Genomic DNA, 144,179 nt, shown 5'->3' with positions numbered 1-144,179 from the left:
ATTACTCCTGGAAATGTAAGAACTTTACTTTATGGACTTCCTCTGTAATCCCTCCTGGAAATGTAAGAACTTTACTTTTTGCACTTCCTCTGTAATTCCTCCTGGAAATGTAAGAACTTTACTTTATGGACTTCCTCTGTAATTCCTCCTGGAAATGTAAGAACTTTACTTTATGCACTTCCTCTGTAATCCCTCCTGGAAATGTAAGAACTTTGCTTTATGCACTTCCTCTGTAATCCCTCCTGGAAATGTAAGAACTTTACTTTATGCACTTCCTCTGTAATCCCTCCTGGAAATGTAAGAACTTTACTTTATGCACTTCCTCTGTAATCCCTCCTGGAAATGTAAGAAATCTACTTTTTGCACTTCCTCTGTAATCCCTCCTGGAAATGGAAGAACGTTGTGCATTTCCTCTGTAATTACTCCTGGAAATGTAAGAACTTTACTTTCTGCACTTCCCCTGTAATCGCTCCTGGAAATGTAAGGACTCTACTTTGTGCATTTCCTCTGTAATCCCTCCTGGAAATGTAAGAACTTTACTTTGTGCACTTCCTCTGTAAATCCTCCTGGAAATGTAAGGACTTTACTTTGTGCACTTCTTCTTTATTTACTCCTGGAAATGTAAGAACTTTACTTTATGCACTTCCTCTGTAATCCCTCCTGGAAATGTAAGAACTTTACTTTATGCATTTCCTCTGTAATCCCTCCTGGAAATGTAAGAACTTTACTTTATGCACTTCCTCTGTAATCCCTCCTGGAAATGTACGAACTTTACTTTATGCACTTCCTCTGTAATCCCTCCTGGAAATGCAAGAACTTTACTTCACTTCCTCCGTAATCCCTCCTGGAAATGTAAGAAATCTACTTTGTGCACTTCCTCTGTAATCCCTCCTGGAAATGTAAGAACGTTGTGCATTTCCTCTGTAATTCCTCCTGGAAATGTAAGAACTTTACTTTCTGCACTTCCCCTGTAATCCCTCCTGGAAATGTAAGAACTTTACTTTATGGACTTCCTCTGTAATCCCTCCTGGAAATGTAAGAAATTTACTTTTTGCACTTCCACTGTAATTCCTCCTGGAAATGTAAGAACTTTACTTTATGGACTTCCTCTGTAATTCCTCCTGGAAATGTAAGAACTTTACTTTATGCACTTCCTCTGTAATCCCTCCTGGAAATGTAAGAACTTTGCTTTATGGACTTCTTCTGTAATCCCTCCTGGAAATGTATGAACTTTACTTTATGCACTTCCTCTGTAATCCCTCCTGGAAATGTAAGAACTTTACTTTATGCACTTCCTCTGTAATCCCTCCTGGAAACGTAAGAAATCTACTTTGTGCACTTCCTCTGTAATCCCTCCTGGAAATGTAAGAACGTTGTGCATTTCCTCTGTAATTCCTCCTGGAAATGTAAGAACTTTACTTTCTGCACTTCCCCTGTAATCCCTCCTGGAAATGTAAGAACTTTACTTTATGGACTTCCTCTGTAATTCCTCCTGGAAATGTAAGAACTTTACTTTATGCACTTCCTCTATAATCCCTCCTGGAAAAGTAAGAACTTTGCTTTATGCACTTCCTCTGTAATCCCTCCTGGAAATGTAAGAACTTTACTTTATGCACTTCCTCTGTAATCCCTCCTGGAAATGTAAGAACTTTACTTTTTGCACTTCCTCTGTAAATACTCTTGGAAATGTAAGGACTCTACTTTGTGCACTTCCTCTTTAGTTCCTCATGGAAATGTAAGAACTTTACTATACGCACTTCCTCTGTAATCCCTCCTGGAAATGTAAGGACTCTACTTTCTGCACTTCCTCTTTAATTCCTCATGGAAATGTAAGAACTTTACTATATGCACTTCCTCTGTAAATACTCCTGGAAATGTAAGAACTTTACTTTATGCACTTCCTCTGTAATCCCTCCTGGAAATGTAAGAACTTTACTTTGTGCACTTCCTCTGTAAATCCTCCTGGAAATGTAAGGACTCTACTTTGTGCACTTCCCCTTTAATTACTCCTGGAAATGTAAGAACTTTACTTTATGCACTTCCTCTGTAATCCCTCCTGGAAATGTAAGAACTTTACTTTATGCACTTCCTCTGTAATCCCTCCTGGAAATGTAAGAACTTTACTTTATGCACTTCCTCTGTAATCCCTCCTGGAAATGTAAGAACTTTACTTTATGCACTTCCTCTGTAATCCCTCCTGGAAATGCAAGAACTTTACTTCACTTCCTCCGTAAACCCTCCTGGAAATGTAAGAAATCTACTTTGTGCACTTCCTCTGTAATCCCTCCTGGAAATGTAAGAACGTTGTGCATTTCCTCTGTAATTCCTCCTGGAAATGTAAGAACTTTACTTTATGGACTTCCTCTGTAATCCCTCCTGGAAATGTAAGAACTTTACTTTTTGCACTTCCTCTGTAATTCCTCCTGGAAATGTAAGAACTTTACTTTATGGACTTCCTCTGTAATTCCTCCTGGAAATGTAAGAACTTTACTTTATGCACTTCCTCTGTAATCCCTCCTGGAAATGTAAGAACTTTGCTTTATGCACTTCCTCTGTAATCCCTCCTGGAAATGTATGAACTTTACTTTATGCACTTCCTCTGTAATCCCTCCTGGAAATGTAAGAACTTTACTTTATGCACTTCCTCTGTAATCCCTCCTGGAAATGTAAGAACTTTACTTTATGCACTTCCTCTGTAATCCCTCCTGGAAACGTAAGAAATCTACTTTGTGCACTTCCTCTGTAATCCCTCCTGGAAATGTAAGAACGTTGTGCATTTCCTCTGTAATTCCTCCTGGAAATGTAAGAACTCTACTTTCTGCACTTCCCCTGTAATCCCTCCTGGAAATGTAAGAACTTTACTTTATGGACTTCCTTTGTAATTCCTCCTGGAAATGTAAGAACTTTACTTTATGCACTTCCTCTGTAATCCCTCCTGGAAAAGTAAGAACTTTGCTTTATGCACTTCCTCTGTAATCCCTCCTGGAAATGTTATAAATCTACTTTGTGCACTTCCTCTGTAATCCCTCCTGGAAATGTAAGAACATTGTGCATTTCCTCTGTAATTCCTCCTGGAAATGTAAGAACTTTACTTTCTGCACTTCCCCTGTAATCCCTACTGGAAATGTAAGGACTCTACTTTGTGCACTTCCTCTGTAGTCCATCCTGGAAATGTAAGAACTTTACTTTCTGCACTTCCCCTGTAATCCCTCCTGGAAATGTAAGGACTCTACTTTGTGCACTTCCTCTGTAGTCCCTCCTGGAAATGTAAGAACTTTACTTTGTGCACTTCCTCTGTAAATCCTCCTAGAAATGTAAGGACTCTACTTTGTGCACTTCCTCTTTTATTACTCCTGGAAATGTAAGAACTTTATGCACTTCCTCTGTAATCCCTCCTGGAAATGTAAGAACTTTACCTTATGCACTTCCTCTGTAATCCCTCTTGGAAATGTAAGAACTTTACTTTATGCACTTCCTCTGTAATCTCTCCTGGAAATGTAAGAACTTTATGCACTTCCTCTGTAATCCCTCCTGGAAATGCAAGAACTTTACTTCACTTCCTCCGTAATCCCGCCTGGAAATGTAAGAAATCTACTTTGTGCACTTCCTCTGTAATCCCTCCTGGAAATGTAAGAACGTTGTGCATTTCCTCTCTATTTCCTCCTGGAAATGTAAGAACTTTACTTTATGGACTTCCTCTGTAATCCCTCCTGGAAATGTAAGAACTTTACTTTTTGCACTTCCTCTGTAATTCCTCCTGGAAATGTAAGAACTTTACTTTATGGACTTCCTCTGTAATTCCTCCTGGAAATGTAAGAACTTTACTTTATGCACTTCCTCTGTAATCCCTCCTGGAAATGTAAGAACTTTGCTTTATGCACTTCCTCTGTAATCCCTCCTGGAAATGTATGAACTTTACTTTATGCACTTCCTCTGTAATCCCTCCTGGAAATGTAAGAACTTTACTTTATGCACTTCCTCTGTAATCCCTCCTGGAAACGTAAGAAATCTACTTTGTGCACTTCCTCTGTAATCCCTCCTGGAAATGTAAGAACTTTACTTTATGCACTTCCTCTGTAATCCCTCCTGGAAACGTAAGAAATCTACTTTGTGCACTTCCTCTGTAATCCCTCCTGGAAATGTAAGAACGTTGTGCATTTCCTCTGTAATTCCTCCTGGAAATGTAAGAACTTTACTTTCTTCACTTCCCCTGTAATCCCTCCTGGAAATGTAAGGACTTTACTTTGTTCACTTCCTCTGTAATCCCTCCTGGAAATGTAAGAACTTTACTTTGTGCACTTCCTCTGTAAATCCTCCTGGAAATGTAAGGACTCTACTTTGTGCACTTCCTCTTTTATTACTCCTGGAAATGTAAGAAATTTACTTTATGCACTTCCTCTGTAATCCCTCCTGGAAATGTAAGAACTTTACTTTATGCACTTCCTTTGTAATCCCTCCTGGAAATGTAAGAACTTTACTTTATGCACTTTCTCTGTAATCCCTCCTGGAAATGTAAGAACTTTATGCACTTCCTCTGTAATCCCTCCTGGAAATGCAAGAACTTTACTTCACTTCCTCCGTAATCCCTCCTGGAAATGTAAGAAATCTACTTTGTGCACTTCCTCTGTAATCCCTCCTGGAAATGTAAGAACGTTGTGCATTTCCTCTGTAATTCCTCCTGGAAAGGTAAGAACTTTACTTTCTGTACTTCCCCTGTAATCCCTCCTGGAAATGTAAGAACTTTACTTTATGGACTTCCTCTGTAATCCCTCCTGGAAATGTAAGAAATTTACTTTTTGCACTTCCACTGTAATTCCTCCTGGAAATGTAAGAACTTTACTTTATGGACTTCCTCTGTAATTCCTCCTGGAAATGTAAGAACTTTACTTTATGCACTTCCTCTGTAATCCCTCCTGGAAATGTAAGAACTTTGCTTTATGGACTTCTTCTGTAATCCCTCCTGGAAATGTATGAACTTTACTTTATGCACTTCCTCTGTAATCCCTCCTGGAAATGTAAGAACTTTACTTTATGCACTTCCTCTGTAATCCCTCCTGGAAACGTAAGAAATCTACTTTGTGCACTTCCTCTGTAATCCCTCCTGGAAATGTAAGAACGTTGTGCATTTCCTCTGTAATTCCTCCTGGAAATGTAAGAACTTTACTTTCTGCACTTCCCCTGTAATCCCTCCTGGAAATGTAAGAACTTTACTTTATGGACTTCCTCTGTAATTCCTCCTGGAAATGTAAGAACTTTACTTTATGCACTTCCTCTATAATCCCTCCTGGAAAAGTAAGAACTTTGCTTTATGCACTTCCTCTGTAATCCCTCCTGGAAATGTAAGAACTTTACTTTATGCACTTCCTCTGTAATCCCTCCTGGAAATGTAAGAACTTTACTTTTTGCACTTCCTCTGTAAATACTCTTGGAAATGTAAGGACTCTACTTTGTGCACTTCCTCTTTAGTTCCTCATGGAAATGTAAGAACTTTACTATACGCACTTCCTCTGTAATCCCTCCTGGAAATGTAAGGACTCTACTTTCTGCACTTCCTCTTTAATTCCTCATGGAAATGTAAGAACTTTACTATATGCACTTCCTCTGTAAATACTCCTGGAAATGTAAGAACTTTACTTTATGCACTTCCTCTGTAATCCCTCCTGGAAATGTAAGAACTTTACTTTGTGCACTTCCTCTGTAAATCCTCCTGGAAATGTAAGGACTCTACTTTGTGCACTTCCCCTTTAATTACTCCTGGAAATGTAAGAACTTTACTTTATGCACTTCCTCTGTAATCCCTCCTGGAAATGTAAGAACTTTACTTTATGCACTTCCTCTGTAATCCCTCCTGGAAATGTAAGAACTTTACTTTATGCACTTCCTCTGTAATCCCTCCTGGAAATGTAAGAACTTTACTTTAAGCACTTCCTCTGTAATCCCTCCTGGAAATGCAAGAACTTTACTTCACTTCCTCCGTAAACCCTCCTGGAAATGTAAGAAATCTACTTTGTGCACTTCCTCTGTAATTCCTCCTGGAAATGTAAGAACGTTGTGCATTTCCTCTGTAATCCCTCCTGGAAATGCAAGAACTTTACTTCACTTCCTCCGTAAACCCTCCTGGAAATGTAAGAAATCTACTTTTTGCACTTCCTCTGTAAATCCTCCTGGAAATGTAAGGACTCTACTTTGTGCACTTCCCCTTTAATTACTCCTGGAAATGTAAGAACTTTACTTTATGGACTTCCTCTGTAATCCCTCCTGGAAATGTAAGAACTTTACTTTTTGCACTTCCTCTGTAATTCCTCCTGGAAATGTAAGAACTTTACTTTATGGACTTCCTCTGTAATTCCTCCTGGAAATGTAAGAACTTTACTTTATGCACTTCCTCTGTAATCCCTCCTGGAAATGTAAGAACTTTGCTTTATGCACTTCCTCTGTAATCCCTCCTGGAAATGTAAGAACTTTACTTTATGCACTTCCTCTGTAATCCCTCCTGGAAATGTAAGAACTTTACTTTATGCACTTCCTCTGTAATCCCTCCTGGAAATGTAAGAAATCTACTTTTTGCACTTCCTCTGTAATCCCTCCTGGAAATGGAAGAACGTTGTGCATTTCCTCTGTAATTACTCCTGGAAATGTAAGAACTTTACTTTCTGCACTTCCCCTGTAATCGCTCCTGGAAATGTAAGGACTCTACTTTGTGCATTTCCTCTGTAATCCCTCCTGGAAATGTAAGAACTTTACTTTGTGCACTTCCTCTGTAAATCCTCCTGGAAATGTAAGGACTTTACTTTGTGCACTTCTTCTTTATTTACTCCTGGAAATGTAAGAACTTTACTTTATGCACTTCCTCTGTAATCCCTCCTGGAAATGTAAGAACTTTACTTTATGCATTTCCTCTGTAATCCCTCCTGGAAATGTAAGAACTTTACTTTATGCACTTCCTCTGTAATCCCTCCTGGAAATGTACGAACTTTACTTTATGCACTTCCTCTGTAATCCCTCCTGGAAATGCAAGAACTTTACTTCACTTCCTCCGTAATCCCTCCTGGAAATGTAAGAAATCTACTTTGTGCACTTCCTCTGTAATCCCTCCTGGAAATGTAAGAACATTGTGCATTTCCTCTGTAATTCCTCCTGGAAATGTAAGAACTTTACTTTATGGACTTCCTCTGTAATCCCTCCTGGAAATGTAAGAACTTTACTTTTTGCACTTCCTCTGTAATTCCTCCTGGAAATGTAAGAACTTTACTTTATGGACTTCCTCTGTAATTCCTCCTGGAAATGTAAGAACTTTACTTTATGCACTTCCTCTGTAATCCCTCCTGGAAATGTAAGAACTTTGCTTTATGGACTTCTTCTGTAATCCCTCCTGGAAATGTATGAACTTTACTTTATGCACTTCCTCTGTAATCCCTCCTGGAAATGTAAGAACTTTACTTTATGCACTTCCTCTGTAATCCCTCCTGGAAACGTAAGAAATCTACTTTGTGCACTTCCTCTGTAATCCCTCCTGGAAATGTAAGAACGTTGTGCATTTCCTCTGTAATTCCTCCTGGAAATGTAAGAACTTTACTTTCTGCACTTCCCCTGTAATCCCTCCTGGAAATGTAAGAACTTTACTTTATGGACTTCCTCTGTAATTCCTCCTGGAAATGTAAGAACTTTACTTTATGCACTTCCTCTATAATCCCTCCTGGAAAAGTAAGAACTTTGCTTTATGCACTTCCTCTGTAATCCCTCCTGGAAATGTAAGAACTTTACTTTATGCACTTCCTCTGTAATCCCTCCTGGAAATGTAAGAACTTTACTTTTTGCACTTCCTCTGTAAATACTCTTGGAAATGTAAGGACTCTACTTTGTGCACTTCCTCTTTAGTTCCTCATGGAAATGTAAGAACTTTACTATACGCACTTCCTCTGTAATCCCTCCTGGAAATGTAAGGACTCTACTTTCTGCACTTCCTCTTTAATTCCTCATGGAAATGTAAGAACTTTACTATATGCACTTCCTCTGTAAATACTCCTGGAAATGTAAGAACTTTACTTTATGCACTTCCTCTGTAATCCCTCCTGGAAATGTAAGAACTTTACTTTGTGCACTTCCTCTGTAAATCCTCCTGGAAATGTAAGGACTCTACTTTGTGCACTTCCCCTTTAATTACTCCTGGAAATGTAAGAACTTTACTTTATGCACTTCCTCTGTAATCCCTCCTGGAAATGTAAGAACTTTACTTTATGCACTTCCTCTGTAATCCCTCCTGGAAATGTAAGAACTTTACTTTATGCACTTCCTCTGTAATCCCTCCTGGAAATGTAAGAACTTTACTTTAAGCACTTCCTCTGTAATCCCTCCTGGAAATGCAAGAACTTTACTTCACTTCCTCCGTAAACCCTCCTGGAAATGTAAGAAATCTACTTTGTGCACTTCCTCTGTAATTCCTCCTGGAAATGTAAGAACGTTGTGCATTTCCTCTGTAATCCCTCCTGGAAATGCAAGAACTTTACTTCACTTCCTCCGTAAACCCTCCTGGAAATGTAAGAAATCTACTTTTTGCACTTCCTCTGTAAATCCTCCTGGAAATGTAAGGACTCTACTTTGTGCACTTCCCCTTTAATTACTCCTGGAAATGTAAGAACTTTACTTTATGGACTTCCTCTGTAATCCCTCCTGGAAATGTAAGAACTTTACTTTTTGCACTTCCTCTGTAATTCCTCCTGGAAATGTAAGAACTTTACTTTATGGACTTCCTCTGTAATTCCTCCTGGAAATGTAAGAACTTTACTTTATGCACTTCCTCTGTAATCCCTCCTGGAAATGTAAGAACTTTGCTTTATGCACTTCCTCTGTAATCCCTCCTGGAAATGTAAGAACTTTACTTTATGCACTTCCTCTGTAATCCCTCCTGGAAATGTAAGAACTTTACTTTATGCACTTCCTCTGTAATCCCTCCTGGAAATGTAAGAAATCTACTTTTTGCACTTCCTCTGTAATCCCTCCTGGAAATGGAAGAACGTTGTGCATTTCCTCTGTAATTACTCCTGGAAATGTAAGAACTTTACTTTCTGCACTTCCCCTGTAATCGCTCCTGGAAATGTAAGGACTCTACTTTGTGCATTTCCTCTGTAATCCCTCCTGGAAATGTAAGAACTTTACTTTGTGCACTTCCTCTGTAAATCCTCCTGGAAATGTAAGGACTTTACTTTGTGCACTTCTTCTTTATTTACTCCTGGAAATGTAAGAACTTTACTTTATGCACTTCCTCTGTAATCCCTCCTGGAAATGTAAGAACTTTACTTTATGCATTTCCTCTGTAATCCCTCCTGGAAATGTAAGAACTTTACTTTATGCACTTCCTCTGTAATCCCTCCTGGAAATGTACGAACTTTACTTTATGCACTTCCTCTGTAATCCCTCCTGGAAATGCAAGAACTTTACTTCACTTCCTCCGTAATCCCTCCTGGAAATGTAAGAAATCTACTTTGTGCACTTCCTCTGTAATCCCTCCTGGAAATGTAAGAACATTGTGCATTTCCTCTGTAATTCCTCCTGGAAATGTAAGAACTTTACTTTATGGACTTCCTCTGTAATCCCTCCTGGAAATGTAAGAACTTTACTTTTTGCACTTCCTCTGTAATTCCTCCTGGAAATGTAAGAACTTTACTTTATGGACTTCCTCTGTAATTCCTCCTGGAAATGTAAGAACTTTACTTTATGCACTTCCTCTGTAATCCCTCCTGGAAATGTAAGAACTTTGCTTTATGGACTTCTTCTGTAATCCCTCCTGGAAATGTATGAACTTTACTTTATGCACTTCCTCTGTAATCCCTCCTGGAAATGTAAGAACTTTACTTTATGAACTTCCTCTGTAATCCCTCCTGGAAACGTAAGAAATCTACTTTGTGCACTTCCTCAGTAATCCCTCCTGGAAATGTAAGAACGTTGTGCATTTCCTCTGTAATTCCTCCTGGAAATGTAAGAACTTTACTTTCTGCACTTCCCCTGTAATCCCTCCTGGAAATGTAAGAACTTTACTTTATGGACTTCCTCTGTAATTCCTCCTGGAAATGTAAGAACTTTACTTTATGCACTTCCTCTATAATCCCTCCTGGAAAGGTAAGAACTTTGCTTTATGCACTTCCTCTGTAATCCCTCCTGGAAATGTAAGAACTTTACTTTATGCACTTCCTCTGTAATCCCTCCTGGAAATGTAAGAACTTTACTTTATGCACTTCCTCTGTAATCCCTCCTGGAAATGTAAGAAATCTACTTTGTGCACTTCCTCTGTAATCCCTCCTGGAAATGTAAGAACGTTGTGCATTTCCTCTGTAATTCCTCCTGGAAATGTAAGAACTTTACTTTCTGCACTTCCCCTGTAATCCCTTCTGGAAATGTAAGGACTCTACTTTGTGCACTTCCTCTGTAATCCCTCCTGGAAATGTAAGAACTTTACTATGTGCACTTCCTCTGTAAATCCTCCTGGAAATGTAAGGACTCTACTTTGTGCACTTCCTCTTTTATTACTCCTGGAAATGTAAGAACTTTACTTTATGCACTTCCTCTGTAATCCCTCCTGGAAATGTAAGAACTTTACTTTATGCACTTCCTCTGTAATCCCTCCTGGAAATGTAAGAACTTTACTTTATGCACTTCCTCTGTAATCCCTCCTGGAAATGTAAGAACTTTATGCACTTCCTCTGTAATCCCTCCTGGAAATGCAAGAACTTTACTTCACTTCCTCCGTAATCCCTCCTGGAAATGTAAGAAATCTACTTTGTGCACTTCCTCTGTAATCCCTCCTGGAAATGTAAGAACGTTGTGCATTTCCTCTGTAATTCCTCCTGGAAATGTAAGAACTTTACTTTCTGCACTTCCCCTGTAATCCCTCCTGTAAATGTAAGAACTTTACTTTATGGACTTCCTCTGTAATCCCTCCTGGAAATGTAAGAACTTTACTTTTTGCACTTCCACTGTAATTCCTCCTGGAAATGTAAGAACTTTACTTTATGCACTTCCTCTGTAATCCCTCCTGGAAATGTAAGAACTTTGCTTTATGTACTTCCTCTGTAATCCCTCCTGGAAATGTATGAACTTTACTTTATGCACTTCCTCTGTAATCCCTACTGGAAATGTAAGAACTTTACTTTATGCACTTCCTCTGTAATCCCTCCTGGAAACGTAAGAAATCTACTTTGTGCACTTCCTCTGTAATCCCTCCTGGAAATGTAAGAACGTTGTGAATTTCCTCTGTAATTCCTCCTGGAAATGTAAGAACTTTACTTTCTGCACTTCCCCTGTAATCCCTCCTGGAAATGTAAGAACTTTACTTTATGGACTTCCTCTGTAATTCCTCCTGGAAATGTAAGAACTTTACTTTATGCACTTCCTCTGTAATCCCTCCTGGAAAAGTAAGAACTTTGCTTTATGCACTTCCTCTGTAATCCCTCCTGGAAATGTAAGAACTTTACTTTATGCACTTCCTCTGTAATCCCTCCTGGAAATGTAAGAACTTTACTTTATGCACTTCCTCTGTAATCCCTCCTGGAAATGTAAGAAATCTACTTTGTGCACTTCCTCTGTAATCCCTCCTGGAAATGTAAGAACGTTGTGCATTTCCTCTGTAATTCCTCCTGGAAATGCAAGAACTTTACTTCACTTCCTCTGTAATCCCTCCTGGAAATGTAAGAAATCTACTTTGTGCACTTCCTCTGTAATCCCTCCTGGAAATGTAAGAACTTTACTTTATGCACTTCCTCTGTAATCCCTCCTGGAAACGTAAGAAATCTACTTTGTGCACTTCCTCTGTAATCCCTCCTGGAAATGTAAGAACGTTGTGCATTTCCTCTGTAATTCCTCCTGGAAATGTAAGAACTTTACTTTCTTCACTTCCCCTGTAATCCCTCCTGGAAATGTAAGGACTTTACTTTGTTCACTTCCTCTGTAATCCCTCCTGGAAATGTAAGAACTTTACTTTGTGCACTTCCTCTGTAAATCCTCCTGGAAATGTAAGGACTCTACTTTGTGCACTTCCTCTTTTATTACTCCTGGAAATGTAAGAACTTTACTTTATGCACTTCCTCTGTAATCCCTCCTGGAAATGTAAGAACTTTACTTTATGCACTTCCTTTGTAATCCCTCCTGGAAATGTAAGAACTTTACTTTATGCACTTTCTCTGTAATCCCTCCTGGAAATGTAAGAACTTTATGCACTTCCTCTGTAATCCCTCCTGGAAATGCAAGAACTTTACTTCACTTCCTCCGTAATCCCTCCTGGAAATGTAAGAAATCTACTTTGTGCACTTCCTCTGTAATCCCTCCTGGAAATGTAAGAACGTTGTGCATTTCCTCTGTAATTCCTCCTGGAAATGTAAGAACTTTACTTTCTGTACTTCCCCTGTAATCCCTCCTGGAAATGTAAGAACTTTACTTTATGGACTTCCTCTGTAATCCCTCCTGGAAATGTAAGAAATTTACTTTTTGCACTTCCACTGTAATTCCTCCTGGAAATGTAAGAACTTTACTTTATGGACTTCCTCTGTAATTCCTCCTGGAAATGTAAGAACTTTACTTTATGCACTTCCTCTGTAATCCCTCCTGGAAATGTAAGAACTTTGCTTTATGGACTTCTTCTGTAATCCCTCCTGGAAATGTATGAACTTTACTTTATGCACTTCCTCTGTAATCCCTCCTGGAAATGTAAGAACTTTACTTTATGCACTTCCTCTGTAATCCCTCCTGGAAACGTAAGAAATCTACTTTGTGCACTTCCTCTGTAATCCCTCCTGGAAATGTAAGAACGTTGTGCATTTCCTCTGTAATTCCTCCTGGAAATGTAAGAACTTTACTTTCTGCACTTCCCCTGTAATCCCTCCTGGAAATGTAAGAACTTTACTTTATGGACTTCCTCTGTAATTCCTCCTGGAAATGTAAGAACTTTACTTTATGCACTTCCTCTATAATCCCTCCTGGAAAAGTAAGAACTTTGCTTTATGCACTTCCTCTGTAATCCCTCCTGGAAATGTAAGAACTTTACTTTATGCACTTGCTCTGTAATCCCTCCTGGAAATGTAAGAACTTTACTTTTTGCACTTCCTCTGTAAATACTCTTGGAAATGTAAGGACTCTACTTTGTGCACTTCCTCTTTAGTTCCTCATGGAAATGTTAGAACTTTACTATACGCACTTCTTCTGTAATCCCTCCTGGAAATGTAAGGACTCTACTTTCTGCACTTCCTCTTTAATTCCTCATGGAAATGTAAGAACTTTACTATATGCACTTCCTCTGTAAATACTCCTGGAAATGTAAGAACTTTACTTTATGCACTTCCTCTGTAATCCCTCCTGGAAATGTAAGAACTTTACTTTGTGCACTTCCTCTGTAAATCCTCCTGGAAATGTAAGGACTCTACTTTGTGCACTTCCCCTTTAATTACTCCTGGAAATGTAAGAACTTTACTTTATGCACTTCCTCTGTAATCCCTCCTGGAAATGTAAGAACTTTACTTTATGCACTTCCTCTGTAATCCCTCCTGGAAATGTAAGAACTTTACTTTATGCACTTCCTCTGTAATCCCTCCTGGAAATGTAAGAACTTTACTTTAAGCACTTCCTCTGTAATCCCTCCTGGAAATGCAAGAACTTTACTTCACTTCCTCCGTAAACCCTCCTGGAAATGTAAGAAATCTACTTTGTGCACTTCCTCAGTAATTCCTCCTGGAAATGTAAGAACGTTGTGCATTTCCTCTGTAATCCCTCCTGGAAATGCAAGAACTTTACTTCACTTCCTCCGTAAACCCTCCTGGAAATGTAAGAAATCTACTTTTTGCACTTCCTCTGTAAATCCTCCTGGAAATGTAAGGACTCTACTTTGTGCACTTCCCCTTTAATTACTCCTGGAAATGTAAGAACTTTACTTTATGGACTTCCTCTGTAATCCCTCCTGGAAATGTAAGAACTTTACTTTTTGCACTTCCTCTGTAATTCCTCCTGGAAATGTAAGAACTTTACTTTATGGACTTCCTCTGTAATTCCTCCTGGAAATGTAAGAACTTTGCTTTATGCACTTCCTCTGTAATCCCTCCTGGAAATGTAAGAACTTTACTTTATGCACTTCCTCTGTAATCCCTCCTGGAAATGTAAGAACTTTACTTTATGCACTTCCTCTGTAATCCCTCCTGGAAATGTAAGAAATCTACTTTTTGCACTTCCTCTGTAATCCCTCCTGGAAATGGAAGAACGTTGTGCATTTCCTCTGTAATTACTCCTGGAAATGTAAGAACTTTACTTTCTGCACTTCCCCTGTAATCGCTCCTGGAAATGTAAGGACTCTACTTTGTGCATTTCCTCTGTAATCCCTCCTGGAAATGTAAGAACTTTACTTTGTGCACTTCCTCTGTAAATCCTCCTGGAAATGTAAGGACTTTACTTTGTGCACTTCTTCTTTATTTACTCCTGGAAATGTAAGAACTTTACTTTATGCACTTCCTCTGTAATCCCTCCTGGAAATGTAAGAACTTTACTTTATGCACTTCCTCTGTAATCCCTCCTGGAAATGTAAGAACTTTACTTTATGCACTTCCTCTGTAATCCCTCCTGGAAATGTACGAACTTTACTTTATGCACTTCCTCTGTAATCCCTCCTGGAAATGCAAGAACTTTACTTCACTTCCTCCGTAATCCCTCCTGGAAATGTAAGAAATCTACTTTGTGCACTTCCTCTGTAATCCCTCCTGGAAATGTAAGAACATTGTGCATTTCCTCTGTAATTCCTCCTGGAAATGTAAGAACTTTACTTTATGGACTTCCTCTGTAATCCCTCCTGGAAATGTAAGAACTTTACTTTTTGCACTTCCTCTGTAATTCCTCCTGGAAATGTAAGAACTTTACTTTATGGACTTCCTCTGTAATTCCTCCTGGAAATGTAAGAACTTTACTTTATGCACTTCCTCTGTAATCCCTCCTGGAAATGTAAGAACTTTGCTTTATGGACTTCTTCTGTAATCCCTCCTGGAAATGTATGAACTTTACTTTATGCACTTCCTCTGTAATCCCTCCTGGAAATGTAAGAACTTTACTTTATGAACTTCCTCTGTAATCCCTCCTGGAAACGTAAGAAATCTACTTTGTGCACTTCCTCAGTAATCCCTCCTGGAAATGTAAGAACGTTGTGCATTTCCTCTGTAATTCCTCCTGGAAATGTAAGAACTTTACTTTCTGCACTTCCCCTGTAATCCCTCCTGGAAATGTAAGAACTTTACTTTATGGACTTCCTCTGTAATTCCTCCTGGAAATGTAAGAACTTTACTTTATGCACTTCCTCTATAATCCCTCCTGGAAAGGTAAGAACTTTGCTTTATGCACTTCCTCTGTAATCCCTCCTGGAAATGTAAGAACTTTACTTTATGCACTTCCTCTGTAATCCCTCCTGGAAATGTAAGAACTTTACTTTATGCACTTCCTCTGTAATCCCTCCTGGAAATGTAAGAAATCTACTTTGTGCACTTCCTCTGTAATCCCTCCTGGAAATGTAAGAACGTTGTGCATTTCCTCTGTAATCCCTCCTGGAAATGTAAGAACTTTACTTTTTGCACTTCCTCTGTAATTCCTCCTAGAAATGTAAGAACTTTACTTTAAGGACTTCCTCTGTAATTCCTCCTGGAAATGTAAGAACTTTACTTTATGGACTTCCTCTGTAATTCCTCCTGGAAATGTAAGAACTTTACTTTATGCACTTCCTCTGTAATCCCTCCTGGAAATGTAAGAACTTTGCTTTATGCACTTCCTCTGTAATCCCTCCTGGAAATGTATGAACTTTACTTTATGCACTTCCTCTGTAATCCCTCCTGGAAATGTAAGAACTTTACTTTATGCACTTCCTCTGTAATCCCTCCTGGAAACGTAAGAAATCTACTTTGTGCACTTCCTCTGTAATCCCTCCTGGAAATGTAAGAACGTTGTGCATTTCCTCTGTAATTCCTCCTGGAAATGTAAGAACTTTACTTTCTGCACTTCCCCTGTAATTCCTCCTGGAAATGTAAGAACTTTACGTTATGGACTTCCTCTGTAATTCCTCCTGGAAATGTAAGAACTTTACTTTATGCACTTCCTCTGTAATCCCTCCTGGAAAAGTAAGAACTTTGCTTTATGCACTTCCTCTGTAATCCCTCCTGGAAATGTAAGAACTTTACTTAATGCACTTCCTCTCTAATCCCTCCTGGAAATGTAAGAACTTTAATTTATGCACTTCCTCTGTAATCCCTCCTGGAAATGTATGAACTTTACTTTATGCACTTCCTCTGTAATCCCTCCTGGAAATGTAAGAACTTTACTTTATGCACTTCCTCTGTAATCCCTCCTGGAAATGTAAGAACTTTACTTTATGCACTTCCTCTGTAATCCCTCCTGGAAATGTAAGAAATCTACTTTGTGCACTTCCTCTGTAATCCCTCCTGGAAATGTAAGAACGTTGTGCATTTCCTCTGTAATTCCTCCTGGAAATGTAAGAACTTTACTTTCTGCACTTCCCCTGTAATCCCTCCTGGAAATGTAAGGACTCTACTTTGTGCACTTCCTCTGTAATCCCTCCTGGAAATGTAAGAACTTTACTATGTGCACTTCCTCTGTAAATCCTCCTGGAAATGTAAGGACTCTACTTTGTGCACTTCCTCTTTTATTACTCCTGGAAATGTAAGAACTTTACTTTATGCACTTCCTCTGTAATCCCTCCTGGAAATCTAAGAACTTTACTTTATGCACTTCCTCTGTAAGCCCTCCTGGAAATGTAAGAACTTTACTTTATGCACTTCCTCTGTAATCCCTCCTGGAAATGTAAGAACTTTATGCACTTCCTCTGTAATCCCTCCTGGAAATGCAAGAACTTTACTTCACTTCCTCCGTAATCCCTCCTGGAAATGTAAGAAATCTACTTTGTGCACTTCCTCTGTAATCCCTCCTGGAAATGTAAGAACGTTGTGCATTTCCTCTGTAATTCCTCCTGGAAATGTAAGAACTTTACTTTCTGCACTTCCCCTGTAATCCCTCCTGTAAATGTAAGAACTTTACTTTATGGACTTCCTCTGTAATCCCTCCTGGAAATGTAAGAACTTTACTTATTGCACTTCCACTGTAATTCCTCCTGGAAATGTAAGAACTTTACTTTATGCACTTCCTTTGTAATCCCTCCTGGAAATGTAAGAACTTTGCTTTATGCACTTCCTCTGTAATCCCTCCTGGAAATGTATGAACTTTACTTTATGCACTTCCTCTGTAATCCCTACTGGAAATGTAAGAACTTTACTTTATGCACTTCCTCTGTAATCCCTCCTGGAAACGTAAGAAATCTACTTTGTGCACTTCCTCTGTAATCCCTCCTGGAAATGTAAGAACGTTGTGAATTTCCTCTGTAATTCCTCCTGGAAATGTAAGAACTTTACTTTCTGCACTTCCCCTGTAATCCCTCCTGGAAATGTAAGAACTTTACTTTATGGACTTCCTCTGTAATTCCTCCTGGAAATGTAAGAACTTTACTTTATGCACTTCCTCTGTAATCCCTCCTGGAAAAGTAATAACTTTGCTTTATGCACTTCCTCTGTAATCCCTCCTGGAAATGTAAGAACTTTACTTTATGCACTTCCTCTGTAATCCCTCCTGGAAATGTAAGAACTTTACTTTATGCACTTCCTCTGTAATCCCTCCTGGAAATGTAAGAAATCTACTTTGTGCACTTCCTCTGTAATCCCTCCTGGAAATGTAAGAACGTTGTGCATTTCCTCTGTAATTCCTCCTGGAAATGCAAGAACTTTACTTCACTTCCTCTGTAATCCCTCCTGGAAATGTAAGAAATCTACTTTGTGCACTTCCTCTGTAATCCCTCCTGGAAATGTAAGAACGTTGTGCATTTCCTCTCTAATTCCTCCGGGAAATGTAAGAACTTTACTTTATGGACTTCCTCTGTAATCCCTCCTGGAAATGTAAGAACTTTACTTTTTGCACTTCCTCTGTAATTCCTCCTGGAAATGTAAGAACTTTACTTTATGGACTTCCTCTGTAATTCCTCCTGGAAATGTAAGAACTTTACTTTATGGACTTCCTCTGTAATTCCTCCTGGAAATGTAAGAACTTTACTTTATGCACTTCCTCTGTAATCCCTCCTGGAAATGTAAGAACTTTGCTTTATGCACTTCCTCTGTAATCCCTCCTGGAAATGTATGAACTTTACTTTATGCACTTCCTCTGTAATCCCTCCTGGAAATGTAAGAACTTTACTTTATGCACTTCCTCTGTAATCCCTCCTGGAAACGTAAGAAATCTACTTTGTGCACTTCCTCTGTAATCCCTCCTGGAAATGTAAGAACGTTGTGCATTTCCTCTGTAATTCCTCCTGGAAATGTAAGAACTTTACTTTCTGCACTTCCCCTGTAATTCCTCCTGGAAATGTAAGAACTTTACTTTATGGACTTCCTCTGTAATTCCTCCTGGAAATGTAAGAACTCTACTTTATGCACTTCCTCTGTAATCCCTCCTGGAAAAGTAAGAACTTTGCTTTATGCACTTCCTCTGTAATCCCTCCTGGAAATGTAAGAACTTTACTTAAAGCACTTCCTCTCTAATCCCTCCTGGAAATGTAAGAACTTTAATTTATGCACTTCCTCTGTAATCCCTCCTGGAAATGTAAGAAATCTACTTTGTGCACTTCCTCTGTAATCCCTCCTGGAAATGTAAGAACGTTGTGCATTTCCTCTGTAATTCCTCCTGGAAATGCAAGAACTTTACTTCACTTCCTCCGTAATCCCTCCTGGAAATGTAAGAAATCTACTTTGTGCACTTCCTCTGTAATCCCTCCTGGAAATGTAAGAACGTTGTGCATTTCCTCTGTAATTCCTCCTGGAAATGTAAGAACTTTACTTTATGGACTTCCTCTGTAATCCCTCCTGGAAATGTAAGAACTTTACTTTTTGCACTTCCTCTGTAATTCCTCCTGGAAATGTAAGAACTTTACTTTATGGACTTCCTCTGTAATTCCTCCTGGAAATGTAAGAACTTTACTTTATGCACTTCCTCTGTAATCCCTCCTGGAAATGTAAGAACTTTGCTTTATGCACTTCCTCTGTAATCCCTCCTGGAAATGTATGAACTTTACTTTATGCACTTCCTCTGTAATCCCTCCTGGAAATGTAAGAACTTTACTTTATGCACTTCCTCTGTAATCCCTCCTGGAAATGTAAGAACTTTACTTTATGCACTTCCTCTGTAATCCCTCCTGGAAACGTAAGAAATCTACTTTGTGCACTTCCTCTGTAATCCCTCCTGGAAATGTAAGAACGTTGTGCATTTCCTCTGTAATTCCTCCTGGAAATGTAAGAACTCTACTTTCTGCACTTCCCCTGTAATCCCTCCTGGAAATGTAAGAACTTTACTTTATGGACTTCCTTTGTAATTCCTCCTGGAAATGTAAGAACTTTACTTTATGCACTTCCTCTGTAATCCCTCCTGGAAAAGTAAGAACTTTGCTTTATGCACTTCCTCTGTAATCCCTCCTGGAAATGTAAGAACTTTACTTTATGCACTTCTTCTGTAATCCCTCCTGGAAATGTAAGAAATCTACTTTGTGCACTTCCTCTGTAATCCCTCCTGGAAATGTAAGAACATTGTGCATTTCCTCTGTAATTCCTCCTGGAAATGTAAGAACTTTACTTTCTGCACTTCCCCTGTAATCCCTCCTGGAAATGTAAGGACTCTACTTTGTGCACTTCCTCTGTAGTCCATCCTGGAAATGTAAGAACTTTACTTTCTGCACTTCCCCTGTAATCCCTCCTGGAAATGTAAGGACTCTACTTTGTGCACTTCCTCTGTAGTCCCTCCTGGAAATGTAAGAACTTTACTTTGTGCACTTCCTCTGTAAATCCTCCTAGAAATGTAAGGACTCTACTTTGTGCACTTCCTCTTTTATTACTCCTGGAAATGTAAGAACTTTACTTTATGCACTTCCTCTGTAATCCCTCCTGGAAATGTAAGAACTTTACCTTATGCACTTCCTCTGTAATCCCTCTTGGAAATGTAAGAACTTTACTTTATGCACTTCCTCTGTAATCTCTCCTGGAAATGTAAGAACTTTATGCACTTCCTCTGTAATCCCTCCTGGAAATGCAAGAACTTTACTTCACTTCCTCCGTAATCCCGCCTGGAAATGTAAGAAATCTACTTTGTGCACTTCCTCTGTAATCCCTCCTGGAAATGTAAGAACGTTGTGCATTTCCTCTCTATTTCCTCCTGGAAATGTAAGAACTTTACTTTATGGACTCCCTCTGTAATCCCTCCTGGAAATGTAAGAACTTTACTTTTTGCACTTCCTCTGTAATTCCTCCTGGAAATGTAAGAACTTTACTTTATGGACTTCCTCTGTAATTCCTCCTGGAAATGTAAGAACTTTACTTTATGCACTTCCTCTGTAATCCCTCCTGGAAATGTAAGAACTTTGCTTTATGCACTTCCTCTGTAATCCCTCCTGGAAATGTATGAACTTTACTTTATGCACTTCCTCTGTAATCCCTCCTGGAAATGTAAGAACTTTACTTTATGCACTTCCTCTGTAATCCCTCCTGGAAACGTAAGAAATCTACTTTGTGCACTTCCTCTGTAATCCCTCCTGGAAATGTAAGAACGTTGTGCATTTATTCTGTAATTCCTCCTGGAAATGTAAGAACTTTACTTTCTGCACTTCCCCTGTAATCCCTCCTGGAAATGTAAGAACTTTACTTTATGGACTTCCTCTGTAATTCCTCCTGGAAATGTAAGAACTTTACTTTATGCACTTCCTCTGTAATCCCTCCTGTAAAAGTAAGAACTTTGCTTTATGCACTTCCTCTGTAATCCCTCCTGGAAATGTAAGAACTTTACTTTATGCACTTCCTCTGTAATCCCTCCTGGAAATGTAAGAACTTTACTTTATGCACTTCCTCTGTAATCCCTCCTGGAAATGTAAGAAATCTACTTTGTGCACTTCCTCTGTAATCCCTCCTGGAAATGTAAGAACGTTGTGCATTTCCTCTGTAATTCCTCCTGGAAATGCAAGAACTTTACTTCACTTCCTCCGTAATCCCTCCTGGAAATGTAAGAAATCTACTTTGTGCACTTCCTCTGTAATCCCTCCTGGAAATGTAAGAACGTTGTGCATTTCCTCTGTAATTCCTCCTGGAAATGTAAGAACTTTACTTTATGGACTTCCTCTGTAATCCCTCCTGGAAATGTAAGAACTTTACTTTTTGCACTTCCTCTGTAATTCCTCCTGGAAATGTAAGAACTTTACTTTATGGACTTCCTCTGTAATTCCTCCTGGAAATGTAAGAACTTTACTTTATGCACTTCCTCTGTAATCCCTCCTGGAAATGTAAGAACTTTGCTTTATGCACTTCCTCTGTAATCCCTCCTGGAAATGTATGAACTTTACTTTATGCACTTCCTCTGTAATCCCTCCTGGAAATGTAAGAACTTTACTTTATGCACTTCCTCTGTAATCCCTCCTGGAAACGTAAGAAATCTACTTTGTGCACTTCCTCTGTAATCCCTCCTGGAAATGTAAGAACGTTGTGCATTTCCTCTGTAATTCCTCCTGGAAATGTAAGAACTTTACTTTCTGCACTTCCCCTGTAATCCCTCCTGGAAATGTAAGAACTTTACTTTACGGACTTCCTTTGTAATTCCTCCTGGAAATGTAAGAACTTTACTTTATGCACTTCCTCTGTAATCCCTCCTGGAAAAGTAAGAACTTTGCTTTATGCACTTCCTCTGTAATCCCTCCTGGAAATGTAAGAACTTTACTTTATGCACTTCTTCTGTAATCCCTCCTGGAAATGTAAGAAATCTACTTTGTGCACTTCCTCTGTAATCCCTCCTGGAAATGTAAGAACATTGTGCATTTCCTCTGTAATTCCTCCTGGAAATGTGAGAACTTTACTTTCTGCACTTCCCCTGTAATCCCTCCTGGAAATGTAAGGACTCTACTTTGTGCACTTCCTCTGTAGTCCCTCCTGGAAATGTAAGAACTTTACTTTCTGCACTTCCCCTGTAATCCCTCCTGGAAATGTAAGGACTCTACTTTGTGCACTTCCTCTGTAGTCCCTCCTGGAAATGTAATAACTTTACTTTGTGCACTTCCTCTGTAAATCCTCCTGGAAATGTAAGGACTCTACTTTGTGCACTTCCTCTTTTATTACTCCTGGAAATGTAAGAACTTTACTTTATGCACTTCCTCTGTAATCCCTCCTGGAAATGTAAGAACTTTATTTTATGCACTTCCCCTGTAATCCCTCCTGGAAATGTAAGGACTCTACTTTGTGCACTTCCTCTGTAGTCCCTCCTGGAAATGTAAGAACTTTACTTTGTGCACTTCCTCTGTAAATCCTCCTGGAAATGTAAGGACTCTACTTTTTGCACTTCCTCTTTTATTACTCCTGGAAATGTAAGAACTTTACTTCATGCACTTCCTCTGTAATCCCTCCTGGAAATGTAAGAACTTTACTTTATGCACTTCCTCTGTAATCCCTCCTGGAAATGTAAGAACTTTATGCACTTCCTCTGTAATCCCTCCTGGAAATGCAAGAACTTTACTTCACTTCCTCCGTAATCCCTCCTGGAAATGTAAGAAATCTACTTTGTGCACTTCCTCTGTAATCCCTCCTGGAAATGTAAGAACGTTGTGCATTTCCTCTGTAATTCCTCCTGGAAATGTAAGAACTTTACTTTATGGACTTCCTCTGTAATCCCTCCTGGAAATGTAAGAACTTTACTTTTTGCACTTCCTCTGTAATTCCTCCTGGAAATGTAAGAACTTTACTTTATGGACTTCCTCTGTAATTCCTCCTGGAAATGTAAGAACTTTACTTTATGCACTTCCTCTGTAATCCCTCCTGGAAATGTAAGAACTTTGCTTTATGCACTTCCTCTGTAATCCCTCCTGGAAATGTATGAACTTTACTTTATGCAATTCCTCTGTAATCCCTCCTGGAAATGTAAGAACTTTACTTTATGCACTTCCTCTGTAATCCCTCCTGGAAACGTAAGAAATCTACTTTGTGCACTTCCTCTGTAATCCCTCCTGGAAATGTAAGAACGTTGTGCATTTCCTCTGTAATTCCTCCTGGAAATGTAAGAACTTTACTTTCTGCACTTCCCCTGTAATCCCTCCTGGAAATGTAAGAACTTTACTTTACGGACTTCCTTTGTAATTCCTCCTGGAAATGTAAGAACTTTACTTTATGCACTTCCTCTGTAATCCCTCCTGGAAAAGTAAGAACTTTGCTTTATGCACTTCCTCTGTAATCCCTCCTGGAAATGTAAGAACTTTACTTTATGCACTTCTTCTGTAATCCCTCCTGGAAATGTAAGAAATCTACTTTGTGCACTTCCTCTGTAATCCCTCCTGGAAATGTAAGAACATTGTGCATTTCCTCTGTAATTCCTCCTGGAAATGTAAGAACTTTACTTTCTGCACTTCCCCTGTAATCCCTCCTGGAAATGTAAGGACTCTACTTTGTGCACTTCCTCTGTAGTCCCTCCTGGAAATGTAAGAACTTTACTTTGTGCACTTCCCCTGTAATCCCTCCTGGAAATGTAAGGACTCTACTTTGTGCACTTCCTCTGTAGTCCCTCCTGGAAATGTAAGAACTTTACTTTGTGCACTTCCTCTGTAAATCCTCCTGGAAATGTAAGGACTCTACTTTGTGTACTTCCTCTTTTATTACTCCTGGAAATGTAAGAACTTTACTTTATGCACTTCCTCTGTAATCCCTCCTGGAAATGTAAGAACTTTACTTTATGCACTTCCTCTGTAATCCCTCCTGGAAATGTAAGAACTTTATGCACTTCCTCTGTAATCCCTCCTGGAAATGCAAGAACTTTACTTCACTTCCTCCGTAATCCCTCCTGGAAATGTAAGAAATCTACTTTGTGCACTTCCTCTGTAATCCCTCCTGGAAATGTAAGAACGTTGTGCATTTCCTCTGTATTTCCTCCTGGAAATGTAAGAACTTTACTTTATGGACTTCCTCTGTAATCCCTCCTGGAAATATAAGAACTTTACTTTTTGCACTTCCTCTGTAATTCCTCCTGGAAATGTAAGAACTTTACTTTATGGACTTCCTCTGTAATTCCTCCTGGAAATGTAAGAACTTTACTTTATGCACTTCCTCTGTAATCCCTCCTGGAAATGTAAGAACTTTGCTTTATGCACTTCCTCTGTAATCCCTCCTGGAAATGTATGAACTTTACTTTATGCACTTCCTCTGTAATCCCTCCTGGAAATGTAAGAACTTTACTTTATGCACTTCCTCTGTAATCCCTCCTGGAAACGTAAGAAATCTACTTTGTGCACTTCCTCTGTAATCCCTCCTGGAAATGTAAGAACGTTGTGCATTTCCTCTGTAATTCCTCCTGGAAATGTAAGAACTTTACTTTCTGCACTTCCCCTGTAATCCCTCCTGGAAATGTAAGAACTTTACTTTATGGACTTCCTCTGTAATTCCTCCTGGAAATGTAAGAACTTTACTTTATGCACTTCCTCTGTAATCCCTCCTGGAAAAGTAAGAAATTTGCTTTATGCACTTCCTCTGTAATCCCTCCTGGAAATGTAAGAACTTTACTTTATGCACTTCCTCTGTAATCCCTCCTGGAAATGTAAGAACTTTACTTTATGCACTTCCTCTGTAATCCCTCCTGGAAATGTAAGGACTCTACTTTGTACACTTCCTCTGTAGTCCCTCCTGTAAATGTAAGAACTTTACTTTGTGCACTTCCTCTGTAAATCCTCCTGGAAATGTAAGGACTCTACTTTGTGCACTTCCTCTTTAATTACTCCTGGAAATGTAAGAACTTTACTTTATGCACTTCCTCTATAATCCCTCCTGGAAATGTAAGAACTTTACTTTATGCACTTCCTCTGTAATCCCTCCTGGAAATGTAAGAACTTTACTTTATGCACTTCCACTGTAATCCCTCCTGGAAATGTAAGAAATCTACTTTGTGCACTTCCTCTGTAATCCCTCCTGGAAATGTAAGAACTTTACTTTATGCACTTCCTCTGTAATCCCTCCTGGAAATGTAAGAATTTTACTTTTTGCACTTCCTCTGTAAATCCTCCTGGAAATGTAAGAACTCTACTTTGTGCACATCCCCTGTAATCCCTCCTGGAAATGTAAGGACTCCACTTTCTGCACTTCCTCGTTAATTCCCCCTGGAAATGTAAGAACTTTACTTTATGCACTTCCTCTGTAATCCCTCCTGGAAATGTAAGAACTTTACTTTTTGCACTTCCTCTGTAATCCCTCCTGGAAATGTAAGAACTCTACTTTATGCACTTCCTCTGTAATCTCTCCTGGAAATGTAAGAACTTTACTTTATGCACTTCCTCTGTAATCCCTCCTGGAAATGTAAGACCTTTACTTTATGCACTTCCTCTGTAATCTCTCCTAGAAATGTAAGAAATCTACTTTGTGCTCTTCCTCTGTAATCCCTCCTGGAAATGTAAGAACATTGTGCACTTCCTCTGTAATCCCTCCTGGAAATGTAAGAAATCTACTTTGTGCACTTCCTCTGTAATCCCTCCTGGAAATGTAAGAACGTTGTGCATTTCCTCTGTAATTCCTCCTGGAAATGCAAGAACTTTACTTCACTTCCTCCGTAATCCCTCCTGGAAATGTAAGAAATCTACTTTGTGCACTTCCTCTGTAATCCCTCCTGGAAATGTAAGAACGTTGTGCATTTCTTCTGTAATTCCTCCTGGAAATGTAAGAACTTTACTTTATGGACTTCCTCTGTAATCCCTCCTGGAAATGTAAGAACTTTACTTTTTGCACTTCCTCTGTAATTCCTCCTGGAAATGTAAGAACTTTACTTTATGGACTTCCTTTGTAATTCCTCCTGGAAATGTAAGAACTTTACTTTATGCACTTCCTCTGTAATCCCTCCTGGAAAAGTAAGAACTTTGCTTTATGCACTTCCTCTGTAATCCCTCCTGGAAATGTAAGAACTTTACTTTATGCACTTCTTCTGTAATCCCTCCTGGAAATGTAAGAAATCTACTTTGTGCACTTCCTCTGTAATCCCTCCTGGAAATGTAAGAACATTGTGCATTTCCTCTGTAATTCCTCCTGGAAATGTAAGAACTTTACTTTCTGCACTTCCCCTGTAATCCCTCCTGGAAATGTAAGGACTCTACTTTGTGCACTTCCTCTGTAGTCCATCCTGGAAATGTAAGAACTTTACTTTCTGCACTTCCCCTGTAATCCCTCCTGGAAATGTAAGGACTCTACTTTGTGCACTTCCTCTGTAGTCCCTCCTGGAAATGTAAGAACTTTACTTTGTGCACTTCCTCTGTAAATCCTCCTAGAAATGTAAGGACTCTACTTTGTGCACTTCCTCTTTTATTACTCCTGGAAATGTAAGAACTTTACTTTATGCACTTCCTCTGTAATCCCTCCTGGAAATGTAAGAACTTTACCTTATGCACTTCCTCTGTAATCCCTCTTGGAAATGTAAGAACTTTACTTTATGCACTTCCTCTGTAATCTCTCCTGGAAATGTAAGAACTTTATGCACTTCCTCTGTAATCCCTCCTGGAAATGCAAGAACTTTACTTCACTTCCTCCGTAATCCCGCCTGGAAATGTAAGAAATCTACTTTATGCACTTCCTCTGTAATCCCTCCTGGAAATGTAAGAACGTTGTGCATTTCCTCTCTATTTCCTCCTGGAAATGTATGAACTTTACTTTATGCACTTCCTCTGTAATCCCTCCTGGAAATGTAAGAACTTTGCTTTATGCACTTCCTCTGTAATCCCTCCTGGAAATGTATGAACTTTACTTTATGCACTTCCTCTGTAATCCCTCCTGGAAATGTAAGAACTTTACTTTATGCACTTCCTCTGTAATCCCTCCTGGAAACGTAAGAAATCTACTTTGTGCACTTCCTCTGTAATCCCTCCTGGAAATGTAAGAACGTTGTGCATTTCCTCTGTAATTCCTCCTGGAAATGTAAGAACTTTACTTTCTGCACTTCCCCTGTAATCCCTCCTGGAAATGTAAGAACTTTACTTTATGGACTTCCTCTGTAATTCCTCCTGGAAATGTAAGAACTTTACTTTATGCACTTCCTCTGTAATCCCTCCTGTAAAAGTAAGAACTTTGCTTTATGCACTTCCTCTGTAATCCCTCCTGGAAATGTAAGAACTTTACTTTATGCACTTCCTCTGTAATCCCTCCTGGAAATGTAAGAACTTTACTTTATGCACTTCCTCTGTAATCCCTCCTGGAAATGTAAGAAATCTACTTTGTGCACTTCCTCTGTAATCCCTCCTGGAAATGTAAGAACGTTGTGCATTTCCTCTGTAATTCCTCCTGGAAATGCAAGAACTTTACTTCACTTCCTCCGTAATCCCTCCTGGAAATGTAAGAAATCTACTTTGTGCACTTCCTCTGTAATCCCTCCTGGAAATGTAAGAACGTTGTGCATTTCCTCTGTAATTCCTCCTGGAAATGTAAGAACTTTACTTTATGGACTTCCTCTGTAATCCCTCCTGGAAATGTAAGAACTTTACTTTTTGCACTTCCTCTGTAATTCCTCCTGGAAATGTAAGAACTTTACTTTATGGACTTCCTCTGTAATTCCTCCTGGAAATGTAAGAACTTTACTTTATGCACTTCCTCTGTAATCCCTCCTGGAAATGTAAGAACTTTGCTTTATGCACTTCCTCTGTAATCCCTCCTGGAAATGTATGAACTTTACTTTATGCACTTCCTCTGTAATCCCTCCTGGAAATGTAAGAACTTTACTTTATGCACTTCCTCTGTAATCCCTCCTGGAAACGTAAGAAATCTACTTTGTGCACTTCCTCTGTAATCCCTCCTGGAAATGTAAGAACGTTGTGCATTTCCTCTGTAATTCCTCCTGGAAATGTAAGAACTTTACTTTCTGCACTTCCCCTGTAATCCCTCCTGGAAATGTAAGAACTTTACTTTACGGACTTCCTTTGTAATTCCTCCTGGAAATGTAAGAACTTTACTTTATGCACTTCCTCTGTAATCCCTCCTGGAAAAGTAAGAACTTTGCTTTATGCACTTCCTCTGTAATCCCTCCTGGAAATGTAAGAACTTTACTTTATGCACTTCTTCTGTAATCTCTCCTGGAAATGTAAGAAATCTACTTTGTGCACTTCCTCTGTAATCCCTCCTGGAAATGTAAGAACATTGTGCATTTCCTCTGTAATTCCTCCTGGAAATGTGAGAACTTTACTTTCTGCACTTCCCCTGTAATCCCTCCTGGAAATGTAAGGACTCTACTTTGTGCACTTCCTCTGTAGTCCCTCCTGGAAATGTAAGAACTTTACTTTCTGCACTTCCCCTGTAATCCCTCCTGGAAATGTAAGGACTCTACTTTGTGCACTTCCTCTGTAGTCCCTCCTGGAAATGTAATAACTTTACTTTGTGCACTTCCTCTGTAAATCCTCCTGGAAATGTAAGGACTCTACTTTGTGCACTTCCTCTTTTATTACTCCTGGAAATGTAAGAACTTTACTTTATGCACTTCCTCTGTAATCCCTCCTGGAAATGTAAGAACTTTATTTTATGCACTTCCCCTGTAATCCCTCCTGGAAATGTAAGGACTCTACTTTGTGCACTTCCTCTGTAGTCCCTCCTGGAAATGTAAGAACTTTACTTTGTGCACTTCCTCTGTAAATCCTCCTGGAAATGTAAGGACTCTACTTTGTGCACTTCCTCTTTTATTACTCCTGGAAATGTAAGAACTTTACTTCATGCACTTCCTCTGTAATCCCTCCTGGAAATGTAAGAACTTTACTTTATGCACTTCCTCTGTAATCCCTCCTGGAAATGTAAGAACTTTATGCACTTCCTCTGTAATCCCTCCTGGAAATGCAAGAACTTTACTTCACTTCCTCCGTAATCCCTCCTGGAAATGTAAGAAATCTACTTTGTGCACTTCCTCTGTAATCCCTCCTGGAAATGTAAGAACGTTGTGCATTTCCTCTGTAATTCCTCCTGGAAATGTAAGAACTTTACTTTATGGACTTCCTCTGTAATCCCTCCTGGAAATGTAAGAACTTTACTTTTTGCACTTCCTCTGTAATTCCTCCTGGAAATGTAAGAACTTTACTTTATGGACTTCCTCTGTAATTCCTCCTGGAAATGTAAGAACTTTACTTTATGCACTTCCTCTGTAATCCCTCCTGGAAATGTAAGAACTTTGCTTTATGCACTTCCTCTGTAATCCCTCCTGGAAATGTATGAACTTTACTTTATGCAATTCCTCTGTAATCCCTCCTGGAAATGTAAGAACTTTACTTTATGCACTTCCTCTGTAATCCCTCCTGGAAACGTAAGAAATCTACTTTGTGCACTTCCTCTGTAATCCCTCCTGGAAATGTAAGAACGTTGTGCATTTCCTCTGTAATTCCTCCTGGAAATGTAAGAACTTTACTTGCTGCACTTCCCCTGTAATCCCTCCTGGAAATGTAAGAACTTTACTTTACGGACTTCCTTTGTAATTCCTCCTGGAAATGTAAGAACTTTACTTTATGCACTTCCTCTGTAATCCCTCCTGGAAAAGTAAGAACTTTGCTTTATGCACTTCCTCTGTAATCCCTCCTGGAAATGTAAGAACTTTACTTTATGCACTTCTTCTGTAATCCCTCCTGGAAATGTAAGAAATCTACTTTGTGCACTTCCTCTGTAATCCCTCCTGGAAATGTAAGAACATTGTGCATTTCCTCTGTAATTCCTCCTGGAAATGTAAGAACTTTACTTTCTGCACTTCCCCTGTAATCCCTCCTGGAAATGTAAGGACTCTACTTTGTGCACTTCCTCTGTAGTCCCTTCTGGAAATGTAAGAACTTTACTTTCTGCACTTCCCCTGTAATCCCTCCTGGAAATGTAAGGACTCTACTTTGTGCACTTCCTCTGTAGTCCCTCCTGGAAATGTAAGAACTTTACTTTGTGCACTTCCTCTGTAAATCCTCCTGGAAATGTAAGGACTCTACTTTGTGCACTTCCTCTTTTATTACTCCTGGAAATGTAAGAACTTTACTTTATGCACTTCCTCTGTAATCCCTCCTGGAAATGTAAGAACTTTACTTTATGCACTTCCTCTGTAATCCCTCTTGGAAATGTAAGAACTTTACTTTGTGCACTTCCCCTGTAATCCCTCCTGGAAATGTAAGGACTCTACTTTGTGCACTTCCTCTGTAGTCCCTCCTGGAAATGTAAGAACTTTACTTTGTGCACTTCCTCTGTAAATCCTCCTGGAAATGTAAGGACTCTACTTTGTGTACTTCCTCTTTTATTACTCCTGGAAATGTAAGAACTTTACTTTATGCACTTCCTCTGTAATCCCTCCTGGAAATGTAAGAACTTTACTTTATGCACTTCCTCTGTAATCCCTCCTGGAAATGTAAGAACTTTATGCACTTCCTCTGTAATCCCTCCTGGAAATGCAAGAACTTTACTTCACTTCCTCCGTAATCCTTCCTGGAAATGTAAGAAATCTACTTTGTGCACTTCCTCTGTAATCCCTCCTGGAAATGTAAGAACGTTGTGCATTTCCTCTGTATTTCCTCCTGGAAATGTAAGAACTTTACTTTATGGACTTCCTCTGTAATCCCTCCTGGAAATATAAGAACTTTACTTTTTGCACTTCCTCTGTAATTCCTCCTGGAAATGTAAGAACTTTACTTTATGGACTTCCTCTGTAATTCCTCCTGGAAATGTAAGAACTTTACTTTATGCACTTCCTCTGTAATCCCTCCTGGAAATGTAAGAACTTTGCTTTATGCACTTCCTCTGTAATCCCTCCTGGAAATGTATGAACTTTACTTTATGCACTTCCTCTGTAATCCCTCCTGGAAATGTAAGAACTTTACTTTATGCACTTCCTCTGTAATCCCTCCTGGAAACGTAAGAAATCTACTTTGTGCACTTCCTCTGTAATCCCTCCTGGAAATGTAAGAACGTTGTGCATTTCCTCTGTAATTCCTCCTGGAAATGTAAGAACTTTACTTTCTGCACTTCCCCTGTAATCCCTCCTGGAAATGTAAGAACTTTACTTTATGGACTTCCTCTGTAATTCCTCCTGGAAATGTAAGAACTTTACTTTATGCACTTCCTCTGTAATCCCTCCTGGAAAAGTAAGAAATTTGGTTTATGCACTTCCTCTGTAATCCCTCCTGGAAATGTAAGAACTTTACTTTATGCACTTCCTCTGTAATCCCTCCTGGAAATGTAAGAACTTTACTTTATGCACTTCCTCTGTAATCCCTCCTGGAAATGTAAGAAATCTACTTTGTGCACTTCCTCTGTAATCCCTCCTGGAAATGTAAGAACGTTGTGCATTTCATCTGTAATTCCTCCTGGAAATGTAAGAACTTTACTTTCTGCACTTCCCCTGTAATCCCTCCTGGAAATGTAAGGACTCTACTTTGTACACTTCCTCTGTAGTCCCTCCTGTAAATGTAAGAACTTTACTTTGTGCACTTCCTCTGTAAATCCTCCTGGAAATGTAAGGACTCTACTTTGTGCACTTCCTCTTTAATTACTCCTGGAAATGTAAGAACTTTACTTTATGCACTTCCTCTATAATCCCTCCTGGAAATGTAAGAACTTTACTTTATGCACTTCCTCTGTAATCCCTCCTGGAAATGTAAGAACTTTACTTTATGCACTTCCACTGTAATCCCTCCTGGAAATGTAAGAAATCTACTTTGTGCACTTCCTCTGTAATCCCTCCTGGAAATGTAAGAACTTTACTTTATGCACTTCCTCTGTAATCCCTCCTGGAAATGTAAGAATTTTACTTTTTGCACTTCCTCTGTAAATCCTCCTGGAAATGTAAGAACTCTACTTTGTGCACATCCCCTGTAATCCCTCCTGGAAATGTAAGGACTCCACTTTCTGCACTTCCTCGTTAATTCCCCCTGGAAATGTAAGAACTTTACTTTATGCACTTCCTCTGTAATCCCTCCTGGAAATGTAAGAACTTTACTTTTTGCACTTCCTCTGTAATCCCTCCTGGAAATGTAAGAACTCTACTTTATGCACTTCCTCTGTAATCTCTCCTGGAAATGTAAGAACTTTACTTTATGGACTTCCTCTGTAATCCCTCCTGGAAATGTAAGACCTTTACTTTATGCACTTCCTCTGTAATCTCTCCTAGAAATGTAAGAAATCTACTTTGTGCTCTTCCTCTGTAATCCCTCCTGGAAATGTAAGAACATTGTGCACTTCCTCTGTAATCCCTCCTGGAAATGTAAGAAATCTACTTTGTGCACTTCCTCTGTAATCCCTCCTGGAAATGTAAGAACGTTGTGCATTTCCTCTGTAATTCCTCCTGGAAATGCAAGAACTTTACTTCACTTCCTCCGTAATCCCTCCTGGAAATGTAAGAAATCTACTTTGTGCACTTCCTCTGTAATCCCTCCTGGAAATGTAAGAACGTTGTGCATTTCTTCTGTAATTCCTCCTGGAAATGTAAGAACTTTACTTTATGGACTTCCTCTGTAATCCCTCCTGGAAATGTAAGAACTTTACTTTTTGCACTTCCTCTGTAATTCCTCCTGGAAATGTAAGAACTTTACTTTATGGACTTCCTCTGTAATTCCTCCTGGAAATGTAAGAACTTTACTTTATGCACTTCCTCTGTAATCCCTCCTGGAAACGTAAGAACTTTGCTTTATGCACTTCCTCTGTAATCCCTCCTGGACATGTATGAACTTTACTTTATGCACTTCCTCTGTAATCCCTCCTGGAAATGTAAGAACTTTACTTTATGCACTTCCTCTGTAATCCCTCCTGGAAACGTAAGAAATCTACTTTGTGCACTTCCTCTGTAATCCCTCCTGGAAATGTAAGAACGTTGTGCATTTCCTCTGTAATTCCTCCTGGAAATGTAAGAACTTTACTTTCTGCACTTCCCCTGTAATCCCTCCTGGAAATGTAAGAACTTTACTTTATGGACTTCCTTTGTAATTCCTCCTGGAAATGTAAGAACTTTACTTTATGCACTTCCTCTGTAATCCCTCCTGGAAAAGTAAGAACTTTGCTTTATGCACTTCCTCTGTAATCCCTCCTGGAAATGTAAGAACTTTACTTTATGCACTTCTTCTGTAATCCCTCCTGGAAATGTAAGAAATCTACTTTGTGCACTTCCTCTGTATTCCCTCCTGGAAATGTAAGAACATTGTGCATTTCCTCTGTAATTCCTCCTGGAAATGTAAGAACTTTACTTTCTGCACTTCCCCTGTAATCCCTCCTGGAAATGTAAGGACTCTACTTTGTGCACTTCCTCTGTAGTCTCTCCTGGAAATGTAAGAACTTTACTTTCTGCACTTCCCCTGTAATCCCTCCTGGAAATGTAAGGACTCTACTTTGTGCACTTCCTCTGTAGTCCCTCCTGGAAATGTAAGAACTTTACTTTGTGCACTTCCTCTGTAAATCCTCCTAGAAATGTAAGGACTCTACTTTGTGCACTTCCTCTTTTATTACTCCTGGAAATGTAAGAACTTTACTTTATGCACTTCCTCTGTAATCCCTCCTGGAAATGTAAGAACTTTACCATATGCACTTCCTCTGTAATCCCTCTTGGAAATGTAAGAACTTTACTTTATGCACTTCCTCTGTAATCCCTCCTGGAAATGTAAGAACTTTATGCACTTCCTCTGTAATCCCTCCTGGAAATGCAAGAACTTTACTTCACTTCCTCCGTAATCCCTCCTGGAAATGTAAGAAATCTACTTTGTGCACTTCCTCTGTAATCCCTCCTGGAAATGTAAGAACGTTGTGCATTTCCTCTCTATTTCCTCCTGGAAATGTAAGAACTTTACTTTATGGACTTCCTCTGTAATCCCTCCTGGAAATGTAAGAACTTTACTTTTTGCACTTCCTCTGTAATTCCTCCTGGAAATGTAAGAACTTTACTTTATGGACTTCCTCTGTAATTCCTCCTGGAAATGTAAGAACTTTACTTTATGCACTTCCTCTGTAATCCCTCCTGGAAATGTAAGAACTTTGCTTTATGCACTTCCTCTGTAATCCCTCCTGGAAATGTATGAACTTTACTTTATGCACTTCCTCTGTAATCCCTCCTGGAAATGTAAGAACTTTACTTTATGCACTTCCTCTGTAATCCCTCCTGGAAACGTAAGAAATCTACTTTGTGCACTTCCTCTGTAATCCCTCCTGGAAATGTAAGAACGTTGTGCATTTCCTCTGTAATTCCTCCTGGAAATGTAAGAACTTTACTTTCTGCACTTCCCCTGTAATCCCTCCTGGAAATGTAAGAACTTTACTTTATGGAATTCCTCTGTAATTCCTCCTGGAAATGTAAGAACTTTACTTTATGCACTTCCTCTGTAATCCCTCCTGGAAAAGTAAGAACTTTGCTTTATGCACTTCCTCTGTAATCCCTCCTGGAAATGTAAGAACTTTACTTTATGCACTTCCTCTGTAATCCCTCCTGGAAATGTAAGAACTTTACTTTATGCACTTCCTCTGTAATCCCTCCTGGAAATGTAAGAAATCTACTTTGTGCACTTCCTCTGTAATCCCTCCTGGAAATGTAAGAACGTTGTGCATTTCCTCTGTAATTCCTCCTGGAAATGCAAGAACTTTACTTCACTTCCTCCGTAATCCCTCCTGGAAATGTAAGAAATCTACTTTGTGCACTTCCTCTGTAATCCCTCCTGGAAATGTAAGAACGTTGTGCATTTCCTCTGTAATTCCTCCTGGAAATGTAAGAACTTTACTTTATGGACTTCCTCTGTAATCCCTCCTGGAAATGTAAGAACTTTACTTTTTGCACTTCCTCTGTAATTCCTCCTGGAAATGTAAGAACTTTACTTTATGGACTTCCTCTGTAATTCCTCCTGGAAATGTAAGAACTTTACTTTATGCACTTCCTCTGTAATCCCTCCTGGAAATGTAAGAACTTTGCTTTATGCACTTCCTCTGTAATCCCTCCTGGAAATGTATGAACTTTACTTTATGCACTTCCTCTGTAATCCCTCCTGGAAATGTAAGAACTTTACTTTATGCACTTCCTCTGTAATCCCTCCTGGAAACGTAAGAAATCTACTTTGTGCACTTCCTCTGTAATCCCTCCTGGAAATGTAAGAACGTTGTGCATTTCCTCTGTAATTCCTCCTGGAAATGTAAGAACTTTACTTTCTGCACTTCCCCTGTAATCCCTCCTGGAAATGTAAGAACTTTACTTTACGGACTTCCTTTGTAATTCCTCCTGGAAATGTAAGAACTTTACTTTATGCACTTCCTCTGTAATCCCTCCTGGAAAAGTAAGAACTTTGCTTTATGCACTTCCTCTGTAATCCCTCCTGGAAATGTAAGAACTTTACTTTATGCACTTCTTCTGTAATCCCTCCTGGAAATGTAAGAAATCTACTTTGTGCACTTCCTCTGTAATCCCTCCTGGAAATGTAAGAACGTTGTGCATTTCCTCTGTAATTCCTCCTGGAAATGTAAGAACTTTACTTTCTGCACTTCCCCTGTAATCCCTCCTGGAAATGTAAGGACTCTACTTTGTGCACTTCCTCTGTAGTCCCTCCTGGAAATGTAAGAACTTTACTTTCTGCACTTCCCCTGTAATCCCTCCTGGAAATGTAAGGACTCTACTTTGTGCACTTCCTCTGTAGTCCCTCCTGGAAATGTAAGAACTTTACTTTGTGCACTTCCTCTGTAAATCCTCCTGGAAATGTAAGGACTCTACTTTGTGCACTTCCTCTTTTATTACTCCTGGAAATGTAAGAACTTTACTTTATGCACTTCCTCTGTAATCCCTCCTGGAAATGTAAGAACTTTACTTTATGCACTTCCTCTGTAATCCCTCCTGGAAATGTAAGAACTTTACTTTATGCACTTCCTCTGTAATCCCTCCTGGAAACGTAAGAAATCTACTTTGTGCACTTCCTCTGTAATCCCTCCTGGAAATGTAAGAACGTTGTGCATTTCCTCTGTAATTCCTCCTGGAAATGTAAGAACTTTACTTTCTGCACTTCCCCTGTAATCCCTCCTGGAAATGTAAGAACTTTACTTTACGGACTTCCTTTGTAATTCCTCCTGGAAATGTAAGAACTTTACTTTATGCACTTCCTCTGTAATCCCTCCTGGAAATGTAAGAACTTTACTTTATGCACTTCTTCTGTAATCCCTCCTGGAAATGTAAGAAATCTACTTTGTGCACTTCCTCTGTAATCCCTCCTGGAAATGTAAGAACGTTGTGCATTTCCTCTGTAATTCCTCCTGGAAATGTAAGAACTTTACTTTCTGCACTTCCCCTGTAATCCCTCCTGGAAATGTAAGGACTCTACTTTGTGCACTTCCTCTGTAGTCCCTCCTGGAAATGTAAGAACTTTACTTTCTGCACTTCCTCTGTAAATCCTCCTGGAAATGTAAGGACTCTACTTTGTGCACTTCCTCTTTTATTACTCCTGGAAATGTAAGAACTTTACTTTATGCACTTCCTCTGTAATCCCTCCTGGAAATGTAAGAACTTTACTTTATGCACTTCCTCTGTAATCCCTCTTGGAAATGTAAGAACTTTACTTTATACACTTCCTCTGTAATCCCTCCTGGAAATGTAAGAACTTTATGCACTTCCTCTGTAATCCCTCCTGGAAATGCAAGAACTTTACCTCACTTCCTCCGTAATCCCTCCTGGAAATGTAAGAAATCTACTTTGTGCACTTCCTCTGTAATCCCTCCTGGAAATGTAAGAACGTTGTGCATTTCCTCTGTATTTCCTCCTGGAAATGTAAGAACTTTACTTTATGGACTTCCTCTGTAATCCCTCCTGGAAATGTAAGAACTTTACTTTTTGCACTTCCTCTGTAATTCCTCCTGGAAATGTAAGAACTTTACTTTATGGACTTCCTCTGTAATTCCTCCTGGAAATGTAAGAACTTTACTTTATGCACTTCCTCTGTAATCCCTCCTGGAAATGTAAGAACTTTGCTTTATGCACTTCCTCTGTAATCCCTCCTGGAAATGTATGAACTTTACTTTATGCACTTCCTCTGTAATCCCTCCTGGAAATGTAAGAACTTTACTTTATGCACTTCCTCTGTAATCCCTCCTGGAAACGTAAGAAATCTACTTTGTGCACTTCCTCTGTAATCCCTCCTGGAAATGTAAGAACGTTGTGCATTTCCTCTGTAATTCCTCCTGGAAATGTAAGAACTTTACTTTCTGCACTTCCCCTGTAATCCCTCCTGGAAATGTAAGAACTTTACTTTCTGCACTTCCCCTGTAATCCCTCCTGGAAATGTAAGAACTTTACTTTATGCACTTCCTCTGTAATCCCTCCTGGAAATGTAAGAACTTTGCTTTATGCACTTCCTCTGTAATCCCTCCTGGAAATGTATGAACTTTACTTTATGCACTTCCTCTGTAATCCCTCCTGGAAATGTAAGAACTTTACTTTATGCACTTCCTCTGTAATCCCTCCTGGAAACGTAAGAAATCTACTTTGTGCACTTCCTCTGTAATCCCTCCTGGAAATGTAAGAACGTTGTGCATTTCCTCTGTAATTCCTCCTGGAAATGTAAGAACTTTACTTTCTGCACTTCCCCTGTAATCCCTCCTGGAAATGTAAGAACTTTACTTTATGGACTTCCTCTGTAATTCCTCCTGGAAATGTAAGAACTTTACTTTATGCACTTCCTCTGTAATCCCTCCTGGAAATGTAAGAACTTTGCTTTATGCACTTCCTCTGTAATCCCTCCTGGAAATGTATGAACTTTACTTTATGCACTTCCTCTGTAATCCCTCCTGGAAATGTAAGAACTTTACTTTATGCACTTCCTCTGTAATCCCTCCTGGAAACGTAAGAAATCTACTTTGTGCACTTCCTCTGTAATCCCTCCTGGAAATGTAAGAACGTTGTGCATTTCCTCTGTAATTCCTCCTGGAAATGTAAGAACTTTACTTTCTGCACTTCCCCTGTAATCCCTCCTGGAAATGTAAGAACTTTACTTTATGGACTTCCTCTGTAATTCCTCCTGGAAATGTAAGAACTTTACTTTATGCACTTCCTCTGTAATCCCTCCTGGAAAAGTGAGAACTTTGCTTTATGCACTTCCTCTGTAATCCCTCCTGGAAATGTAAGAACTTTACTTTATGCACTTCCTCTGTAATCCCTCCTGGAAATGTAAGAACTTTACTTTATGCACTTCCTCTGTAATCCCTCCTGGAAATGTAAGAAATCTACTTTGTGCACTTCCTCTGTAATCCCTCCTGGAAATGTATGAACTTTACTTTATGCACTTCCTCTGTAATCCCTCCTGGAAATGTAAGAACTTTACTTTATGCACTTCCTCTGTAATCCCTCCTGGAAACGTAAGAAATCTACTTTGTGCACTTCCTCTGTAATCCCTCCTGGAAATGTAAGAACGTTGTGCATTTCCTCTGTAATTCCTCCTGGAAATGTAAGAACTTTACTTTCTGCACTTCCCCTGTAATCCCTCCTGGAAATGTAAGAACTTTACTTTATGGACTTCCTTTGTAATTCCTCCTGGAAATGTAAGAACTTTACTTTATGCACTTCCTCTGTAATCCCTCCTGGAAAAGTAAGAACTTTGCTTTATGCACTTCCTCTGTAATCCCTCCTGGAAATGTAAGAACTTTACTTTATGCACTTCTTCTGTAATCCCTCCTGGAAATGTAAGAAATCTACTTTGTGCACTTCCTCTGTATTCCCTCCTGGAAATGTAAGAACATTGTGCATTTCCTCTGTAATTCCTCCTGGAAATGTAAGAACTTTACTTTCTGCACTTCCCCTGTAATCCCTCCTGGAAATGTAAGGACTCTACTTTGTGCACTTCCTCTGTAGTCCCTCCTGGAAATGTAAGAACTTTACTTTCTGCACTTCCCCTCTAATCCCTCCTGGAAATGTAAGGACTCTACTTTGTGCACTTCCTCTGTAGTCCCTCCTGGAAATGTAAGAACTTTACTTTGTGCACTTCCTCTGTAAATCCTCCTAGAAATGTAAGGACTCTACTTTGTGCACTTCCTCTTTTATTACTCCTGGAAATGTAAGAACTTTACTTTATGCACTTCCTCTGTAATCCCTCCTGGAAATGTAAGAACTTTACCTTATGCACTTCCTCTGTAATCCCTCTTGGAAATGTAAGAACTTTACTTTATGCACTTCCTCTGTAATCCCTCCTGGAAATGTAAGAACTTTATGCACTTCCTCTGTAATCCCTCCTGGAAATGCAAGAACTTTACTTCACTTCCTCCGTAATCCCTCCTGGAAATGTAAGAACTTTACTTTATGGACATCCTCTGTAATCCCTCCTGGAAATGTAAGAACTTTACTTTTTGCACTTCCTCTGTAATTCCTCCTGGAAATGTAAGAACTTTACTTTATGGACTTCCTCTGTAATTCCTCCTGGAAATGTAAGAACTTTACTTTATGCACTTCCTCTGTAATCCCTCCTGGAAATGTAAGAACTTTGCTTTATGCACTTCCTCTGTAATCCCTCCTGGAAATGTATGAACTTTACTTTATGCACTTCCTCTGTAATCCCTCCTGGAAATGTAAGAACTTTACTTTATGCACTTCCTCTGTAATCCCTCCTGGAAATGCAAGAACTTTACTTCACTTCCTCCGTAATCCCTCCTGGAAATGTAAGAAATCTACTTTGTGCACTTCCTCTGTAATCCCTCCTGGAAATGTAAGAACGTTGTGCATTTCCTCTGTATTTCCTCCTGGAAATGTAAGAACTTTACTTTATGGACTTCCTCTGTAATCCCTCCTGGAAATGTAAGAACTTTACTTTTTGCACTTCCTCTGTAATTCCTCCTGGAAATGTAAGAACTTTACTTTATGGACTTCCTCTGTAATTCCTCCTGGAAATGTAAGAACTTTACTTTATGCACTTCCTCTGTAATCCCTCCTGGAAATGTAAGAACTTTGCTTTATGCACTTCCTCTGTAATCCCTCCTGGAAATGTATGAACTTTACTTTATGCACTTCCTCTGTAATCCCTCCTGGAAATGTAAGAACTTTACTTTATGCACTTCCTCTGTAATCCCTCCTGGAAACGTAAGAAATCTACTTTGTGCACTTCCTCTGTAATCCCTCCTGGAAATGTAAAAACGTTGTGCATTTCCTCTGTAATTCCTCCTGGAAATGTAAGAACTTTACTTTCTGCACTTCCCCTGTAATCCCTCCTGGAAATGTAAGAACTTTACTTTATGGACTTCCTCTGTAATTCCTCCTGGAAATGTAAGAACTTTACTTTATGCACTTCCTCTGTAATCCCTCCTGGAAAAGTGAGAACTTTGCTTTATGCACTTCCTCTGTAATCCCTCCTGGAAATGTAAGAACTTTACTTTATGCACTTCCTCTGTAATCCCTCCTGGAAATGTAAGAACTTTACTTTATGCACTTCCTCTGTAATCCCTCCTGGAAATGTAAGAAATCTACTTTGTGCACTTCCTCTGTAATCCCTCCTGGAAATGTATGAACTTTACTTTATGCACTTCCTCTGTAATCCCTCCTGGAAATGTAAGAACTTTACTTTATGCACTTCCTCTGTAATCCCTCCTGGAAACGTAAGAAATCTACTTTGTGCACTTCCTCTGTAATCCCTCCTGGAAATGTAAGAACGTTGTGCATTTCCTCTGTAATTCCTCCTGGAAATGTAAGAACTTTACTTTCTGCACTTCCCCTGTAATCCCTCCTGGAAATGTAAGAACTTTACTTTATGGACTTCCTTTGTAATTCCTCCTGGAAATGTAAGAACTTTACTTTATGCACTTCCTCTGTAATCCCTCCTGGAAAAGTAAGAACTTTGCTTTATGCACTTCCTCTGTAATCCCTCCTGGAAATGTAAGAACTTTACTTTATGCACTTCTTCTGTAATCCCTCCTGGAAATGTAAGAAATCTACTTTGTGCACTTCCTCTGTATTCCCTCCTGGAAATGTAAGAACATTGTGCATTTCCTCTGTAATTCCTCCTGGAAATGTAAGAACTTTACTTTCTGCACTTCCCCTGTAATCCCTCCTGGAAATGTAAGGACTCTACTTTGTGCACTTCCTCTGTAGTCCCTCCTGGAAATGTAAGAACTTTACTTTCTGCACTTCCCCTCTAATCCCTCCTGGAAATGTAAGGACTCTACTTTGTGCACTTCCTCTGTAGTCCCTCCTGGAAATGTAAGAACTTTACTTTGTGCACTTCCTCTGTAAATCCTCCTAGAAATGTAAGGACTCTACTTTGTGCACTTCCTCTTTTATTACTCCTGGAAATGTAAGAACTTTACTTTATGCACTTCCTCTGTAATCCCTCCTGGAAATGTAAGAACTTTACCTTATGCACTTCCTCTGTAATCCCTCTTGGAAATGTAAGAACTTTACTTTATGCACTTCCTCTGTAATCCCTCCTGGAAATGTAAGAACTTTATGCACTTCCTCTGTAATCCCTCCTGGAAATGCAAGAACTTTACTTCACTTCCTCCGTAATCCCTCCTGGAAATGTAAGAACTTTACTTTATGGACATCCTCTGTAATCCCTCCTGGAAATGTAAGAACTTTACTTTTTGCACTTCCTCTGTAATTCCTCCTGGAAATGTAAGAACTTTACTTTATGGACTTCCTCTGTAATTCCTCCTGGAAATGTAAGAACTTTACTTTATGCACTTCCTCTGTAATCCCTCCTGGAAATGTAAGAACTTTGCTTTATGCACTTCCTCTGTAATCCCTCCTGGAAATGTATGAACTTTACTTTATGCACTTCCTCTGTAATCCCTCCTGGAAATGTAAGAACTTTACTTTATGCACTTCCTCTGTAATCCCTCCTGGAAACGTAAGAAATCTACTTTGTGCACTTCCTCTGTAATCCCTCCTGGAAATGTAAGAACGTTGTGCATTTCCTCTGTAATTCCTCCTGGAAATGTAAGAACATTACTTTCTGCACTTCCCCTGTAATCCCTCCTGGAAATGTAAGAACTTTACTTTATGGACTTCCTCTGTAATTCCTCCTGGAAATGTAAGAACTTTACTTTATGCACTTCCTCTGTAATCCCTCCTGGAAAAGTAAGAACTTTGCTTTATGCACTTCCTCTGTAATCCCTCCTGGAAATGTAAGAACTTTACTTTATGCACTTCCTCTGTAATCCCTCCTGGAAATGTAAGAACTTTACTTTATGCACTTCCTCTGTAATCCCTCCTGGAAATGTAAGAAATCTACTTTGTGCACTTCCTCTGTAATCCCTCCTGGAAATGTAAGAACGTTGTGCATTTCCTCTGTAATTCCTCCTGGAAATGCAAGAACTTTACTTCACTTCCTCCGTAATCCCTCCTGGAAATGTAAGAAATCTACTTTGTGCACTTCCTCTGTAATCCCTCCTGGAAATGTAAGAACGTTGTGCATTTCCTCTGTAATTCCTCCTGGAAATGTAAGAACTTTACTTTATCGACTTCCTCTGTAATCCCTCCTGGAAATGTAAGAACTTTACTTTTTGCACTTCCTCTGTAATTCCTCCTGGAAATGTAAGAACTTTACTTTATGGACTTCCTCTGTAATTCCTCCTGGAAATGTAAGAACTTTACTTTATGCACTTCCTCTGTAATCCCTCCTGGAAATGTAAGAACTTTGCTTTATGCACTTCCTCTGTAATCCCTCCTGGAAATGTATGAACTTTACTTTATGCACTTCCTCTGTAATCCCTCCTGGAAATGTAAGAACTTTACTTTATGCACTTCCTCTGTAATCCCTCCTGGAAACGTAAGAAATCTACTTTGTGCACTTCCTCTGTAATCCCTCCTGGAAATGTAAGAATGTTGTGCATTTCCTCTGTAATTCCTCCTGGAAATGTAAGAACTTTACTTTCTGCACTTCCCCTGTAATCCCTCCTGGAAATGTAAGAACTTTACTTTACGGACTTCCTTTGTAATTCCTCCTGGAAATGTAAGAACTTTGCTTTATGCACTTCCTCTGTAATCCCTCCTGGAAAAGTAAGAACTTTGCTTTATGCACTTCCTCTGTAATTCCTCCTGGAAATGTAAGAACTTTACTTTATGCACTTCCTCTGTAATCCCTCCTGGAAATGTAAGAAATCTACTTTGTGCACTTCCTCTGTAATCCCTCCTGGAAATGTAAGAACGTTGTGCATTTCCTCTGTAATTCCTCCTGGAAATGTAAGAACTTTACTTTCTGCACTTCCCCTGTAATCCCTCCTGGAAATGTAAGGACTCTACTTTGTGCACTTCCTCTGTAGTCCCTCCTGGAAATGTAAGAACTTTACTTTCTGCACTTCCCCTGTAATCCCTCCTGGAAATGTAAGGACTCTACTTTGTGCACTTCCTCTGTAGTCCCTCCTGGAAATGTAAGAACTTTACTTTGTGCACTTCCTCTGTAAATCCTCCTGGAAATGTAAGGACTCTACTTTGTGCACTTCCTCTTTTATTACTCCTGGAAATGTAAGAACTTTACTTTATGCACTTCCTCTGTAATCCCTCCTGGAAATGTAAGAACTTTACTTTATGCACTTCCTCTGTAATCCCTCTTGGAAATGTAAGAACTTTACTTTATGCACTTCCTCTGTAATCCCTCCTGGAAATGTAAGAACTTTATGCACTTCCTCTGTAATCCCTCCTGGAAATGCAAGAACTTTACTTCACTTCCTCCGTAATCCCTCCTGGAAATGTAAGAAATCTACTTTGTGCACTTCCTCTGTAATCCCTCCTGGAAATGTAAGAACGTTGTGCATTTCCTCTGTATTTCCTCCTGGAAATGTAAGAACTTTACTTTATGGACTTCCTCTGTAATCCCTCCTGGAAATGTAAGAACTTTACTTTTTGCACTTCCTCTGTAATTCCTCCTGGAAATGTAAGAACTTTACTTTATGGACTTCCTCTGTAATTCCTCCTGGAAATGTAAGAACTTTACTTTATGCACTTCCTCTGTAATCCCTCCTGGAAATGTAAGAACTTTGCTTTATGCACTTCCTCTGTAATCCCTCCTGGAAATGTATGAACTTTACTTTATGCACTTCCTCTGTAATCCCTCCTGGAAATGTAAGAACTTTACTTTATGCACTTCCTCTGTAATCCCTCCTGGAAACGTAAGAAATCTACTTTGTGCACTTCCTCTGTAATCCCCCCTGGAAATGTAAGAACGTTGTGCATTTCCTCTGTAATTCCTCCTGGAAATGTAAGAACTTTACTTTCTGCACTTCCCCTGTAATCCCTCCTGGAAATGTAAGAACTTTACTTTATGGACTTCCTCTGTAATTCCTCCTGGAAATGTAAGAACTTTACTTTATGCACTTCCTCTGTAATCCCTCCTGGAAAAGTAAGAACTTTGCTTTATGCACTTCCTCTGTAATCCCTCCTGGAAATGTAAGAACTTTACTTTATGCACTTCCTCTGTAATCCCTCCTGGAAATGTAAGAACTTTATGCACTTCCTCTGTAATCCCTCCTGGAAATGTAAGAAATCTACTTTGTGCACTTCCTCTGTAATCCCTCCTGGAAATGTAAGAACGTTGTGCATTTCATCTGTAATTCCTCCTGGAAATGTAAAAACTTTACTTTCTGCACTTCCCCTGTAATCCCTCCTGGAAATGTAAGGACTCTACTTTGTACACTTCCTCTGTAGTCCCTCCTGGAAATGTAAGAACTTTACTTTGTGCACTTCCTCTGTAAATCCTCCTGGAAATGTAAGGACTCTACTTTGTGCACTTCCTCTTTAATTACTCCTGGAAATGTAAGAACTTTACTTTATGCACTTCCTCTGTAATCCCTCCTGGAAATGTAAGAACTTTACTTTATGCACTTCCACTGTAATCCCTCCTGGAAATGTAAGAAATCTACTTTGTGCACTTCCTCTGTAATCCCTCCTGGAAATGTAAGAACTTTACTTTATGCACTTCCTCTGTAATCCCTCTTGGAAATGTAAGAATTTTACTTTTTGCACTTCCTCTGTAAATCCTCCTGGAAATGTAAGAACTCTACTTTGTGCACATCCCCTGTAATCCCTCCTGGAAATGTAAGCACTCCACTTTCTGCACTTCCTCGTTAATTCCCCCTGGAAATGTAAGAACTTTACTTTATGCACTTCCTCTGTAATCCCTCCTGGAAATGTAAGAACTTTACTTTTTGCACTTCCTCTGTAATCCCTCCTGGAAATGTAAGAACTCTACTTTATGCACTTCCTCTGTAATCTCTCCTGGAAATGTAAGAACTTTACTTTATGCACTTCCTCTGTAATCCCTCCTGGAAATGTAAGACCTTTACTTTATGCACTTCCTCTGTAATCTCTCCTGGAAATGTAAGAAATCTACTTTGTGCTCTTCCTCTGTAATCCCTCCTGGAAATGTAAGAACATTGTGCATTTCCTCTGTAATTCCTCCTGGAAATGTAAGAACTTTACTTTCTGCAGTTCCCCTGTAATCCCTCCTGGAAATGTAAGGACTCTACTTTGTGCACTTCCTCTGTAGTCCCTCCTGGAAATGTAAGAACTTTACTTTGGGCACTTCCTCTGTAAATCCTCCTGGAAATGAAAGGACTCTACTTTGTGCACTTCCTCTTTTATTACTCCTGGAAATGTAAGAACTTTACTTTATGCACTTCCTCTGTAATCCCTCCTGGAAATGTAAGAACTTTACTTTATGCACTTCCTCTGTAATCCCTCTTGGAAATGTAAGAACTTTACTTTATGCACTTCCTCTGTAATCCCTCCTGGAAATGTAAGAACTTTATGCACTTCCTCTGTAATCCCTCCTGGAAATGCAAGAACTTTACTTCACTTCCTCCGTAATCCCTCCTGGAAATGTAAGAAATCTGCTTTGTGCATTTCCTCTGTAATCCCTCCTGGAAATGTAAGAACGTTGTGCATTTCCTCTGTATTTCCTCCTGGAAATGTAAGAACTTTACTTTATGGACTTCCTCTGTAATCCCTCCTGGAAATGTAAGAACTTTACTTTTTGCACTTCCTCTGTAATTCCTCCTGGAAATGTAAGAACTTTACTTTATGGACTTCCTCTGTAATTCCTCCTGGAAATGTAAGAACTTTACTATATGCACTTCCTCTGTAATCCCTCCTGGAAATGTAAGAACTTTGCTTTATGCACTTCCTCTGTAATCCCTCCTGGAAATGTATGAACTTTACTTTATGCACTTCCTCTGTAATCCCTCCTGGAAATGTAAGAACTTTACTTTATGCACTTCCTCTGTAATCCCTCCTGGAAACGTAAGAAATCTACTTTGTGCACTTCCTCTGTAATCCCTCCTGAAAATGTAAGAACTTTACTTTATGCACTTCCTCTGTAATCCCTCCTGGAAATGTAAGAATTTTTGCTTTTTGCACTTCCTCTGTAATCTCTCCTGGAAATGTAAGAACTTTACTTTATGCACTTCCTCTGTAATCCCTCCTGGAAATGTAAGAACTTTACTTTATGCACTTCCTCTGTAATCCCTCCTGGAAATGTAAGACCTTTACTTTATGCACTTCCTCTGTAATCTCTCCTGGAAATGTAAGAAATCTACTTTGTGCTCTTCCTCTGTAATCCCTCCTGGAAATGTAAGAACATTGTGCATTTCCTCTGTAATTCCTCCTGGAAATGTAAGAACTTTACTTTCTGCACTTCCCCTGAAATCCCTCCTGGAAATGTAAGGACTCTACTTTGTGCACTTTCTCTGTAATCCCTCCTGGAAATGTAAGAACTTTACTTTGTGCACTTCCTCTGTAAATCCTCCTGGAAATGTAAGGACTCTACTTTGTGTACTTCCTCTTTAATTACTCCTGGAAATGTAAGAACTTTAATTTATGCACTTCCTCTGTAATCCCTCCTGGAAATGTAAGAACTTTACTTTATGCACTTCCTCTGTAATCCCTCCTGGAAATGTAAGAATTTAACTTTATGCACTTCCTCTGTAATCCCTCCTGGAAATGTAAGAACTTTACTTTATGCACTTCCTCTGTAATCCCTCCTGAAATTTAAGAACTCTACTTTGTGCACATCCCCTGTAATCCCTCCTGGAAATGTAAGAACTTTACTTTATGCATTTCCTCTGTAATCCCTCCTGGAAATGTAAGAACTTTACTTTATGCACTTTCTCTGTAATCCCTCCTGGAAATGTAAGAACTTTACTTTATGCACTTCCTCTGTAATCCCTCCTGAAATTTAAGAACTCTACTTTGTGCACATCCCCTGTAATCCCTCCTGGAAATGTAAGAACTTTACTTTATGCATTTCCTCTGTAATCCCTCCTGGAAATGTAAGAACTTTACTTTATGCACTTCCTCTGTAATCTGTCCTGGAAATGTAAGAACTTTACTTTATGCACTTCCTCTGTAATCCCTCCTGGAAATGTAAGAACTTTACTTTATGCACTTCCTCTGTAATCCCTCCTGGAAATGTAAGAAGTCTACTTTGTGCACATCCCCTGTAATCCCTCCTGGAAATGTAAGAATTTTACTTTATGCACTTCCTCTGTAAATCCTCCTGGAAAAGTAAGAACTCTACTTTGTGCATATCCCCTGTAATCCCTCCTGGAAATGTAAGAACTTTACTTTATGCACTTCCTCTGTAATCCCTCCTGGAAATGTAAGAATTTTACTTTATGCACTTCCTCTGTAATCCCTCCTGGAAATGTAAGAATTTTACTTTTTGCACTTCCTCTGTAAATCCTCCTGGAAATGTAAGAACTCTACTTTGTGCACATCCCCTGTAATCCCTCCTGGAAATGTAAGGACTCCACTTTCTGCACTTCCTCTTTAATTCCCCCTGGAAATGTAAGAACTTTACTTTATGCACTTCCTCTGTAATCCCTCCTGGAAATGTAAGAACTTTACTTTTTGTTCTTCCTCTGTAATCCCTCCTGGAAATGTAAGAACTCTACTTTGTGCATTTCCTCTTTAATTCCTCATGGAAATGTGAGAACTTTACTTTATGCATTTCCTCTGTAATCCCTCCTGGAAATGTAAGAACTTTACTTTTTGCACTTCCTCTGTAAATACTCCTGGAAATGTAAGATCTCTACTTTGTGCACATCCCCTGTAATCCCTCCTGGAAATGTAAGGACTCTACTTTGTGCACTTCCTCTGTAATCCCTCCTGGAAATGTAAGGACTCTACTTTCTGCACTTCCTCTTTAATTCCTCATGGAAATGTAAGAACTTTACTATATGCACTTCCTCTGTAATCCCTCCTGGAAATGTAAGAATTTTACTTTTTGCACTTCCTCTGTAAATCCTCCTGGAAATGTAAGAACTCTACTTTGTGCACATCCCCTGTAATCCCTCCTGGAAATGTAAGGACTCCAATTTCTGCACTTCCTCGTTAATTCCCCCTGGAAATGTAAGAACTTTACTTTATGCACTTCCTCTGTAATCCCTCCTGGAAATGTAAGAACTTTACTTTTTGCACTTCCTCTGTAATCCCTCCTGGAAATGTAAGAACTCTACTTTATGCACTTCCTCTGTAATCTCTCCTGGAAATGTAAGAACTTTACTTTATGCACTTCCTCTGTAATCCCTCCTGGAAATGTAAGAGCTTTACTTTATGCACTTCCTCTGTAATCTCTCCTGGAAATGTAAGAAATCTACTTTGTGCTCTTCCTCTGTAATCCCTCCTGGAAATGTAAGAACATTGTGCATTTCCTCTGTAATTCCTCCTGGAAATGTAAGAACTTTACTTTCTGCACTTCCCCTGTAATCCCTCCTGGAAATGTAAGGACTCTACTTTGTGCACTTCCTCTGTAGTCCCTCCTGGAAATGTAAGAACTTTACTTTGTGCACTTCCTCTGTAAATCCTCCTGGAAATGTAAGGACTCTACTTTGTGCACTTCCTCTTTTATTACTCCTGGAAATGTAAGAACTTTACTTTATGCACTTCCTCTGTAATCCCTCCTGGAAATGTAAGAACTTTACTTTATGCACTTCCTCTGTAATCCCTCTTGGAAATGTAAGAACTTTACTTTATGCACTTCCTCTGTAATCCCTCCTGGAAATGTAAGAACTTTATGCACTTCCTCTGTAATCCCTCCTGGAAATGCAAGAACTTTACTTCACTTCCTCCGTAATCCCTCCTGGAAATGTAAGAAATCTACTTTGTGCACTTCCTCTGTAATCCCTCCTGGAAATGTAAGAACGTTGTGCATTTCCTCTGTATTTCCTCCTGGAAATGTAAGAACTTTACTTTATGGACTTCCTCTGTAATCCCTCCTGGAAATGTAAGAACTTTACTTTTTGCACTTCCTCTGTAATTCCTCCTGGAAATGTAAGAACTTTACTTTATGGACTTCCTCTGTAATTCCTCCTGGAAATGTAAGAACTTTACTTTATGCACTTCCTCTGTAATCCCTCCTGGAAATGTAAGAACTTTGCTTTATGCACTTCCTCTGTAATCCCTCCTGGAAATGTATGAACTTTACTTTATGCACTTCCTCTGTAATCCCTCCTGGAAATGTAAGAACTTTACTTTATGCACTTCCTCTGTAATCCCTCCTGGAAACGTAAGAAATCTACTTTGTGCACTTCCTCTGTAATCCCTCCTGGAAATGTAAGAACGTTGTGCATTTCCTCTGTAATTCCTCCTGGAAATGTAAGAACTTTACTTTCTGCACTTCCCCTGTAATCCCTCCTGGAAATGTAAGAACTTTACTTTATGGACTTCCTCTGTAATTCCTCCTGGAAATGTAAGAACTTTACTTTATGCACTTCCTCTGTAATCCCTCCTGTAAAAGTAAGAACTTTGCTTTATGCACTTCCTCTGTAATCCCTCCTGGAAATGTAAGAACTTTACTTTATGCACTTCCTCTGTAATCCCTCCTGGAAATGTAAGAACTTTACTTTATGCACTTCCTCTGTAATCCCTCCTGGAAATGTAAGAAATTTACTTTGTGCACTTCCTCTGTAATCCCTCCTGGAAATGTAAGAACGTTGTGCATTTCATCTGTAATTCCTCCTGGAAATGTAAGAACTTTACTTTCTGCACTTCCCCTGAAATCCCTCCTGGAAATGTAAGGACTCTACTTTGTGCACTTTCTCTGTAATCCCTCCTGGAAATGTAAGAACTTTACTTTGTGCACTTCCTCTGTAAATCCTCCTGGAAATGTAAGGACTCTACTTTGTGTACTTCCTCTTTAATTACTCCTGGAAATGTAAGAACTTTAATTTATGCACTTCCTCTGTAATCCCTCCTGGAAATGTAAGAACTTTACTTTATGCACTTCCTCTGTAATCCCTCCTGGAAATGTAAGAATTTAACTTTATGCACTTCCTCTGTAATCCCTCCTGGAAATGTAAGAACTTTACTTTATGCACTTCCTCTGTAATCCCTCCTGAAATTTAAGAACTCTACTTTGTGCACATCCCCTGTAATCCCTCCTGGAAATGTAAGAACTTTACTTTATGCATTTCCTCTGTAATCCCTCCTGGAAATGTAAGAACTTTACTTTATGCACTTTCTCTGTAATCCCTCCTGGAAATGTAAGAACTTTACTTTATGCACTTCCTCTGTAATCCCTCCTGAAATTTAAGAACTCTACTTTGTGCACATCCCCTGTAATCCCTCCTGGAAATGTAAGAACTTTACTTTATGCATTTCCTCTGTAATCCCTCCTGGAAATGTAAGAACTTTACTTTATGCACTTCCTCTGTAATCTGTCCTGGAAATGTAAGAACTTTACTTTATGCACTTCCTCTGTAATCCCTCCTGGAAATGTAAGAACTTTACTTTATGCACTTCCTCTGTAATCCCTCCTGGAAATGTAAGAAGTCTACTTTGTGCACATCCCCTGTAATCCCTCCTGGAAATGTAAGAATTTTACTTTATGCACTTCCTCTGTAAATCCTCCTGGAAAAGTAAGAACTCTACTTTGTGCATATCCCCTGTAATCCCTCCTGGAAATGTAAGAACTTTACTTTATGCACTTCCTCTGTAATCCCTCCTGGAAATGTAAGAATTTTACTTTATGCACTTCCTCTGTAATCCCTCCTGGAAATGTAAGAATTTTACTTTTTGCACTTCCTCTGTAAATCCTCCTGGAAATGTAAGAACTCTACTTTGTGCACATCCCCTGTAATCCCTCCTGGAAATGTAAGGACTCCACTTTCTGCACTTCCTCTTTAATTCCCCCTGGAAATGTAAGAACTTTACTTTATGCACTTCCTCTGTAATCCCTCCTGGAAATGTAAGAACTTTACTTTTTGTTCTTCCTCTGTAATCCCTCCTGGAAATGTAAGAACTCTACTTTGTGCATTTCCTCTTTAATTCCTCATGGAAATGTGAGAACTTTACTTTATGCATTTCCTCTGTAATCCCTCCTGGAAATGTAAGAACTTTACTTTTTGCACTTCCTCTGTAAATACTCCTGGAAATGTAAGATCTCTACTTTGTGCACATCCCCTGTAATCCCTCCTGGAAATGTAAGGACTCTACTTTGTGCACTTCCTCTGTAATCCCTCCTGGAAATGTAAGGACTCTACTTTCTGCACTTCCTCTTTAATTCCTCATGGAAATGTAAGAACTTTACTATATGCACTTCCTCTGTAATCCCTCCTGGAAATGTAAGAATTTTACTTTTTGCACTTCCTCTGTAAATCCTCCTGGAAATGTAAGAACTCTACTTTGTGCACATCCCCTGTAATCCCTCCTGGAAATGTAAGGACTCCAATTTCTGCACTTCCTCGTTAATTCCCCCTGGAAATGTAAGAACTTTACTTTATGCACTTCCTCTGTAATCCCTCCTGGAAATGTAAGAACTTTACTTTTTGCACTTCCTCTGTAATCCCTCCTGGAAATGTAAGAACTCTACTTTATGCACTTCCTCTGTAATCTCTCCTGGAAATGTAAGAACTTTACTTTATGCACTTCCTCTGTAATCCCTCCTGGAAATGTAAGAGCTTTACTTTATGCACTTCCTCTGTAATCTCTCCTGGAAATGTAAGAAATCTACTTTGTGCTCTTCCTCTGTAATCCCTCCTGGAAATGTAAGAACATTGTGCATTTCCTCTGTAATTCCTCCTGGAAATGTAAGAACTTTACTTTCTGCACTTCCCCTGTAATCCCTCCTGGAAATGTAAGGACTCTACTTTGTGCACTTCCTCTGTAGTCCCTCCTGGAAATGTAAGAACTTTACTTTGTGCACTTCCTCTGTAAATCCTCCTGGAAATGTAAGGACTCTACTTTGTGCACTTCCTCTTTTATTACTCCTGGAAATGTAAGAACTTTACTTTATGCACTTCCTCTGTAATCCCTCCTGGAAATGTAAGAACTTTACTTTATGCACTTCCTCTGTAATCCCTCTTGGAAATGTAAGAACTTTACTTTATGCACTTCCTCTGTAATCCCTCCTGGAAATGTAAGAACTTTATGCACTTCCTCTGTAATCCCTCCTGGAAATGCAAGAACTTTACTTCACTTCCTCCGTAATCCCTCCTGGAAATGTAAGAAATCTACTTTGTGCACTTCCTCTGTAATCCCTCCTGGAAATGTAAGAACGTTGTGCATTTCCTCTGTATTTCCTCCTGGAAATGTAAGAACTTTACTTTATGGACTTCCTCTGTAATCCCTCCTGGAAATGTAAGAACTTTACTTTTTGCACTTCCTCTGTAATTCCTCCTGGAAATGTAAGAACTTTACTTTATGGACTTCCTCTGTAATTCCTCCTGGAAATGTAAGAACTTTACTTTATGCACTTCCTCTGTAATCCCTCCTGGAAATGTAAGAACTTTGCTTTATGCACTTCCTCTGTAATCCCTCCTGGAAATGTATGAACTTTACTTTATGCACTTCCTCTGTAATCCCTCCTGGAAATGTAAGAACTTTACTTTATGCACTTCCTCTGTAATCCCTCCTGGAAACGTAAGAAATCTACTTTGTGCACTTCCTCTGTAATCCCTCCTGGAAATGTAAGAACGTTGTGCATTTCCTCTGTAATTCCTCCTGGAAATGTAAGAACTTTACTTTCTGCACTTCCCCTGTAATCCCTCCTGGAAATGTAAGAACTTTACTTTATGGACTTCCTCTGTAATTCCTCCTGGAAATGTAAGAACTTTACTTTATGCACTTCCTCTGTAATCCCTCCTGTAAAAGTAAGAACTTTGCTTTATGCACTTCCTCTGTAATCCCTCCTGGAAATGTAAGAACTTTACTTTATGCACTTCCTCTGTAATCCCTCCTGGAAATGTAAGAACTTTACTTTATGCACTTCCTCTGTAATCCCTCCTGGAAATGTAAGAAATTTACTTTGTGCACTTCCTCTGTAATCCCTCCTGGAAATGTAAGAACGTTGTGCATTTCATCTGTAATTCCTCCTGGAAATGTAAGAACTTTACTTTCTGCACTTCCCCTGTAATCCCTCCTGGAAATGTAAGGACTCTACTTTGTACACGTCCTCTGTGGTCCCTCCTGGACATGTAAGAACTTTACTTTGTGCACTTCCTCTGTAAATCCTCCTGGAAATGTAAGGACTCTACTTTGTGCACTTCCTCTTTAATTACTCCTGGAAATGTAAGAATTTTATGCATTTCCTCTATAATCCCTCCTGGAAATGTAATAACTTTACTTTATGCACTTCCTCTGTAATCCCTCCTGGAAATGTAAGAACTTTACTTTATGCACTTCCACTGTAATCCCTCCTGGAAATGTAAGAAATCTACTTTGTGCACTTCCTCTGTAATCCCTCCTGAAAATGTAAGAACTTTACTTTATGCACTTCCTCTGTAATCCCTCCTGGAAATGTAAGAATTTTACTTTTTGCACTTCCTCTGTAATCTCTCCTGGAAATGTAAGAACTTTACTTTATGCACTTCCTCTGTAATCCCTCCTGGAAATGTAAGAACTTTACTTTATGCACTTCCTCTGTAATCCCTCCAGGAAATGTAAGACCTTTACTTTATGCACTTCCTCTGTAATCTCTCCTGGAAATGTAAGAAATCTACTTTGTGCTCTTCCTCTGTAATCCCTCCTGGAAATGTAAGAACATTGTGCATTTCCTCTGTAATTTCTCCTGGAAATGTAAGAACTTTTCTTTCTGCACTTCCCCTGTAATCCCTCCTGGAAATGTAAGGACTCTACTTTGTGCACTTCCTCTGTAATCCCTCCTGGAAATATAAGAACTTTACTTTGTGCACTTCCTCTGTAAATCCTCCTGGAAATGTAAGGACTCTACTTTGTGTACTTCCTCTTTAATTACTCCTGGAAATGTAAGAACTTTAATTTATGCACTTCCTCTGTAATCCCTCCTGGAAATGTAAGAACTTTACTTTATGCACTTCCTCTGTAATCCCTCCTGGAAATGTAAGAATTTTACTTTATGCACTTCCTCTGTAATCCCTCCTGGAAATGTAAGAACTTTACTTTATGCACTTCCTCTGTAATCCCTCCTGAAATTTAAGAACTCTACTTTGTGCACATCCCCTGTAATCCCTCCTGGAAATGTAAGAACTTTACTTTATGCATTTCCTCTGTAATCCCTCCTGGAAATGTAAGAACTTTACTTTATGCACTTCCTCTGTAATCCCTCCTGGAAATGTAAGAACTTTACTTTATGCACTTCCTCTGTAATCCCTCCTGAAATTTAAGAACTCTACTTTGTGCACATCCCCTGTAATCCCTCCTGGAAATGTAAGAACTTTACTTTATGCATTTCCTCTGTAATCCCTCCTGGAAATGTAAGAACTTTACTTTATGCACTTCCTCTGTAATCTGTCCTGGAAATGTAAGAACTTTACTTTATGCACTTCCTCTGTAATCCCTCCTGGAAATGTAAGAACTTTACTTTATGCACTTCCTCTGTAATCCCTCCTGGAAATGTAAGAACTCTACTTTGTGCACATCCCCTGTAATCCCTCCTGGAAATGTAAGAATTTTACTTCATGCACTTCCTCTGTAAATCCTCCTGGAAAAGTAAGAACTCTACTTTGTGCATATCCCCTGTAATCCCTCCTGGAAATGTAAGAACTTTACTTTATGCACTTCCTCTGTAATCCCTCCTGGAAATGTAAGAATTTTACTTTATGCACTTCCTCTGTAATCCCTCCTGGAAATGTAAGAATTTTACTTTTTGCACTTCCTCTGTAAATCCTCCTGGAAATGTAAGAACTCTACTTTGTGCACATCCCCTGTAATCCCTCCTGGAAATGTAAGGACTCCACTTTCTGCACTTCCTCTTTAATTCCCCCTGGAAATGTAAGAACTTTACTTTATGCACTTCCTCTGTAATCCCTCCTGGAAATGTAAGAACTTTACTTTTTGTTCTTCCTCTGTAATCCCTCCTGGAAATGTAAGAACTCTACTTTATGCACTTCCTCTGTAATCCCTCCTGGAAATGTAAGAACTCTACTTTGTGCATTTCCTCTTTAATTCCTCATGGAAATGTGAGAACTTTACTTTATGCATTTTCTCTGTAATCCCTCCTGGAAATGTAAGAACTTTACTTTTTGCACTTCCTCTGTAAATACTCCTGGAAATGTAAGATCTCTACTTTGTGCACATCCCCTGTAATCCCTCCTGGAAATGTAAGGACTCTACTTTGTGCACTTCCTCTGTAATCCCTCCTGGAAATGTAAGGACTCTACTTTCTGCACTTCCTCTTTAATTCCTCATGGAAATGTAAGAACTTTACTATATGCACTTCCTCTGTAATCCCTCCTGGAAATGTAAGAATTTTACTTTTTGCACTTCCTCTGTAAATCCTCCTGGAAATGTAAGAACTCTACTTTGTGCACATCCCCTGTAATCCCTCCTGGAAATGTAAGGACTCCAATTTCTGCACTTCCTCGTTAATTCCCCCTGGAAATGTAAGAACTTTACTTTATGCACTTCCTCTGTAATCCCTCCTGGAAATGTAAGAACTTTACTTTTTGCACTTCCTCTGTAATCCCTCCTGGAAATGTAAGAACTCTACTTTATGCACTTCCTCTATAATCTCTCCTGGAAATGTAAGAACTTTACTTTATGCACTTCCTCTGTAATCCCTCCTGGAAATGTAAGAGCTTTACTTTATGCACTTCCTCTGTAATCTCTCCTGGAAATGTAAGAAATCTACTTTGTGCTCTTCCTCTGTAATCCCTCCTGGAAATGTAAGAACATTGTGCATTTCCTCTGTAATTCCTCCTGGAAATGTAAGAACTTTACTTTCTGCACTTCCCCTGTAATCCCTCCTGGAAATGTAAGGACTCTACTTTGTGCACTTCCTCTGTAGTCCCTCCTGGAAATGTAAGAACTTTACTTTGTGCACTTCCTCTGTAAATCCTCCTGGAAATGTAAGGACTCTACTTTGTGCACTTCCTCTTTTATTACTCCTGGAAATGTAAGAACTTTACTTTATGCACTTCCTCTGTAATCCCTCCTGGAAATGTAAGAACTTTACTTTATGCACTTCCTCTGTAATCCCTCTTGGAAATGTAAGAACTTTACTTTATGCACTTCCTCTGTAATACTTCCTGGAAATGTAAGAACTTTATGCACTTCCTCTGTAATCCCTCCTGGAAATGCAAGAACTTTACTTCACTTCCTCCGTAATCCCTCCTGGAAATGTAAGAAATCTACTTTGTGCACTTCCTCTGTAATCCCTCCTGGAAATGTAAGAACGTTGTGCATTTCCTCTGTATTTCCTCCTGGAAATGTAAGAACTTTACTTTATGGACTTCCTCTGTAATCCCTCCTGGAAATGTAAGAACTTTACTTTTTGCACTTCCTCTGTAATTCCTCCTGGAAATGTAAGAACTTTACTTTATGGACTTCCTCTGTAATTCCTCCTGGAAATGTAAGAACTTTACTTTATGCACTTCCTCTGTAATCCCTCCTGGAAATGTAAGAACTTTGCTTTATGCACTTCCTCTGTAATCCCTCCTGGAAATGTATGAACTTTACTTTATGCACTTCCTCTGTAATCCCTCCTGGAAATGTAAGAACTTTACTTTATGCACTTCCTCTGTAATCCCTCCTGGAAACGTAAGAAATCTACTTTGTGCACTTCCTCTGTAATCCCTCCTGGAAATGTAAGAACGTTGTGCATTTCCTCTGTAATTCCTCCTGGAAATGTAAGAACTTTACTTTCTGCACTTCCCCTGTAATCCCTCCTGGAAATGTAAGAACTTTACTTTATGGACTTCCTCTGTAATTCCTCCTGGAAATGTAAGAACTTTACTTTATGCACTTCCTCTGTAATCCCTCCTGTAAAAGTAAGAACTTTGCTTTATGCACTTCCTCTGTAATCCCTCCTGGAAATGTAAGAACTTTACTTTATGCACTTCCTCTGTAATCCCTCCTGGAAATGTAAGAACTTTACTTTATGCACTTCCTCTGTAATCCCTCCTGGAAATGTAAGAAATTTACTTTGTGCACTTCCTCTGTAATCCCTCCTGGAAATGTAAGAACGTTGTGCATTTCATCTGTAATTCCTCCTGGAAATGTAAGAACTTTACTTTCTGCACTTCCCCTGTAATCCCTCCTGGAAATGTAAGGACTCTACTTTGTACACGTCCTCTGTGGTCCCTCCTGGACATGTAAGAACTTTACTTTGTGCACTTCCTCTGTAAATCCTCCTGGAAATGTAAGGACTCTACTTTGTGCACTTCCTCTTTAATTACTCCTGGAAATGTAAGAACTTTACTTTATGCATTTCCTCTATAATCCCTCATGGAAATGTAATAACTTTACTTTATGCACTTCCTCTGTAATCCCTCCTGGAAATGTAAGAACTTTACTTTATGCACTTCCACTGTAATCCCTCCTGGAAATGTAAGAAATCTAAATTGTGCACTTCCTCTGTAATCCCTCCTGAAAATGTAAGAACTTTACTTTATGCACTTCCTCTGTAATCCCTCCTGGAAATGTAAGAATTTTACTTTTTGCACTTCCTCTGTAATCTCTCCTGGAAATGTAAGAACTTTACTTTATGCACTTCCTCTGTAATCCCTCCTGGAAATGTAAGAACTTTACTTTATGCACTTCCTCTGTAATCCCTCCAGGAAATGTAAGAACTCTACTTTGTGCACATCCCCTGTAATCCCTCCTGGAAATGTAAGAATTTTACTTTATGCACTTGCTCTGTAAATCCTCCTGGAAAAGTAAGAACTCTACTTTGTGCATATCCCCTGTAATCCCTCCTGGAAATGTAAGAACTTTACTTTATGCACTTCCTCTGTAATCCCTCCTGGAAATGTAAGAATTTTACTTCATGCACTTCCTCTGTAATCCCTCCTGGAAATGTAAGAATTTTACTTTTTGCACTTCCTCTGTAAATCCTCCTGGAAATGTAAGAACTCTACTTTGTGCACATCCCCTGTAATCCCTCCTGGAAATGTAAGGACTCCACTTTCTGCACTTCCTCTTTAATTCCCCCTGGAAATGTAAGAACTTTACTTTATGCACTTCCTCTGTAATCCCTCCTGGAAATGTAAGAACTTTACTTTTTGTTCTTCCTCTGTAATCCCTCCTGGAAATGTAAGAACTCTACTTTATGCACTTCCTCTGTAATCCCTCCTGGAAATGTAAGAACTCTACTTTGTGCATTTCCTCTTTAATTCCTCATGGAAATGTGAGAACTTTACTTTATGCATTTCCTCTGTAATCCCTCCTGGAAATGTAAGAACTTTACTTTTTGCACTTCCTCTGTAAATACTCCTGGAAATGTAAGATCTCTACTTTGTGCACATCCCCTGTAATCCCTCCTGGAAATGTAAGGACTCTACTTTGTGCACTTCCTCTGTAATCCCTCCTGGAAATGTAAGGACTCTACTTTCTGCACTTCCTCTTTAATTCCTCATGGAAATGTAAGAACTTTACTATATGCACTTCCTCTGTAATCCCTCCTGGAAATGTAAGAATTTTACTTTTTGCACTTCCTCTATAAATCCTCCTGGAAATGTAAGAACTCTACTTTGTGCACATCCCCTGTAATCCCTCCTGGAAATGTAAGGACTCCAATTTCTGCACTTCCTCGTTAATTCCCCCTGGAAATGTAAGAACTTTACTTTATGCACTTCCTCTGTAATCCCTCCTGGAAATGTAAGAACTTTACTTTTTGCACTTCCTCTGTATTCCCTCCTGGAAATGTAAGAACTCTACTTTATGCACTTCCTCTGTAATCTCTCCTGGAAATGTAAGAACTTTACTTTATGCACTTCCTCTGTAATCCCTCCTTGAAATGTAAGAGCTTTACTTTATGCACTTCCTCTGTAATCTCTCCTGGAAATGTAAGAAATCTACTTTGTGCTCTTCCTCTGTAATCCCTCCTGGAAATGTAAGAACATTGTGCATTTCCTCTGTAATTCCTCCTGGAAATGTAAGAACTTTACTTTCTGCACTTCCCCTGTAATCCCTCCTGGAAATGTAAGGACTCTACTTTGTGCACTTCCTCTGTAGTCCCTCCTGGAAATGTAAGAACTTTACTTTGTGCACTTCCTCTGTAAATCCTCCTGGAAATGTAAGGACTCTACTTTGTGCACTTCCTCTTTTATTACTCCTGGAAATGTAAGAACTTTACTTTATGCACTTCCTCTGTAATCCCTCCTGGAAATGTAAGAACTTTACTTTATGCACTTCCTCTGTAACCCCTCTTGGAAATGTAAGAACTTTACTTTATGCACTTCCTCTGTAATCCCTCCTGGAAATGTAAGAACTTTATGCACTTCCTCTGTAATCCCTCCTGGAAATGCAAGAACTTTACTTCACTTCCTCCGTAATCCCTCCTGGAAATGTAAGAAATCTACTTTGTGCACTTCCTCTGTAATCCCTCCTGGAAATGTAAGAACGTTGTGCATTTCCTCTGTATTTCCTCCTGGAAATGTAAGAACTTTACTTTATGGACTTCCTCTGTAATCCCTCCTGGAAATGTAAGAACTTTACTTTTTGCACTTCCTCTGTAATTCCTCCTGGAAATGTAAGAACTTTACTTTATGGACTTCCTCTGTAATTCCTCCTGGAAATGTAAGAACTTTACTTTATGCACTTCCTCTGTAATCCCTCCTGGAAATGTAAGAACTTTGCTTTATGCACTTCCTCTGTAATCCCTCCTGGAAATGTATGAACTTTACGTTATGCACTTCCTCTGTAATCCCTCCTGGAAATGTAAGAACTTTACTTTATGCACTTCCTCTGTAATCCCTCCTGGAAACGTAAGAAATCTACTTTGTGCACTTCCTCTGTAATCCCTCCTGGAAATGTAAGAACGTTGTGCATTTCCTCTGTAATTCCTCCTGGAAATGTAAGAACTTTACTTTCTGCACTTCCCCTGTAATCCCTCCTGGAAATGTAAGAACTTTACTTTATGGACTTCCTCTGTAATTCCTCCTGGAAATGTAAGAACTTTACTTTATGCACTTCCTCTGTAATCCCTCCTGTAAAAGTAAGAACTTTGCTTTATGCACTTCCTCTGTAATCCCTCCTGGAAATGTAAGAACTTTACTTTATGCACTTCCTCTGTAATCCCTCCTGGAAATGTAAGAACTTTACTTTATGCACTTCCTCTGTAATCCCTCCTGGAAATGTAAGAAATTTACTTTGTGCACTTCCTCTGTAATCCCTCCTGGAAATGTAAGAACGTTGTGCATTTCATCTGTAATTCCTCCTGGAAATGTAAGAACTTTACTTTCTGCACTTCCCCTGTAATTCCTCCTGGAAATGTAAGGACTCTACTTTGTACACGTCCTCTGTGGTCCCTCCTGGACATGTAAGAACTTTACTTTGTGCACTTCCTCTGTAAATCCTCCTGGAAATGTAAGGACTCTACTTTGTGCACTTCCTCTTTAATTACTCCTGGAAATGTAAGAACTTTACTTTATGCATTTCCTCTATAATCCCTCCTGGAAATGTAATAACTTTACTTTATGCACTTCCTCTGTAATCCCTCCTGGAAATGTAAGAACTTTACTTTTTGCACTTCCTCTGTAATTCCTCCTGGAAATGTAAGAACTTTACTTTATGGACTTCCTCTGTAATTCCTCCTGGAAATGTAAGAACTTTACTTTATGCACTTCCTCTGTAATCCCTCCTGGAAATGTAAGAACTTTGCTTTATGCACTTCCTCTGTAATCCCTCCTGGAAATGTATGAACTTTACTTTATGCACTTCCTCTGTAATCCCTCCTGGAAATGTCAGAACTTTACTTTATGCACTTCCTCTGTAATCCCTCCTGGAAACGTAAGAAATCTACTTTGTGCACTTCCTCTGTAATCCCTCCTGGAAATGTAAGAACGTTGTGCATTTCCTCTGTAATTCCTCCTGGAAATGTAAGAACTTTACTTTCTGCACTTCCCCTGTAATCCCTCCTGGAAATGTAAGAACTTTACTTTATGGACTTCCTCTGTAATTCCTCCTGGAAATGTAAGAACTTTACTTTATGCACTTCCTCTGTAATCCCTCCTGTAAAAGTAAGAACTTTGCTTTATGCACTTCCTCTGTAATCCCTCCTGGAAATGTAAGAACTTTACTTTATGCACTTCCTCTGTAATCCCTCCTGGAAATGTAAGAACTTTACTTTATGCACTTCCTCTGTAATCCCTCCTGGAAATGTAAGAAATTTACTTTGTGCACTTCCTCTGTAATCCCTCCTGGAAATGTAAGAACGTTGTGCATTTCATCTGTAATTCCTCCTGGAAATGTAAGAACTTTACTTTCTGCACTTCCCCTGTAATCCCTCCTGGAAATGTAAGGACTCTACTTTGTACACGTCCTCTGTGGTCCCTCCTGGACATGTAAGAACTTTACTTTGTGCACTTCCTCTGTAAATCCTCCTGGAAATGTAAGGACTCTACTTTGTGCACTTCCTCTTTAATTACTCCTGTAAATGTAAGAACTTTACTTTATGCATTTCCTCTATAATCCCTCCTGGAAATGTAATAATTTTACTTTATGCACTTCCTCTGTAATCCCTCCTGGAAATGTAAGAACTTTACTTTATGCACTTCCACTGTAATCCCTCCTGGAAATGTAAGAAATCTACTTTGTGCACTTCCTCTGTAATCCCTCCTGAAAATGTAAGAACTTTACTTTATGCACTTCCTCTGTAATCCCTCCTGGAAATGTAAGAATTTTACTTTTTGCACTTCCTCTGTAATCTCTCCTGGAAATGTAAGAACTTTACTTTATGCACTTCCTCTGTAATCCCTCCTGGAAATGTAAGAACTTTACTTTATGCACTTCCTCTGTAATCCCTCCTGGAAATGTAAGACCTTTACTTTATGCACTTCCTCTGTAATCTCTCCTGGAAATGTAAGAAATCTACTTTGTGCTCTTCCTCTGTAATCCCTCCTGGAAATGTAAGAACATTGTGCATTTCCTCTGTAATTCCTCCTGGAAATGTAAGAACTTTACTTTCTGCACTTCCCCTGTAATCCCTCCTGGAAATGTAAGGACTCTACTTTGTGCACTTCCTCTGTAATCCCTCCTGGAAATGTAAGAACTTTACTTTGTGCACTTCCTCTGTAAATCCTCCTGGAAATGTAAGGACTCTACTTTGTGTACTTCCTCTTTAATTACTCCTGGAAATGTAAGAACTTTAATTTATGCACTTCCTCTGTAATCCCTCCTGGAAATGTAAGAACTTTACTTTTTGCACTTCCTCTGTAATCCCTCCTGGAAATGTAAGAACTCTACTTTATGCACTTCCTCTGTAATCTCTCCTGGAAATGTAAGAACTTTACTTTATGCACTTCCTCTGTAATCCATCCTGGAAATGTAAGAGCTTTACTTTATGCACTTCCTCTGTAATCTCTCCTGGAAATGTAAGAAATCTACTTTGTGCTCTTCCTCTGTAATCCCTCCTGGAAATGTAAGAACATTGTGCATTTCCTCTGTAATTCCTCCTGGAAATGTAAGAACTTTACTTTCTGCACTTCCCCTGTAATCCCTCCTGGAAATGTAAGGACTCTACTTTGTGCACTTCCTCTGTAGTCCCTCCTGGAAATGTAAGAACTTTACTTTGTGCACTTCCTCTGTAAATCCTCCTGGAAATGTAAGGACTCTACTTTGTGCACTTCCTCTTTTATTACTCCTGGAAATGTAAGAACTTTACTTTATGCACTTCCTCTGTAATCCCTCCTGGAAATGTAAGAACTTTACTTTATGCACTTCCTCTGTAATCCCTCTTGGAAATGTAAGAACTTTACTTTATGCACTTCCTCTGTAATACTTCCTGGAAATGTAAGAACTTTATGCACTTCCTCTGTAATCCCTCCTGGAAATGCAAGAACTTTACTTCACTTCCTCCGTAATCCCTCCTGGAAATGTAAGAAATCTACTTTGTGCACTTCCTCTGTAATCCCTCCTGGAAATGTAAGAACGTTGTGCATTTCCTCTGTATTTCCTCCTGGAAATGTAAGAACTTTACTTTATGGACTTCCTCTGTAATCCCTCCTGGAAATGTAAGAACTTTACTTTTTGCACTTCCTCTGTAATTCCTCCTGGAAATGTAAGAACTTTACTTTATGGACTTCCTCTGTAATTCCTCCTGGAAATGTAAGAACTTTACTTTATGCACTTCCTCTGTAATCCCTCCTGGAAATGTAAGAACTTTGCTTTATGCACTTCCTCTGTAATACCTCCTGGAAATGTATGAACTTTACTTTATGCACTTCCTCTGTAATCCCTCCTGGAAATGTAAGAACTTTACTTTATGCACTTCCTCTGTAATCCCTCCTGGAAACGTAAGAAATCTACTTTGTGCACTTCCTCTGTAATCCCTCCTGGAAATGTAAGAACGTTGTGCATTTCCTCTGTAATTCCTCCTGGAAATGTAAGAACTTTACTTTCTGCACTTCCCCTGTAATCCCTCCTGGAAATGTAAGAACTTTACTTTATGGACTTCCTCTGTAATTCCTCCTGGAAATGTAAGAACTTTACTTTATGCACTTCCTCTGTAATCCCTCCTGTAAAAGTAAGAACTTTGCTTTATGCACTTCCTCTGTAATCCCTCCTGGAAATGTAAGAACTTTACTTTATGCACTTCCTCTGTAATCCCTCCTGGAAATGTAAGAACTTTACTTTATGCACTTCCTCTGTAATCCCTCCTGGAAATGTAAGAAATTTACTTTGTGCACTTCCTCTGTAATCCCTCCTGGAAATGTAAGAACGTTGTGCATTTCATCTGTAATTCCTCCTGGAAATGTAAGAACTTTACTTTCTGCACTTCCCCTGTAATCCCTCCTGGAAATGTAAGGACTCTACTTTGTACACGTCCTCTGTGGTCCCTCCTGGACATGTAAGAACTTTACTTTGTGCACTTCCTCTGTAAATCCTCCTGGAAATGTAAGGACTCTACTTTGTGCACTTCCTCTTTAATTACTCCTGGAAATGTAAGAACTTTACTTTATGCATTTCCTCTATAATCCCTCATGGAAATGTAATAACTTTACTTTATGCACTTCCTCTGTAATCCCTCCTGGAAATGTAAGAACTTTACTTTATGCACTTCCACTGTAATCCCTCCTGGAAATGTAAGAAATCTAAATTGTGCACTTCCTCTGTAATCCCTCCTGAAAATGTAAGAACTTTACTTTATGCACTTCCTCTGTAATCCCTCCTGGAAATGTAAGAATTTTACTTTTTGCACTTCCTCTGTAATCTCTCCTGGAAATGTAAGAACTTTACTTTATGCACTTCCTCTGTAATCCCTCCTGGAAATGTAAGAACTTTACTTTATGCACTTCCTCTGTAATCCCTCCAGGAAATGTAAGAACTCTACTTTGTGCACATCCCCTGTAATCCCTCCTGGAAATGTAAGAATTTTACTTTATGCACTTCCTCTGTAAATCCTCCTGGAAAAGTAAGAACTCTACTTTGTGCATATCCCCTGTAATCCCTCCTGGAAATGTAAGAACTTTACTTTATGCACTTCCTCTGTAATCCCTCCTGGAAATGTAAGAATTTTACTTCATGCACTTCCTCTGTAATCCCTCCTGGAAATGTAAGAATTTTACTTTTTGCACTTCCTCTGTAAATCCTCCTGGAAATGTAAGAACTCTACTTTATGCACATCCCCTGTAATCCCTCCTGGAAATGTAAGGACTCCACTTTCTGCACTTCCTCTTTAATTCCCCCTGGAAATGTAAGAACTTTACTTTATGCACTTCCTCTGTAATCCCTCCTGGAAATGTAAGAACTTTACTTTTTGTTCTTCCTCTGTAATCCCTCCTGGAAATGTAAGAACTCTACTTTATGCACTTCCTCTGTAATCCCTCCTGGAAATGTAAGAACTCTACTTTGTGCATTTCCTCTTTAATTCCTCATTGAAATGTGAGAACTTTACTTTATGCATTTCCTCTGTAATCCCTCCTGGAAATGTAAGAACTTTACTTTTTGCACTTCCTCTGTAAATACTCCTGGAAATGTAAGATCTCTACTTTGTGCACATCCCCTGAAATCCCTCCTGGAAATGTAAGGACTCTACTTTGTGCACTTCCTCTGTAATCCCTCCTGGAAATGTAAGGACTCTACTTTGTGCACATCCCCTGTAATCCCTCCTGGAAATGTAAGGACTCCAATTTCTGCACTTCCTCGTTAATTCCCCCTGGAAATGTAAGAACTTTACTTTATGCACTTCCTCTGTAATCCCTCCTGGAAATGTAAGAACTTTACTTTTTGCACTTCCTCTGTATTCCCTCCTGGAAATGTAAGAACTCTACTTTAGGCACTTCCTCTGTAATCTCTCCTGGAAATGTAAGAACTTTACTTTATGCACTTCCTCTGTAATCCCTCCTTGAAATGTAAGAGCTTTACTTTATGCACTTCCTCTGTAATCTCTCCTGGAAATGTAAGAAATCTACTTTGTGCTCTTCCTCTGTAATCCCTCCTGGAAATGTAAGAACATTGTGCATTTCCTCTGTAATTCCTCCTGGAAATGTAAGAACTTTACTTTCTGCACTTCCCCTGTAATCCCTCCTGGAAATGTAAGGACTCTACTTTGTGCACTTCCTCTTTTATTACTCCTGGAAATGTAAGAACTTTACTTTATGCACTTCCTCTGTAATCCCTCCTGGAAATGTAAGAACTTTACTTTATGCACTTCCTCTGTAACCCCTCTTGGAAATGTAAGAACTTTACTTTATGCACTTCCTCTGTAATCCCTCCTGGAAATGTAAGAACTTTATGCACTTCCTCTGTAATCCCTCCTGGAAATGCAAGAACTTTACTTCACTTCCTCCGTAATCCCTCCTGGAAATGTAAGAAATCTACTTTGTGCACTTCCTCTGTAATCCCTCCTGGAAATGTAAGAACGTTGTGCATTTCCTCTGTATTTCCTCCTGGAAATGTAAGAACTTTACTTTATGGACTTCCTCTGTAATCCCTCCTGGAAATGTAAGAACTTTACTTTTTGCACTTCCTCTGTAATTCCTCCTGGAAATGTAAGAACTTTACTTTATGGACTTCCTCTGTAATTCCTCCTGGAAATGTAAGAACTTTACTTTATGCACTTCCTCTGTAATCCCTCCTGGAAATGTAAGAACTTTGCTTTATGCACTTCCTCTGTAATCCCTCCTGGAAATGTATGAACTTTACTTTATGCACTTCCTCTGTAATCCCTCCTGGAAACGTAAGAAATCTACTTTGTGCACTTCCTCTGTAATCCCTCCTGGAAATGTAAGAACGTTGTGCATTTCCTCTGTAATTCCTCCTGGAAATGTAAGAACTTTACTTTCTGCACTTCCCCTGTAATCCCTCCTGGAAATGTAAGAACTTTACTTTATGGACTTCCTCTGTAATTCCTCCTGGAAATGTAAGAACTTTACTTTATGCACTTCCTCTGTAATCCCTCCTGTAAAAGTAAGAACTTTGCTTTATGCACTTCCTCTGTAATCCCTCCTGGAAATGTAAGAACTTTACTTTATGCACTTCCTCTGTAATCCCTCCTGGAAATGTAAGAACTTTACTTTATGCACTTCCTCTGTAATCCCTCCTGGAAATGTAAGAAATTTACTTTGTGCACTTCCTCTGTAATCCCTCCTGGAAATGTAAGAACGTTGTGCATTTCATCTGTAATTCCTCCTGGAAATGTAAGAACTTTACTTTCTGCACTTCCCCTGTAATCCCTCCTGGAAATGTAAGGACTCTACTTTGTACACGTCCTCTGTGGTCCCTCCTGGACATGTAAGAACTTTACTTTGTGCACTTCCTCTGTAAATCCTCCTGGAAATGTAAGGACTCTACTTTGTGCACTTCCTCTTTAATTACTCCTGGAAATGTAAGAACTTTACTTTATGCATTTCCTCTATAATCCCTCCTGGAAATGTAATAACTTTACTTTATGCACTTCCTCTGTAATCCCTCCTGGAAATGTAAGAACTTTACTTTTTGCACTTCCTCTGTAATTCCTCCTGGAAATGTAAGAACTTTACTTTATGGACTTCCTCTGTAATTCCTCCTGGAAATGTAAGAACTTTACTTTATGCACTTCCTCTGTAATCCCTCCTGGAAATGTAAGAACTTTGCTTTATGCACTTCCTCTGTAATCCCTCCTGGAAATGTATGAACTTTACTTTATGCACTTCCTCTGTAATCCCTCCTGGAAATGTATGAACTTTACTTTATGCACTTCCTCTGTAATCCCTCCTGGAAACGTAAGAAATCTACTTTGTGCACTTCCTCTGTAATCCCTCCTGGAAATGTAAGAACGTTGTGCATTTCCTCTGTAATTCCTCCTGGAAATGTAAGAACTTTACTTTCTGCACTTCCCCTGTAATCCCTCCTGGAAATGTAAGAACTTTACTTTATGGACTTCCTCTGTAATTCCTCCTGGAAATGTAAGAACTTTACTTTATGCACTTCCTCTGTAATCCCTCCTGTAAAAGTAAGAACTTTGCTTTATGCACTTCCTCTGTAATCCCTCCTGGAAATGTAAGAACTTTACTTTATGCACTTCCTCTGTAATCCCTCCTGGAAATGTAAGAACTTTACTTTATGCACTTCCTCTGTAATCCCACCTGGAAATGTAAGAAATTTACTTTGTGCACTTCCTCTGTAATCCCTCCTGGAAATGTAAGAACGTTGTGCATTTCATCTGTAATTCCTCCTGGAAATGTAAGAACTTTACTTTCTGCACTTCCCCTGTAATCCCTCCTGGAAATGTAAGGACTCTACTTTGTACACGTCCTCTGTGGTCCCTCCTGGACATGTAAGAACTTTACTTTGTGCACTTCCTCTGTAAATCCTCCTGGAAATGTAAGGACTCTACTTTGTGCACTTCCTCTTTAATTACTCCTGGAAATGTAAGAACTTTACTTTATGCATTTCCTCTATAATCCCTCCTGGAAATGTAATAACTTTACTTTATGCACTTCCTCTGTAATCCCTCCTGGAAATGTAAGAACTTTACTTTATGCACTTCCACTGTAATCCCTCCTGGAAATGTAAGAAATCTACTTTGTGCACTTCCTCTGTAATCCCTCCTGAAAATGTAAGAACTTTACTTTATGCACTTCCTCTGTAATCCCTCCTGGAAATGTAAGAATTTTACTTTTTGCACTTCCTCTGTAATCTCTCCTGGAAATGTAAGAACTTTACTTTATGCACTTCCTCTGTAATCCCTCCTGGAAATGTAAGAACTTTACTTTATGCACTTCCTCTGTAATCCCTCCTGGAAATGTAAGACCTTTACTTTATGCACTTCCTCTGTAATCTCTCCTGGAAATGTAAGAAATCTACTTTGTGCTCTTCCTCTGTAATCCCTCCTGGAAATGTAAGAACATTGTGCATTTCCTCTGTAATTCCTCCTGGAAATGTAAGAACTTTACTTTCTGCACTTCCCCTGTAATCCCTCCTGGAAATGTAAGGACTCTACTTTGTGCACTTCCTCTGTAATCCCTCCTGGAAATGTAAGAACTTTACTTTGTGCACTTCCTCTGTAAATCCTCCTGGAAATGTAAGGACTCTACTTTGTGTACTTCCTCTTTAATTACTCCTGGAAATGTAAGAACTTTAATTTATGCACTTCCTCTGTAATCCCTCCTGGAAATGTAAGAACTTTACTTTATGCACTTCCTCTGTAATCCCTCCTGGAAATGTAAGAATTTTACTTTATGCACTTCCTCTGTAATCCCTCCTGGAAATGTAAGAACTTTACTTTATGCACTTCCTCTGTAATCCCTCCTGAAATTTAAGAACTCTACTTTGTGCACATCCCCTGTAATCCCTCCTGGAAATGTAAGAACTTTACTTTATGCATTTCCTCTGTAATCCCTCCTGGAAATGTAAGAACTTTACTTTATGCACTTCCTCTGTAATCCCTCCTGGAAATGTAAGAACTTTACTTTATGCACTTCCTCTGTAATCCCTCCTGAAATTTAAGAACTCTATTTTGTGCACATCCCCTGTAATCCCTCCTGGAAATGTAAGAACTTTACTTTATGCATTTCCTCTGTAATCCCTCCTGGAAATGTAAGAACTTTACTTTATGCACTTCCTCTGTAATCTGTCCTGGAAATGTAAGAACTTTACTTTATGCACTTCCTCTGTAATCCCTCCTGGAAATGTAAGAACTTTACTTTATGCACTTCCTCTGTAATCTCTCCTGGAAATGTAAGAACTCTACTTTGTGCACATCCCCTGTAATCCCTCCTGGAAATGTAAGAATTTTACTTTATGCACTTCCTCTGTAAATCCTCCTGGAAAAGTAAGAACTCTACTTTGTGCATATCCCCTGTAATCCCTCCTGGAAATGTAAGAACTTTACTTTATGCACTTTCTCTGTAATCCCTCCTGGAAATGTAAGAATTTTACTTTATGCACTTCCTCTGTAATCCCTCCTGGAAATGTAAGAATTTTACTTTCTGCACTTCCTCTGTAAATCCTCCAGGAAATGTAAGAACTCTACTTTGTGCACATCCCCTGTAATCCCTCCTGGAAATGTAAGGACTCCACTTTCTGCACTTCCTCTTTAATTCCCCCTGGAAATGTAAGAACTTTACTTTATGCACTTCCTCTGTAATCCCTCCTGGAAATGTAAGAACTTTACTTTTTGTATTTCCTCTGTAATCCCTCCTGGAAATGTAAGAACTCTACTTTATGCACTTCCTCTGTAATCCCTCCTGGAAATGTAAGAACTCTACTTTGTGCATTTCCTCTTTAATTCCTCATGGAAATGTGAGAACTTTACTTTATGCATTTCCTCTGTAATCCCTCCTGGAAATGTAAGAACTTTACTTTTTGCACTTCCTCTGTAAATACTCCTGGAAATGTAAGATCTCTACTTTGTGCACATCCCCTGTAATCCCTCCTGGAAATGTAAGGACTCTACTTTGTGCACTTCCTCTGTAATCCCTCCTGGAAATGTAAGGACTCTACTTTCTGCACTTCCTCTTTAATTCCTCATGGAAATGTAAGAACTTTACTATATGCACTTCCTCTGTAATCCCTCCTGGAAATGTAAGAACTTTACTTTGTGCACTTCCTCTGTAAATCCTCCTGGAAATGTAAGGACTCTACTTTGTGCACTTCCTCTTTAATTACTCTTGGAAATGTAAGAACTTTACTTTATGCACTTCCTCTGTAATCCCTCCTGGAATTGTAAGAACTTTACTTTATGCACTTACACTGTAATCCCTCCTGGAAATGTAAGAAATCTACTTTTTGCACTTCCTCTGTAATCCCTCCTGGAAATGTAAGAACTTTACTTTATGCCCTTCCTCTGTAATCCCTCCTGGAAATGTAAGAACTTTACTTTATGCACTTCCTCTGTAATCCCTCCTGGAAATGTAAGAAATCTACTTTGTGCACTTCCTCTGTAATCCCTCCTGGAAATGTAAGAACGTTGTGCATTTCCTCTGTAATTCCTCCTGGAAATGGAAGAACTTTAGTTTATGCACTTCCTCTGTAATCCCTCCTGGAAATGTAAGAACTTTACTTTATGCCCTTCCTCTGTAATCCCTCCTGGAAATGTAAGAACTTTACTTTTTGCACTTCCTCTGTAAATACTCCTGGAAATGTAACGACTGTACTTTGTGCGCTTCCTTTTTAATTCCTCATGGAAATGTAAGAACTTTACTATACACACTTCCTCTGTAATCCCTCCTGGAAATGTAAGGACTAGTGTTGAGCGAACATGCTCGACACTGCTCGGTACTCGCCCGAGCATCATGCTACTCGGGATGTTCGGCGAGCACCGAGCATTTCCGGGTTACTCGGGCGGGAGCTCGGGTCTCCGCCCTGCATGTTTGGCGCTCTTTACAGAGCCAATGAACATGCAGGGATTGCCAGCCAGTCACTGTAATGCCGCAGCCATGTTGTTTGTGGGCATTACAGTGATTGGCTGGCCGCACAGCGTCACCTCGAGTATTTAAAACCGGGTGCCTCCATCTTGGACACAGTCGCTCCGGATCAGACAGTGTAGGGACAGCACTGCTGATTTAGGGAGAGATATATCCTGCAAAATAGTTAGTGTAGGGTCTGTAAAGGCTGCCAGATCAAACAAACAGTCCTTCTCAGGACTAATATCCATCCCAGGTATATCAGGCAGGCAGGCAGGCAGGCTGTATAGGAGACGCAGTGGTTATACCAGCAAACGCTGCATTACAGTCCTGTGTGCTGCTCCTGTTGCTGAAATTGCTGGACTTAGCTCCAGGTCCCGGGGGCCAGGAAAAATCCTTTTTTTTTTATCAAAATCCTCTTTTTTTTTTCCTCCTTCACAATGTACAAATACCCATCTTATTAACCTTTTGGTGTCCCGTCCCCCCCAAAAAAAAAGTGTGCCTCTGATTTTTCAGACACAAATATATCTGTTGAAAATAGTCTGGTGTAGGCCAGAGAAACAGAAGTGTGGTTTTGCAGTTCTATGGGCCATTTGTATCTAAAAAAAACAGTTTGAGTGTGTCGCTCACTGTTCAGCCGCAAATATATATATATTTTAAAAAGCCTGGTATACACCAGTAAATTATTACTGTGGTTTTGATGTTCCACGGTAAAACATCTCTATTATCCTGTTTTTGGCATTTTTTGCTGTATAAAAATAATAATAGTGTCTCCCTGATTTTTCAGACACAAATATATCTGTTGAAAATAGTCTGGTGTAGGCCAGAGAGACAGAAGTGTGCTTTTGCTGTTCCATAGTAAAAAATCTCTATTATCCTGCTTTTTGCATTTTTTGTTGTAAAAAAAAAAAAATAGTGTCTCCCTGATTTTTCAGACACAAATATATCTGTTGAAAACAGTCTGGTGTAGGCCCGAGAAATACAAGTGTGGTTTTGCAGTTCCACGGTACAAACCTCTGTATTATCCACTTTTGGGCCATTTGTATGTAAAAAAAACAGTTTGAGTGTGTCGCTCACTGTTCAGCCGCAAATATATATATATTTTAAAAAGCCTGGTATACACCAGTAAATTATTACTGTGGTTTTGATGTTCCACGGTAAAACATCTCTATTATCCTGTTTTTGGCATTTTTTGCTGTATAAAAATAATAATAGTGTCTCCCTGATTTTTCAGACACAAATATATCTGTTGAAAATAGTCTGGTGTAGGCCAGAGAGACAGAAGTGTGCTTTTGCTGTTCCACGGTAAAAAATCTCTATTATCCTGCTTTTTGCATTTTTTGCTGTAAAAAAAAAAAATAATAGTGTCTCCCTGATTTTTCAGACACGAATATATCTGTTGAAAATAGTCTGGTGTAGGCCCGAGAAATACAAGTGTGGTTTTGCAGTTCCACGGTACAAACCTCTGTATTATCCACTTTTGGGCCATTTGTATGTAAAAAAAACAGTTTGAGTGTGTCGCTCACTGTTCAGCCGCAAATATATATATATTTTAAAAAGCCTGGTATACACCAGTAAATTATTACTGTGGTTTTGATGTTCCACGGTAAAACATCTCTATTATCCTGTTTTTGGCATTTTTTGCTGTATAAAAATAATAATAGTGTCTCCCTGATTTTTCAGACACAAATATATCTGTTGAAAATAGTCTGGTGTAGGCCAGAGAGACAGAAGTGTGCTTTTGCTGTTCCACGGTAAAAAATCTCTATTATCCTGCTTTTTGCATTTTTTGCTGTAAAAAAAAAAAATAATAGTGTCTCCCTGATTTTTCAGACACGAATATATCTGTTGAAAATAGTCTGGTGTAGGCCCGAGAAATACAAGTGTGGTTTTGCAGTTCCACGGTACAAACCTCTGTATTATCCACTTTTGGGCCATTTGTATCTAAAAAAAACAGTTTGAGTGTGTCGCTCACTGTTCAGCCGCAAATATATATATATTTTAAAAAGCCTGGTATACACCAGTAAATTATTACTGTGGTTTTGATGTTCCACGGTAAAACATCTCTATTATCCTGTTTTTGGCATTTTTTGCTGTATAAAAATAATAATAGTGTCTCCCTGATTTTTTCAGACACAAATATATCTGTTGAAAATAGTCTGGTGTAGGCCCAAGAAATACAAGTGTGGTTTGGCAGTTCCACGGTACAAACCTCTGTATTATCCACTTTTGGGCCATTTGTATCTAAATAAAACAGTTTGAGTGTGTCGCTCACTGTTCAGCCGCAAATATATATATATTTTAAAAAGCCTGGTATACACCAGTAAATTATTACTGTGGTTTTGATGTTCCACGGTAAAACATCTCTATTATCCTGTTTTTGGCATTTTTTGCTGTATAAAAATAATAATAGTGTCTCCCTGATTTTTCAGACACAAATATATCTGTTGAAAATAGTCTGGTGTAGGCCAGAGAGACAGAAGTGTGCTATTGCTGTTCCATGGTAAAAAATCTCTATTATCCTGCTTTTTGCATTTTTTGTTGTAAAAAAAAAAAAATAGTGTCTCCCTGATTTTTCAGACACAAATATATCTGTTGAAAACAGTCTGGTGTAGGCCCGAGAAATACAAGTGTGGTTTTGCAGTTCCACGGTACAAACCTCTGTATTATCCACTTTTGGGCCATTTGTATCTAAAAAAAACAGTTTGAGTGTGTCGCTCACTGTTCAGCCGCAAATATATATATATTTTAAAAAGCCTGGTATACACCAGTAAATTATTACTGTGGTTTTGATGTTCCACGGTAAAACATCTCTATTATCCTATTTTTGGCATTTTTTGCTGTATAAAAATAATAATAGTGTCTCCCTGATTTTTCAGACACAAATATATCTGTTGAAAATAGTCTGGTGTAGGCCAGAGAGACAGAAGTGTGCTTTTGCTGTTCCATGGTAAAAAATCTCTATTATCCTGCTTTTTGCATTTTTTGCTGTAAAAAAAAAAAATAATAGTGTCTCCCTGATTTTTCAGACACGAATATATCTGTTGAAAATAGTCTGGTGTAGGCCCGAGAAATACAAGTGTGGTTTTGCAGTTCCACGGTACAAACCTCTGTATTATCCACTTTTGGGCAATTTGTATCTAAAAAAAACAGTTTGAGTGTGTCGCTCACTGTTCAGCCGCAAATATATATATATTTTAAAAAGCCTGGTATACACCAGTAAATTATTACTGTGGTTTTGATGTTCCACGGTAAAACATCTCTATTATCCTGTTTTTGGCATTTTTTGCTGTATAAAAATAATAATAGTGTCTCCCTGATTTTTCAGACACAAATATATCTGTTGAAAATAGTCTGGTGTAGGCCCGAGAAATACAAGTGTGGTTTTGCAGTTCCACGGTACAAACCTCTGTATTATCCACTTTTGGGCCATTTGTATCTAAATAAAACAGTTTGAGTGTGTCGCTCACTGTTCAGCCGCAAATATATATATATTTTAAAAAGCCTGGTATACACCAGTAAATTATTACTGTGGTTTTGATGTTCCACGGTAAAACATCTCTATTATCCTGTTTTTGGCATTTTTTGCTGTATAAAAATAATAATAGTGTCTCCCTGATTTTTCAGACACAAATATATCTGTTGAAAATAGTCTGGTGTAGGCCAGAGAGACAGAAGTGTGCTTTTGCTGTTCCATGGTAAAAAATCTCTATTATCCTGCTTTTTGCATTTTTTGTTGTAAAAAAAAAAAAATAGTGTCTCCCTGATTTTTCAGACACAAATATATCTGTTGAAAACAGTCTGGTGTAGGCCCGAGAAATACAAGTGTGGTTTTGCAGTTCCACGGTACAAACCTCTGTATTATCCACTTTTGGGCCATTTGTATCTAAAAAAAACAGTTTGAGTGTGTCGCTCACTGTTCAGCCGCAAATATATATATATTTTAAAAAGCCTGGTATACACCAGTAAATTATTACTGTGGTTTTGATGTTCCACGGTAAAACATCTCTATTATCCTGTTTTTGGCATTTTTTGCTGTATAAAAATAATAATAGTGTCTCCCTGATTTTTCAGACACAAATATATCTGTTGAAAATAGTCTGGTGTAGGCCCGAGAAATACAAGTGTGGTTTTGCAGTTCCACGGTACAAACCTCTGTATTATCCACTTTTGGGCCATTTGTATCTAAATAAAACAGTTTGAGTGTGTCGCTCACTGTTCAGCCGCAAATATATATATATTTTAAAAAGCCTGGTATACACCAGTAAATTATTACTGTGGTTTTGATGTTCCACGGTAAAACATCTCTATTATCCTGTTTTTGGCATTTTTTGCTGTATAAAAATAATAATAGTGTCTCCCTGATTTTTCAGACACAAATATATCTGTTGAAAATAGTCTGGTGTAGGCCAGAGAGACAGAAGTGTGCTTTTGCTGTTCCATGGTAAAAAATCTCTATTATCCTGCTTTTTGCATTTTTTGTTGTAAAAAAAAAAAAATAGTGTCTCCCTGATTTTTCAGACACAAATATATCTGTTGAAAACAGTCTGGTGTAGGCCCGAGAAATACAAGTGTGGTTTTGCAGTTCCACGGTACAAACCTCTGTATTATCCACTTTTGGGCCATTTGTATGTAAAAAAAACAGTTTGAGTGTGTCGCTCACTGTTCAGCCGCAAATATATATATATTTTAAAAAGCCTGGTATACACCAGTAAATTATTACTGTGGTTTTGATGTTCCACGGTAAAACATCTCTATTATCCTGTTTTTGGCATTTTTTGCTGTATAAAAATAATAATAGTGTCTCCCTGATTTTTCAGACACAAATATATCTGTTGAAAATAGTCTGGTGTAGGCCAGAGAGACAGAAGTGTGCTTTTGCTGTTCCACGGTAAAAAATCTCTATTATCCTGCTTTTTGCATTTTTTGCTGTAAAAAAAAAAAATAATAGTGTCTCCCTGATTTTTCAGACACGAATATATCTGTTGAAAATAGTCTGGTGTAGGCCCGAGAAATACAAGTGTGGTTTTGCAGTTCCACGGTACAAACCTCTGTATTATCCACTTTTGGGCCATTTGTATGTAAAAAAAACAGTTTGAGTGTGTCGCTCACTGTTCAGCCGCAAATATATATATATTTTAAAAAGCCTGGTATACACCAGTAAATTATTACTGTGGTTTTGATGTTCCACGGTAAAACATCTCTATTATCCTGTTTTTGGCATTTTTTGCTGTATAAAAATAATAATAGTGTCTCCCTGATTTTTCAGACACAAATATATCTGTTGAAAATAGTCTGGTGTAGGCCAGAGAGACAGAAGTGTGCTTTTGCTGTTCCACGGTAAAAAATCTCTATTATCCTGCTTTTTGCATTTTTTGCTGTAAAAAAAAAAAATAATAGTGTCTCCCTGATTTTTCAGACACGAATATATCTGTTGAAAATAGTCTGGTGTAGGCCCGAGAAATACAAGTGTGGTTTTGCAGTTCCACGGTACAAACCTCTGTATTATCCACTTTTGGGCCATTTGTATCTAAAAAAAACAGTTTGAGTGTGTCGCTCACTGTTCAGCCGCAAATATATATATATTTTAAAAAGCCTGGTATACACCAGTAAATTATTACTGTGGTTTTGATGTTCCACGGTAAAACATCTCTATTATCCTGTTTTTGGCATTTTTTGCTGTATAAAAATAATAATAGTGTCTCCCTGATTTTTTCAGACACAAATATATCTGTTGAAAATAGTCTGGTGTAGGCCCAAGAAATACAAGTGTGGTTTGGCAGTTCCACGGTACAAACCTCTGTATTATCCACTTTTGGGCCATTTGTATCTAAATAAAACAGTTTGAGTGTGTCGCTCACTGTTCAGCCGCAAATATATATATATTTTAAAAAGCCTGGTATACACCAGTAAATTATTACTGTGGTTTTGATGTTCCACGGTAAAACATCTCTATTATCCTGTTTTTGGCATTTTTTGCTGTATAAAAATAATAATAGTGTCTCCCTGATTTTTCAGACACAAATATATCTGTTGAAAATAGTCTGGTGTAGGCCAGAGAGACAGAAGTGTGCTATTGCTGTTCCATGGTAAAAAATCTCTATTATCCTGCTTTTTGCATTTTTTGTTGTAAAAAAAAAAAAATAGTGTCTCCCTGATTTTTCAGACACAAATATATCTGTTGAAAACAGTCTGGTGTAGGCCCGAGAAATACAAGTGTGGTTTTGCAGTTCCACGGTACAAACCTCTGTATTATCCACTTTTGGGCCATTTGTATCTAAAAAAAACAGTTTGAGTGTGTCGCTCACTGTTCAGCCGCAAATATATATATATTTTAAAAAGCCTGGTATACACCAGTAAATTATTACTGTGGTTTTGATGTTCCACGGTAAAACATCTCTATTATCCTATTTTTGGCATTTTTTGCTGTATAAAAATAATAATAGTGTCTCCCTGATTTTTCAGACACAAATATATCTGTTGAAAATAGTCTGGTGTAGGCCAGAGAGACAGAAGTGTGCTTTTGCTGTTCCATGGTAAAAAATCTCTATTATCCTGCTTTTTGCATTTTTTGCTGTAAAAAAAAAAAATAATAGTGTCTCCCTGATTTTTCAGACACGAATATATCTGTTGAAAATAGTCTGGTGTAGGCCCGAGAAATACAAGTGTGGTTTTGCAGTTCCACGGTACAAACCTCTGTATTATCCACTTTTGGGCAATTTGTATCTAAAAAAAACAGTTTGAGTGTGTCGCTCACTGTTCAGCCGCAAATATATATATATTTTAAAAAGCCTGGTATACACCAGTAAATTATTACTGTGGTTTTGATGTTCCACGGTAAAACATCTCTATTATCCTGTTTTTGGCATTTTTTGCTGTATAAAAATAATAATAGTGTCTCCCTGATTTTTCAGACACAAATATATCTGTTGAAAATAGTCTGGTGTAGGCCCGAGAAATACAAGTGTGGTTTTGCAGTTCCACGGTACAAACCTCTGTATTATCCACTTTTGGGCCATTTGTATCTAAATAAAACAGTTTGAGTGTGTCGCTCACTGTTCAGCCGCAAATATATATATATTTTAAAAAGCCTGGTATACACCAGTAAATTATTACTGTGGTTTTGATGTTCCACGGTAAAACATCTCTATTATCCTGTTTTTGGCATTTTTTGCTGTATAAAAATAATAATAGTGTCTCCCTGATTTTTCAGACACAAATATATCTGTTGAAAATAGTCTGGTGTAGGCCAGAGAGACAGAAGTGTGCTTTTGCTGTTCCATGGTAAAAAATCTCTATTATCCTGCTTTTTGCATTTTTTGTTGTAAAAAAAAAAAAATAGTGTCTCCCTGATTTTTCAGACACAAATATATCTGTTGAAAACAGTCTGGTGTAGGCCCGAGAAATACAAGTGTGGTTTTGCAGTTCCACGGTACAAACCTCTGTATTATCCACTTTTGGGCCATTTGTATCTAAAAAAAACAGTTTGAGTGTGTCGCTCACTGTTCAGCCGCAAATATATATATATTTTAAAAAGCCTGGTATACACCAGTAAATTATTACTGTGGTTTTGATGTTCCACGGTAAAACATCTCTATTATCCTGTTTTTGGCATTTTTTGCTGTATAAAAATAATAATAGTGTCTCCCTGATTTTTCAGACACAAATATATCTGTTGAAAATAGTCTGGTGTAGGCCAGAGAGACAGAAGTGTGCTTTTGCTGTTCCACGGTAAAAAATCTCTATTATCCTGCTTTTTGCATTTTTTGCTGTAAAAAAAAAAATAATAGTGTCTCCCTGATTTTTCAGACACGAATATATCTGTTGAAAATAGTCTGGTGTAGGCCCGAGAAATACAAGTGTGGTTTTGCAGTTCCACGGTACAAACCTCTGTATTATCCACTTTTGGGCCATTTGTATGTAAAAAAAACAGTTTGAGTGTGTCGCTCACTGTTCAGCCGCAAATATATATATATTTAAAAAGCCTGGTATACACCAGTAAATTATTACTGTGGTTTTGATGTTCCACGGTAAAACATCTCTATTATCCTGTTTTTGGCATTTTTTGCTGTATAAAAATAATAATAGTGTCTCCCTGATTTTTCAGACACAAATATATCTGTTGAAAATAGTCTGGTGTAGGCCCAAGAAATACAAGTGTGGTTTTGCAGTTCCACGGTACAAACCTCTGTATTATCCACTTTTGGGACATTTGTATCTAAATAAAACAGTTTGAGTGTGTCGCTCACTGTTCAGCAGCAAAGATATATATATTTTAAAAAGCCTGTTATACACCAGTAAATTATTACTGTGGTTTTGATGTTCCACGGTAAAACATCTCTATTATCCTGTTTTTGGCATTTTTTGCTGTATAAAAATAATAATAGTGTCTCCCTGATTTTTCAGACACAAATATATCTGTTGAAAATAGTCTGGTGTAGGCCAGAGAGACAGAAGTGTGCTTTTGCTGTTCCATGGTAAAAAATCTCTATTATCCTGCTTTTTGCATTTTTTGTTGTAAAAAAAAAAAAAATAGTGTCTCCCTGATTTTTCAGACACAAATATATCTGTTGAAAACAGTCTGGTGTAGGCCCGAGAAATACAAGTGTGGTTTTGCAGTTCCACGGTACAAACCTCTGTATTATCCACTTTTGGGCCATTTGTATCTAAAAAAAACAGTTTGAGTGTGTCGCTCACTGTTCAGCCGCAAATATATATATATTTTAAAAAGCCTGGTATACACCAGTAAATTATTACTGTGGTTTTGATGTTCCACGGTAAAACATCTCTATTATCCTGTTTTTGGCATTTTTTGCTGTATAAAAATAATAATAGTGTCTCCCTGATTTTTCAGACACAAATATATCTGTTGAAAATAGTCTGGTGTAGGCCAGAGAGACAGAAGTGTGCTTTTGCTGTTCCACGGTAAAAAATCTCTATTATCCTGCTTTTTGCATTTTTTGCTGTAAAAAAAAAAAATAATAGTGTCTCCCTGATTTTTCAGACACGAATATATCTGTTGAAAATAGTCTGGTGTAGGCCTGAGAAATACAAGTGTGGTTTTGCAGTTCCACGGTACAAACCTCTGTATTATCCACTTTTGGGCCATTTGTATGTAAAAAAAACAGTTTGAGTGTGTCGCTCACTGTTCAGCCGCAAATATATATATATTTTAAAAAGCCTGGTATACACCAGTAAATTATTACTGTGGTTTTGATGTTCCACGGTAAAACATCTCTATTATCCTGTTTTTGGCATTTTTTGCTGTATAAAAATAATAATAGTGTCTCCCTGATTTTTCAGACACAAATATATCTGTTGAAAATAGTCTGGTGTAGGCCCAAGAAATACAAGTGTGGTTTTGCAGTTCCACGGTACAAACCTCTGTATTATCCACTTTTGGGCCATTTGTATCTAAATAAAACAGTTTGAGTGTGTCGCTCACTGTTCAGCCGCAAATATATATATATTTTAAAAAGCCTGGTATACACCAGTAAATTATAACTGTGGTTTTGCTGTTCCACGGTAAAAAAATCTCTATTATTCATATTTTGGTAGTTTTTTCCGTAAAGAAAAACAGTAGTGTCTCCTAACTGTTGTGACACAAAAATATATCTGTTGAAAATAGTCTTGTGTAGGCCCGACATCCCAGTGTGGTTTCGCAGTTCCACGGGTCAAATCGCTGTACTATCCAGTTTTGGGCCTTTGGTATCTAAAAAAAAAGCAGTTTGAGTGTGTCGCTCACTGTTCAGCCGCAAATATCTCTATTTAAAAAAGTGTGGTATACCCCAGTAAACAATAACTGTGGTTTTCCTCTGCCACGGTTCTAATCTACTCTTTATTACCCTTTTTCCATTGATAGTGCAAGTGTAAGCTATTTTACTTCATTTATAATGGGCAAGGCGCGTGGCAAGGGACGTGGAAGTGGACGTTCTGTGATGGTTCGTGCAGAGGACGGCGCCGTGGCCAAGGTGAAAATGTGCCACAACCAACAGCCACATCTTCTCGCTCCCACTTCTTGACCGAATTACTAGGGAAGCACAGAACAACACCAGTATTGAGAACTGATCAGTGTGAACAGATTATTAATTGGATAGCAGACAATACTTCCAGTTACCTGGGCACCACCACCTCCGGTCTGTCTTCCACACGGTCAACTCTTAGTAGCCGTGAGTCTCGACCGCATACTCCTCCTCACCCTGATGCTCCTTCCTCCCACCATGCCGAGTGTCGTCAGACAGCAAGTGATCCCACACTTGGACACTCTGAAGAGCTGTTCACTGGTCCATTTCCATATTTGGGCCCCTCGCCTGATACGCTTGAAGTGGTGGCAGAGGAGATCCCATGTTGTGATGCCCAAATATTTGAACAGCCATGGCCACAGGAAGTCGACGTTGGCAATCTGTCACAAGAGGTGGACGATGACGAGACACAATTGCCAGGAAGTGAGGAGGAGGATCGTGGTGCGCAAGTGGAAGAGGAGGAGGTGGTGGATGATCTAGTAACTGACCCAACGTGGAAGGAGGACATGCAGAGTGAGGCCAGCAGCACACAGGGGGAGGGAGGCAGAGTACCCCAACAGGCAGGAAGAAGCAGTGTGGTGGCCGCAGACAGAAGGCAGGCAACCGTTCCCCGTAACACCAACACGAGGGACGTTGCCAGTACAAGCGGTAGGTCTTCCAGAGTCTGGAATTTTTTTAAAGACTCTGCTGATAACCCCAAAAAGGCCATTTGTTCCACCTGCCATGCCAGCATCAGCAGGGGTGACAAAACTACCAGCCTGACCACCACCAGCATGATCAGGCACATGGCAGCAAAGCACCCGACTTTGTGGGGCGAAACCCAGGGTCCACGACAAGTGTCAGCGGGTGTCACCACTGCTTCTTCCACTGTTGTGCGTGCAATAGAACCCCCTGTTGTGTGTGCAAGGCAATCCCCTGTCCATACTGCATGTAAAAATGCCCCCTCCTCTCAGTCTTCACTTGTTATGGCAGTTTCTCAAGAAACAGCATCAACGTCCACGTCCACGTCCCACCGCAGCGTTCAATTGTCCATATCCCAGACCTTTGAACGAAAGCGGAAATTCGCAGCTATCGCCCCACAGGCCACAGTCCTAAATTCGCACATTTCACGACTGCTTGCATTGGAAATGCTGCCTTTTAGGCTGGTGGAGACGGAATCCTTCCGCAATCTTATGGCGGTGGCCGTCCCTCGGTACTCGGTCCCCAGCCGACACTATTTTGCCCGGTGTGCCATCCCCGCACTACACAAGCACGTGTCCCAAAGCATCTGCCGTGCCCTCAACAACGCAGTTACTGGGAGAGTCCACCTGACAACGGACACGTGGACAAGTGCTTGTGGCCAGGGACGGTACATCTCTCTGACGGCACACTGGGTAAACATAGTGGAAGCCGGGACCCAGTCGGACCTTGCAACGGAACACATCCTCCCCACACCGAGGATTGCGGGCCCTATGTCAGTCAGAGTTGCCCCCACAGTGTACAGCTCCTGCGCATCCTCCTCCTCCTCCTCATGTTCAGCCTCCATCTCAGATATCACCACATCAGTTACAAGCTGGAAGCATTGCAGTACTGCCTCCGCCAAGCGGCAACAGGCTGTGCTGAAACTCATAAGCTTAGGTGATAAACCTCACACTGCTTGTGAGTTGTGGACAGCTGTGAAAGAGCAGGCAGATCTGTGGCTGAGACCGCTGAACCTACATCCCGGCATGGTCGTGTGTGACAATGGCCTTAACCTGGTGGCGGCTCTGAGGCGAGGTGAGATCACACACGTACCATGCCTGGCTCATGTGCTTAACCTCGTGGTTCAGCGGTTTCTTAAATCGTACCCCGAGTTGCCAGATCTGCTCGTGAAAGTACGCCGCCTGTCAGCTCATTTTCGCAAGTCGGCTACAGCTTCCGCCGCCCTTGCTGTGTTGCAGCAGCGTTTGCAGCTTCCGGCACACCGACTGGTGTGTGATGTCCCCACATGCTGGAACTCTACCCTCCACATGTTGCAAAGGATTTGTGAGTAGAAGAGAGCAGTTGTGGAGTACCAGCTGCAACAAGGCCGTCGATATTCAGGTCAGACTCCACACATAAGACCTCAGGAGTGGACCTGGATGTCTGACATTTGTACCATCCTGACAAACTTTGAGGAGGCCACCAAGATGGTGAGTGGCGATGACGCCATCATTAGTGTCAGCATCCCACTTGTCTGTCTTTTGCAACGCTCTCTGCAGAGAATTAAAGAGGAGGCATTGCAGCCAGAGTATGATGAGATGGATCAAGAAGCCGTAGCGGGCGATTACACACAGCCCAGCCTCATCTCATTCCAATGTGCATTGGGGGACAATGAGGGAGAGGAGGAGGAGGAGGAAGAACAGGAGCTGCTATCATGCGTTGTAGACGGTAGTACCTGTACAAGTGTCATACCGTCGGTTCAGCGTGGGTGGCCTGAGGACGGGGGGGGGGGAGAGGAGGAGGAGGAGGAGAGCATGGTCAGTCGTCATCTTGGTGAGGACACGGAAATCTTGCCCGTTACCAGTCTGGCACGCATGGCTGACTTTATGTTACGCTGCCTTAACCGTGACCCTCGCGTTGTCAAAATGTTGGGTGACAGTCATTACTGGTTGGTGACACTTGTAGACCCCCGCTACAAGGAGAACTTTCACTCTCTTATTCCTGAGGTGGAGAGGTCTACAAAAATGGGGCAGTACCAGAAGGCCCTTGCTGCAGAACTCTTAAAAAAATTCCCATCTGAACACGCTAGCGGCAGAGGTCACAGTTCGTTGCCCAACCAAGGCGTACAGGCGAGAGAGATGCAACTCCAATCCAGCAGAGGCAGGGGAACACTGTCAACGTTCTGGGACAGTTTTCTGACACCCGCCCAGCTTACAGGCCCTGAGGCGCGGGGTACTCTCACAAGGAGTGGAAAGTTTCAAAAGATGGTGAGGGAGTACCTTGCCGATCGTACCAGCGTCCTCCGTGATTCCTCTGTGCCTTTTAATTATTGGGTATCCAAGCTGGACTCTTGGAATGAACTCGCTCTGTACGCCTTGGAGGTCCTGGCCTGCCCTGCCGCTAGCGTGTTATCGGAGCGTGTTTTTAGTGCCGCTGGGGGAATTATAACTGATAAGCGCACTCGCCTGTCAACTGACAATGCTGACAAGCTGACCCTTATCAAAATGAACAAGACTTCTCATCACCACCAAATGACAGCAGAGTAACATAAAGTCAAATCCACTGTGTTATTTCGGGAGGTGTATTCACATGCACCGCTTCACACCCACACATGGGTATACGCTTCCTCGTTTCGGCTGTTTTATCTTCTTCTCCTTATCCTCAGCCTCCACCACCACTATACCACCAGGGTGCCAGCATTGCAAGTTCCTCCGTCCTTATTTTTGGCAGCTTTTGCTTGCAAGGCATAAGCAAATACTATGGGACACCCACTCCCCAATAATGGGACTTATGTTTGTAATATGCTGTACTGCATGGCTCTTGTAAGGGGCATTGCAAGTTGCTCCGTCCTAATTTTTGGCAGCTTTTGCTTGGAAAGCATAAGCAAATACTATGGGACACCCACTCCCCAATAATGGGACTTATGTTTGTAATATGCTGTACTGCATGGCTCTTGTAAGGGGCATTGCAAGTTGCTCCGTCCTAATTTTTGGCAGCTTTTGCTTGGAAAGCATAAGCAAATACTATGGGACACCCACTCCCCAATAATGGGACTTATGTTTGTAATATGCTGTACTGCATGGCTCTTGTAAGGGGCATTGCAAGTTGCTCCATCCTAATTTTTGGCGGTTTTGCTTGGAAAGCATAAGCAAATACTATGGGACACCCACTCCCCAATAATGGGACTTATGTTTGTAATATGCTGTACTGCATGGCTCTTGTAAGGGGCATTGCAAGTTGCTCCGTCCTAATTTTTGGCAGATTTTGCTTGCAAGGCATAAGCAAATACTATGGGACACCCACTCCCCAATAATGGGACTTATGTTTGTAATATGCTGTACTGCATGGCTCTTGTAAGGGGCATTGCAAGTTGCTCCGTCCTAATTTTTGGCAGCTTTTGCTTGGAAAGCATAAGCAAATACCATGGGACACCCACTCCCCAATAATGAGACTTATGTTTGTAATATGCTGTACTGCATGGCTCTTGTAAGGGGCATTGCAAGTTGCTCCATCCTAATTTTTGGCAGCTTTTGCTTGCAAGGCATAAGCAAATACTATGGGACACCCACTCCCCAATAATGGGACTTATGTTTGTAATATGCTGTACTGCATGGCTCTTGTAAGGGGCATTGCAAGTTGCTCCGTCCTAATTTTTCGCAGCTTTTGCTTGGAAAGCATAAGCAAATACCATGGGACACCCACTCCCCAATAATGGGACTTATGTTTGTAATATGCTGTACTGCATGGCTCTTGTAAAGGGCATTGCAAGTTGCTCCGTCCTAATTTTTGGCAGCTTTTGCTGGGAAAGCATAAGCAAATACTATGGGACACCCACTCCCCAATAATGGGACTTATGTTTGTAATATGCTGTACTGCATGGCTCTTGTAAGGGGCATTGCAAGTTTCTCCGTCCTAATTTTTGGCAGCTTTTGCTTGGAAAGCATAAGCAAATACCATGGGACACCCACTCCCCAATAATGGGACTTATGTTTGTAATATGCTGTACTGCATGGCTCTTGTAAGGGGCATTGCAAGTTGCTCCGTCTTAATTTTTGGCAGCTTTTGCTTGGAAAGCATAAGCAAATACTATGGGACACCCACTCCCCAATAATGGGACTTATGTTTGTAATATACTGTACTGCATGGCTCTTGTAAGGGGCATTGCAAGTTGCTCCGTCCTAATTTTTGGCAGCTTTTGCTTGGAAAGCATAAGCAAATACCATGGGACACCCACTCCCCAATAATGGGACTTATGTTTGTAATATGCTGTACTGCATGGCTCTTGTAAGGGGCATTGCAAGTTGCTCCGTCCTAATTTTTGGCAGCTTTTGCTGGGAAAGCATAAGCAAATACTATGGGACACCAACTCCCCAATAATGGGACTTATGTTTGTAATATGCTGTACTGCATGGCTCTTGTAAGGGGCATTGCAAGTTGCTCCGTCCTAATTTTTGGCAGCTTTTGCTTGGAAAGCATAAGCAAATACCATGGGACACCCACTCCCCAATAATGGGGCTTATGTTTGTAATATGCTGTACTGCATGGCTCTTGTTAGGAGCATTGCAAGTTGCTCCGTCCTAATTTTTCGCAGCTTTTGCTTGCAAGGCATAAGCAAATACTATGGGACACCCACTCCCCAATAATGGGACTTATGTTTGTAATATGCTGTACTGCATGGCTCTTGTAAGGGGCATTGCAAGTTGCTCCGTCCTAATTTTTGGCAGCTTTTGCTTGGAAAGCATAAGCAAATACAATGGGATACCCACTCCCCAATAATGGGACTTATGTTTGTAATATGCTGTACTGCATGGCTCTTGTAAGGGGCATTGCAAGTTGTTCCGTCCTAATTTTTGGCAGCTTTTGCTTGCAAGGCATAAGCAAATACTATGGGACACCCACTCCCCAATAATGGGACTTATGTTTGTAATATGCTGTACTGCATGGCTCTTGTAAGGGGCATTGCAAGTTGCTCCGTCCTAATTTTTGGCAGCTTTTGCTTGGAAAGCATAAGCAAATACCATGGGACTCCCACTCCCCAATAATGGGACTTATGTTTGTAATATGCTGTACTGCATGGCTCTTGTAAGGGGCATTGCAAGTTGCTCCGTCCTAATTTTTGGCAGCTTTTGCTGGGAAAGCATAAGCAAATACTATGGGACACCCACTCCCCAATAATGTGACTTATGTTTGTAATATGCTGTACTGCATGGCTCTTGTAAGGGGCATTGCAAGTTGCTCCGTCCTAATTTTTGGCAGCTTTTGCTTGGAAAGCATAAGCAAATACCATGGGACACCCACTCCCCAATAATGGGACTTATGTTTGTAATATGCTGTACTGCATGGCTCTTGTTAGGGGCATTGCAAGTTGCTCCGTCCTAATTTTTCGCAGCTTTTGCTTGCAAGGCATAAGCAAATACTATGGGAGACCCACTCCCCAATAATGGGACTTATGTTTGTAATATGCTGTACTGCATGGCTCTTGTAAGGGGCATTGCAAGTTGCTCCGTCCTAATTTTTGGCAGCTTTTGCTTGGAAAGCATAAGCAAATACCATGGGACACCCACTCCCCAATAATGGGACTTATGTTTGTAATATGCTGTACTGCATGGCTCTTGTAAGGGGCATTGCAAGTTGCTCCGTCCTAATTTTTGGCAGCTTTTGCTGGGAAAGCATAAGCAAATACTATGGGACACCCACTCCCCAATAATGGGACTTATGTTTGTAATATGCTGTACTGCATGTGACGCGCCCCCTGGGCCGTGTGTACACGTGTGTGGGATACCCGGTGCCGGATCTCTGGGGTCTGTAGACTCCGTGGCAGTGACCCGGTCCCGTGGCTCAGGCTGGTCAAACCAGTGGCAGTCTTTCTTAAGTTTTGAGGTTAATTGTCCGACTGCGCCACCCGTGGATTGCGGTCAGGGAGTACCACCGCTGCGAGGCAGACCGCTGAGGCTGGTGTTGTGTGCGCAGCATAGAATGGGATAACTCCCCTCGGGAGGAGTATAGCCTCAGGGCAGTGAGTGTGGATGATGGGGGTGTTGGTGCACGAGCGCAGCAGGAACGACTCAGAGTCTTTGCAGTGCAGTTCAGGGTCTTTACTGATGATTATAAGGTAGACCCTCCCGGGAGTACTGGCTAGCATAAGAGGCCTGGTCAGTCTGTGAGCAAGCAGGAGTTCCCCTGGCCAGGTGGAGTTGTAGGCCTCCCCGTCTGTCTGCACTCTTCCTGGCTACCTTGCTGTAAGCGGGTAGAAGTAGCCCACGTCCCTGAGTGTACCGTGTAGTGCTCACCCATATGGCTGGTGACTTGGGGCCTTCTGTTAGCCTCTGCTCCACGACAGCGGTGCTGGTCCCTTGCTTGTGACTGAGCCACCGGGCTTCTATGGCCAGAGGACCTGAAATCCCCTGCCGGCTGGTTTCTGCTGCTGGATATATAAGTCCTCACAGCTTCGGACTCCTGTGTCCGGTTCCTATTGTCTTCTGCCAGGGCGAGCTCTGCTCAGCTTCCAGCCTCTGGTCTTTAGCTCCTAGCTCCTACAGAGCTCCTTGCTGTTACTTTCCCTTGCTCTCACTCTGACTCTGACTGTTCTCTGACTCACTCAACCCCGCCCCAGATCCAGTTTATAAGGGCAGAATTCTCCCCTCCCAGGACTGGGGCAGGAGGATGTTGCATGTTTAAGGGATCCTGACCAGGAAACCTCCCACTTGCTCTCCGACGTAATATCTCTATTACTGTGGTGACCAGACCCCTGGGGTGCCAAACATGGCTCTTGTAAGGGGCATTGCAGTTCCTCATAATTTTTGGAAAGCCTTCCATTCACTGCTTAGGCCAACAGTGCACGGGAGACCCAGTTGCTATAAATGGAAAAAAAGGTTTAGTTAACGCCCTCTGACCTCCATGTCATTTCCAAGGGGCATTGGAGTGGCTCGAAATTTTTGGTAGGCATTGCACTCACTGTATGCCCTATAACTGTGTAGCCGAACCGCTCCTTTTGTTACAGAAACATATCCTACAAGACATATCTGGTTGACTGGCCTGATATTGATGTGAATGGTCCCTGTTCCTCCTGCTCTTTCTCCTTTGCCACTACCTCATCCATCATTTATCACCTGAAGCTTTGTTTTAACGGGAGTCATAGAACTTGGATAGTAGCAGGAAAACATCCAGCAATCCTCGGAGGAGGTAGGATATGCGCCAAAACGCTGACCACCTCAGGTCTAGCCGCTACTACATACATGCGCTTGCATTACAACAAAACAAAGCAGATGCTAACTTCTATCATCCTCATCATGCTCCTCACCTTGGCACTCTCAACTCCCCTGATGGAGAAGCCAGGGCCCACCGGAGGAGTCTGATAGTCCGGTGGGCTCGGCCAATGCTGCCCTAAAGCAGGCCAGGCTAAGAAAAGTGTGGGAAAGGTTACCGGGACAAATAGGGGTGGCTGGGGACCGAGTATGGACACCCGGCCACCCCCTGGAGGCTGGGGAGCAAGCGGGGACACCCGGCCACCAGGCGGCTGGGGACTGAGTATGGATACCAGGCCGCCGACACAGCCATGGCGTGGTGGCCAGATTCCGCCTCCACATGCCTAAAAGGCCCAATTTAAAGTGCAATCAAGCAAGCAGTATGGTATTGCAGCCTGGGGGTGGGTGGGTGGCAGGCTGCATACTTGCGCTTGCATTGCAAGGAATGGGAGAGGTACAATTGAACACTGCCCTGGGACAAGGACTTGAATGGGGATAGTTGCAAGTCTGCAATGACAGGTGCAAGGTGGGAGGCATCTTCGCATGTACCATGAACAGGGTTTTGGCATGCACACACTACAGCGGAATAGGCTCTCCTTCCCACTAAATGCACTGGGGAGGGCACAGGTAATGTTTTGGTATACGCGCTTAATCTTATGTAAAAGGCACACCAGGACAAATATGGGCGGCTGGGGACTGAGTATGGATACCTCGCTGCCGAAGCAGCCATGTGGTAGTGGCCAGCTTCGGCCTCCTCCAAACTAAAAGGCCCCATTTCAAGCGCAAGCTAGCAGTATGGAATTGCAGTCTGGGGGTGGGTGGGTGGCAGGCTGCACACTTACACTTGCATTAAAAGAAAACATAGCAGATGCTAACTTCTGTCATCATCATCATGCTCCTCACCTTGGCACTCTCAACTCCACCGATGGAGAAGTCAGGGCCCACGGGAGTAGTCTGGTTCTCTGGTGGGCTCGTCCAATGCTGCCTAAAGCAGGCCGGTCTAAGAAAAGTGTGTGGGGGGATGTTCCAAGGAGAAATAGGGGCGGCTGGGGACCGTTTATGGACACCCGGCTGCCCCCAGGCGGCTGGGGACCGTGTGTGGACACCCGGCCGCGGGGCGGCTGGGGACCGAGTATGGACACCCAGCCGCCGGGTGGCTGGGGACTGAGTATGGATTCCAGGCCGCCAACACAGCCATGACGTGGTGGCCAGATTCCACCTCCACATGCCTAAAAGGCCCAATTTCAAGTTCAAGCAAGCAAGCAGTATGGTATTGCAGCCTGGGGGTGGGTGGGTGGCAGGCTGCATACTTGAGCTTTTATTGCAAGAAATGGGGGAGGTACAATTGAACACTGCCCTGGGACTAGAACTTGCATGGGGATAGTTGCAAGTCTGCATCTTCTGATGCGGTAAGGATCACTTATGATGGGCACACTTTTAGACAGTGACCTGGGAGTCAGAGATGCTTCCAGGGGTCTTCCCCATGCTGTTCCCTTGTCTTTTCAGCACTTTATGCATGTGTCACACAGCACATGGCCAGATAAGGTTGTAAAATGTTAAAATGACATTTCACGGTGAATGCATTTGTCATAGTTGAAAGCAATACAAAAGTGCAAAAACGCATAAAAAATGCTACTTGTGAACATAGCCGAAGGTGTGGAGGAGTATTTTTGTTTTTGGTCATTTATTTTAACTTATACACAAGTCTTTTCCCTGGAAAGGATGTTCCTTAACATATTTCACAGTAAAAAAGTTTCACTTTCGTTTTTGAACGTTTTATTGTGAGCCCGTAAAAGTGGCTTAATACCTCTGACCACGTTGTTGACAGCAGTGACCTGGGGGTCAGAAATGCTTCCTGGGGCGATCCCCATGCTGTCTCCATGTCATTTGAGCACTGTCACTATCGTTTTGGGCACTTGTTAGGCTTTTAAAAGACTGCCCAGGGTGCCACCGCAAAAATGCTCGAGTCTCCCATAGACTAACATCGGGCTTGTTGCTCGGGTCGAGCACCCGAGTATCATGGCGAGCTCGGCCCGAGCTTCGAGCACCCGAGCATTTTAGTGCTCGCTCAACACTACTGATAACCCAAGAAGGTTCTCACCTGGAGAAGGATGCTCCTCCACAAGCTAAGCAACTGTGGAATGAGAGAAGCCGGCTGTTCATCTACAGAGAGAAGCTGTGCAGAAGGTATGTCAACCCCAGAACCCATGAAATGGTGTGGCAGATTGTAGTACCCAGGACAGACATCCAGATGGTGTTAGAGGCCTACCACAATCAAGCAGGTCACTTTGGTTGGAAGAAACTGGAAACCCTGCTGAAAGACCGGTTTTATTTGGTTGGAATGCGGAGCTCCATAGAAAGGTGGTGCCGGAATTGTGGGCCCTGTAGCCTCAGAAGGAAGGACTACGGCAGCCAGAAAGCACCCCTGCAGCCCATCAAAACAACTCGACCCTTGGAGATTGTCGCTCTGGATCACGTCAAGTTGTCACCCAGCAGGTCAGGCTATTCCTATGCCCTGACCATGGTGGATCACTATTCCTGGTTCCTGGTGGTAGCCCCTGTCAAAGATCTGATAGCAGAAACTGCAGCAAGAACGTTCCAAGCATACTTCTGCAGGCCCCATGGATACCCGGACAAGGTGCTGACAGATCAAGGCCCTGCCTTTGAAGCCGAGCTGTTTAAAGAATTCTGTCATCTGTATGGGTGCAAGAAGATCCGGACTACACCGTATCACCCTCAAACCAAAGGTTTGTGCTAGAAAATGAACAACATCGTCATAGACCTGCTGAAAACCTTATCCTTGGAAGAAAGGAACCAGTTGCCAGACAAACTACCTGACCTGGTAGATCTGTACAATCACATACCTGTGAGTTCTACTAATTGTACCCCAGCGTACCTCATGAGCGCAAGACCCGGAAAGTTGCCCATGGACCTGGACCTCGGAGTGGTAGAACCTGATGCAGATGTGTCCACTGAAGACTGGGACACAACTCGACAAGAGCAGTACAGGAGAGTACAGGCCTGTGTCAAAGACAGTCTAAACAGAGTAAGGGAAAAGCAAGAAGGCTAGTATAATAAGCATGCAGCAGCAGAACCCTTGGCACCTGGAGAAATCGTGCTCAAGCGGAAAAGAAGAGGTCACAAGCTCGATGACCAGTGGGAAAGAGAACCCTACACTGTGTTAAATTCTAGATTTGATAACAGCAAAACCTGCCTGATCAGTAAAGACGGAGGTAAGACAACTGCAACAGTCTCAAGAGACCACTTGAAATTATGCCCAGGTCTATTGAAGCCACAGGAGAAGGAAGTACCTCTTATAGTACTGGAAGAACCCAAAGAATATGTACTTCATACAGTTCTAGGAGATTTCCCTGCAGACTGGCCTCAACTTGATGGAGCAGTTTCATACCAGTGATGCACTTCTATCAGCAACCAGAAGAACCTCCACAGCAAGTAGAACCTGTAAGCGCCCAGGAAGAGCCTGCTCAGGAACAAGAAGAATCCCCAGAAGAAGGATCACCAGTTGAAGCAGAGCCAGAAGGCCAAGTAAACACTGTACTTGCCAGTCCCATAGAGAGATTGAGGCTGTTCTATAATTTACCCACACGTAGATCTGATAGGTTAGCGGATAGTGCACGCACAGACACTAATAACACCCCAGTGCTACGTAGGTCTACACGCAGCACACAAGGCCAAATCCCTGCCAGGTATAGGGAATAAGTTAAAAATGGCTGCAGTGTAAATAGTTATCCAGTTTGGTATTGCCTGCTGTTATTATTTATGTGAACTGAAAATATATATGTGTGTTTAGTTACCCGTAAGGGTTTAAAGACTTGTAGGCTGAGGACTGTGAGCAGCCAAAAACTTTATTTGTAAATAGTTGTACTCCTTAAAGTGCCCCCTTTATTGATTTTATTTATGCAACACATGACCTCAGAACAAAAACCCGTTTGGAGTGGCCGAAGACGTGGTCCAACACCTGGATCACCTATGCCCTGCAGCCAAGACGAGGGCCTACGTTGAGGGTTTTCGGACGGGTCCCTCATACTGCTCCATTTGCACCTTCACCAATGAGATGGACACCTGTAATGGATCTCACTGAGACTTTAGAAGGGTGTATTATATGTTTTAAGGAAATGTTATTATTGTTATTATAATTGCTGTTGTTGTAACCTTTTACAAAATGCTTGAGTCCAGGAGTACTGAATTGTACTAGGGGGGAATGTGGCGCCCTGCTGTTCACAGGTACCACAGGACTCAAAAGGGTGCATGGATGGGCTTCTCCACAAGAGACCCTCGCTACACACAAACACCTCCACCCTTCCACCTCATACCACCAGAGGGAGTCTGTCAGTGACATATATATTGGAGGGTGGAGTTAGGTAGTCAGATCAGTCTGCTAGATCAGTTAAGAGTGTGCTCAGTGAAGTAGCAGCACGCTGGCTGCTGTGCTGAGGCAAGTTGAGGCCTGCAGCACATGCTGAAGCCTGAGTTGAGGGCCCCGAGTGTGGCCGGAGGCAAGGAGAGAAGGAGAGAAGTGATAAGGGGGCAGAGGAGCATCATAGGCTCACCCCAGAACGGGGGCATCTACACCCAGTAGGGATCACCGGCATACCAGGAGGACTACAAGTCCCCGGTCGACCTGAAGCTAAACCCATCGACAGGACTAGGAACCACGAAGGCCCCAGCATCCAGGGAGAGTGGTTGCCAAGAGGAAAGTCCTTCTACAAAGCCAGCAGGTGAGAGAGAGAGAGAGAAACAGCATAGAAGCCAGGCCTAGCTCCAGGCAGGTCAGAAGCTTAGAAAGAGGAAGCAACGGACCAGGAGGCCTTATACCCGCTCACTGGGAAGAGTCCAGAAGTGCACCCTTACCACCGAGTTCCCTGGACCGTACCAGTTATCCACACCAGTAAAGGTACTGAAGGGAACCCCTGTGTGCGTGTCCGTCATTCCCCCTGATCCAACCTGGCCACCTCTCACCTGCATCCCCATCCATCCTACACTGCCCTGGAGCCGGCTCCACCTGTGGGGAGCCGTTCCAACCAAGCTGCCCTATCAACTGCCCCAGAGGTCTGCAGCAGCGCCGGTACCGATTACCGGAAACCACAGGTGGCGTCACGATCAAACTACAACTCCCTTGTAAATAATCCCCTTTTTGTTGACCGCCCTGGGCCACGGACCGGGCCGCAGCCACTGTGTCATACATATATCTCATTCCCCAGTATCTAAAGGCCCGGCTGCCGAGCACCCCATTGCCCTGGGGGGGCACGTCAAATAAAAAAATAAAGTTGAATTCTGTAGTGCTATAGCATGTACACATGAAACATTAGAAATTTAAATTGAATTACTCTAGATAATAAGAAAAAATGGAGATGCTTTGCGCATAATTTTGCCAATTCATGCATGCCCAGAAGCCAACAACAAGGCAATCTCATTTTGCTGGGAACAGCCTTCCAGTATCTCTTGCTGCCGCAAGTTACACCTCCTGCTGTTGAGCCAATGCTAGTGGAGCAGGTCATATTTTCTGTAAAGGAGAGTTAGCGAAGGTATAAGTAAGAACCAATGCATGTATTCTGGAGGCAAAGGGCATTAAGTTCACCTGTGCCCAGTGAAGCCGGGAAACTGCAACACCTAGGGTAGGTCGGAAAGAGATGACCCTAGGTGAAAAAGATTGCTCTCATAAACTAGTGACCGAAGTCACAGTGGCCTGTGGTGAGAAGTCTCTCTACACTACCGCCCATATTGATTCCAGTTCGGCTGCCAACTTCATCCTGTCAGGACATGGCTTTTGAGCTTCAACTTCCGACACAACGACTTGATCAACCCATGGCTAGTGCTTCCATACATGAACAACTCTTGGCTGAGCCTATCCAATTCATGAGATAGCTCGTCAGGTTCCAGATTGGAGCTCTGCATTCTGAAAAGATTTTGTTCTGCGTGCTGTCAAAATCTGTGAACTCTGTCCTGCTGGGTCTGCCATGGTTGCGTTCACACGTGCCAGCTGTCGATTTGTCCTCCGGTTAAGTGCTTCAGTGGGGACTGTCGTGCGCTACCGCTTGCCTCGCCAAGGTCTTGACCTAGTCTCTGCCTTCCATGCCTACGAACTGTTCTTCTCTGCCCACCTATTGTCAAGCCTTTGCAGGCTTGACATTGAAGGCAGAGGTCTTGCCACCTCATAGACCTTACGATTGCCCCATAGACCTTCAGTCTGGCACCTCTCCTCCCCGAGGCTGGGTATACCCTCTATCACTACCAGAGACTCAGACCATATCAGAATATATCCAAGAGAACCTTGCCAAGGGATTTCTTCGTAAGTCCTCTTCTCCTGCTGCTGCCAGCTTCTTCTTCGTGACAAAGAAGGATGGTTACCTACATTGACTATCAGGGCCTTAACAAAATCACCATCAAAAACAATTATCCTCTGCCCTTGATTTCAGAACTTTTTGACAGAATCCGTGGGGCTAAGATTTTCATCAAATTGGATCTAATAGTGTATTATAACTTGATCCAGATATGCAAAGGCAACGAGTAGATGACATCTTCAGGGACCTTCTTTATATTAAAATGGTTGTATATTTGGACGACATCCTGATATTCTCTCATTATCTACTGTATCCACCCATAGAAGACACGTACGTCAGGTTCTGCAGCGTCTATGGGAGAACAATTAATGAGTCTGTCGTGTCTTCTTTCCAGCACTTAGAAGAGGCCTTTATGAGAACTCCGGTGCTGCATCACCCTGACCCTAACAAACAGTTTCTACTAGAAGTGGATGCCTCCTTTATCGATGCTGGGGAAGTTCCTCTGCAAAAAACTTCTTCTGGGAATCTGTCTCCTGTGGATTCTTTTCTAAACTGTTCTCACCGACTGAGCGTAATTACTCTATTAGGGATTGCGAACTACTGGCCATTAAGATGGTGCTAGAAGGATGGCGTCATCTACTGGAAGGCACCAGCTCTCCAGTTATTATATACACTGATCATAAGAACTTAACCTTTCTGCAGTCAACCCAACGGCTAAATCCTCGTCAAGCCAGGTGGGCACTCTTCGTCTCTTGTTTTGATTTTGAGCTACACTTCCTTCCAGTGGACAAGAATGTTAAAGCAGATGCTCTGTCTTGATATTTTGAAGTGACTATTTTCGTGGAAGAGGCTCAGTATATCATAGATCCAGCGAGGATTGTTGAAGCAGCCCTTGTCCTCCTAAAAGACATTCATCTGGGGAAAACCTTTGTTCCTAGTGCTAAAAGAAGGAAAATACTGTCGTGGGGACAAGAATCCAAGCTAGCCTGCCATGTGGGAGTACTCACATCCACTGAGCTAATTGCACACCGCTTTTGGTGGCCATCGCTGTCCAAGGATGTTCAGGACTTTGTGACCACTTGTCCGCAGTGCCCAAGAAACAAGTCTCCCAGGAACAAGCCTGCTGGTCTCCTTCAGCCTCTGCCAGTTCTTTCCGCCCCCTGGCAACATATCGCTATGGATTTCATCATGAACCTGCCCCTCTCTGAGGGTTACAGCACCATCTGGGTCATGGTGGAACAGTTCTCTAAGATGGGTCACTTTATCCCCTTGGTCGGCCTACCTTGGACTCCCAAGCTTGCCACATAGTTCTTCCAGCATGAGTTTCATCCTCATGCTTTCCCTCTCCACATTGTCTCTGACCGCAGAGTCCAGTTTACATATAAATTTTGGAGAGATCTTTGCAAGCTGCTGAATGTCCAGCTGGATTTCTCCACCGCGTGCCATCCACAGAGCAATGGACAAGTGAAACCAGTTAACAAAACTCTTGAAAACTACAGTATGCTTGCCCCTTTATTTCTGCTCACCAGGATGACTGGATACAACGTCTTCTATGGGCAGAGTTCTCCTACAGCAACCACATTGGACTCACAATAAAACGTTCAAAAACGAAAGTGAAACTGTTTTCCTGTGAAATATGTTAAGGAACATCCTTTCCAGGGTAAAGTCTTGTATATAAGGTAAAATAAATAACCAAAAACAAAAATACTCCTCCACACCTTGGGCTATGTTCACAAGTAGCATTTTTTATGCCTTTTTGCACTTTTGTATTGCTTTCAACCGTGACAAATGCATTCACCAGGAAATGTCATTTTAACATTTTACAACCTTATCTGGTCATGTGCTGTGTGACACATGCATACAGTGCTGAAAAGACATGGGAACAGCATGGGGAAGACCCCTGGAAGCATCTCTGACACCCAGGTCAATTCCTAAAAGTGTGCCCATTGGAAGTGATCCTTGCTGCATCAGAAGATGCAGACTTGCAACTATCCCTGTGCAAGTCCTTGTCCCAGGGCAGTGTTCAATTGTACCTCCCCCATTCCTTGCAATGCAAGCGCAAATATGCAGCCAACCACCCACCCACCTGTAGGCTGCAATACTATACTGCTAGCTTGGACTTGAAATGGGGCTTTTGGAGAAGGCCGAAGCTGGCCACTACCTCATGGCTGCGTCGGTGGCGAGGTCTCCATACTCAGTCCCCAGCCGCCACTATTTGTCCTGGGAACCTTCCCCACACTTTTCTTAGCTTGGCCTGCTTTAGGGCAGCATTGGACGAGCCCACCAGACAACCAGACTCCTCCGGTGGGCCCTGGCTTCTCAATCAGGGGAGTTGAGAGTGCCAAGGTGAGGAGCATGATGATGATAGAAGTTAACATCTGCTTTGTTTTCTTGGAATGTGAGCGTAAGTGTGCAGCCTGCCACCCACCCACCCCCAGGCTGCAATACCATACTGCTAGCTTGCTTGCACTTGAAATGAGGCCTTTTAGGCTTATGGAGGCAGACGCCGGCCACCATGTTATGGCTGCATCGGCGGCCTGGTATCCATACTCAGTCCCCAGCCGCCCGGCGGCCGGGTGTCCACACTCGGTCCCCAGCCGCCCCTATTTGTCCCGGTGCACCTTATACATAAGCACGCATACCAAAACATTACCTGAGCCCTCCCCAGTGCATTTAGTGGGAAGGACAGCCTAACCACAAACACGTGGACAAGTGAATGTGGCCAGGGATGGTCCATCTCACTGATGCCTTCACACTGGGTTAATATTGTGGAAGCCGGGACACAGTTGAACACTGGGATGCAACATGTCCTCTAGACATAGAGGATTGCGGGTCCTGGGTAAATCAGGCTTCAACACAAAGTTCAGAAGGTAGACAGCAGCAGTGGTCGGCCTCCTACACAACGAGTAAATTATTCATGATCATGAGGCCATCCATCTCCTTAGCTTTCTGTTCCTTGGAATGGAAGCGCATGTATGTAGTAGCGGATAGGCCTGAGGTGGTCAGTGTTTTGGCGCATATCCTACCTCCTCCGAGGATTGCTGGATGTTTTCCTGCTACTATCCCAGTTCTATGACTCCCATTAAAACAAAGCTTCAGGTGATGAATGATGGATGAGGTGGTGGCAAAGGAGAAAGAGCAGGAGGAACAGGGACCATTCACATCAATATCAGGCCAGTCAACCATACATGTCTTGTAGGATATGTTTCTGTACCAAAAGGAGCAGTTTGGCTACACAGTTGTAGGGCATACAGTGAGTGCAATGCCTACCAAAAATATTAAATGTAATAGATGTAAGTCTGTGCTGCCAGCTAGGTAGTACAAGATTATAGTCAAGTAAAAATCCTAGTCCAGATTCGGTCAGGTGATTTAGAGTCAGAGAAATCCGCATTAGTGGGACCCTATGGTAAAGAAAGATATGGCAAATAACGATTCCCCCTGTATAGGATGTCAGGTGTTGAAGGGGTTAATTGCAGGACACTAAGTACTGCTTTCTATTGTTATGTTATAACAACACCCACATCAACGGAGCAGGGAGAGTGGCATCAAAAGATTAACATTACCTTGGGTCATGTTGGCAGAGTCTGGGGCAGCTTAGAGCGAGATGCTGGGGATGTGCAGTAGCCTCGACGCGCGTTTCGCATGGAAATGGCTTCGTCAGGAAGCATATCCTACCTCCTCTGAGGATTGCTGGATTTTTTCCTGCTACTATCCCAGTTCTATGACTCCCATTAAAACAAAGCTTCAGGTGATGAATGATGGATGAGGTGGTGGCAAAGGAGAAAGAGCAGGAGGAACAGGGACCATTTACATCAATATCAGGCCAGTCAACCATACATGTCTTGTAGGATATGTTTCTGTACCAAAAGGAGCAGTTTGGCTACACAGTTGTAGGGCATACAGTGAGTGCAATGCCTACCAAAAATTTTGAGGCACTCCAATGCCCCTTGGAAGTGACATGGAGGTCAGAGGGCCTTAATTAAACCGTTTTTTCCATTTATAGCAACTGGGTCTCCTGTACACTGTTAGCCTAAGCAGTGAATGGAAGGCTTTCCAAAAATTATGAGGAACTGCAATGCCCCTTGAAACAGACGTGGATTACAGCATACTAAAAACCTTCTACCCATTATTGGGGAGTGGGTCTCCCTTAGTGTTCGCCTATGCATTGAAAAGCAAAAACTGACTAAAATTAGGAGGAAATGCAATGCCCGTTGGAAGAGTCGTGGAGGTTAGAGGTAATTAAAAACAATATTTCAATGCCCCTTGGAAGAGCTGTGGAGTTCAGAGTGGTTTAACAAGAAGGTTTTAATGCCCCTTGGAAGAGACGTGGAGGTCACAGTAGCTTAACAAGACGGTTTTAATGCCCCTTGGAAGAGACGTGGAGTTCAGAGTGGTTTAACAAGACGGTTTTAATGCCCCTTGGAAGAGACGTGGAGGTCCCAGTGGAATAAAAAGACAATATCAATGCCCCTTGGAAGAGTGGTGGAGGTCCCAGTGGAATAAAAAGACAATATCAATGCCCCTTGGAAGAGTGGTGGAGGTTACAGTGGAATCAAAAGACAATATAAATGCCCCTTGGAAGAGTGGTGGAGGTCGCAGTGGAATAAAAAGACAATATCAATGCCCCTTGGAAGAGTGGTGGAGGTCGCAGTGGAAGAAAAAGACAATATCAATGCCCCTTGGAAGAGTGGTGGAGGTCCCAGTGGAATAAAAAGACAATATCAATGACCCTTGGAAGAGACGTGGAGGTCACAGTAGCTTAACAAGACGATTTTAATGCCCCTTACAAGAGCATATTACAAACATAAGTCCCATTATTGGGGAGTGGATCTCCCATAGTCTTTGCCTATGCCTTCCAAGCAAAAGCTGCCAAAAATTAGGACGGAGGAACTTGCAATGCTGGAAACACGGACAACGGTCACCCTGGTGGTATAGTGGTGGTGGAGGCTGAGGATAAGGAGAAGAGCAAAAAACAGCCGAAATGAGGAAGCGTATACCCATGTGTGGGTGTGAAGCCGTGCATGGGATTACACCTCCCTAAATAACACAGTGGTTTTGACTTTATGTTACTCTGCTGTCATTTGGTGGTGATGAGAAGTCTGGCCCAATCCAGCCCTTGTTCATTTTGATAAGGGTCAGCTTGTCAGCACTGTCAGTTGACAGGCGAGTGCGCTTATCAGTTATAATTCCTCCAGCGGCACTAAAAACACGCTCCGATAACACGCTAGCGGCAGGGCAGGCCAGGACCTCCAAAGCATACAGAGCGAGTTCATTCCAAGTGTCCAGCTTGGATACCCAATAATTAAAAGGCACAGAGGAATCACGGAGGACGCTGGCACGGTCGGCAAGGTACTCCATCACCATCTTTTGAAACTTTCCACTCCTTGTGAGAGTACCCCGCGCCTCAGGGCCTGTAAGCTGGGCAGGTCTCAGAAAACTGTTCCAGAACGTTGACAGTGTTCCCCTGCCTCTGCTGGATTGGAGTTGCATCTCTTTCGCATGTACGCCTTGGTTGGGCAACAAATTGTGACCTCTGCCGCTAGCGTGTTCAGATTGGAATTTTTTTAACAGTTCTGCAGCAAGGACCTTTTGGTACTGCCCCATTTTTGTAGACCTCTCCACCTCAGGAATAAGAGAGTGAAAGTTCTCCTTGTAGCGGGAGTCTAAAAGTGTCACCAACCAGTAATTACAGTCACCCAACATTTTGACAACGCGAGGGTCACGGTTAAGGCAGCGTAACATAAAGTCAGCCATGCGTGCCAGACTGGTAACGGGCAAGATTTCCGTGTCCTCACCAAGATGACGACTGACCATGCTCTCCTCCTCCTCCTCCCCCACCCCCCTGTCCTCAGGCTATCCACGCTGAACCGATGGTATGTCCGTTGTACAGGTACTACCGTCTACAGCGCATGATACCAGCTCCTGTTCTTCCTCCTCCTCTCTCTCATTGTCCCCAATGCACGTTAGGATGAGATGAGGCTTGGCTGTGTGTAATTGCCCGCTATGGCTTCTTGATCCATCTCATCATACTCTGGCTGCAATGCCTCCTCTTTAATTCTCTGCAGAGAGAATTGCAAAATACAGACAAGTGGGATGCTGACGCTAATGATGGCGTCATCGCCACTCACCATCTTGGTGGACTCCTCAAAGTTTGTCAGGATGGTACATATGTCAGACATCCAGGTCCACTCCTGAGGTCTTATGTGTGGAGTCTGACCTGAATATCGACGGCCTTGTTGCAGCTGGTACTCCACAACTGCTCTCTTCTGCTCACAAATCCTTTGCAACATGTGGAGGGTAGAGTTCCAATGTTCCATCACACACCAGTCGGTGTGCCGGAAGCTGCAAACGCTGCAGCAACACAGCAAGGGCGGCGGAAGCTGTAGCCGACTTCCGAAAATGAGCTGACAGGTGGCGTACTTTGACGAGCAGATCTGGCAACTCGGGGTATGATTTAAGAAATCGCTGAACCACGAGGTTAAGCACATGAGCCAGGCATGGTACGTGTGTGATCTCGCCTCGCCTCAGAGCCGCCTCCAGGTTACAGCCATTGTCACACACGACCATGCCTGGATGTAGGTTCAGCGATCTCAGCCACAGATCTGCCTGCTCTTTCACAGCTGTCCACAACTCACAAGCAGTGTGAGGTTTATCACCTAAGCTTATGAGTTTCAGCACAGCCTGTTGCCGCTTGGCTGAGGCAGTACTGCAGTGCTTCCAGCTTGTAACTGATGTGGTGATATCTGAGATGGAGGCTGAACATGAGGAGGAGGAGGAGGATGATGCGCAGGAGCTGTACACTGTGGGGGCAACTCTGACAGACATACGGCCCGCAATCCTCGGTGTGGGGAGGATGTGTTCCGTCCCAAGGTTCGACTGGGTCATGGCTTCCACTATGTTTACCCATTGTTCCGTCAGGGAGATGTACCGTCCCTGGCCACAAGCACTTGTCCAAGTGTCCGTTCTCGGGTGGACTCTCCCAGTAACTGTGTTGTTGAGGGCACGGCAGATGTTTTGGGACACGTGCTTGTGTAGTGCGGGGATGGCACACCGGGCAAAATAGTGTCGGCTGGGGACCGAGTACCGAGGGACGGCCACCGCCATAAGGTTGCGGAAGGATTCCGTCTCCACCAGCCTAAAAGGCAGCATTTCCAACGCAAGCAGTCGTGAAATGTGCAAATTTAGGACTGTGGCCTGTGGGGCGTTTGGCTGCGAATTTGCGCTTTCGTTCAAATGTCTGGGATATGGACAATTGAACGCTGCGGTGGGACGTGGACGTGGACGTTGATGCTGTTTCTTGAGAAACTGCCATAACAAGTGAAGACTAAGAAGAGGGGGCATCTTTGCATGCAGTATGGACAGGGGATTGCCTTGCACGCACAACAGGGGGTTCTCTTACACGCACAACAGAGGAAGAAGCAGTGGTGATACCCACTGACACTGGTCGTGGACCCTGGGATTCACCCCACAAAGTCGGGTGCTTTGCTGACATGTGCCTGATCATGCTGGTGGTGGTCAGGCTGGTAGTTTTGTCACCCCTGCTGATGCTGGCCTGGCAGGTGGTACAAATGGCCTTTTTGGGGTTATTAACAGAGTCTTAAAAAAATTTCAGACTCTGAAAGACCTACCGGTTGTACTGGCAACGTCCCTCGTGTTGGTGTTACAGGGAATGGTTGCCCGCCTTCTGTCTGCGGCCACCACACTGCTTCTTCCTTCCTGTTGGGGTACTCTGTCTCCCTCCCCCTGTGTGCTGCTTGCCTCGCTCTGCGTGTCCTCCTGCCACGTTGGGTCAGTTACTAGATCATCCACCACCTCCTCCTTTTCCACTTCCGCACCACGGTCCTCCTCCTCACTTCCTGGCAATTGTGTTTCGTCATCGTCCACCTCTTGTGACAAATTGCCAGCGTCGCCTTCCTGTGGCCGTGGCTGTTCAAATATTTGGCCATCGCTACATGGGATCTCCTCTTTCACCACTTCAAGCGGAGCAGGCGAGGGGCCCAAATATGGAAATGGACCAGTGAACAGCTCTTCAGAGTGTCCAAGTGTGGGATCAGTTGCTGTCTGAGGACACTCGGCATGGTGGGAGGAAGGAGCATCAGGGTGAGGAGGAGTATGCGGTCGAGACTCACGGCTACTAAGACTTGATCGTGTGGAAGACAGACTGGAGATGGTGGTGCCAGGGTGACTGGAAGTATTATCTGCTATCCAATTAATAATCTGTTCACACTGATCAGTTGGCAAAAGTGTTGTTGTGTGCTTCCCTAGTAATTCGGTCAATAACTGGAAGCGAGAAGATGTGGCTGTTGGTTGTGGCACATTTTCACCTTGGCCACGGCCCCGTCCTCTGCACGCACCATCACCAGAACGTCCAGTTCGACGTCCTTTGCCACGCGCCTTGCCCATTGTAAATGAAGTATACTAGCTTACGCTCGCACTATCAATGGCAAAAGGGTAATAAAAAGGAGATTAGAACAGTGGAAGAGGAAAACCGCAGTTCTATTTCTCTGGCCTACACCAGAATCTTTTAAACAGATATATTTGTGTCTGAACAGTCAGCGAGACACCCAAACTGTTTTTTTTTATGTAAAAAAGGCAAAAAGGTGGATTACACCCAGATTTGAACCATGGAAGAGGAAAACCACAGTTCTAGTTCTCTGGCGTACACCAGAATCTTTTAAACAGATATATTTGTGTCTGAACAGTCAGCGAGACACTCAAACTGTTTTTTTTATGTAAAAAAGGCAAAAAGGTGGATTACACCCAGATTTGAACCGTGGAAGAGGAAAATCACAGTTCTAGTTATCTGGCCTTCACCAGAATATTTTAAACAGATATATTTGTGCCTGAACAGTCAGCGAGACAGTCAAACTGTTTTTTTTAACTGAAAAAAGGAGAAAAGGTGGATTACACCCAGATTTGAACCGTGGAAGAGGATAACCACAGTTCTAATTTCCTGGTGTATACCAAACTTTTTTAAATAGATATATTTGTGTCTGATCAGTCAGCGAGACACCCAAACTGTTTTTTATTATGGAAAAAAGGCAAAAAAGTGGATAATTCATAGATTTGAACCGTGGAACTGCAAAACCACAGTTCTAGCTATCTGGCCGAAACCAGACTCTTTTAAACAGATATATTTGTGTCTGAACACTCACAGACACACTCAATTTTTTTTTTGTGGGGAAAAAATACCAAAAGGTTAATAAGATGGGTATTTGTACAGTCTGAGTGAGGAAAAAAAAAAAAAAGAGGATTTAGATAAAAAAAAAAGAATTTTTCCTGGCCCCTGAGACCTGGGGCTAAGTCTAGCAATTTGAGCAACAGCAGCACACAGGACTGTAATGCAGTGTTTGTTGGTATAACCAATGCGTCTCCTATACAGCCTGCCTGCCTGATATCTGGGATGAATATTAGTCCTCAGAAGGACTGTTTGATTTTGCAAGCTTTAGAGACTCTACACTACCTATTTCGCAGTATAAATCTCTCCCTAGCTCAGCAGCACTCTCCCTACACTGTCTGATCCGGAGTGACTGTGTCCAAGATGGCGGCACCCGGTTTTAAATACTCAAGGTGACGCTGTGCGGCCAGCCAATCACTGTAATGCCCACAACCAACAAGGCTGCGGCATTACAGTGACTGGCTGGCAATCCCTGCATGTTCATTGGCTCTGTAAAGAGCGCCAAACATGCAGGGCGGAGACCCAAGCTCCCGCCCGAGTAACCCGAAAATGCTCGGTGCTCGCCGAACATCCCGAGTAGTGAGATGCTCGAGCAAGTACCGAGCAGTGTTGAGCATGCTCGCTCAACACTAATCATGATCCCTGACCCTTAAATTCTGAATAATGGCTTGAAAGGACAAATGTGAACTATAAAAAAGGAGTATCTGCGTCTTTTCGGGGAGACTCTATATGATGTTAGCCTAAGGGACCACAGTCTGGCTGGAAAAATACAGATCTGCTCCATTGACCATTGATGAAATTCAGAGACGATTTGAAAAATCCAGGTTGGGACAATCAGGTCACCTGGCCACATATCTCACGGCTCTAATCCAAGCGGGCCAGCGGAAGGGTGAGACTCTGTAATTTGTACCATCTGATGGATTTGCTGGGACTGTTCTATATGTTATTGATTGCTGGTGGTTCAATAAATTATTGCCACACTGTTTACCATCACTCTGTGTTGTCTTAGTGTTCTGCCTACGGTAAAGGAGATCGGGCATTCAATGATATGAGCCCTGGTCTAAAGATAGCTGGGCCAGCAGACAAGAGGACCCACTGACCCCGTGCTTATCTACTGCAGAATAATATAATATACAGCTCACCTGCTGCAGAATAATATAATATACAGCTCACCTGCTGCAGAATATTATATATACAGCTCATCTACTGCAGAATATTATAATATACAGCTCATCTACTGCAGAATAATATAATATACAACTCATCTACTGCAGAATATTATAATATACAGCTCATCTACTGCAGAATATTATAATATACAGCTCATCTACTGCAGAATATTATAATATACAGCTCATCTACTGCAGAATAATATAATATACAGCTCACCTGCTGCAGAATATTATAATATACAGCTCATCTACTGCAGAATATTATATATACAGCTTATCTACTGCAGAATAATATAATATACAGCTCACCTGCTGCAGAATATTATAATATACAGCTCATCTACTGCAGAATATTATAATATACAGCTCATCTTCTGCAGAATATTATAATATACAGCTCATCTACTGCAGAATATTATAATATACAGCTCATCTTCTGCAGAATATTATAATATACAGCTCATCTACTGCAGAATATTATAATATACAGCTCATCTGCTGCAGAATATTATAATATACAGCTCATCTACTGTAGAATATTATAATATACAGCTCACCTGCTGCAGAATATTATAATATACAACTCATCTACTGCAGAATGTTATAATATACAGCTCACCTGCTGCAGAATATTATAATATACAGCTCATCTACTACAGAATATTATAATATACAGCTCACCTGCTGCAGAATATTATAATATACAGCTCATCTACTACAGAATATTATAATATACAGCTCACCTGCTGCAGAATATTATAATATACAGCTCATCTACTACAGAATATTATAATATACAGCTCATCTACAGCAGAATAATATAATATACAGCTCACCTGCTGCAGAATATTATAATATACAACTCATCTACTGCAGAATAATATAATATACAACTCATCTACTGCAGAATATTATATATACAGCTCATCTTCTGCAGAATATTATAATATACAGCTCATCTACTGCAGAATATTATATATACAGCTTATCTACTGCAGAATAATATAATATACAGCTCACCTGCTGCAGAATATTATAATATACAGCTCATCTACTGCAGAATATTATAATATACAGCTCATCTTCTGCAGAATATTATAATATACAGCTCATCTACTGCAGAATATTATAATATACAGCTCATCTGCTGCAGAATATTATAATATACAGCTCATCTACTGTAGAATATTATAATATACAGCTCACCTGCTGCAGAATATTATAATATACAACTCATCTACTGCAGAATGTTATAATATACAGCTCACCTGCTGCAGAATATTATAATATACAGCTCATCTACTACAGAATATTATAATATACAGCTCACCTGCTGCAGAATATTATAATATACAGCTCATCTACTGCAGAATAATATAATATACAGCTCACCTGCTGCAGAATATTATAATATACAGCTCATCTACTGCAGAATATTATAATATACAGCTCATCTTCTGCAGAATATTATAATATACAGCTCATCTACTGCAAAATATTATAATATACAGCTCATCTTCTGCAGAATATTATATATACAGCTCATCTACTGCAGAATATTATAATAGACAACTCATCTACTGCAGAATAATATAATATACAGCTCACCTGCTGCAGAATATTATATATACAGCTCATCTTCTGCAGAATATTATAATATACAGCTCATCTACTGCAGAATATTATAATATACAGCTCACCTGCTGCAGAATATTATAATATACAGCTCATCTACTGCAGAATATTATAATATACAGCTCACCTGCTGCAGAATATTATAATATACAGCTCATCTACTGCAGAATATTATATATACAGCTCATCTACTGCAGAATATTATAATATACAGCTTATCTACTGCAGAATATTATAATATACAGCTTATCTACTGCGAATATTATAATATACAGCTCACCTGCTGCAGAATATTATAATATACAACTCATCTGCTGCAGAATATTATAATATACAGCTCATCTACTGCAGAATATTATAATATACAGCTCATCTACTGCAGAATATTATAATATACAGCTCATCTACTGCAGAATATTATAATATACAGCTCATCTACTACAGAATATTATAATATACAGCTCACCTGCTGCAGAATAATATAATATACAGCTCACCTGCTGCAGAATATTATAATATACTGCTCATCTACTGCAGAATATTATAATATACAGCGCATCTACTGCAGAATAATATATATACAGCTCATCTTCTGCAGAATATTATAATATACAGCTCATCTACTGCAAAATATTATAATATACAGCTCATCTTCTGCAGAATATTATATATACAGCTCATCTACTGCAGAATATTATAATAGACAACTCATCTACTGCAGAATAATATAATATACAGCTCACCTGCTGCAGAATATTATATATACAGCTCATCTTCTGCAGAATATTATAATATACATCTCATCTACTGCAGAATATTATAATATACAGCTCATCTACTGCAGACTATTATAATATACAGCTCACCTGCTGCAGAATATTATAATATACAGCTCATTTACTGCAGAATATTATAATATACAGCTCATCTACTGCAGAATATTATAATATACAGCTCATCTGCTGCAGAATATTATATATACAGCTCATCTACTGCAGAATATTATAATATACAGCTCACCTGCTGCAGAATATTATAATATACAGCTCATCTACTGCAGAATATTATATATACAGCTCATCTACTGCAGAATATTATAATATACAGCTTATCTACTGCAGAATATTATAATATACAGCTCATCTACTGCAGACTATTATAATATACAGCTCACCTGCTGCAGAATATTATAATATACAGCTCATTTACTGCAGAATATTATAATATACAGCTCATCTACTGCAGAATATTATAATATACAGCTCATCTACTGCAGAATATTATAATATACAGCTCATTTACTGCAGAATATTATAATATACAGCTTATCTACTGCAGAATATTATAATATACAGCTCATCTACTGCAGACTATTATAATATACAGCTCACCTGCTGCAGAATATTATAATATACAGCTCATTTACTGCAGAATATTATAATATACAGCTCATCTACTGCAGAATATTATAATATACAGCTGATCTACTACAGAATATTATATATACAGCTTATCTACTGCAGAATATTATAATATACAGCTCATCTACTGCAGACTATTATAATATACAGCTCACCTGCTGCAGAATATTATAATATACAGCTCATTTACTGCAGAATATTATAATATACAGCTCATCTACTGCAGAATATTATAATATACAGCTCATCTACTGCAGAATATTATAATATACAGCTCATCTACTGCAGAATATTATAATATACAGCTTATCTACTGCAGAATATTATAATATACAGCTCATCTACTGCAGACTATTATAATATACAGCTCACCTGCTGCAGAATATTATAATATACAGCTCATTTACTGCAGAATATTATAATATACAGCTCATCTACTGCAGAATATTATAATATACAGCTCACCTGCTGCAGAATATTATAATGTACAGCTCATCTACTGCAGAATATTATAATATACAGCTCACCTGCTGCAGAATATTATAATATACAGCTCACCTGCTGCAGAATATTATAATATACAGCTCATCTTCTGCAGAATATTATATATACAGCTCATCTACTGCAGAATATTATAATATACAGCTTATCTACTGCAGAATATTATAATATACAGCTTATCTACTGCGAATATTATAATATACAGCTCACCTGCTGCAGAATATTATAATATACAGCTCATCTGCTGCAGAATATTATAATATACAGCTCATCTACTGCAGAATATTATAATATACAGCTCATCTACTGCAGAATATTATAATATACAGCTCATCTACTGCAGAATATTATAATATACAGCTCATCTACTGCAGAATATTATATATACAGCTCACCTGCTGCAGAATAATATAATATACAGCTCACCTGCTGCAGAATATTATAATATACTGCTCATCTACTGCAGAATATTATAATATACAGCTCATCTACTGCAGAATAATATAATATACAGCTCATTTACTGCTGAATATTATAATATATAGCTCAATACTACAGAATATTATAAAATACAGCTCATCTACTGAAGAATATTATAATATACATCTCATCTACCGCAGAATATTATAATATACTGCTCATCTACTGCAGAATAATATAATATACAGCTCATCTACTGCAAAATATTATAATATACAGCTCATCTACTGCAGAATATTATAATATACAGCTCATTTACTGCTGAATATTATAATATATAGCTCAATACTACAGAATATTATAAAATACAGCTCATCTACTGAAGAATATTATAATATACATCTCATCTACCGCAGAATATTATAATATACTGCTCATCTACTGCAGAATAATATAATATACAGCTCATCTACTGCAAAATATTATAATATACAGCTCATCTACTGCAGAATATTATAATATACAGCTCATTTACTGCTGAATATTATAATATATAGCTCAATACTACAGAATATTATAAAATACAGCTCATCTACTGAAGAATATTATAATATACATCCCATCTACCGCAGAATATTATAATATACAGCTCACCTGCTGAGGAATATTATATATACAGCTCATCTACTGCAGAATATTATAATATACAGCTCATCTACTGCAGAATATTATAATATACAGCTCATCTACTGCAGAATATTATAATATACAGCTCATCTACTGCAGAATATTATAATATACATCTCTTCTACTGCAGAATAATATAACATACAGCTCATCTTCTGCAGAATATTATAATATACAGCTCATCTACTGCAAAATATTATAATATACAGCTCATCTTCTGCAGAATATTATATATACAGCTCATCTACTGCAGAATATTATAATAGACAACTCATCTACTGCAGAATAATATAATATACAGCTCACCTGCTGCAGAATATTATATATACAGCTCATCTTCTGCAGAATATTATAATATACAGCTCATCTGCTGCAGAATATTATAATATACATCTCATCTAATGCAGAATATTATAATATACAGCTCATCTACTGCAGACTATTATAATATACAGCTCACCTGCTGCAGAATATTATAATATACAGCTCATTTACTGCAGAATATTATAATATACAGCTCATCTACAGCAGAATATTATATATACAGCTCATCTACTGCAGAATATTATAATATACAGCTTATCTACTGCAGAATATTATAATATACAGCTCATCTACTGCTGAATATTATATATACAGCTCATCTTCTGCAGAATATTATAATATACAGCTCATCTACTGCAGAATATTATAATATACAACTCATCTACTGCAGAATATTATAATATACATCTCATCTACTGCAGAATATTATAATATACAGCTCATCTTCTGCAGAATATTATATATACAGCTCATCTTCTGCAGAATATTATAATATACAGCTCATCTACTGCAAAATATTATAATATACAGCTCATCTTCTGCAGAATATTATATATACAGCTCATCTACTGCAGAATATTATAATAGACAACTCATCTACTGCAGAATAATATAATATACAGCTCATCTACTGCAGAATATTATATATACAGCTCATCTTCTGCAGAATATTATAATATACAGCTCATCTGCTGCAGAATATTATAATATACATCTCATCTACTGCAGAATATTATAATATACAGCTCATCTACTGCAGACTATTATAATATACAGCTCATCTACTGCAGAATATTATAATATACAGCTCATTTACTGCAGAATATTATAATATACAGCTCATCTACAGCAGAATATTATAATATACAGCTCATCTACTGCAGAATATTATAATATACAACTCATCTACTGCAGAATATTATAATATACATCTCATCTACTGCAGAATATTATAATATACAGCTCATCTTCTGCAGAATATTATATATACAGCTCATCTTCTGCAGAATATTATAATATACAGCTCATCTACTGCAAAATATTATAATATACAGCTCATCTTCTGCAGAATATTATATATACAGCTCATCTACTGCAGAATATTATAATAGACAACTCATCTACTGCAGAATAATATAATATACAGCTCACCTGCTGCAGAATATTATATATACAGCTCATCTTCTGCAGAATATTATAATATACAGCTCATCTGCTGCAGAATATTATAATATACATCTCATCTACTGCAGAATATTATAATATACAGCTCATCTACTGCAGACTATTATAATATACAGCTCACCTGCTGCAGAATATTATAATATACAGCTCATTTACTGCAGAATATTATAATATACAGCTCATCTACAGCAGAATATTATATATACAGCTCATTTACTGCAGAATATTATATATACAGCTCATCTTCTGCAGAATATTATAATATACATCTCATCTACTGCAGAATATTATAATATACAGCTCATCTACTGCGAATATTATAATATACAGCTCACCTGCTGCAGAATATTATAATATACAGCTCATCTGCTGCAGAATATTATAATATACAGCTCATCTACTGCAGAATATTATAATATACAGCTCATCTACTGCAGAATATTATAATATACAGCTCATCTACTGCAGAATATTATAATATACAGCTCATCTACTGCAGAATATTATATATACAGCTCACCTGCTGCAGAATAATATAATATACAGCTCACCTGCTGCAGAATATTATAATATACTGCTCATCTACTGCAGAATATTATAATATACAGCTCATCTACTGCAGAATAATATAATATACAGCTCATTTACTGCTGAATATTATAATATATAGCTCAATACTACAGAATATTATAAAATACAGCTCATCTACTGAAGAATATTATAATATACATCTCATCTACCGCAGAATATTATAATATACTGCTCATCTACTGCAGAATAATATAATATACAGCTCATCTACTGCAAAATATTATAATATACAGCTCATCTACTGCAGAATATTATAATATACAGCTCATTTACTGCTGAATATTATAATATATAGCTCAATACTACAGAATATTATAAAATACAGCTCATCTACTGAAGAATATTATAATATACATCTCATCTACCGCAGAATATTATAATATACTGCTCATCTACTGCAGAATAATATAATATACAGCTCATCTACTGCAAAATATTATAATATACAGCTCATCTACTGCAGAATATTATAATATACAGCTCATTTACTGCTGAATATTATAATATATAGCTCAATACTACAGAATATTATAAAATACAGCTCATCTACTGAAGAATATTATAATATACATCCCATCTACCGCAGAATATTATAATATACAGCTCACCTGCTGAGGAATATTATATATACAGCTCATCTACTGCAGAATATTATAATATACATCTCTTCTACTGCAGAATAATATAATATACAGCTCACCTGCTGCAGAATATTATAATATACAGCTCATCTACTGCAGAATATTATAATATACAGCTCATCTTCTGCAGAATATTATAATATACAGCTCATCTACTGCAAAATATTATAATATACAGCTCATCTTCTGCAGAATATTATATATACAGCTCATCTACTGCAGAATATTATAATAGACAACTCATCTACTGCAGAATAATATAATATACAGCTCACCTGCTGCAGAATATTATATATACAGCTCATCTTCTGCAGAATATTATAATATACAGCTCATCTGCTGCAGAATATTATAATATACATCTCATCTACTGCAGAATATTATAATATACAGCTCATCTACTGCAGACTATTATAATATACAGCTCACCTGCTGCAGAATATTATAATATACAGCTCATTTACTGCAGAATATTATAATATACAGCTCATCTACAGCAGAATATTATATATACAGCTCATCTACTGCAGAATATTATAATATACAGCTTATCTACTGCAGAATATTATAATATACAGCTCATCTACTGCAGAATATTATATATACAGCTCATCTTCTGCAGAATATTATAATATACAGCTCATCTACTGCAGAATATTATATATACAGCTCATCTTCTGCAGAATATTATAATATACATCTCATCTACTGCAGAATATTATAATATACAGCTCATCTACTGCAGAATATTATAATATACAGCTCACCTGCTGCAGAATATTATAATATACAGATCATCTGTATATTATAATATTCTGCAGTAGATGAGCTGTATATTATAATATTCTGCAGTAGATGAGCTGTATATTATAATATTCTGCAGTAGATGAGTTGTATATTATAATATTCTGCAGAAGATGAGCTGTATATATAATATTCTGCAGTAGATGAGCTGTATATATAATATTCTGCAGCAGGTGAGCTGTATATTATAATATTCTGCAGTAGATGAGCTGTATATTATAATATTCTGCAGCAGATGAGCTGTATATTATAATATTCTGCAGCAGATGAGCTGTATATTATAATATTCTGCAGTAGATGAGCTGTATATATAATATTCTGCAGTAGATGAGCTGTATATTATAATATTCTGCAGAAGATGAGCTGTATATTATAATATTCTGCAGTAGATGAGCTGTATATATAATATTCTGCAGTAGATGAGCTGTATATTATAATATTCTGCAGCAGATGAGCTGTATATTATAATATTCTGCAGTAGATGAGCTGTATATTATAATATTCTGCAGAAGATGAGCTGCATTTTATAATATTCTGCAGCAGGTGAGCTGTATATTATAATATTCTGCAGCAGATGAGCTGTATATTATAATATTCTGCAGCAGATGAGCTGTATATTATAATATTCTGCAGTAGATGAGCTGTATATATAATATTCTGCAGTAGATGAGCTGTATATTATAATATTCTGCAGTAGATGAGTTGTATATTATAATATTCTGCAGCAGGTGAGCTGTATATTATAATATTCTGCAGTAGATGAGTTGTATATTATAATATTCTGCAGCAGGTGAGCTGTATATTATAATATTCTGCAGCAGATGAGCTGTATATTATAATATTCTGCAGCAGATGAGCTGTATATTATAATATTCTGCAGTAGATGAGCTGTATATATAATATTCTGCAGTAGATGAGCTGTATATTATAATATTCTGCAGAAGATGAGCTGTATATTATAATATTCTGCAGTAGATGAGCTGTATATATAATATTCTGCAGTAGATGAGCTGTATATTATAATATTCTGCAGAAGATGAGCTGTATATTATAATATTCTGCAGTAGATGAGCTGTATATATAATATTCTGCAGTAGATGAGCTGTATATTATAATATTCTGCAGCAGATGAGCTGTATATTATAATATTCTGCAGAAGATGAGCTGTATATATAATATTCTGCAGTAGATGAGCTGTATATTATAATATTCTGCAGAAGATGAGCTGCATTTTATAATATTCTGCAGCAGGTGAGCTGTATATTATAATATTCTGCAGTAGATGAGTTGTATATTATAATATTCTGCAGCAGGTGAGCTGTATATTATAATATTCTGCTGTAGATGAGCTGTATATTATAATATTCTGCAGTAGATGAGCTGTATATTATAATATTCTGCAGTAGATGAGCTGTATATTATAATATTCTGCAGTAGATGAGCTGTATATATAATATTCTGCAGTAGATGAGCTGTATATTATAATATTCTGCAGCAGATGAGCTGTATATATAATATTCTGCAGAAGATGAGCTGTATATTATAATATTCTGCAGTAGATGAGCTGTATATATAATATTCTGCAGTAGATGAGCTGTATATTATAATATTCTGCAGTAGATGAGCTGTATATTATAATATTCTGCAGTAGATGAGCTGTATATATAATATTCTGCAGAAGATGAGCTGTATATTATAATATTCTGCAGCAGGTGAGCTGTATATTATAATATTCTGCAGTAGATGAGCTGTATATTATAATATTCTGCAGTAGATGAGCTGTATATATAATATTCTGCAGAAGATGAGCTGTATATTATAATATTCTGCAGCAGGTGAGCTGTATATTATAATATTCTGCAGTAGATGAGCTGTATATTATAATATTCTGCAGTAGATGAGCTGTATAGTATAATATCCTGCAGCAGATGAGCTGTATAGTATAATATTCTGCAGAAGATGAGCTGTATAATATAATATTCTGCAGTAGATGAGCTGTATATTATAATATTCTGCAGTAGATGAGCTGTATATTATAATATTCTGCAGTAGATGAGCTGTATATATAATATTCTGCAGAAGATGAGCTGTATATATAATATTCTGCAGTAGATGAGCTGTATATTATAATATTCTGCAGTAGATGAGCTGTATATATAATATTCTGCAGCAGATGAGCTGTATATTATAATATTCTGCAGTAGATGAGCTGTATATATAATATTCTGCAGAAGATGAGCTGTATATATAATATTCTGCAGTAGATGAGCTGTATATTATAATATTCTGCAGCAGGTGAGCTGTATATTATAATATTCTGCAGTAGATGAGCTGTATATTATAATATTCTGCAGTAGATGAGTTGTATATTATAATATTCTGCAGCAGGTGAGCTGTATATTATAATATTCTGCTGTAGATGAGCTGTATATTATAATATTCTGCAGTAGATGAGCTGTATATTATAATATTCTGCAGTAGATGAGCTGTATATTATAATATTCTGCAGTAGATGAGCTGTATATTATAATATTCTGCAGCAGATGAGCTGTATATATAATATTCTGCAGAAGATGAGCTGTATATTATAATATTCTGCAGTAGATGAGCTGTATATATAATATTCTACAGTAGATGAGCTGTATATTATAATATTCTGCAGTAGATGAGCTGTATATTATAATATTCTGCAGTAGATGAGCTGTATATTATAATATTCTGCAGTAGATGAGCTGTATATATAATATTCTGCAGAAGATGAGCTGTATATTATAATATTCTGCAGCAGGTGAGCTGTATATTATAATATTCTGCAGTAGATGAGCTGTATATTATAATATTCTGCAGTAGATGAGCTGTATATATAATATTCTGCAGAAGATGAGCTGTATATTATAATATTCTGCAGCAGGTGAGCTGTATATTATAATATTCTGCAGTAGATGAGCTGTATATTATAATATTCTGCAGTAGATGAGCTGTATAGTATAATATCCTGCAGCAGATGAGCTGTATAGTATAATATTCTGCAGAAGATGAGCTGTATAATATAATATTCTGCAGTAGATGAGCTGTATATTATAATATTCTGCAGTAGATGAGCTGTATATATAATATTCTGCAGAAGATGAGCTGTATATATAATATTCTGCAGTAGATGAGCTGTATATATAATATTCTGCAGCAGATGAGCTGTATATTATAATATTCTGCAGTAGATGAGCTGTATATATAATATTCTGCAGAAGATGAGCTGTATATATAATATTCTGCAGTAGATGAGCTGTATATTATAATATTCTGCAGCAGGTGAGCTGTATATTATAATATTCTGCAGTAGATGAGCTGTATATATAATATTCTGCAGAAGATGAGTTGTATATTATAATATTCTGCAGTAGATGAGCTGTATATATAATATTCTGCAGAAGATGAGCTGTATATTATAATATTCTGCAGTAGATGAGCTGTATATATAATATTCTGCAGTAGATGAGCTGTATATTATAATATTCTGCAGTAGATGAGCTGTATATTATAATATTCTGCAGTAGATGAGCTGTATATATAATATTCTGCAGTAGATGAGCTGTATAGTATAATATCCTGCAGTAGATGAGCTGTATATTATAATATTCTGCAGAAGATGAGCTGTATATATAATATTCTGCAGAAGATGAGCTGTATATATAATATTCTGCAGAAGATGAGCTGCATTTTATAATATTCTGCTGTAGATGAGCTGTATATATAATATTCTGCAGAAGATGAGCTGCATTTTATAATATTCTGCAGTAGATGAGCTGTATATTATAATATTCTTCAGTAGATGAGCTGTATATTATAATATTCTGCAGTAGATGAGCTGTATATTATAATATTCTGCAGCAGATGAGCTGTATATTATAATATTCTGCTGTAGATGAGCTGTATATTATAATATTCTGCAGTAGATGAGCTGTATATATAATATTCTGCAGAAGATGAGCTGTATATTATAATATTCTGCAGAAGATGAGCTGTATATATAATATTCTGCAGAAGATGAGCTGCATTTTATAATATTCTGCTGTAGATGAGCTGTATATTATAATATTCTGCAGTAGATGAGCTGTATATTATAATATTCTGCAGTAGATGAGCTGTATATATAATATTCTGCAGAAGATGAGCTGTATATATAATATTCTGCAGAAGATGAGCTGCATTTTATAATATTCTGTAGTAGATGAGCTGTATATTATAATATTCTGCAGAAGATGAGCTGTATATATAATATTCTGCAGAAGATGAGCTGTATATATAATATTCTGCAGAAGATGAGCTGCATTTTATAATATTCTGCTGTAGATGAGCTGTATATTATAATATTCTGCAGTAGATGAGCTGTATATTATAATATTCTGCAGTAGATGAGCTGTATATATAATATTCTGCAGTAGATGAGCTGTATATTATAATATTCTGCAGCAGATGAGCTGTATATATAATATTCTGCAGAAGATGAGCTGTATATTATAATATTCTGCAGTAGATGAGCTGTATATATAATATTCTGCAGTAGATGAGCTGTATATTATAATATTCTGCAGTAGATGAGCTGTATATTATAATATTCTGCAGTAGATGAGCTGTATATTATAATATTCTGCAGTAGATGAGCTGTATATATAATATTCTGCAGAAGATGAGCTGTATATTATAATATTCTGCAGCAGGTGAGCTGTATATTATAATATTCTGCAGTAGATGAGCTGTATATTATAATATTCTGCAGTAGATGAGCTGTATAGTATAATATCCTGCAGCAGATGAGCTGTATAGTATAATATTCTGCAGAAGATGAGCTGTATAATATAATATTCTGCAGTAGATGAGCTGTATATTATAATATTCTGCAGTAGATAAGCTGTATATATAATATTCTGCAGAAGATGAGCTGTATATATAATATTCTGCAGTAGATGAGCTGTATATATAATATTCTGCAGCAGGTGAGCTGTATATTATAATATTCTGCAGTAGATGAGCTGTATATTATAATATTCTGCAGCAGATGAGCTGTATATTATAATATTCTGCAGTAGATGAGCTGTATATTATAATATTCTGCAGTAGATGAGCTGTATATTATAATATTCTGCAGTAGATGAGTTGTATATTATAATATTCTGCAGAAGATGAGCTGTATATATAATATTCTGCAGTAGATGAGCTGTATATATAATATTCTGCAGCAGGTGAGCTGTATATTATAATATTCTGCAGTAGATGAGCTGTATATTATAATATTCTGCAGCAGATGAGCTGTATATTATAATATTCTGCAGCAGATGAGCTGTATATTATAATATTCTGCAGTAGATGAGCTGTATATATAATATTCTGCAGTAGATGAGCTGTATATTATAATATTCTGCAGAAGATGAGCTGTATATTATAATATTCTGCAGTAGATGAGCTGTATATATAATATTCTGCAGTAGATGAGCTGTATATTATAATATTCTGCAGCAGATGAGCTGTATATTATAATATTCTGCAGTAGATGAGCTGTATATTATAATATTCTGCAGAAGATGAGCTGCATTTTATAATATTCTGCAGCAGGTGAGCTGTATATTATAATATTCTGCAGCAGATGAGCTGTATATTATAATATTCTGCAGCAGATGAGCTGTATATTATAATATTCTGCAGTAGATGAGCTGTATATATAATATTCTGCAGTAGATGAGCTGTATATTATAATATTCTGCAGTAGATGAGTTGTATATTATAATATTCTGCAGCAGGTGAGCTGTATATTATAATATTCTGCAGTAGATGAGTTGTATATTATAATATTCTGCAGCAGGTGAGCTGTATATTATAATATTCTGCAGCAGATGAGCTGTATATTATAATATTCTGCAGCAGATGAGCTGTATATTATAATATTCTGCAGTAGATGAGCTGTATATATAATATTCTGCAGTAGATGAGCTGTATATTATAATATTCTGCAGAAGATGAGCTGTATATTATAATATTCTGCAGTAGATGAGCTGTATATATAATATTCTGCAGTAGATGAGCTGTATATTATAATATTCTGCAGAAGATGAGCTGTATATTATAATATTCTGCAGTAGATGAGCTGTATATATAATATTCTGCAGTAGATGAGCTGTATATTATAATATTCTGCAGCAGATGAGCTGTATATTATAATATTCTGCAGAAGATGAGCTGTATATATAATATTCTGCAGTAGATGAGCTGTATATTATAATATTCTGCAGAAGATGAGCTGCATTTTATAATATTCTGCAGCAGGTGAGCTGTATATTATAATATTCTGCAGTAGATGAGTTGTATATTATAATATTCTGCAGCAGGTGAGCTGTATATTATAATATTCTGCTGTAGATGAGCTGTATATTATAATATTCTGCAGTAGATGAGCTGTATATTATAATATTCTGCAGTAGATGAGCTGTATATTATAATATTCTGCAGTAGATGAGCTGTATATATAATATTCTGCAGTAGATGAGCTGTATATTATAATATTCTGCAGCAGATGAGCTGTATATATAATATTCTGCAGAAGATGAGCTGTATATTATAATATTCTGCAGTAGATGAGCTGTATATATAATATTCTGCAGTAGATGAGCTGTATATTATAATATTCTGCAGTAGATGAGCTGTATATTATAATATTCTGCAGTAGATGAGCTGTATATATAATATTCTGCAGAAGATGAGCTGTATATTATAATATTCTGCAGCAGGTGAGCTGTATATTATAATATTCTGCAGTAGATGAGCTGTATATTATAATATTCTGCAGTAGATGAGCTGTATATATAATATTCTGCAGAAGATGAGCTGTATATTATAATATTCTGCAGCAGGTGAGCTGTATATTATAATATTCTGCAGTAGATGAGCTGTATATTATAATATTCTGCAGTAGATGAGCTGTATAGTATAATATCCTGCAGCAGATGAGCTGTATAGTATAATATTCTGCAGAAGATGAGCTGTATAATATAATATTCTGCAGTAGATGAGCTGTATATTATAATATTCTGCAGTAGATGAGCTGTATATATAATATTCTGCAGAAGATGAGCTGTATATATAATATTCTGCAGTAGATGAGCTGTATATTATAATATTCTGCAGTAGATGAGCTGTATATATAATATTCTGCAGCAGATGAGCTGTATATTATAATATTCTGCAGTAGATGAGCTGTATATATAATATTCTGCAGAAGATGAGCTGTATATATAATATTCTGCAGTAGATGAGCTGTATATTATAATATTCTGCAGCAGGTGAGCTGTATATTATAATATTCTGCAGTAGATGAGCTGTATATTATAATATTCTGCAGTAGATGAGTTGTATATTATAATATTCTGCAGCAGGTGAGCTGTATATTATAATATTCTGCTGTAGATGAGCTGTATATTATAATATTCTGCAGTAGATGAGCTGTATATTATAATATTCTGCAGTAGATGAGCTGTATATTATAATATTCTGCAGCAGATGAGCTGTATATATAATATTCTGCAGAAGATGAGCTGTATATTATAATATTCTGCAGTAGATGAGCTGTATATATAATATTCTACAGTAGATGAGCTGTATATTATAATATTCTGCAGTAGATGAGCTGTATATTATAATATTCTGCAGTAGATGAGCTGTATATTATAATATTCTGCAGTAGATGAGCTGTATATATAATATTCTGCAGAAGATGAGCTGTATATTATAATATTCTGCAGCAGGTGAGCTGTATATTATAATATTCTGCAGTAGATGAGCTGTATATTATAATATTCTGCAGTAGATGAGCTGTATATATAATATTCTGCAGAAGATGAGCTGTATATTATAATATTCTGCAGCAGGTGAGCTGTATATTATAATATTCTGCAGTAGATGAGCTGTATATTATAATATTCTGCAGTAGATGAGCTGTATAGTATAATATCCTGCAGCAGATGAGCTGTATAGTATAATATTCTGCAGAAGATGAGCTGTATAATATAATATTCTGCAGTAGATGAGCTGTATATTATAATATTCTGCAGTAGATGAGCTGTATATATAATATTCTGCAGAAGATGAGCTGTATATATAATATTCTGCAGTAGATGAGCTGTATATATAATATTCTGCAGCAGATGAGCTGTATATTATAATATTCTGCAGTAGATGAGCTGTATATATAATATTCTGCAGAAGATGAGCTGTATATATAATATTCTGCAGTAGATGAGCTGTATATTATAATATTCTGCAGCAGGTGAGCTGTATATTATAATATTCTGCAGTAGATGAGCTGTATATATAATATTCTGCAGAAGATGAGTTGTATATTATAATATTCTGCAGTAGATGAGCTGTATATATAATATTCTGCAGAAGATGAGCTGTATATTATAATATTCTGCAGTAGATGAGCTGTATATATAATATTCTGCAGTAGATGAGCTGTATATTATAATATTCTGCAGTAGATGAGCTGTATATTATAATATTCTGCAGTAGATGAGCTGTATATATAATATTCTGCAGTAGATGAGCTGTATAGTATAATATCCTGCAGTAGATGAGCTGTATATTATAATATTCTGCAGAAGATGAGCTGTATATATAATATTCTGCAGAAGATGAGCTGTATATATAATATTCTGCAGAAGATGAGCTGCATTTTATAATATTCTGCTGTAGATGAGCTGTATATATAATATTCTGCAGAAGATGAGCTGCATTTTATAATATTCTGCAGTAGATGAGCTGTATATTATAATATTCTTCAGTAGATGAGCTGTATATTATAATATTCTGCAGTAGATGAGCTGTATATTAGAATATTCTGCAGCAGATGATCTGTATATTATAATATTCTGCTGTAGATGAGCTGTATATTATAATATTCTGCAGTAGATGAGCTGTATATATAATATTCTGCAGAAGATGAGCTGTATATATAATATTCTGCAGAAGATGAGCTGTATATTATAATATTCTGCAGAAGATGAGCTGTATATATAATATTCTGCAGAAGATGAGCTGCATTTTATAATATTCTGCTGTAGATGAGCTGTATATTATAATATTCTGCAGTAGATGAGCTGTATATTATAATATTCTGCAGTAGATGAGCTGTATATATAATATTCTGCAGAAGATGAGCTGTATATATAATATTCTGCAGAAGATGAGCTGCATTTTATAATATTCTGTAGTAGATGAGCTGTATATTATAATATTCTGCAGAAGATGAGCTGTATATATAATATTCTGCAGAAGATGAGCTGTATATATAATATTCTGCAGAAGATGAGCTGCATTTTATAATATTCTGCTGTAGATGAGCTGTATATTATAATATTCTGCAGTAGATGAGCTGTATATTATAATATTCTGCAGTAGATGAGCTGTATATATAATATTCTGCAGTAGATGAGCTGTATATTATAATATTCTGCAGCAGATGAGCTGTATATATAATATTCTGCAGAAGATGAGCTGTATATTATAATATTCTGCAGTAGATGAGCTGTATATATAATATTCTGCAGTAGATGAGCTGTATATTATAATATTCTGCAGTAGATGAGCTGTATATTATAATATTCTGCAGTAGATGAGCTGTATATTATAATATTCTGCAGTAGATGAGCTGTATATATAATATTCTGCAGAAGATGAGCTGTATATTATAATATTCTGCAGCAGGTGAGCTGTATATTATAATATTCTGCAGTAGATGAGCTGTATATTATAATATTCTGCAGTAGATGAGCTGTATAGTATAATATCCTGCAGCAGATGAGCTGTATAGTATAATATTCTGCAGAAGATGAGCTGTATAATATAATATTCTGCAGTAGATGAGCTGTATATTATAATATTCTGCAGTAGATGAGCTGTATATATAATATTCTGCAGTAGATGAGCTGTATATATAATATTCTGCAGTAGATGAGCTGTATATATAATATTCTGCAGAAGATGAGCTGTATATATAATATTCTGCAGTAGATGAGCTGTATATTGTAATATTCTGCAGTAGATGAGCTGTATATATAATATTCTGCAGCAGGTGAGCTGTATATTATAATATTCTGCAGTAGATGAGCTGTATATATAATATTCTTCAGTAGATGAGCTGTATATTATAATATTCTGCAGAAGATGAGCTGTATATATAATATTCTGCAGAAGATGAGCTGCATTTTATAATATTCTGCAGTAGATGAGTTGTATATTATAATATTCTGCAGCAGGTGAGCTGTATATTATAATATTCTGCAGTAGATGAGCTGTATATATAATATTCTGCAGTAGATGAGCTGTATATTATAATATTCTGCAGAAGATGAGCTGTATATATAATATTCTGCAGAAGATGAGCTGTATATATAATATTCTGCAGAAGATGAGCTGTATATTATAATATTCTGCAGAAGATGAGCTGTATATATGATATTCTGCAGAAGATGAGCTGCATTTTATAATATTCTGTAGTAGATGAGCTGTATATTATAATATTCTGCAGAAGATGAGCTGTATATATAATATTCTGCAGAAGATGAGCTGTATATATAATATTCTGCAGAAGATGAGCTGCATTTTATAATATTCTGCTGTAGATGAGCTGTATATTATAATATTCTGCAGTAGATGAGCTGTATATTATAATATTCTGCAGTAGATGAGCTGTATATATAATATTCTGCAGTAGATGAGCTGTATATTATAATATTCTGCAGCAGATGAGCTGTATATATAATATTCTGCAGAAGATGAGCTGTATATTATAATATTCTGCAGTAGATGAGCTGTATATATAATATTCTGCAGTAGATGAGCTGTATATTATAATATTCTGCAGTAGATGAGCTGTATATTATAATATTCTGCAGTAGATGAGCTGTATATTATAATATTCTGCAGTAGATGAGCTGTATATATAATATTCTGCAGAAGATGAGCTGTATATTATAATATTCTGCAGCAGGTGAGCTGTATATTATAATATTCTGCAGTAGATGAGCTGTATATTATAATATTCTGCAGTAGATGAGCTGTATAGTATAATATCCTGCAGCAGATGAGCTGTATAGTATAATATTCTGCAGAAGATGAGCTGTATAATATAATATTCTGCAGTAGATGAGCTGTATATATAATATTCTGCAGAAGATGAGCTGTATATATAACATTCTGCAGTAGATGAGCTGTATATATAATATTCTGCAGCAGATGAGCTGTATATTATAATATTCTGCAGTAGATGAGCTGTATATTATAATATTCTGCAGTAGATGAGCTGTATAGTATAATATCCTGCAGCAGATGAGCTGTATAGTATAATATTCTGCAGAAGATGAGCTGTATATTATAATATTCTGCAGTAGATGAGCTGTATATATAATATTCTGCAGAAGATGAGCTGTATATATAACATTCTGCAGTAGATGAGCTGTATATATAATATTCTGCAGCAGATGAGCTGTATATTATAATATTCTGCAGTAGATGAGCTGTATATATAATATTCTGCAGAAGATGAGCTGTATATATAATATTCTGCAGTAGATGAGCTGTATATTATAATATTCTGCAGTAGATGAGCTGTATATATAATATTCTGCAGCAGGTGAGCTGTATATTATAATATTCTGCAGTAGATGAGCTGTATATATAATATTCTGCAGTAGATGAGCTGTATATTATAATATTCTGCAGAAGATGAGCTGTATATATAATATTCTGCAGAAGATGAGCTGCATTTTATAATATTCTGCAGTAGATGAGTTGTATATTATAATATTCTGCAGCAGGTGAGCTGTATATTATAATATTCTGCAGTAGATGAGTTGTATATTATAATATTCTGCAGCAGGTGAGCTGTATATTATAATATTCTGCAGCAGATGAGCTGTATATTATAATATTCTGCAGCAGATGAGCTGTATATTATAATATTCTGCAGTAGATGAGCTGTATATATAATATTCTGCAGTAGATGAGCTGTATATTATAATATTCTGCAGAAGATGAGCTGTATATTATAATATTCTGCAGTAGATGAGCTGTATATATAATATTCTGCAGTAGATGAGCTGTATATTATAATATTCTGCAGCAGATGAGCTGTATATTATAATATTCTGCAGTAGATGAGCTGGATATTATAATATTCTGCAGAAGATGAGCTGCATTTTATAATATTCTGCAGCAGGTGAGCTGTATATTATAATATTCTGCAGTAGATGAGTTGTATATTATAATATTCTGCAGTAGATGAGCTGGATATTATAATATTCTGCAGAAGATGAGCTGCATTTTATAATATTCTGCAGCAGGTGAGCTGTATATTATAATATTCTGCAGTAGATGAGCTGTATATTATAATATTCTGCAGCAGATGAGCTGTATATTATAATATTCTGCAGTAGATGAGCTGGATATTATAATATTCTGCAGAAGATGAGCTGCATTTTATAATATTCTGCAGCAGGTGAGCTGTATATTATAATATTCTGCAGTAGATGAGTTGTATATTATAATATTCTGCAGCAGGTGAGCTGTATATTATAATATTCTGCAGTAGATGAGCTGTATATTATAATATTCTGCAGTAGATGAGCTGTATATTATAATATTCTGCAGTAGATGAGCTGTATATTACAATATTCTGCAGTAGATGAGCTGTATATATAATATTCTGCAGTAGATGAGCTGTATATTATAATATTCTGCAGAAGATGAGCTGTATATTATAATATTCTGCAGTAGATAAGCTGTATATTATAATATTCTGCAGAAGATGAGCTGTATATATAATATTCTGCAGTAGATGAGCTGTATATATAATATTCTGCAGCAGGTGAGCTGTATATTATAATATTCTGCAGTAGATGAGCTGTATATTATAATATTCTGCAGCAGATGAGCTGTATATTATAATATTCTGCAGCAGATGAGCTGTATATTATAATATTCTGCAGTAGATGAGCTGTATATATAATATTCTGCAGTAGATGAGCTGTATATTATAATATTCTGCAGAAGATGAGCTGTATATTATAATATTCTGCAGTAGATGAGCTGTATATATAATATTCTGCAGTAGATGAGCTGTATATTATAATATTCTGCAGCAGATGAGCTGTATATTATAATATTCTGCAGTAGATGAGCTGTATATTATAATATTCTGCAGAAGATGAGCTGCATTTTATAATATTCTGCAGCAGGTGAGCTGTATATTATAATATTCTGCAGTAGATGAGTTGTATATTATAATATTCTGCAGCAGGTGAGCTGTATATTATAATATTCTGCAGTAGATGAGTTGTATATTATAATATTCTGCAGCAGGTGAGCTGTATATTATAATATTCTGCAGCAGATGAGCTGTATATTATAATATTCTGCAGCAGATGAGCTGTATATTATAATATTCTGCAGTAGATGAGCTGTATATATAATATTCTGCAGTAGATGAGCTGTATATTATAATATTCTGCAGAAGATGAGCTGTATATTATAATATTCTGCAGTAGATGAGCTGTATATATAATATTCTGCAGTAGATGAGCTGTATATTATAATATTCTGCAGCAGATGAGCTGTATATTATAATATTCTGCAGTAGATGAGCTGTATATTATAATATTCTGCAGAAGATGAGCTGCATTTTATAATATTCTGCAGCAGGTGAGCTGTATATTATAATATTCTGCAGTAGATGAGTTGTATATTATAATATTCTGCAGCAGGTGAGCTGTATATTATAATATTCTGCTGTAGATGAGCTGTATATTATAATATTCTGCAGTAGATGAGCTGTATATTATAATATTCTGCAGTAGATGAGCTGTATATTATAATATTCTGCAGTAGATGAGCTGTATATATAATATTCTGCAGTAGATGAGCTGTATATTATAATATTCTGCAGCAGATGAGCTGTATATATAATATTCTGCAGAAGATGAGCTGTATATTATAATATTCTGCAGTAGATGAGCTGTATATATAATATTCTGCAGTAGATGAGCTGTATATTATAATATTCTGCAGTAGATGAGCTGTATATTATAATATTCTGCAGTAGATGAGCTGTATATTATAATATTCTGCAGTAGATGAGCTGTATATATAATATTCTGCAGAAGATGAGCTGTATATTATAATATTCTGCAGCAGGTGAGCTGTATATTATAATATTCTGCAGTAGATGAGCTGTATATATAATATTCTGCAGAAGATGAGCTGTATATTATAATATTCTGCAGCAGGTGAGCTGTATATTATAATATTCTGCAGTAGATGAGCTGTATATTATAATATTCTGCAGAAGATGAGCTGTATATTATAATATTCTGCAGTAGATGAGCTGTATATATAATATTCTGCAGTAGATGAGCTGTATATTATAATATTAAGCAGTAGATGAGCTGTATATTATAATATTCTGCAGTAGATGAGCTGTATATTATAATATTCTGCAGTAGATGAGCTGTATATATAATATTCTGCAGAAGATGAGCTGTATATTATAATATTCTGCAGTAGATGAGCTGTATATATAATATTCTGCAGTAGATGAGCTGTATAATATTATATTCTGCAGTAGATGAGCTGTATATTATAATATTCTGCAGAAGATGAGCTGTATATATAATATTCTGCAGAAGATGAGCTGTATATTATAATATTCTGCAGTAGATGAGCTGTATATATAATATTCTGCAGTAGATGAGCTGTATATTATAATATTCTGCAGTAGATGAGCTGTATAGTATAATATCCTGCAGCAGATGAGCTGTATAGTATAATATTCTGCAGTAGATGAGCTGTATATATAATATTCTGCAGTAGATGAGCTGTATATTAAAATATTCTGCAGAAGATGAGCTGTATATATAATATTCTGCAGAAGATGAGCTGTATATATAATATTCTGCAGAAGATGAGCTGTATATTATAATATTCTGCAGCAGGTGAGCTGTATATTATAATATTCTGCAGTAGATGAGTTGTATATTATAATATTCTGCAGCAGGTGAGCTGTATATTATAATATTCTGCAGCAGATGAGCTGTATATTATAATATTCTGCAGCAGATGAGCTGTATATTATAATATTCTGCAGTAGATGAGCTGTATATATAATATTCTGCAGTAGATGAGCTGTATATTATAATATTCTGCAGAAGATGAGCTGTATATTATAATATTCTGCAGTAGATGAGCTGTATATATAATATTCTGCAGTAGATGAGCTGTATATTCTAATATTCTGCAGCAGATGAGCTGTATATTATAATATTCTGCAGTAGATGAGCTGTATATTATAATATTCTGCAGTAGATGAGTTGTATATTATAATATTCTGCAGCAGGTGAGCTGTATATTATAATATTCTGCTGTAGATGAGCTGTATATTATAATATTCTGCAGTAGATGAGCTGTATATTATAATATTCTGCAGTAGATGAGCTGTATATTATAATATTCTGCAGTAGATGAGCTGTATATATAATATTCTGCAGTAGATGAGCTGTATATTACAATATTCTGCAGCAGATGAGCTGTATATATAATATTCTGCAGAAGATGAGCTGTATATTATAATATTCTGCAGTAGATGAGCTGTATATATAATATTCTGCAGTAGATGAGCTGTATATTATAATATTCTGAAGTAGATGAGCTGTATATTATAATATTCTGCAGTAGATGAGCTGTATATTATAATATTCTGCAGTAGATGAGTTGTATATTATAATATTCTGCAGCAGGTGAGCTGTATATTATAATATTCTGCAGCAGATGAGCTGTATATATAATATTCTGCAGTAGATGAGCTGTATATTATAATATTCTGCAGAAGATGAGCTGTATATTATAATATTCTGCAGTAGATGAGCTGTATATATAATATTCTGCAGTAGATGAGCTGTATATTATAATATTCTGCAGCAGATGAGCTGTATATTATAATATTCTGCAGAAGATGAGCTGTATATTATAATATTCTGCAGTAGATGAGCTGTATATATAATATTCTGCTGTAGATGAGCTGTATATTATAATATTCTGCAGTAGATGAGCTGTATATTATAATATTCTGCAGTAGATGAGCTGTATATTATAATATTCTGCAGTAGATGAGCTGTATATATAATATTCTGCAGTAGATGAGCTGTATATTATAATATTCTGCAGCAGATGAGCTGTATATATAATATTCTGCAGAAGATGAGCTGTATATTATAATATTCTGCAGTAGATGAGCTGTATATATAATATTCTGCAGTAGATGAGCTGTATATTATAATATTCTGCAGTAGATGAGCTGTATATTATAATATTCTGCAGTAGATGAGCTGTATATTATAATATTCTGCAGTAGATGAGCTGTATATATAATATTCTGCAGAAGATGAGCTGTATATTATAATATTCTGCAGCAGGTGAGCTGTATATTATAATATTCTGCAGTAGATGAGCTGTATATTATAATATTCTGCAGTAGATGAGCTGTATATATAATATTCTGCAGAAGATGAGCTGTATATTATAATATTCTGCAGCAGGTGAGCTGTATATTATAATATTCTGCAGTAGATGAGCTGTATATTATAATATTCTGCAGTAGATGAGCTGTATAGTATAATATCCTGCAGCAGATGAGCTGTATAGTATAATATTCTGCAGAAGATGAGCTGTATAATATAATATTCTGCAGTAGATGAGCTGTATATTATAATATTCTGCAGTAGATGAGCTGTATATATAATATTCTGCAGAAGATGAGCTGTATATATAATATTCTGCAGTAGATGAGCTGTATATTATAATATTCTGCAGTAGATGAGCTGTATATATAATATTCTGCAGCAGATGAGCTGTATATTATAATATTCTGCAGTAGATGAGCTGTATATATAATATTCTGCAGAAGATGAGCTGTATATATAATATTCTGCAGTAGATGACCTGTATATTATAATATTCTGCAGCAGGTGAGCTGTATATTATAATATTCTGCAGTAGATGAGCTGTATATATAATATTCTGCAGTAGATGAGCTGTATATTATAATATTCTGCAGAAGATGAGCTGTATATATAATATTCTGCAGAAGATGAGCTGTATATATAATATTATGCAGAAGATGAGCTGTATATTATAATATTCTGCAGCAGGTGAGCTGTATATTATAATATTCTGCAGTAGATGAGTTGTATATTATAATATTCTGCAGCAGGTGAGCTGTATATTATAATATTCTGCAGCAGATGAGCTGTATATTATAATATTCTGCAGCAGATGAGCTGTATATTATAATATTCTGCAGTAGATGAGCTGTATATATAATATTCTGCAGTAGATGAGCTGTATATTATAATATTCTGCAGTAGATGAGCTGTATATTATAATATTCTGCAGAAGATGAGCTGTATATTATAATATTCTGCAGTAGATGAGCTGTATATATAATATTCTGCAGTAGATGAGCTGTATATTATAATATTCTGCAGTAGATGAGCTGTATATATAATATTCTGCAGTAGATGAGCTGTATATATAATATTCTGCAGTAGATGAGCTGTATATATAATATTCTGCAGAAGATGAGCTGTATATATAATATTCTGCAGTAGATGAGCTGTATATTGTAATATTCTGCAGTAGATGAGCTGTATATATAATATTCTGCAGCAGGTGAGCTGTATATTATAATATTCTGCAGTAGATGAGCTGTATATATAATATTCTTCAGTAGATGAGCTGTATATTATAATATTCTGCAGAAGATGAGCTGTATATTATAATATTCTGCAGTAGATGAGCTGTATATATAATATTCTGCAGAAGATGAGCTGTATATATAATATTCTGCAGAAGATGAGCTGCATTTTATAATATTCTGCAGTAGATGAGTTGTATATTATAATATTCTGCAGCAGGTGAGCTGTATATTATAATATTCTGCAGTAGATGAGCTGTATATATAATATTCTGCAGTAGATGAGCTGTATATATAATATTCTGCAGAAGATGAGCTGCATTTTATAATATTCTGCAGTAGATGAGTTGTATATTATAATATTCTGCAGCAGGTGAGCTGTATATTATAATATTCTGCAGTAGATGAGCTGTATATATAATATTCTGCAGTAGATGAGCTGTATATTATAATATTCTGCAGAAGATGAGCTGTATATATAATATTCTGCAGAAGATGAGCTGTATATATAATATTCTGCAGTAGATGAGCTGTATATTATAATATTCTGCAGTAGATGAGCTGTATATTATAATATTCTGCAGAAGATGAGCTGTATATATGATATTCTGCAGAAGATGAGCTGCATTTTATAATATTCTGTAGTAGATGAGCTGTATATTATAATATTCTGCAGAAGATGAGCTGTATATATAATATTCTGCAGAAGATGAGCTGTATATATAATATTCTGCAGAAGATGAGCTGCATTTTATAATATTCTGCTGTAGATGAGCTGTATATTATAATATTCTGCAGTAGATGAGCTGTATATTATAATATTCTGCAGTAGATGAGCTGTATATATAATATTCTGCAGTAGATGAGCTGTATATTATAATATTCTGCAGCAGATGAGCTGTATATATAATATTCTGCAGAAGATGAGCTGTATATTATAATATTCTGCAGTAGATGAGCTGTATATATAATATTCTGCAGTAGATGAGCTGTATATTATAATATTCTGCAGTAGATGAGCTGTATATTATAATATTCTGCAGTAGATGAGCTGTATATTATAATATTCTGCAGTAGATGAGCTGTATATATAATATTCTGCAGAAGATGAGCTGTATATTATAATATTCTACAGCAGGTGAGCTGTATATTATAATATTCTGCAGTAGATGAGCTGTATATTATAATATTCTGCAGTAGATGAGCTGTATAGTATAATATCCTGCAGCAGATGAGCTGTATAGTATAATATTCTGCAGAAGATGAGCTGTATAATATAATATTCTGCAGTAGATGAGCTGTATATATAATATTCTGCAGAAGATGAGCTGTATATATAACATTCTGCAGTAGATGAGCTGTATATATAATATTCTGCAGCAGATGAGCTGTATATTATAATATTCTGCAGTAGATGAGCTGTATATTATAATATTCTGCAGTAGATGAGCTGTATAGTATAATATCCTGCAGCAGATGAGCTGTATAGTATAATATTCTGCAGAAGATGAGCTGTATATTATAATATTCTGCAGTAGATGAACTGTATATATAATATTCTGCAGAAGATGAGCTGTATATATAACATTCTGCAGTAGATGAGCTGTATATATAATATTCTGCAGCAGATGAGCTGTATATTATAATATTCTGCAGTAGATGAGCTGTATATATAATATTCTGCAGAAGATGAGCTGTATATATAATATTTTGCAGTAGATGAGCTGTATATTATAATATTCTGCAGTAGATGAGCTGTATATATAATATTCTGCAGCAGGTGAGCTGTATATTATAATATTCTGCAGTAGATGAGCTGTATATATAATATTCTGCAGTAGATGAGCTGTATATTATAATATTCTGCAGAAGATGAGCTGTATATATAATATTCTGCAGAAGATGAGCTGCATTTTATAATATTCTGCAGTAGATGAGTTGTATATTATAATATTCTGCAGCAGGTGAGCTGTATATTATAATATTCTGCAGTAGATGAGTTGTATATTATAATATTCTGCAGCAGGTGAGCTGTATATTATAATATTCTGCAGCAGATGAGCTGTATATTATAATATTCTGCAGCAGATGAGCTGTATATTATAATATTCTGCAGTAGATGAGCTGTATATATAATATTCTGCAGTAGATGAGCTGTATATTATAATATTCTGCAGAAGATGAGCTGTATATTATAATATTCTGCAGTAGATGAGCTGTATATATAATATTCTGCAGTAGATGAGCTGTATATTATAATATTCTGCAGCAGATGAGCTGTATATTATAATATTCTGCAGTAGATGAGCTGGATATTATAATATTCTGCAGAAGATGAGCTGCATTTTATAATATTCTGCAGCAGGTGAGCTGTATATTATAATATTCTGCAGTAGATGAGTTGTATATTATAATATTCTGCAGTAGATGAGCTGGATATTATAATATTCTGCAGAAGATGAGCTGCATTTTATAATATTCTGCAGCAGGTGAGCTGTATATTATAATATTCTGCAGTAGATGAGCTGTATATTATAATATTCTGCAGCAGATGAGCTGTATATTATAATATTCTGCAGTAGATGAGCTGGATATTATAATATTCTGCAGAAGATGAGCTGCATTTTATAATATTCTGCAGCAGGTGAGCTGTATATTATAATATTCTGCAGTAGATGAGTTGTATATTATAATATTCTGCAGCAGGTGAGCTGTATATTATAATATTCTGCAGTAGATGAGCTGTATATTATAATATTCTGCAGTAGATGAGCTGTATATTATAATATTCTGCAGTAGATGAGCTGTATATTATAATATTCTGCAGAAGATGAGCTGTATATTATAATATTCTGCAGTAGATGAGCTGTATATATAATATTCTGCAGTAGATGAGCTGTATATTATAATATTCTGCAGCAGATGAGCTGTATATTATAATATTCTGCAGTAGATGAGCTGTATATTATAATATTCTGCAGAAGATGAGCTGCATTTTATAATATTCTGCAGCAGGTGAGCTGTATATTATAATATTCTGCAGTAGATGAGTTGTATATTATAATATTCTGCAGCAGGTGAGCTGTATATTATAATATTCTGCAGTAGATGAGCTGTATATTATAATATTCTGCAGCAGATGAGCTGTATATATAATATTCTGCAGAAGATGAGCTGTATATATAATATTCTGCAGCAGATGAGCTGTATATTATAATATTCTGCAGTAGATGAGCTGTATATATAATATTCTGCAGCAGATGAGCTGTATATTATAATATTCTGCAGTAGATGAGCTGTATATATAATATTCTGCAGCAGATGAGCTGTATATTATAATATTCTGCAGTAGATGAGCTGTATATATAATATTCTGCAGAAGATGAGCTGTATATATAATATTCTGCAGTAGATGAGCTGTATATTATAATATTCTGCAGCAGGTGAGCTGTATATTATAATATTCTGCAGTAGATGAGCTGTATATATAATATTCTGCAGTAGATGAGCTGTATATTATAATATTCTGCAGAAGATGAGCTGTATATATAATATTCTGCAGAAGATGAGCTGTATATATAATATTCTGCAGAAGATGAGCTGTATATATAATATTCTGCAGTAGATGAGCTGTATATATAATATTCTGCAGTAGATGAGCTGTATATTATAATATTCTGCAGAAGATGAGCTGTATATATAATATTCTGCAGAAGATGAGCTGTATATATAATATTCTGCAGAAGATGAGCTGCATTTTATAATATTCTGTAGTAGATGAGCTGTATATTATAATATTCTGCAGAAGATGAGCTGTATATATAATATTCTGCAGAAGATGAGCTGTATATATAATATTCTGCAGAAGATGAGCTGCATTTTATAATATTCTGCTGTAGATGAGCTGTATATTATAATATTCTGCAGTAGATGAGCTGTATATTATAATATTCTGCCGTAGATGCGCTATATATTATAATATTCTGCAGTAGATGAGCTGTATATTATAATATTCTGCAGTAGATGAGCTGTATATTATAATATTCTGCAGTAGATGAGCTGTATATTATAATATTCTGCAGTAGATGAGCTGTATATATAATATTCTGCAGTAGATGAGCTGTATATTATAATATTCTGCAGCAGATGAGCTGTATATATAATATTCTGCAGAAGATGAGCTGTATATTATAATATTCTGCAGTAGATGAGCTGTATATATAATATTCTGCAGTAGATGAGCTGTATATTATAATATTCTGCAGTAGATGAGCTGTATATTATAATATTCTGCAGTAGATGAGCTGTATATTATAATATTCTGCAGTAGATGAGCTGTATATATAATATTCTGCAGAAGATGATCTGTATATTATAATATTCTGCAGCAGGTGAGCTGTATATTATAATATTCTGCAGTAGATGAGCTGTATATTATAATATTCTGCAGTAGATGAGCTGTATATATAATATTCTGCAGAAGATGAGCTGTATATTATAATATTCTGCAGCAGGTGAGCTGTATATTATAATATTCTGCAGTAGATGAGCTGTATATTATAATATTCTGCAGTAGATGAGCTGTATAGTATAATATCCTGCAGCAGATGAGCTGTATAGTATAATATTCTGCAGAAGATGAGCTGTATAATATAATATTCTGCAGTAGATGAGCTGTATATTATAATATTCTGCAGTAGATGAGCTGTATATATAATATTCTGCAGAAGATGAGCTGTATATATAATATTCTGCAGTAGATGAGCTGTATATATAATATTCTGCAGCAGATGAGCTGTATATTATAATATTCTGCAGTAGATGAGCTGTATATATAATATTCTGCAGAAGATGAGCTGTATATTATAACATTCTGCAGTAGATGAGCTGTATATATAATATTCTGCAGTAGATGAGCTGTATATTATAATATTCTGCAGCAGGTGAGCTGTATATTATAATATTCTGCAGTAGATGAGCTGTATATATAATATTCTGCAGTAGATGAGCTGTATATTATAATATTCTGCAGAAGATGAGCTGTATATATAATATTCTGCAGAAGATGAGCTGTATATATAATATTCTGCAGTAGATGAGCTGTATATATAATATTCTGCAGTAGATGAGCTGTATATATAATATTCTGCAGTAGATGAGCTGTATATATAATATTCTGCAGTAGATGAGCTGTATATTATAATATTCTGCAGTAGATGAGCTGTATATTATAATATTCTGCAGCAGATGAGCTGTATATTATAATATTCTGCAGTAGATGAGCTGTATATATAATATTCTGCAGTAGATGAGCTGTATATTATAATATTCTGCAGTAGATGAGCTGTATATATAATATTCTGCAGAAGATGAGCTGTATATATAATATTCTGCAGAAGATGAGCTGTATATATAATATTCTGCAGAAGATGAGCTGTATATATAATATTCTGCAGAAGATGAGCTGTATATATAATATTCTGCAGTAGATGAGCTGTATATTATAATATTCTGCAGAAGATGAGCTGTATATATAATATTCTGCAGAAGATGAGCTGTATATATAATATTCTGCAGAAGATGAGTTGTATATTATAATATTCTGCAGTAGATGAGTTGTATATTATAACATTCTGCAGTAGATGAGCTGTATATTATAATTTTCTGCAGTAGATGAGCTGTATATATAATATTCTGTAGTAGATGAGCTGTATATATAATATTCTGCAGATGAGCTGTATATATAATATTCTGCAGAAGATGAGTTGTATATTATAATATTCTGCAGTAGATGAGTTGTATATTATAATATTCTGCAGTAGATGAGCTGTATATATAATATTCTGTAGTAGATGAGCTGTATATATAATAATCTGCAGCAGATGAGCTGTATATATAATATTCTGCAGATGAGCTGTATATATAATATTCTGCAGAAGATGAGTTGTATATATAATATTCTGCAGTAGATGAGATGTATATTATAATATTCTGCAGTAGATGAGTTGTATATTATAATATTCTGCAGTAGATGAGCTGTATATATAATATTCTGTAGTAGATGAGCTGTATATATAATAATCTGCAGCAGATGAGCTGTATATATAATATTCTGCAGATGAGCTGTATATATAATATTCTGCAGAAGATGAGTTGTATATATAATATTCTGCAGTAGATGAGCTGTATATTATAATATTCTGCAGCAGGTGAGCTGTATATATAATATTCTGCAGTAGATGAGCTGTATATTATAATATTCTGCAGAAGATGAGCTGTATATATAATATTCTGCAGAAGATGAGCTGTATATATAATATTCTGCAGAAGATGAGTTGTATATTATAATATTCTGCAGTAGATGAGTTGTATATTATAATATTCTGCAGTAGATGAGCTGTATATATAATATTCTGCAGAAGATGAGTTGTATATATAATATTCTGCAGTAGATGAGCTGTATATATAATATTCTGCAGTAGATGAGCTGTATATATAATATTCTGCAGTAGATAAGCTGTATATTATAATATTCTGCAGCAGGTGAGCTGTATATTATAATATTCTGCAGAAGATGAGCTGTATATTATAATATTCTGCAGTAGATGAGCTGTATATTATAATATTCTGTAGTAGATGAGCTGTATATTATAATATTCTGCAGCAGGTGAGCTGTATATATAATATTCTGCAGTAGATGAGCTGTATATATAATATTCTGCAGTAGATGAGCTGTATATATAATATTCTGCAGTAGATGAGCTGTATATATAATATTCTGCAGTAGATGAGCTGTATATTATAATATTCTGCAGTAGATGAGCTGTATATTATAATATTCTGCAGCGGAGGACAGAGGAGCGGAGGACGGAGGGGAGGACGGAGAGGAGGACTGAGAATAACCACAAGAGCCCAGCAGGGACACAGGAAACCCCGTGCTTTTATGTATCTTGGAGCCTACAGATTTACGTTACATAAGATAAAACAGATGAGACCCCCCAGGGATGAAATCCTATAACCCCCCCCTATAAAGCGCAGCCAAGCTCCTCCCCTGTACAGTGATAACAGGACTATTATAGCGCTATTACAGGCGAGTAGGTGACGTGTCTCCAGCCAATAAGAGCGGCCCGTCCATTATCCAATCAGATTACAGAGGTGCCGGGGCAGCGACCAATCAGGACGCGCTGATGACAGTTCTGGATCGGCGGTCCGGCTTCCCGTCCGTGCTCTTTATCGGTGCCCGCTCCGCTCTCAGGAGCGGCTGTCAGGCGGTGTCTAGTAACCGTCTGTGAATACGTTCCCGGCTTCCCTGCCTGTTACGCTGCTGGTGGAGGGCGGTTTGTGTTATGGCGTCTTATTACCTCTGTTACATGACAAGCGCTGGCTTGTCAGCTGCCGTGAGACTACAACTCCCAGCATGCCCGCCTATGTCCTGATGGTGCTGGTGTGCCGGGAGCTGTAATGTCGCCATGTTGGCTCTCCTGTGGCTTACTCTAGTCTTGCGCTGCCGCTAGACACCAGTAGGGGGAGCCCTGCGCATAGGATTTCATATATGGGCTCTATAACCCAAGTCTGTTCCCCGGGCTCCCCCTGGTGGTGGATGCAGGTATAGCATGGGGCTGAATGATGAGCTGCTCTTCGCCCGGCTTCTGTAGTTAGAGAGAAACCTCCCTACTAATTCTCTGGGGTTTCCTCTTCTCCTTGTCTCTACAGTCTGTGGTAGTGCAGATGAATCATGTACTGCTGAATACATGGACCTGATGCATGAAGACTAGTGATGAGCGAGCATGCTCTCTACTGCTCGGTGCTCGCCCCAGCATCTCACTGCTCGAGATGCTCCACGCTCGCCAAGTATTTCCGGGGTTGCTCGGCGGGAGCTCGAGTCCCCTCCCTGCATGCTTGTTGCTCTTTACCGAGCTAATGAACATGCAGGGATTGCCTGTCACTCATTGTAATGCCGCAGCCATGTTGGTTGTGGCATTACAGTGATTGGCTGGCCGCACAGAGTCATCAGGTCTATATCAGACCTGGGGCCGCTGTGCTCGTCAGTCACTCCGGAATCAGACAGTGGAGGGAGAGCAGGTAGATCTGTGGCTCACACCGCCGAGCCTAAAGCCAGGCATGGACGTGTGTGACAATGGCCGGACCCTGGTGGCAGCTCTGAGGCGAGCTCACACACGTACCATGCCTGGCCCATGTGCTTAACCTCGTGGTTCAGCGCTGTCTCAAATCCTACCTGGAGCTGCCGGATCTGCTTGTTAAAGTACGCCGCCTGTGTGCCCATTTTAGAAAATCACCTCCAGCTTCCGCCGCCCTTGCCGTGTTTCCGCAGCGTTTGCAGCTTCCGGCTCATAGACTGGTGTGTGATGTCCCTACGCATTGGAACTCTACACTGCAGATGTTGGGAAGGATTTGTGAGCAGAAGACGGCAGTTGTTGACTACCAGCATCAACAAGGCCGTCGGTATTCAGTTCAGACTCCACACATAACACCTCAGGAGTGGACATGGATGTCAGACATATCCTCCAAAACTTTGAGGACTCCACCAAGATGGTGAGTGGCGATGACGTCATAATTAGGCTATGTGCCCACGATGCAGAAATGAAGCAGAAAATTTCTGCATCATTTCTGCATCTCCCTGGCAGATTATGCATGCGTTTTTCCTGCCAAATACATGCGGATTTGAAGCGTTTTCACATGCATTTCTGCATGCGGATTCACAAGCGCTTTCCAGGCGATTTTAGCATCACTTGGAAAGTGCTTGACAACTAGGTCACACTATATAAATCCATGCAACCGGCATGGATTTATATAGTGTGACCGTAAGAATGTTTAAAAATAAAAAAATAAACCTATACTTACCCTCCGATGGCCCGGCGTGTGTAGCTGCGCTCGCTTCTGTCTGCTAGCTGATCGCAGGACACTGCACTGAAGGGCCTGCGGTCACATGACTGTGACTTCACCGCAGGTCCTTCAGTCCTGCCCGCAAGCAAAGGGAAGGAGACCGGGGGCCATCAAAAGGTGAATATAAACTTTATTTTTTATTTTATTCTTTTTTTTACAGGTACAATGGTACCCAGGTCTGGATGAGAGTCTCCTCTCTTCCAGAACTGGGTACCATCCGCACATTGAAACGCATATAATCCGTGAGTACAAATGTACTGACACGAATTATGTGCGTCTCAATGCAAGTCAATGGCGGCGATTACGCTGCGCTTCCGCAAAATTAATGGACATGCTGCGGATTTTTGAGCGCAGCATAAACGCTGCGGAAACATCCGCAGCATGGGCATAGAACTTGCGGAATCCCCTTGGGGACCATGGGGGGCGGATTACCTAGCGTTTAACAAGCATTTATGCTGCGGAAATTCCACAGCACATACGCTTGAAAAACGCTATGTGGGCACTTAGCCTTAGCGTCACCATCCTGCTTCTGTCTTCTGAAATGCTCTCTGCTCACAATAAAAGAGTATGCACTGCAGGCGGAGCACGATGAGATGGAGCAAGGAACCATACAGGGTGATTACACACAGCCCAGCCTCATCTCATCCCAATGTGGATTGGGTGACAATGAGGAAGAGGAGGAGTAAGAACAGGAGCTAGTTTCCTGCGCTATAGATGGTACTATCTGCACTACTGTCATACCGTCTGTTCAGCGTGGATGGTCTGAGGACAGAGAGGAGGAGAGCATGGTCAGTGGTCCTATTGGTGAGGACACAGAAGTATTGCCTGTTAGCAGTCTGGCACGCATGGCTGAGTTTGTTACGCTGCCTTTCCCATGACCCTCGCGTTCTCAAAATTTTGGGTGACCGTCATTACTGGTTGGTGACACTTCTAGACCCACTCTACAAGTAGAAATTTCTATCTCTTATTCCTGAGGCGGACAGGTCTACAAAAATGGGGCAGTACCAGAAGGCCCTTGTTGCGGAACTATTAAAAATCTGAAAACGCTGGTGGCAGAGGTCACAGTTCGTTGGACAACTAAGCAGCAGAGGCGAGAGACACAACTCCAATCCAGCAGAGGCAGTGGAACACTGTCCAAGTTCTGGGAGAATTTTCTCTGCCCCTCCCAGGCCCTGAGGCTCGGGGTACTCTCACAAGGAGAGCAAAGTTTGGGAAGATGCTGAGGGAGTACCTTGCCGACCGTACCAACGTCCTCTGTAATTCCTCTGTGCCTTATAATTGTTTGGTATCCAAGCTGGATACGTGGAATGAACTGGCTCTCTACGCCTTGGAGGTCCTGGCCTGCCCTGCCGCTAGTGTTTTATCAGAGCGGGTTTTTAGTGACGTTGGTGGAATTATAACTGATAAGCAAATCCACCTGTCAACTGAAAATGCTGACAGGCTGTCTCTTATAAAAATGAACAAGGGCTGGTTTGGGCCAGACTTCTCAACACCACAGTATGAAAGCAGCGTAACATAAACTCAAACCAGTGTCTTTTTTTGGGAGGTGTATTCACATGCACCTTTTCACACCCACACATGGGTATACGCTTCCTGATTTTGGTGGCTATTTGCTCTTGTCCTCCTCCTTCTCCTCATCATCCACCACCATATCACCAGGGTGACCGTGGTCCGTGATGCAACACCCACAAATTTTTTTAAAGGGTGTTTATGATGCCCATAAAAAAATTTTTTTATGTTGTATGTTATCTGTCAGGACCCTGTAATGGGTAATTGCTGCAGTGTAGACATGGCGGCTGATCAGTGCTGCTCATAGCACTATGGATCTGTCAGGTCCCTGTAATGGGTAATTGCTGCAGTGTAGACATGGCTGCTGATCAGTGCTGCTCATAGCACTATGGATCTGTCAGGACCCTGTAATGGGTAATTGCTGCAGTGTAGACATGGCTACTGATCAGTGCTGCTCATAGCAGAATGGATCTGTCAGGACCCTGTAATGGGTAATTGCTGCAGTGTAGACATGGCTGCTGATCAGTGCTGCTCATAGCAGAATGGATCTGTCAGGACCCTGTAATGGGTAATTGCTGCAGTGTAGACATGGCGGCTGATCAGTGCTGCTCATAGCACTATGGATCTGTCAGGACCCTGTAATGGTAATTGCTGCAGTGTAGACATGGCTGCTGATCAGTGCTGCTCATAGAACTATGGATCTGTCAGGTCCCTGTAATGGGTAATTGCTGCAGTGTAGACATGGCTGCTGATCAGTGCTGCCCATAGCACTATGGATCTGTCAGGACCCTGTAATGGGTAATTGCTGCAGTGTAGACATGGCTGCTGATCAGTGCTGCTCATAACACTATGGATCTGTCAGGACCCTGTAATGGGTAATTGCTGCAGTGTAGACATGGCTGCTGAGCAGTGCTGCTCATAGCACTATGGATCTGTCAGGACCCTGTAATGGGTAATTGCTGCAGTGTAGACATGGCGGCTGATAAGTGCTGCTCATTGCACTATGGATCTGTCAGGACCCTGTAATAGGTAATTGCTGCAGTGTAGACATGGCTGCTGATCAGTGCTGCTCATAGCACTATGGATCTGTCAGGACCCTGTAATGGGTAATTGCTGCAGTGTAGACATGGCGGCTGATAAGTGCTGCTCATTGCACTATGGATCTGTCAGGACCCTGTAATAGGTAATTGCTGCAGTGTAGACATGGCTGCTGATCATTGCTGCTCATAGCACTATGGATCTGGAAGGACTCTGTAATGGGTAATTGCTGCAGTGTAGACATGGCTGCTGATCAGTGCTGCTCATAGCACTATGGATCTGTCAGGACCCTGTAATGGGTAATTGCTGCAGTGTAGACATGGCTGCTGATCAGTGCTGCTCATAGCACTATGGATCTGTCAGGACCCTGTAATGGGTAATTGCTGCAGTGTAGACATGGCGACTGATAAGTGCTGCTCATTGCACTATGGATCTGTCAGGACCCTGTAATAGGTAATTGCTGCAGTGTAGACATGGCTGCTGATCAGTGCTGCTCATAGCACTATGGATCTGTCAGGACCCTGTAATGGGTAATTGCTGCAGTGTAGACATGGCTGCTGATCAGTGCTGCTCATAGCACTATGGATCTGTCAGGACCCTGTAATGGGTAATTGCTGCAGTGTAGACATGGCTGCTGATCAGTGCTGCTCATAGCACTATGGATCTGTCAGGACCCAGTAATGGGTAATTGCTGCAGTGTAGACATGGCGGCTGATCAGTGCTGCTCATAGCACTATGGATCTGTCAGGACCCTGTAATGGGTAATTGCTGCAGTGTAGACATGGCTGCTGATCAGTGCTGCTCATAGCACTATGGATCTGTCAGGACCCTGTAATGGGTAATTGCTGCAGTGTAGACATGGCTGCTGATCAGTGCTGCTCATAGCACTATGGATCTGTGAGGACCCTGTAATGGGTAATTGCTGCAGTGTAGACATGGCTGCTGA

The sequence above is a fragment of the Phyllobates terribilis genome, unplaced genomic scaffold (assembly GCF_046119375.1).
Source record: "Phyllobates terribilis strain yellow unplaced genomic scaffold, ASM4611937v1 Scaffold_303__1_contigs__length_2303217, whole genome shotgun sequence".
Classification (NCBI taxonomy): Eukaryota; Metazoa; Chordata; class Amphibia; order Anura; family Dendrobatidae; genus Phyllobates; species Phyllobates terribilis.
The sequence above is the reverse complement of the archived record's forward strand: the minus strand, read 5'-3'. Positions refer to the sequence as shown.